Genomic DNA, 144,179 nt, shown 5'->3' with positions numbered 1-144,179 from the left:
AAGATTTACTATCCAAAGAAAAAAATCATAAAATGATGTCATATTTAGTGTATGGAAACATTTAAAATTCTAGCATTGAAAGGGTAAGTTGGAATAACACGTTTAGTATTCTAATTTGTAACCTACACAATTATACAAATTATTTTCAGTAACTTAAAAGCCCTATTTAATAAACATTTCTAACAGAGTAATGGGATTATCTTTAATTTTTGAAAACAAAGATATAACAACAACAAAAAAGTAAAACAAGCACAGAACTAAAACAGGTAAATTCATTAATTGAAGTCAATGAAGTAGACGACCAAAGATCTGAAACAAGTTACATATTCTCTAAATCAAGGAACCTAAATAGACAATATCTCAAAAAAGGCAAGCCATTAAGATGCCTTCTTGATTACTGCCCTACGCAGCAGGTCTAACAGGAAAATAGGATCTCAAAAAGACCATACTGGCTGTGACAGTTATCAAGCTATTGTCTCTTAGCTCTACACCAGACTTCTACACTCTAGCCTCTGATGCTAGGACTGAGACCTCGTAAATTCCATTTTGGCTTTGCCAGCTGGCTCCATGTTCCACTCTGCCAAAAAGGGATCCTAGAAGTGGGAAGAGTCAACTTGCTTCCTCTGTCTTCTTCCTGTTTGCTTTCTACAAGCTTCCTGTGTGTGTGTGCCATTTTTGTTATCATCACCCTGACAACACTTATTTACCCCAGCAACAGCAGGGAGCTTCCATAGCATCAGCTGAATTTAGTTGCAATTTTTCCAACACTTGGCAAACAAGTTTTATCATGTCCTCCCAGCCCAGAAATATTAGCACCAACATGGCAGTGCCCCCTACTCAGATGTCAGGTTGTCAGGTCTGTGGGTCCTCTCTTCTAAGCGTCTAAGCCTTAGTAATTTCAATCTCTTCTTTTTGTTCCTCCAACCCTAGTGGTAATAGCTGTGGTGCCTTAATATTCTCACGTCCCCTTTTTAGTTATCTGGTAAACTTTATGCCTAATTTAACATTCTTAATATTAAAGGCTCTGTTTAAATAACTAAGACGGCTTCTGTCCACTGACTAGTTCCTGACTAATCACCTATCCAGTAATTCTCAAGGTGAGTGGAACTATCAAAATCACTAAGAGACTGGGAGGTACAGTTTGCAAATGAATATCTACTAATGTGATATAATTTTCTATTTGCAAAATGCAAATATATTATTTTCATAAAACAAATCTTAACCAAATATTTTATTAATATTATTTTTGATTGACAAATCATAATTATATACATTCATGAGGAAAAATGTGATGTTTTGATACATGTATACAATGTAAAATGATCAAAACAGATCTATTGGGAAAAATGGCAGATAGGAGGCAGAAGTAATTTGCAGCTCCCACTCAGATGGACAGAGCAGTATGTTGAGACTCACATTATGAACTCTGCTCCAAGAACTACAACAGGAACATACCAGGAAAACCAAGAGAATCCATAGACACTTTGAATGAAGCAGCTTGCCGCTGAAGGCTCCATGAGGCAGCCAGAACACTGCGAGTGCCCAAAGCGTGAGAGGGAGAATGTCCACCCCTGAACACACAACCTCACTGGGGAACTTGAAGATTTAGATCATGGGAGAAGAATATGACCTTACCTGAAGTTGAGACAAATTTAGAGCCAAGCAAAATACAGAAGTAGAGGAAGCAGCAGAAAGAGCCCTGTGGGCACTCTTGGTCCCCAGGGAAGTCATTCCTGACTTGCTCTCGCAGGGGTCCTTGAGGAGGGCTGACAGTGGAATTACAGAAAGACCAAAGGGAGAAGGAAATTTCCAGATGAACTTTGTAACACACTTGACTGAATGCGAAGTTTCCTGGACAGAATCCAGGGGAGGGGACAACCTGGGAGTACAAATGCAAGCACAGAAACTGTAGCATGTGGGGAGGCAGGAAACCTGAAAGCCCTGCTTGCTTTCTCAGCAGGGAGGCTTGTAGCCTGGGGCAAGTTCTCAGCCCTGCTCACCAGCTGCCTGGAAATAAACTCAGTGCTGTTGGTGGGGCACAGTGGGAGTGAGACTGGCCCTTCAGGCTGTGTGGTGAAGCCTGCCACTGCTGGCTTTCCCCCACTTCTGTGGGAACCTGTATGATGCAGCAGAGGCAGCCATAATCCCCCTGGGAACATAACTCCATTAGCAAGCCTAAGAACCATACCCCGCCCCCCACGGCAGCTGCAGCAAGCCACACATAAAGAAAATCTGAGCTCAGACACATATAACCCTGCCCTAACCTGATGGTCTTTCTTTACCCACCCTGATAGCCAAAGATGAAGAACATAATCTCTTGGGAGCTCTATGGGCCCAACTACCACCTGAAAAACCTGAATATTTATCCAGGCAACCCTAAGGCTTTAATGCGTGTCCTTGTGAAAAGACCAGCAAACAGGCTCTGTGTGAACAACAAGGCTGTTTATTTCACCTGGGTGCAGGAGGGCTGAGTCTGAAAAGACAGTCAGCGAAGGGAGATGGGGTGGGGCTATTTTATCGGATTTGGGTAGATAAAGGGAAATTACAGTCAAAGGGGATTGTTCTCTGGTGGGCAGGGGTGGGGGTCACAAGGTGCTCAGTGGGGGAACTTTTGAGCCAGGATGAGCCAAGATGAGCCAGGAAAAGGAATTTCACAAGGTAATGTCATCAATTAAGGCAGGAACAGGCCATTTTCACTTCTTTTGTGGTGGAATGTCATCACTTAAGGCAGGAACCCTCCATCGGGATGTGTACGTGCAGGCCACAGGGGATATGATGGCTTAACTTTGGCTCAGCGGCCTGACATTTCTGTCTTCTTATATTAATAAGAAAAATAAAACAAAATAGTGGTAAAGTGTTGGGGCGGTGAAAATTTTGGGGGATGGTATGGAGAGAGAATGGGCAATGTTTCTCAGAGCTGCTTCCAGCGGGATTGGGGTGGCATGGGAACCTACAGTGGGAGAGATTAAACTTAAGAAAGATTTTGGGGTAAGGGGTGATATTGTGGGGTTGTTAGAAGGAGCATTTGTCATACCGAATTATTGGTGATCTCCTGGATGCGGTTTTGTATGAATTGAAAAACTAAACGAAAGACACAAGGTCCAAATGAAAGAAGGAGAAAAATAGGTTTTAAAGAACTAAGAATTGGGAGTACCTAGTACATCCAATTACAGAGTGTCCAAGGGGGTTCAACGTTATTGTTTGCTTGGTTGGCGAGTTTTCGCGCTCTATCCTTGAGTTTTTTTATGTTGTCATATAGCAGGCCAGATTGATTTAGGTAAAAACAACACTCTTCATTTAAAAATATACAGAGTCCTCTTTTTTTAGCAGTGAGTAAGTCGATGCCTTGGTGATTTTGGAGGAAGGAGAAATGCAAAGCCAGCAATTGTTTGTTAAAGAGGGATTAGAAATGGCTAGGAGAGAGTGAGTTTGATAGTGTGGTGGAGATAGCTGGGGAGAGGTAGAGGGTGGCATAAGAACGGGAACGAGAATAAGAGTAAGTATAAAAGTAAAGAACAGGACTTCATCAGGGTGAAAGTATTGGAGTGTACTTTGTCACTGAAGATCTTCCGTCCACTTAAAGGAGAAACTTAAGGGTGGCAATTTGAGATAAAACCAGGTGCCACTGAATACCAAGAGTCTGAGAAACTGAGGTGGGAAGGCCAAACCGAGGAATTATGTCTGACAGAAGGGAAGAAATGACTGTGGTGGCTTTCTCAGACACTGTGGGAAAGGCCTCTACCTATCCAGTGAAAGTGTCTACTTAGACCAAGAGGTATTTTAGTTTCCTGACCTGAGGCATGTGAGTAAAGTCAATTTGAAAGTCCTGGGCTGGGGCAAATCTCCGAGCTTGATGTGCAGGGAAGGGAGGGGGCCTGAGAAATCCCTAAGGAGTAGTAGAGTAACACTGAGAAGTGATTTCCTTGAGGATAGATTTCCACGATGGGAAGGAAATGAGAGGTTCTAAGAGGCGGGCTAGCGGCTTGTAACCTACACGGAAGAGTCTATGAAATGACGACAGAATAGAATGGGCCTGTGAGACTCGAAGGAGATATTTTCTTTGGTCCAAGAACCATTTGCCTTGTGTGGGAAGAGATAGGTGAAAGTTTCAGTGAGGGAGTAGGTAGGAGTGGCCAGATGAGGAGAAAAACTTCCATATGAGGGATAGAAGTTGGAACACTAGCTGCTTTTTAAGCTACCTTATCAGCATAAGCATTGCGTTGAGTGATGGGATCTGATGCCTTTTGATGGCCTTTGCAGTGTATGACTCCAGCTTCCTTTGGAAGTAAAGCGGCCTATAGAAGAGTTTTTATTAAAGAGGCGTTAAATCCTCCTTGCATAGTGAGGAAATCTTTCAGCCCATAAAACAGCATGGTGGTGCAGGATATGGGGTCAGTATAAATATTGATGCGTAGTCCTTTTACAAGAGTGGGGGCCTGAATGAAGGCAATGAGTTTGGCTTGCTGAGAGGTAGCGGAGGGGGATAGAGCAGTAGCCTCAATGATAGATGTGGAAGATACTATAGCATAGCCTGCCTTTGCTGGTGTGTGGCGATTAGGCCTGGTGGAACTGCCATCAATAAACCAAGTGTGATCAGGGTGAGGAAAGAAGGAAATATGGGGAAATGGAGTCAATGCCAGATGGATCAGAGAGATACAGTCATGGGAGTCAGGTGTGGTATCAGGAATAATGTGGGAGGCTGGACTGAAGTCTGGGCCAGGAACAATGGTAACTGTGGGAGACTCAACAAAGAGTGAGTATAGCTGAAGGAGCCGGGGAGCAGAAAGTATATGCATCAGGGGTGAGGAAGAAAATAGATTTTGGAAATTATGAGAGCTGTAGAGAGTGAGTTGAGCATAGTTTGTGATTTTGAGGGCTTCTAAAAGTATTAGGGCGGCAGCAGCCGCTGCACGGAGACATGATGGCCAGCCTGAAACAGTAAGATCAAGTTGTTTGGACAAAAAGGCTACAGGGCGTGGTCTTGGCTCTTGTGTAAGAACTGCGACCACACAGCCCTGCACTTTGGCTGTGTGTAATGAAAAAGGGTTGCGATGAGTTAGGGAGAGCTAGTGTGGGGGCAGCTTCTAGGACTGTTTTTTAAGGAACGGAAAGGAGTGCCGAAAGGATTTAGAATCTATGGGGTCAGCTAGGTTTCCTTTTGAGTTTAAATAATGGTTTTGTTACGATGGCAAAACCAGGTATCCAAAGGCGGAAGTACCTAACCATGCCTAGGAAGGAAAGGAGTTGTTGTTTTGTAGAAGGGATTGGGGTTTGGGAGATTAGCCGGACACTACCAGCATGAGAGCACATGTGGTTTCATGAAGAATTATGCTGAGATAGGTAACAGATGAGGAAGAAATTTGGGCTTGACTGAAGTAATGGGGGCTGTCTGTGAAACCTTGCATCAGTATAGCCTGGGTAATTTGCTGAGCCTGATGGGTGTCAGGGTCAGTCCAAGTGAAAGCGAACAGAGGCTGGAATGAAGGGTGCAAGGAATAGTAAAGAAAGCATGTTTGAGATCCAGAACAGAATAATGGGTTATGGAGGGGTTGTGGAGGGAGGTATTGAGGATAGGAGAGTATATGGCTTTGGCACCACGGGGTGGATAGGCTAGACAATTTGGTTGATAAGGCGCAGATCCTGAACTAACCTGTAAGGCTTGTCCGGTTTTTGAACAGGTAAAATGGGGGAATTGTAAGGAGAGTTTATAGGCTTTAAAAGGCCATGCTGTAACAGGCAAGTGATAACAGGCTTTAATACTTTTAAAGTGTGCTGCAGGATGGAATATTGGTGTTGAGTGGGGTAAGGGTGATTAGGTTTTAATGGGATAGTAATGGGCATGTGATCCGTTGCCAGGGAGGGAGTAGAGATGTCCTACATTTGTGGGTTAAGGTTGGGAGATACGAGAGGAAGACACAAAGGAGGTTTTGGGTTGGGAAGAAGGGTGGCAATGAGATGTGGCTGTAGTCCAGGAATAGTCAGAGAAGCAGATAATTTGGTTAAAATGTCTCTACCTAACAAGGGGGCCGGGCAGTGGGGATAACTAAAAAGGAGTGCATAAAAGAATGTTGTCCAAGTTGGCACCGGAGTTGGGGAGTTTTAAGAGGTTTAGAAGCTTGGCCATCAATACCCACAACAGTTATGGAGGCAAAGGAAACAGGCCCTTGAAAAGAAGGTAATGTGGAGTGGGTAGCCTCCATATTGATTAAGAAGGGGAAGGATTTTTATCCTCTACTGTAAGAGTTACCTAAAGCGTCTATGATGGTCCAGGAAGCTTTTGAGGCAACTGGGCAGTGTCAGTCTTCAGCCACTACACTGAAAATATCTGGGAAGGGGTCAGAGAGCCTTGGGCTAGAGTTCCAGGGGCTCTGGAAGAGGCTGCTGGGTGAGTTGAACAGTCCAATTTTCTGTGGGATCCTGCACAGATGGGACATGGCTTAGGAGGAACCTTGGGCTGCGGACATTCCTTGGCCTAGTGGCCAGATTTCTGGCACCTGTCGCAAGCTCCTGGGTGAGGAGGTTCTGGAGAAACCTTTGGCAGCTGCGGTTCAGGCATTTAGAGTTCCTGTGTGCTAGAGATTTGGCTGGGGTTTCTCTCACAGCAGAGGCAAGGAATTGCAACTCAGAAATATGTTGCTACTTGGTTGCCTCTACTCTATTATTGTACACCTTGAAGGCGAGGTTCATTAAGTCCTGTTGTGGCGTTTGAGGGCCGGAATTTAATTTTTGGAGCTTTATTTAATGTCAGGAGCAGATTGGGTAATAAAATAAAATGCATATTGAGAATTAGATGGCCTTCTGACCTTTCAGGGTCTAGGGCTGTAAAGCATCTTTGGGTTGCTGCTAAACAGGCCATGAACTGGGCTGGGTTTTTCATATTTGATGAAAAAGAGCCTAAACACTAACTGATTTGGGAGAGGTCAGATAAAGAAAAAGGAGCATTAACCTTGACATTGCCTTTAGCTCCAGCCACCTTTTTAAGTGGAAATTGCTGGGCAGGTCGGGGAGGGCTAGTCATGGTGTGAGGAGGGGAGGTGATAAAAGGATTATAGGGTTGGGGAGCAGATGCTGAGGAAGAATTGGGACTTAGCTCAGCCTGGCAAGGAGCAGCCTGGGCAGGAGGGGAGAGGTCAGATGGGTCTGTAGAAAAGGAAGATTAGAAAGACTCAGCGATGCTTGGGGTTGGGACCAAGAGGACAGGCAGGAGGGAAAGAAGGACGACTTGGGTTGAGTCGCATTGGGAACAGAGACTAGGGAGGGAACAACGTGTAAAATGTGGACGTCAGGCAACTGAGACCTTTTGCCTATTTTATGATAAAAATTATTTAGATCTTGTAGGATGGAAAAATCGAAAGTGCCGTTTTCTGGCTATTTGGAACTACTGTCGAGTTTGTATTGGGGTCAAGCAGCATTGCAGAAGAAAATAAGGCATTTAGGTTTTAGGTCAGGTGTGAGTTGAAGAGGTTTTAAGTTCTTGAGAACACAGGCTAAGGGAGAAGAAGGAGGAATGGAGGGTGGAAAGTTGCCCATAGTGAATGAATGAGGCAAGTTTAAAGAGAAGGGTAGAGACATGGAGAAGGGGGTGGGGAGCAGCCCTGGGCTGCAATGTGGGTGAGCAGCCAAAGCAGGTGTCCCTGCAACTGACTTGCCACTAAGGGAACGTGGGTGAATGACCAAGGCAGGCATCCCTGCGGAGATCAGACATTAATGGAACCTGGGTGAATAATCAGAGAGGCATCTTCGCAATGATTAAACACCAAAGGAAGGCTGCCTTCCTGAGCCCATGACCGGTGTCTGAGTTTTGGGTCCACGTATAAAATGTGTCTCCTTTGTCTCTACCAGAAATTGAAAGGAATTGAAATTAAGAGAAGGGAAAGATTGAAGGGTGGCACCAAGATTGAAAGGAGAAAGAGGTTGCAGGATAGTGAGAGGCTGGAGAAGAGAGTAAAAAGAGGCCGCTTACCGGATTTAAAATTATTGAGATGTTCTATGGGCTGGTTGGTCTGAGGACCTGAGGTTGTAGGTGGATCTTTCTCATGGAGCAAAAAGCAGGAGGACAGAGGATTGATCTCCTAAGGGAGGTCCCCCGATCCGAGTCACAGCACCAAATGTCATGTGTGTCCGTGTGAAAAGACCACCAAACAGGCTATGCGTGAGCAACATGGCTGTTTATTTCACCTGGGTGCAGGTGGGCTGAGTCTGAAAAGACAGTCAGCGAAGGGAGATGGGGTGGGGCTGTTTTATAGGATTTGGGTAGGTAAAGAAAAATTACAGTCAAAGCGGATTGTTCTCCGGCAGGCAGGGGTGGGGGTCACAAGGTACTCAGTGGGGGAGCTTTTGAGCCAGGATGAGCCAGGAAAAGGAATTTCACAAGGTAATGTCATCAGTTAAGGCAGGAACAGGCCATTTTCACTTCCTTTGTGGTGGAATGTCATCATTTAAGGCAGGAATCATCCATGTGTACGTTCAGGTCACAGGGGATAGGATAGTTTAACCTTGGCTCAGAAGCCTGACAAAGGCAAGCTTGTATCCTCCCTATACTACCACAGCTGATGCTCTCTTGAAAGCTAGAGGCCAACCAACACAAAACCAGTACACTAAACAAAACTGCAACCAACGACCCTCATAGAGTCCAATTCACTCTCCTGCTACCTCCACCACAGTAGATGCTGGTATCCATAGCTGAGAGACCTGAAGATGAATAACATCACAGGACTCTTTGCAGACATGCCCCAGTACTGCCTGGAGTCTTGGTAGCTGGTGGCTCCACTGGGTAGCTAGATCCAGAAGAGAAATAACAATCACTGCAGTTAGGCTCTCAGGAAGACCCATCCCTAGGGGTAGGGGGAGAGCACTGCTACATCAAGGGATCATCCCATGGGACAAAAGAATCTGAACAATAATAACCCCTGTGTCCCAGCTCTTTCTTCTCACATAGTCTACCCAAATGAGAAAGAACCAGAAAAGTAATTCTGGTAGTATGACAAAACAAGGTCAACACCCCAAAAAATCACACTACCTCACAAGCAATGGATCCAAACCAAGAAGAAACCTCTGAATTGCCAGAAAAAGAATTCAGAAGGTTGATTATTAAGGTATTCAAGAAGGCACCAGAGTAAAGTGAATACCACCTTAAAGAAATAAAAATTATACAAGATATAGATGGGAAAAAACTCCAAAGAAATAGATAGCATAAATAAAAACCAATTATAACTTCTGGAAATGAAGGACACACCTAGGGAAATGCAAAATACACTGGAAAGTCTCAGCAATAGAATCAAACAAGTAGAGAAAAGAACTTCAGAGCTCAACAGCAAGACTTTCAAATTAACCCAATCCAACAAAGACTAAGAAAAAAGAATAAAAAATAAATAAACAAAGCCTCCAAGAAATTTGGGATTATGTTAAACAACCAAACCCAAGAATAATTGGTGTTCCTGAGGAAGAAGAGAAATCTAAAAGTTTGGAAAACATATTTAAGGGAATAATCGAGGAAAACTCCTGGCCTTGCTAGAGATCTAGACATCCCAAATACAAGAAGCTCAAAGAATACCCAGGAAATTAATTGCAAAAGATCATCACTTAGGCACAAAATCATCAGGTTATCTAACGTCAAGGCAAAGGAAAGAATCTTAAGAGCTGTGAGGCAAAAGTATCAGGTGACCTACAAAGGAAAACCTCAGATTAGCAGCAGGTATTCAGGCAACAACTAGCACAACAAATAGAATAGTACCTCATTTTCAACACTAACTTGAATATAAATGACCTAAATGCTCCACTTAAAAGATACAGAATGGCAGAATGGGTAAGAATTCACCAACCAACTATCTGCTGCCTTCAAGAGATTCATCTAACACATAGGACTCACATAAACTAAAGGTAAAGGGAGTGGAAAAAGATATTCCATGCAAATGGACACCAAAAACAAGCAGAAGTAGCTATTCTTATATCAGACAAAATAGACTTCAAAGCAACAACAACAACAAAAAAAGACAAAGAGGAACATTATATAATGATAAAAGGACTAGTCCAACAGGAAAATATAACAATCCTAAATATATATGCACCTAACACTGGAGCTCCCAAATTTATAAAACAAGTACTACTAGACCTACCTAAGAAATGAGATAGACAGCAACACAATAAGAGTGGAGGATTTCAGTACTCCACTGACAGCACCAGACAGCCCATCAAGACAGAAAGTCAACAAAGAAATATGGACTTAAACTATATCCTAAAACAAATGGACTTAACATATATTTATAGAACATTCTACCCAACAATTGCAGAATATACATTCGATTCATCAGCACATGGTACATTCTCCAAGAAAGGCCATATAATAGGCCACAAAACAAGTCTCAATAAACTTAGAAAATCAAGGCTAGGCGTGGTGGCTCATGCCTGTAATCCCAGCACTTTGGGAGGTTGAGGCAGGTGGATCACAAGGTCGGGAGATCAAGACCATCCTGGCTAACATGGTGAGACCCCGTCTTTATTAAAAATAAAAAAAAAAAAATTAGCCGGGCATGGTGGCGGGCACCTGTAGTCCCAGCTACTCAGGAGGCTGAGGCAGGAGAATGACGTGAACATGGGAGGCGGAGATCACAGTGAGCCAAGATTGTGCCACTGTACTCCAGCCTGGGCCACAGGCGAGACTCTGTCTCAAAAAAAAAAAAAAAAAAATTTAGAAAATCAAAATTAGATCAAGTATTCTCTCGGCCTCCAGTGGTATAAAATTGGAAATCAACTCCAAAACGAACCCTCACAACTATGCAAATCCATGGAAATTAAATAACCTGCTCCTGAATGATCACGGGGTCAACAATGAAATCAAGATGGAAATTTTAAAATCTTTTGAGCTTAATGATAGTAGTGACATAACCCATCAAAACACCTGGGATACAGTGAAAGCAGTGCTAAGAGGAAACTTCATAGCTCTGAATGCCAACATCAAAAAGTCTGAAAGAGCACAAATAGACAATCTAAGGTCACACTTCAAGGAACTAGAGAAACAAGAACAAACCAAACCCAAACCCAGCAGAAGAAAGGAAATAACTGAGATCAGAGCTGAACTAAACGAAATTAAAACAAAAATAAAACAATACAAAAGATAAATAAGGCCGGGCACGGTGGCTCATGCCTGTAATCCTAGCACTTTGGGAGGCGGAGGCAGGTGAATCACAAGGTCAGGAGACTAAGATCATCTTGGCTAACACGGTGAAACCCCGTCTCTACTAAAAATACAAAACATTAGCCAGGCGTGGTGGCAGGTGCCTGTAGTCCTGGCTACTGGGGAGGCTGAGGCAGGAGAATGGTGTGAACCCCAGAGGCGGAGCTTGCAGTGAGCCGAGATTGCGCCACTGCACTCCAGCCTGGGTGATAGAGCAAGACTATTATCTCAAAAAAAAAAAAAAAGATAAAACAAAAAACTTGTTCTTTGAAAAGATAAATAAAATTGATAGACCATTAGCAAGATTAACCAAGAAAAGAGGAGAGAAAATACAAATAAGCTCAATGAGAAACAAACCAGGAGATACTACAACTGACACTACATAAATACAAAAGATCACTCAGGGCTACTATAAACACCTTTACATGCATAAACTAGAAAACCTAAAAGACATGAATAAATTCCTGGAAAGTCGAGAGGCATCACACTACCCAACTTCAAACTATACTATAAGGCTATAGTCACCAAATCAGCATGGCACTGGTATATAGACCAATGGAACAGAAAAGAGAACCCAGACATAAAGCCAAATACAGCCAACCGATCTTTGACAAGCAAACAAAAACATAACGTGGGGAAAGGTCACTCTATTCAACAAATGGTGCTGGGATAATTGGCAAGCCACATGTAAAAGAATGAAACTGAATCCTCATCACCCTTTATACAAAATCAACACAAAATAGATAAAAGACTTAAATATAAGACCTGAAACCATAAAAATCCTAGAAGATAACATCAGAAAAACCCTTCTAGACATTGGCTCAGGCAAAGACTTAATGACAAAGAACCTAAAAGCAAATGCAACAGAAATAAAGATAAACAGATGGAATTCAATTCAACCAAAAAGTTTCTGCACAGCAAAAGAAATAATCAGCAGAGTAAACAGACAGCCCACAAAGTGGGAGAAAATCTTCGCAAACTATGCATCTGACAAAGGACTAATATCCAGAATCTACAACTAACTGACTTAAACAAACTAGCAAGAAAAAATATATAAATAATTCCATCAAAAAGTGGGCTAAGGACATGAATAGACAATTCTCAAAAGAAGATATACAAATGGCCAACAAACATATGCAAAAATGCTCAACATCACCAATGATCAGGGAAATGCAAATCAAAACCATGATATAATACCACCCTATTCCTGCAAGAATGGCCATAGCCCAAAAATCAAAAAATAATAGATGTTGGCATGGTTGTGGTGAAAAGAGAACACCTTTATACTGCTGGTAGGAATGCAAACTAGTACAACCACTATGGAAAACAGTGTGGAGATTTTTTTAAAGAAACTAAAAGTAGATCAACCATTTGATCCAGCAATCCCATTACCCAGAGGAAAAGAAGTCATTATACGAAAAGGATACTTGCACACACGTTTACAGCAGCACAATTCGCAGTTGCAAAAATATACAACCAACCCAAATGTCCGTAAATCAACAAGTGGATAAAGAAAATGTGTTGGCTGGGCACGGGGACTCATGCCTGTAATCCCAGCACTTTGGGAGGCCGAGATGGATGGATCACAAGGTCATGAGATCGAGACCATCCTGGCTAACATGGTGAAACTAAAAATACAAAAAATTAGCCAAGCATGGTGGCAGGCACCTGTAGTCCCAGCTACTCGGGAGGCTGAGGCAGGAGAATGGCGTGGGCCCAGGAGGTGGAGCTTGCAGTGAGCCGAGATTGCGCCACTGCACTCCAGCCTGGGCAACAGAGTGAGACTCCATCTCAAAAAAAAAAAAAAGTGATACACACACACACACATACATACACATAGGCCATGGAATACTACTCAGCCATAAAAAGGAACTAAAAAATGGCATTTGCAGCATTTGGAGAATTGGAGATTCCATCTATGTGAAGTAACTCAGGAATAGAAAACCTAACATCATATGTTCTCACTTATTAAGTGGGAGCTACGCTATGAGGACGCAAAGCCATAAGAATGATAAAATGAGCTTTGTGGATTCAGGTGGGAAGGAGAGTGAGGGACAAGACTGATTGATCAAGATTGTTTTGGATATTCAGTTAATCAAATATTCTTGGCCCTTAAGGATACACAGAAGAGAGTGATTCTCAACCACAAAGAAATGGAGGTGATGGGATCTGTGATGGGGACTTAAATGAACAAGAGGTTTAGAAACACTAATTCAAGTCTATCTCCTTCATAATACAAATAAAGAACCTAAGACCCTTTAAACCTATAAACTTCTTGAGTAAAGGAGCTGAGTTTTGTCTACCAAAATGCATTGTAAACATTCAAAATAAAAACTTGTTTGAATGAGTGAAGTTAAAAACATACCCAAGATCAAAAAACTAGTTAGTGTCAGAGTTAAGCCAATGATAACATCTCTCGGTTAGAGGTCTTGTTTTGCCTATCCACCTTTATGGAAGCGTCCCATTATCACTATGCTGAAGGCCCAGAAAAACATTGGTGAAGGTGGACTTAGCCACGAAGCCGACTTTGTACTGCAGAGTGGCATGTGGGAATATTAATACAGAGTGCTCCTATGATCAACTCTTTAAGAAGAGCAGGGAAAGAAGTAGGATTAGGCAAAGGAAAAAGTTTAACTGTGGTGTAGTGCCAAAGGAGGCTCGAGGCTTTTGACTTGAAAGCAGAGGTCCTCAACCCCCAGGCCACGGACCAGTTCCTTTACTCACATTTCTTGTGCACACCCATATATCCTTTCTCATGCCCCTCTACCTCAGACATCCTTCTTACCAATCTACTAATTTTTCTTCTTCCAAGTCCCTTTCCAACCAGCCAAGCCATTCACCCTTCCCCATGAGTCCATGTATATTTTAACCTAGGACTATTTCTCTCACTACACAAAGGGAATAATGAAGTGCACCTTCCAAAGATCTGCCCCTCAGGAGGATATTCCCTGATCACTTCTCTTTCAAGGACACACAAATGGAGCTGTAGTTCAACTACAATATCAAACTGACCCATCCGTGAATCTAATGTGGGCTTTTTTTGCTTTACCAACTGATCAAAGGTATCACTCATGGAGGTATAAGTTGAGGGAAAGGCACTTGGGCAATGGTAGTGGATGACATGAAAGAGTCCAGTTCACCTGCTCATGCAGCTTGCACCCTCTGGTCCTGCTTGTGTTCACCACTTTCATCTTAGGATAGATCATTACTGAACAACTGTGACCACGATGTCACCTGAGTGATATCTCAGCGCCAAGCAACACATCACTCCCAGGGCTCTGTAGCATGCCAGAAGCTATTTTTCAAAAGGTATATAAATCTCTGCTGTGTATTCTGAACATGCTTCTGAATTCAACAAATTTGTGTTGTGAGTCTCTCACTGAAACTTGTCATAAACTCCATACATCCATATATTCCATTCTGTGTCTTTTCCCACGACTGATATCCCTTATATGCAAATGTAGGGCACTACCACCCATATGCAGTAAAATCTATCATAATTTTTTCTGAGTTTTAGCTAGTATAATATCTTAAATATAAATATACAAATTTTCTTTTTCTTGAATCTAAGCTTTAAATTTAATCTCCACGTTCAACTTTTTCTGTAATTAACCTAACTTATGGGCAAGGAGGAGAGGTTAAAAAGTGGTCAGAATCATTAAAGACAACAGGCTAGAGAAGATTAGAGGGTGGAGCACTTACTTCCCTTTGGGAGTGTGACAGATTGAATGATGACCCATCCAAAAATATCCACATACTAATTTCTAGAACCTAAGAATTTATCCGATATGGAAAAAAATATTTTACAGATGTTATTAAGGGTCTGAGTGGATCCTAAGTGCAATTACATGTATTTGTATTAAGATAGAGACAGAAGGAAACACACACACTCAGGAGTAGAGAAGGCAATAACATAAGCATGGAGACAGAGACTGGAGTGATGTGCCACAAGCCAAAAGAATGACAGTAGTCACCAAATCCCAGTAGCAGCTGCAAAAGGCAAGGAACAGATTCTCCACTAGAGCCTCTTGGGAGAATATGGTTCTGTCAACACCTTGATTTTGACCCAGTAAAAATAATCTCTTATTTCCAGCCTCCAGAACTATAAGAGAATAAAGTTCTATTGTTTTAAGTCATCAAAGTTTGCAGTAATATGTTAACAGCAGCGAGAGAAAACTAATATAGAGATAAATAGGAATAATAAAGAAAAACCTTATGTGGTGAATACAATTTTAATGGTAGATAAGATTTACATATATTGTGATTGAAAAGAAAGAAAAATAGTAGGGAAGGGGTAATATTACAGGTAGGGGGGAAAGTATTACAGGTGAAGGGAAAAGTTAGTGAAAAAGAAATTTAAGGGAGTTATACAGGGAAAACAAAAGTAGTTCAATTAAACAAGAGTACAAGCTACTTGAAGATAGTGATATAGACTGCTGATAATCATGAATGCCAGTCTAAATGTGAACTTCGATCTATAGACAGTTAAGGTTTTCTGCAACTTGTAAGGACAGGGTTAGAGCAGGGGAGGTAAGGGAGGAGGAAACACCAACATGATACACCTTTTGCACATCTGTGTCACACTACTAATTTTTTCCTCTTCACCCTCCAACACAGGTATAAGGGCTGAGATTGATTCCCCATGACCTACCAAAAAAGTATGGCATATATGTTTGATGAATAGTGAATGCGTTAACGAATACTGTACATGTTTTGTTTTACTCATCACTAAGCATGGTATGAGGGAGTAGAACAGAATACTAAACTGTACTTCAATCACTTACTTTTACTCTTCATCTGATTATGATGATGATTTTATTTTAAAAGTAATATTCCAAGTATAAGAGATTTGGACTTAATTTGATTAACCCTAAGGCATACTTCAGAACACCAATAGCAATTCTAGTCAATTCCACTCAGTTAATGGTGGCTGTCTGGGGCAATGTTGAGAAATAATGTAAGAATTACGCCATAATAGATTAGGAACATCTGCTAAAGTGCTGGATTCGGAGTAGAAACAGAAATGGCCTGTTTCCCATTCCATTCCCATTCCATTCTTGCTTTAGAAGTTAGTTATTTGCATACAAATGGCCGACAGGTATATGAAAAATCGCTCAACATCACTAGCCATAAGAGAAATGAAAATCAAAGCCATAATGAGATACTCTCTTATCCCAGTCCAAATGGCTACTGCTAAAAAGACAAAAAATAATGGATGTTGGTGAGGATGCGGAGAAAAGAGAACTCTTATACACTGTTGATGAGAATGTAAATTAGTACAGCCACTGTGGAAAAGAATATGGAGATTTCTCAAAAAATTAAAAATAGAATTATTCAATCCATCAATCCCACTATTGGGTATCTACTCAGAGGAAAAGAAATCAGTATATCAAAGGGATACCTTGCATGTTTATTGCAGCACTATTCACAATAGCAAAGATATGGAATCAACCTAAGTGTCTATCAACAGATGAATGGATAAAGAAAATGTGGTATATATACACAATCGAGTACTATTCAGCAATAAAATATGAAATCTTGCCATTTGCAGTAACATGGATGGAGCTGGAGGTCATTACCTTAAGGAAAATAAGCCAGGCACAAAAAGACAAATATCACATGTTCTCACTTATATGTGGGAGCTAAAAAATTTTAGAGCTCCCACATGGAGGAAGAGAGTGGAAAGACAGATAACAGACTGGGAAGGATGAGTTAGCAGGATGAACAGAGTGGGTTAAAGATTACAAACATGGAGTCCGATAGAAGGAATATATTCAATGTTTGACAGCAGAGTAGGGTAACTATAGTTAAACAAAAATATATTGTATTTGGATGACAGACACCCTAAATACTTGTAACAAAATTTCTCATTACCCCAAAAATTTGTACAAATAAAGTTAGTCACTTGGTTTCTTTAAAAACTTTTTGGCCAGGCGCGGTGGCTCATGCCTGTAATCCCAGCACTTTGGGAGACTGAGGCGGGCAGATCACCTGAGGCCAGGAGTTTGAAACCAGCCTGGCCAACAGAGCGAAACCCCATCTCTACTAAAAAAAAAAAAAAAAAAAATTAACAGGGCGTGGTGGTGTGCGCCTCAGCCTCTGGAGGCTGAGGGGCGGAGGTTGCAGTGAGCCAAAATCGCGGCACTGTACTTCAGCCTGGGTGACAGAGCTGGGCTCTGTTTCAAAAATGAAAAAATTTTTTAAAAAATCATTTATATGACTTCTTAAGTACAGAAAGAAAAATTTCGTTTAAATGGAGATGTCCACTGGTTGAATATGGTTAATCCAAGATATGCTGCATTCAAGTAAAAAGCAGACAAAGTCTTGAATTCAGAGGGAATAGAGGGCTGTTTTTCTTTTTCCATTCTGAGTTGAGAGCACTAACTATCCTAGCTGGAAAGACAGAGTAGATCATAGTCATCCTCTTTGTCGGGGTACAACTAGCTTGCGGTTGCACTCTGGAGATGCAGGGCCAGTATGGGTAACTATTCTAAAATCCTTAAATCGCTCCTGGGCCCTCGAAGTCCTACCCGTGTAGGTCAGGCCGAACTATCAAAATCCCCACTTTCTCTGTAAAGGCACCCTGACAGGTAAGGATGACCGCCGCGCTCTCCACGTGTCACCTTAAACACCTACCCCAACCAGCGCAGGCGCACTCCGAAGCCTCCAGGACCAACTTAAGTACCGAGCAAGCGCAGGAGTTCCGTTAACCATGGCATCCGGAGCTGTCCGGAGCAGGCGCAATTAGGAGCAGAGGGCGTGCTTGTGTGATTACAGTCCATTTTACCTTTAACAGATTTGGTTGTCTGGACTCTAGCTCAGGTTATTTTACCCCTCTCTTGTTGGAAGTCACTTTGCCTAGAGTAGTTGTTTGCGGGAAAAATTTGCTCCTCCCATTAAGTAACCACTTTGCTCTCAGAGGCGGAACGCGTCATTGAGGCAGCAAGTCCTGACAGATATGGAAAAAAAAAAGAGGCATATTGTAGAGAGCATCTACACTCCGCCAACTCAGTCATAAGGCAAAAATTACACAAAAATAAAACGTTCACTTGTTACATACTATATGCTTCATAAAACATACAAGTAGTTTTATTTTCCTTTACCAATGAGAACAGCACCTCTATCTATTAACAAGGACCTATAGTAAGACGCAGCGCGTGCGCGAGCCATCCAGCAGCTGTAAAGCGCTTAGAGGCCGGAATAACGACCTGCCTTGCGCTTTCCGGCTGTCGTGGGGGAGGCATCTGGGCTCGGACAGGGGCCGCCATGGGGAAGGTGAATGTGGCCAAGTTGCGTTACATGAGCCGAGATGACTTCAGGGTCTTGACCGCGGTAAGAAATCCGCCGTTCCTATTCTCCCTTGCCTCTTACCACTGTGTGACCTCTTCCTGTTCCTGCAAGTTTTCTGGGATCTGAGCAGGCACGCTCTGGGACCCAGGACGTGGCAGAAGCTGGGAATGGAGAAGAGAGCATCAGAGAGTTGGATTTTTTAAAAGGTTTTGTTTGGGACCTTACCTTCCCCCAGATAGGGCAAAGGTCCCGTCTTCTAATAATTTTCTTCTTTGCTGCTGCTATTCGCCTTGCGCGGAAAACAAACGCTCGCATCTCTGTGGCCTGGAAACTTCTCTGATCCTGAGCTTCCGACCAGCTGTGAAAGATTTAAGGCCCCTCTTAAGATTTGATAATATTGACTTCCCTACTAACAGACTCAGTCGCATAGCAGTCTTTCTGATTCATTCAGTCAACACATATTTGTCGGGTTTTTAGTAGCAACATTAGGAGGTTCACTTATTCAAACAGACAAGTGGAGACAGACAGATCATCAAGTAAACGAATAAGTAGGATAATGGATAAATGCTATGAAAATGATAAAGGATAATGGCATAGAAAGTATATGTATCTGGTGGAGAGGAGGGGCACGTCCTTGGTAGACAATGAATAAATATTCGCTAAATGAAAGAATGAATGGGGGAATAGTAGGAGCTGTGTGAGAAGGAGACAGCCCAGTGAAGTCCTTGGAAAGAGTTGGAGGCAGAGGAAGCAGAAGTAATAAGTGCAAAGGCCTTGAGGCAGAAAAGTGTTTGAAGAGAGGAAAGGCCAGTGTGGCTGGAGCAAAGTGAGACAGACACTAATGGTTGGAGATGTAGCTGGAAAAGGTGAGAGATTACGTACTACAGAGCCTTGGAGGCTTGGTAAAGAGTGTGGGGGTAACCACTGAATGTTTTTGATCAGGGGAGTAACAAAATCTGATTTTATGGCCTTAGTCGTATGGCACAGAAATTAATACATAGATCGAGACATTTGTACAGTGAAGCAGTACATTTATTTAGGAGCCGTTATCTTTTGGTAAAAAGTGAACCCCATGATAAGAACTACCTATATTGTGTAATTATGTTACAGGATATGCGATGTGAGTCACACCAGTTCTGGTATTATGTTAAGGCTTCAAGTGTTGGATTTTTAAAATTAATCTTAAATAGCACTTAAGGATTAAACTATCAAATGCAAAATCAGTGTGAAATTTGGAAGACAATATTTACTTTGTCTCTCATGTAGATTCTTCTAATCAGCTGGACTTTCTCTATGAAAACCTATCAGTTCTGAAAGATACCTTCCTTTCCTGCTTCCTCAGCACACTCATTCCTTAATGCCTCTGACAGAAGTAGGGGTCAAAAGTAAGAGTGTTAGAGGATGGGGGAGGCAGAGACAAAGCATGGAAAATAAGTTAAATTTAAAAGTTAAGGTTTTGGTGAGACATCAAAATGATGCCAGATTTATCTTCCAAAACATTGGCGCTGCAATATTTAAATTATTTGTAAAGCTCACTAAGAAATGACTTAGTCATTAAATATGACATTCTAGTCTCAGTTGAATCTTACCAGTGTTGGTACCCTTTCTTGGGCCTCTCTTCTCTTTTACTTCTTTGACTCCTCCTATATCAATAATCATTGTTTGACTAGCGGCCCTTAGCTTTCAATATGAACTTGCCCCACAATTCTGCTCCCAAATATTCCTTTTCTTCCATTATCTCTTGCTCAGTGATTGCATCCACTTCATATCTTCAACTCTCACTTCTATAAAATAATTGACAATTTTTCTTTCTAATTATAACTTCATTCCTAAATATAGGCCCCTTTCCAATTTTCTTTCTTTTTTTCTTTCTTTCCCTCTTTCCCTTCCTCCTTTCCTTCCTTCCTCCCTCCCTTCCTCCCTTCCTCCCTTCCTTCCTTCCTTTTCTTTCTTAGATGGAGTCTCACTCTGTCACCAGGCTGGAGTGCAGTGGCGCCATCTCAGCTCACTGCAACCTTCACCTTCCAGATGCAAGCGATTCTCCTGCCTCAGCCTCCCGAGTAGCTGGGACTACAGGCGCACACCACCACGCCCAGCTAATTTTTGTATTTTTAGTAGAGATGGGGTTTCACCATGTTGGCCAGGATGTTCTCGATCTCTTGACCTCATGATCTGCCCACCTTGACCTCCCAAAGTGCTGGGATTACAGGCATGAGCCACTGCACCTGGCCGCCAATTTTCCTTTAAACATTTTTATTTGACTCTTAGTGCTCAGACCAAATTCAATTTTTTTCTACCCCCTTTCTCTTTTCCCAAGCTCTATAAAAAATATATATATATATAATCTTAAAACTTGCTTTTCCTCTTCACTTGCAGTTGTGGCTTTCCATTCCCTTTACCCTTCCACATTTAATTGCCAAGCTCTCCCATAATACTTCCTGAAGATCTTTAATTCCTTCCTTCCAGTACCACTACCACTTACCCTGTTCTGGGTGCTCTTTCCTCTGAGCTGGACTTCTGTCTTAGTTCTCCAGAGTACCCCCTCAGATTTTGCCGTCTGTAAGCCAATTTGCATATTCCTGGTAGATTAATGTCCTTAAAATAACCTTGTTCGTGTGTCTCCCATGCCTAAACATCTTCAAGAGTTTCCTGCTTTCGTCAGGATAAAATATAAAAATCTTTGGTCTACATTTTAATGCCTTCTCTATCCTAGAAGTATCTTCCAGCCGTGTTTGCATGAACTCTATATGCTATCCCATCTGAGCTGCGATTGTACTCAGCTATTCTCTGTGGTCAGTACTTTCTTGCATATGTGCCATTTTCAAATCTTTTTCTTTCACTAATATCCCCTTGTCTGTTTGCTCTGTATGCCCACATCTTTTAAAAGTCAGTCTCTAGTTTTGTATCTTCCTTGGAACTGATCCCTCAGCTAGAAGTATTATTCTGCCCTGAGCTACCTTTTTAAGCACTTACCACTTCTTACCTTCTAATAAACTTAGATGTGTACCGTTTTTAAAAATCTTCATCATGAGATAAAAATTCCTCAGAGATAAAAAGCACATATATATATAAAATACTTTAAGTTCTGGGGTAAATGTGCAGAACGTGCCGGTTTGTTACACAGGTATACATGTGCCATAGTGGTTTGCTGCACCCATCAACCCATCATCTACATTAGGTATTTCTTCTAATGCCATCCCTCCCCTAGTCCCCAACCCCCTGACAGGCCCCAGTGTGTGATGTTCCCCGTCCTGTTACCATATGTTCTTCTTACTGTTCAGCTCCTACTTATGAGTGAGAACATGCGGTGTTTGGTTTTCTGTTCTTGTATTAGTTTGCTGAGAATGATGGTTTCCGGCTTCATGTCCCTGCAAAGGACATGAACTCATCCTTTTTTATGGCTGCATAGCATTCCATGGTGTATATGTGCCACATTTTCTTTATCCAGTCTATCATTCATATATATATATCTATATCCTCTACAATGCCTACATTTAGTACTTTCTCATTAAATACCTGCTTAATAAATATCTGGCACATCTGTAGTTTTTAAAGACAAATGTTTAAGTGTCATCAAGTATTTTAGCATTTACCAAATGTCATCAGTATGTCTAGCATTCACAGTTCCTACTCTTAAAATGGAAAGACTATATATATATATCAGTGATTAGATTTCAAATTGCAGTTTAAAAGTATTTTCAGAGACAGAAGTGATTATGTCTCAGAATTAGTTGGAGAACTGCATAGTCAGGAAAATTTCAAGGAGAAGTTAATTTCTTCACAGGGTTTTGATAGACAAGGCTTTGTGTTGATTATGATTATGTAATGATTCCTTTAATTTCAGGTTGAAATGGGCATGAAGAACCATGAAATTGTTCCCAGCAGTTTGATTGCTTCTATAGCCAGCCTTAAACATGGTGGCTGTAATAAAATTTTAAGAGAATTAGTGAAACATAAACTCATAGCTTGGGAGCGTACCAAAAGTAAGTATTTTGAGGCACCGTTTGTGATTTTTCAGGTAATCGGTTTCCACCAGAGCAAGTGTTCCAAAAGTCAAGAAGTAGAAGTTGCCAGACCAAAAAAGCATTAAACAAAGAACTGACAAAACATACTTTGGCCATATCCTATTAGTCAAAACAATCACAGGGCACACCCAGATCAAAGGAGGTGGAGAAAGAGTGGTAGTAAGAACATGTAGGATACTGCAGAAGAGCATGTAGGTACTGCAGAAGAGCACATAGGTGCTACAGAAGAGCATGTAGAGTACTGCAGAAAAGCATGTAGGTGCTGCAGAAGAGCATGTAGAGTACTGAAGAAGAGCATGTAGAGCACTGCAGAAGAGCTTGTAAGTACTGCAGAAGAGCACGTAGGTGCTGTGGAAGAGCATGTAGAGTACTGCAGAAAAACATGTAGAGTACTGCAGAAGAGCACGTAGGTACTGCAGAAGAGCAGGTAGATACTGCAGAGGGGTGTATAGACTACTGCAGAAGAGCATATAAAATACTGCAGTAGAGCATGTAGGTACTACAGAAAAGCATGTAGAATACTGCAGAAGAGCATGTAGGTACTGAAGAAGAGCATGTAGGATAGAGATATTGTGGCTACCATCTTTGGAAAATACAATCAGCAGTCATACCCTGGATCATTACTTCTGAAACCATCTGTGGTGAGGGATTAGTCTATCACATATCCTTCCTTTTATAAATTACAAAAGAAAAATTACTAGAAAAATGAAATGGATAATGGATATACAAAAACAGACATAAATTCTAGATCAAATTGATAAAAAAAATTTGAACTTAAATTCCTCCTTTTATCTCGTCACAAATACTTATAGACCTATCTTTAGGTCACATTTTGATTATCAGTACATTGGAGAAGAAATGCAAATTATAGGAAGAAATTGGAAACTTGTGAGCCTGGGTAGTTTATCTTTTTCCAACGAAGACTTTCCATTGTTAAATATTTCTTATGACTTGAACTTATGTGACTTAGTTGTACAGTGTAACTGAAATATGGTCTTTCTCCTTTGATTTTGTCTAGCTGTCCAGGGCTATCGGTTGACAAATGCAGGATATGATTACCTAGCTTTGAAAACACTTTCTTCTAGGCAAGTAGTTGAGTCTGTTGGAAACCAGATGGGTGTTGGCAAAGAATCAGGTAAGTGATAATAGTACTGTGCAAAGTATTTTCTTTGCTTTAGTTTATGTTTTCCCTTCAGAAAGGATTCCTCTTTTAATTTTCCCTTTTCTCTAACTAAACAGTAAATCGGAAAGTTGATTGGAAGCAATACAAATCAGAAAGTGCCCTTAATTAGTAGGTTACTATTTTCTCTCTGAAAGTCTATCATTGAAAGTTCATTTATACCAGGAATTAATTTTATTCTAATAACTCCCAAGGTATCTCATTATTTATGTGCAAATATACCAAAATCCAAAATTCAAAACACTTCTGGTCTGAAGGTTTTGGATAAGGAGGGATACTCAACCTTTATTAGGAAAAATGACATTTTTGAAACAAAATCAGAGAAAGTTAGAATTGTTTTAACTGATTGGAATACACTTGTAATAATGGTTGTTTTTGAAATTTTGCCTCTAGATATTTACATTGTTGCAAATGAGGAAGGACAACAATTTGCATTAAAGCTTCACAGACTAGGAAGAACCTCGTTTCGAAATTTGAAAAACAAACGTGATTATCATAAACATAGGCATAATGTGTCTTGGCTTTATTTATCGCGTCTCTCTGCCATGAAGGAATTTGCCTATATGAAGGTATTTATTTTATAGTCATGCATTTTTTAGCCAAATAATACATGTGTCTCAAAGGCCTTAATGACAAGTGTGATTCTGTTGTCCCCACATCTGTCTAACCTTAGACTCAATTCCTACAGGCAGACTCAGTCCTAAATAACTGTTGATTATTCGGGCTCTTTTCCCTTCTATGTTAAGGTATTTTAAATAGTTACGAATGCATAAGGGCAACACATTCTATAATGCTGACAAGATGGAAGAGCCAAAAATAATTAATGATGCTGTTACCTCACGAATATGTATGTGTGGATGTATATATGTCTATTCAATGTATATAGCTATACATATGTCTGTTTCTAATTGAAAACACCAGGCAATTATCATCTGTAGAAACCTCAGTGTCTCAGATAAGTTGGCTAGTTTTTTGTTTCACATAAAGGAACAAATATCATTTATAGATTTATATGTATATTAAAAATGGTAAAAATTGGCTGGGCGCAGTGGTTCATGCCTATAATACCAGCATTTTGGGAAGCCGAGGTGGTTGGATTACTTGAGGTAAGGAGCCCAGCCTGGCCAACAAGGTGAAACCCCATCCCTACTAAAAATACAAAAATTAGCCAGGCATGGTGTTGGGCACCTGTAATCCCAGCTACTTGGGAGACTGAGGCAGGAAAATCACTTGAACCCAGGAGGCAGAGGTTGCAGTGAGTGAAGATCGTGCCACTGCACTCAAGCCTGGCTGACAGAGCAAGACTCTGTCTCAAAAAACAAAAAAGGTAAAAATCTTTCGTTTTTAAGAGGTAAGGATGAAGAGAAGTGAGTTAAAGAGTACAAACATACAATTAGAAGGAATACATTCAATGTTTGATAGCAGAGTAGGGTGACCATAGTAAACAAAATGTATTGTACTCAGGAGATGAACACACTAAATACCCTGACTTGATCACTACTCATATATACTTAACAAAATGTTGTATGTACCTCATACATTTATCCAAATAGAAAAAAAATACTTAACCTGGCAGATGAAATGCCAAACTCTCAAAGATGGTTTTCTCAGGGTTAGGCCTATTCATTGCACTTCAGGTATGCTGATCCCTGCAGTTACCCCAAATATTGGAACTTGACTGCATATTTTGGGGTACTGGCGGACTACATTTGTACTCTCCCCTGACATTTAAAAAAAAAAAAAAAAAAACCTTTATTTTTAACTTTTTGCCTTCAAAATTAAGTTCAGCATATGTTTGTTAAATATAATAATATCCAAATTAAATATATTCAACAATAACTAAGTTAAACAAAAGGCAATATTGTGTTTTTATTATTCTGCCAGTATGATTTGTCATAATTTATCTTCATTTTTCAAAAAAATTTGAAGATTGCTACAGTGTGTGAACACACTGTTCCTTGAGGATTCAGCTTGTTCTTTGAGTGGGTTGTATACTTACATTTTCACTAATCATGGGAGATTTCTTAAGGCAGTATAAATTAGTATTACTGATACCATACATGTTAATGTATTTCTTGTTTTATACTAATAGTTTGTATCTTGTAATATTCAGTCAGTAAATGAGCAGCTTGGTAGGGATCATTTACACATTTTGCCAAAACTGTAGTAGGTGTTTTTCAGGATATTTATATTGAAGGTATAGGAATGGAATCTGGTTGCACATAAATGTACATCTTAAATATGTTGATTTTTCATAAGAGAGGAACAATAAGATAAAGATTGGGCTATAGCATGAGTTCTAGGTGATAGCACAAGTTCTAGACAAATATTCACAATCTTTGAGTTTATCACATGCTGTTGATCTGCCAGGGTATGCTCAAAATGGTCTACATTGAAAAAAAGTATGTAAAAACAAAGCAAAGAAAAATATCTGGGAAGTGGAAAGTTGTTTGGTTCTTGTTCACAGAAGGTAAGTGATAGGCAACCTTTTGAAATTAATTGCTGGGGTTTAGTGTGGGGTGAAGGAGTGGATGCCAAAGAAATAACCAGTACAATCTGTGTCTTAAAGTTGAGAAGATAACACAAACACATATGAAATAGAACCTTTTATTTATCTATTTATTTTTGAGACAAGGTCTCACTCTGTCTCCCAGGCTAGAGTGCAGTGGCACGATCACAGCTCACTGCAGCCCTGACCTCCTGGGCTCAAGCTGTCCTCCCACCTCAGCCCCCCAAGTATCTGGGACCACAGGCATGTGCTACCATGCCTGCTTTTATAGACAGGATCTTGCTGTGTTGCCCGGGCTGCTCTCAAACTCCTGGCCTCAAGAGATCCACCCACCTCAACCTCCCAAAATACTGGGGTTATAAGCGTGAGCCACCACTGCAAGCCTAAGAACAATTTTTTTTTTAATTACATACTGAGTTTAGAGAAACTTCAGTAAGTGATAGAATAGTTGATGGAGGAGGTTTCAGGTAGTGAGTGGAGCTGAGTAGAGCCATGAAGCTTGGGTATTATTTGACCCTAAAACAGTGCATTTTGGCAGAGAAGTGGTATGGACAATGACATGAATGTGTGTGAGCCCTATGTGTTTAGGTGACACTGAGGTGACTGTCCTGACTGCATTTCTTTGTGTGTACTGGAGAGAATATTGGGAGAACTAGGACTGTACAGGTGGATTAAAGAGTTTTGAAAACCAGGAAAAGTTGTTCAAACTGAAAAGAATATTTACAGACAATGTAAAATTTTTTGTTGTTGTTGTTGAGACAGAGTCTTGCTCTGTCGCCCAGACTGGAGTGCAGTGGCATGATCTCAACTCACTGCAACCTCCACCTCCCGGGTTCAAGCGATTCTCCTGCCTTAGCCTCCCAGGTAGCTGGGACTACAGGCATGTGCCACCATGCCTGGCTAATTTTTTTGTGTATTTTCAGTAGAGATGGGTTTCACCATGCTGGCAGGCTGGTGTCGAACTCCTGACCTCAACTGATCCACCTGCCTCGGCCTCCCAAAGTGCTGGGATTATAGACGTTGAGACACTGTGCCCGGTCCAATGTATATATTTTTAAATGGAGTATTAACATCAGCAGGTTAGTCTGGTATTGGTACATAGAATAGGTTAGGTATGATGGCAAAAGCTAGAACACCTATGGAGTAATGAGGTATAAATAACAAATGCCTCCTTACAAGTATATGTTGGTGCAAAAGTAATTGCAGTTTTTGCCATTCCTAATACTAGCATTCTAAATGTCAAAGGGCATAAATCTGAGATATTTTAAAGAAAGTAATAGCAGGGCTTTGTAAACAATAAGATTGAAGACAATAAGCACAGGGGAAAAGCTGTATGGAGAGTCTTAACATTGGAATCAGACAACAACAGTGTATATGTTTTTCACATAATAGGTTTATATTGCATATTGTGGCCTGGAGAAAAAGATTGGTGCCCTATAAACCAAAATGGCTGATCTCTTAGAATGCCTCATTTCCCAATATGTCAGAAGATGAGTATCTCCTAAATTACAATTTGTTTCCAATTTGAATATTTTGAGCACATTTCAACAAATGTCAGAGACTTACAAAATAGGAAAGGATATACCCCAAGAGACTGTAAGCTTCTTGGGGACTTTTTAACACTAATTTTAGATTGTTTAGAAACTTTTTAACACTCATTTTTGTAACCCCAGCACAGTGCATAACATTTTGTAAATGTTCATTTTTGGTAGAAAAGTGAATTCAAACTTTTGTTTAAAATTTGCTTTTTATGTATGGTTTATTCTGTGCAGTGAATAAATAAGCTATGCATAAATAACCATGTGTTAAGTATAATTTTATAAAGGATTGTGTGTTTTTCTGTGGAAAGGTATATATTTAATTGTTCTTTAAAGAGTAATGATCTGTTCATTAGCTTACACCTGTTTTGCAATGTTTTAGGCATTGTATGAGAGGAAATTTCCAGTTCCAAAGCCAATTGATTACAATCGTCATGCAGTTGTCATGGAACTCATAAATGGTTATCCACTGTAAGTGTTCATTATTCTTAAAGCCATGAATGCTGATAAATGAATTTAGGTTTCAGGGTTTTTAATAAAATTTTTTTTAGTTAATGAAATACTGCCTCTGGGAGGTTAAAAATTGATTTAAAGGAATAGACTCAAAGACAAATTAAAAACCCAGTTTCATTCTGACAATATGAGCTTTGTAATCTCTGTGATTCATTCATTCATTCCATATTAAGAGACTGTTAGGTGCCAGGGCCTTTTAGTCTCAATAGTGAACAAAACAAAATCCCTGCCCTCATGGAATTTACATTCTGATGGAAGGAGATGTGCAATAAATAACTAAAGGAAATGTCTGTCAATTGTTAGTAAGTACTATGGATAAAAAAAAAAGCAGAGTTTAAGAGAGATAGGAAGTACTAACGGGACAAGAGACTACTGTTTTATGTAAGGTGGTCGAGAAAAGTCTCACTAATAAGGTGAAACCTTACCAAATTTTGATTCAGATTAGCAGCTATTGGAGTGGGAGTATTTTGAGCAGAGAAGAGATGTGATCTCATCAATCAGTGATCTCAGTGTTTTCAGAGGGTCACTCTGCCTGCTGAATTAATAGACTCTGGGGAGACAAAGATATAATTTGAAGACAAGTTAGGAGGCCATTACAATAATCTAGGCAAGAAATGGTTGTAATTCTGATTACAGTGATAGTTGTGAAGGTGATGAAAAGCAGTCAGATTCTGAATGTGTTCTGCAGGTTGAACCAACATGATTTGGGATTGGATATGGATGTGAAGGAAGGAATGAGACAATGGTGACACCAAAGTTTTTGACCTGAGTAGCAAATTAACTGGAGGGAGAAAGCTACCTTGTACAGAAACAGGAAAGCTACAGGAAGAGCATTTTGGAGTTGGAGGATGGGACAGAATCAGAGATTCTATTTTGGACATGTTAAGTTTGAGATGCCTGGGAGTTAGAGAAGTCTACGTTAAAATCAGTGTATATGTGGTATTTAAACCATTAATCTGGATGCGATCACCAAGAGTGAGTCTAAATAAGAGAAAATAAAAGGTCATAGGATTGACCTTTGAGGAACTCCAGAATTTAGAGGTCAAGGAAAAAGATGAAGTACAAATAGAAAAGACTAAGAAGGTATGATCTATGAGGAAGGAAGAAAACCTGGAGAGAATGGAACTAATTGTCAGACTTGTAAATCAGATACACCATGTTGAAGATCCTGCATCAGTATATGATGAAGCTATGGAACTAATGGTCAAACTTGCAAATCATGGGCTGACTCATGGAGATTTTAATGAATTTAATCTCATTTTGGATGAAAATGACCATATCATCACGATCGATTTTCCACAGATGGTTTCAACTTCTCATCCCAATGTTAAGCGTTAAAAGTTAAGTGAAGAAATATTCAAAGAGGTCAACTGACAGACCACATATGATGAGGACTAAGAATTGACCTTTGGCTTTAGCAACATTGAAGTCATTGGTAGTCTCAACAAGGGCTATTGAAATAAGGTAGATGAAAGCCTGTTTGAAATGGTGTTAGAGAGTAGGAGGAAACAAATTGGAAAAGTTTGGTTGTAAAGATCAAAGAAAGGTAGTAGTAGAAAAGAGATACAGAATTGAAGCAGAGTGTGGCTATTTTTTTTAATAGATGGGGGATATTATATCTGTGTGCTGATGGGAATGAGAAGAAAACTGCTGGGGAGCCAGGGCATGGAAATAATATTTATGTTCACATGCATACATACTTTCGTTAAAATCATAAATGAATACAAATAACCTATATTCATGCTTAAAATACTTTCAGATGTCAGATACACCATGTTGAAGATCCTGCATCAGTATATGATGAAGCTATGGAACTAATTGTCAAACTTGCAAATCATGGGCTGATTCATGGAGATTTTAATGAATTTAATCTCATTTTGGATGAAAATGACCATATCACCATGATTGATTTTCCACAGATGGTTTCAACTTCTCATCCCAATGCTGAGTGGTATGTACATGCTATTTTTTTATTTTTATTATTATTTTTTTTTTCTGGAGACGGAGTTTTGCTCTTGTTGCCCAAGCTGGAGTACAATGGCACGATCTTGGCTCACTGCAACTTCTGCCTCCCGGGTTCAAGCGATTCTCCTGCCTCAGCCTCCTGAGGAGCTGGGATTACAGATAGGCGCCACCACACCTGTCTAATTTTTTGGTTTTTTGTTTTTTGTTTTTTTTTTTTTAGTAGAGACAGGCTTTCTCCACGTTGGTCAGGCTGGTCTCTAACTCCCGACCTCAGGTGATCTGCTTGCCTTGGCCTCCCAAAGTGCTGGGATTACAGGCGTGAGTCACCGCGCCCAGCCTGTACGCGCTCTTATTAATTCTGGATGTGGATGTGTTTGTTTAGAATAGAATCATTTTTTCATAATTTTTCAATTTTGTGATACTATTAGGTATCACAATAAATAGTATTGTGATACTATTTAGGTCTGTCACAGGTTTGAAGTGGCTAGTGTTAACGTATAACCACTAGAGTTTTCCCCATAAGAATTTGAATTTCTTTGTTGTAAACTGACAGACTTCGAAAGTCAAATTTTCTTAGATATGGAACCCTTTGTTCAAACAGACTTTTAGATGGAATCCCAATTGTTAAAACAGGTAAAAGTTGGGACTGAAGTAGGGAACCCTAGAACCACTTTTGCCTTTTTCTTTTTCTTGCTCTTCCATGATTGCCTCCAAGAGCATAACTCAGTAAGCTCGATGATCTGAATAAAAGTTGTGGTTTTGGACTGGACTCAGTTGTCAAACCAGTGATAATTATCTCTTGTCACTTTTAGCTTTTATTATTAGAAAAAAAATTCACATAAAACTTTATCTCTGACACAGAGCAGAATCACTATATACTGCAATAATCATATTCTTCCCATTCCTTATTTAAACCAAACCAAGTCCTGAAATAGGACCTTATCTTTTATTTGCTTGTGGTTCATGAATCAATTGAGTGTAACAGGATTTTTTTTTCTTTCTGTTCCAAGCTTTATGAGAAACTTCTTTTTCCTAAACTAACAACTAGTATCACTTATATAATAGCGTATATTAGTTCTTGCAGAGATTGAGCTTGAAGTAGTTTTGTTAAGTGAAGCTTGTCTTCATCCTGGTTTCCAGTAGAAAATGTCTGTACTTATGCTACAGAAAGAAATGTCATTTGAAAACAAATTTTTAAAATGTTTTCAACAAAATAATACTAAAAGATTAATGCCTGGCACTTGGGTGATCAGTACTCTTTGGATGATGACTAATCACCATTTTTATTAATAAGGAGTAACATAGTCACACAATAAAGGAACATTTAGGAGCCCCCAGAGTGTGACAGATGATGACATTCTAGGTTTAGGCTGCATCGTCCTATGGGGAGATGTTGTGATTTAATTTCAATTTTTATGAACCAGTACTGAGGCCAAGGAGCTGTGCTAATTGCTAGAGACTGAGATATAAATAAGCCCTATATATGCTTTAGAAGATGTTACTGTCTTGTAGGGAAATGTAAACGTATATAAAATAGTCTTTTTAAAATATATTAATATTTTTCCCGGAGTGCCCTGTGAGCAAAGAGGAGAGGCATTATCTTCCTGTTTCCAAACTCATCTTTCTCAAAGAGATAGTCAGTTCCATGTTATCCTGTCCTTAATTCTCCCTTGTCTGGAAATCTTCTAGAAAATTGAATCTCTTTGTGGTGATTAATCTGCTTTATGGTGGCCCATAAGGCAGCCTGATACTCAGAAATTATTCTACTTTTGGTCCAGATTAACATGTCGTCAGATTATTTTTATAAGCTGTAGCATTATTTATCCCTTTGAGTATTATTGCAAATCGGCCAATGGATAACAAAGAGCCGTAAACATAACTCAGTAGTCTCCAAACTTAACTATTTAATATTAATATCTTTTTATCTTCAGATCTTTCAGTTGGCTAGAGGTTCTAGTGAGTGTTGCTGATGGGAAGCATAGCCAGACTCAGGACAAGGAGAATAAGTGGAAACCTATCCCTAAACCATAGGCCCGTAATCTTATTTCCTGGGGTTCACACTCATCTTTCCCTAGTGTCTCTAACTATATACCAGTAACTATGAGAAAACCTTGACTTTCCTAACCGTAGGAACTGCATGGCATTGACAGTTTATATCCTTGAGATTTCCTTGGATTTTAGTTTTTCAAACACACTGGTAACTCATTTGTATCTTCTTTTCCTTTGTGTAACATCTTTTATCTCCTCGTGTAAGGAGCAGCAGTACCATTCACCAATAAGGATATTGTCATTGGCTAATAAGGAAAAAGGAGCATTAAAGGCTACATCATAAATGATTCTTGCTTTTGCAGGTATTTTGACAGAGATGTTAAATGCATTCGAGATTTCTTCATGAAACGTTTCAGCTATGAAAGTGAGCTTTTTCCAACCTTTAGGGATATCAGGTTTGTACTCCCCATTGCTTTACATAATAGTTTAAATATCTGGACTGTGTATTTCTAAAAATTAACATTTTCATCTAAAAAACTTTTCAAATTTTGACATATAGTCACTGTTAGATGTCATTGCTCTGTAGTACATAACTGAAACTTAAAAACTTGAAAATACCTGCATTTGGTCCATTAAGTCACTGCTGTTGAATTTTAGAAAGGGAACATATCTAGTTTCTTATAAACTCAAGAACTTTTATTCTATTTTGGATGCTATGTGAGTAACTCATTCATAAGGAATCACACCAAACGTTCATTGAAATTTATGTTTTTCCTTTGTCGGGACCAGGAGGTATCTTTTTTTTTTTTTTTTTTTTTTGAGAGGGAGTCTAGCTCTGTCGCCCAGGTTGGAGTGCAGTGGCCGGATCTCCACTCACTGCAAGCTCCGCCTCCTGGCCTTACGCCATTTTCGTGCCTCAGCCTCCTGAGTAGCTGGGACTACAGGCGCCTGCCACCTCGCCTGGCTAGTTTTTTTTTGTATTTTTTAGTAGAGATGGGGTTTCACTGTGTTAGCCAGGATAGTCTCGATCTCTTCACCTCGTGATCCTCCCGTCTCGGCCTCCCAAAGTGCTGGGATTACAGGCTTGAGCCACTGCACCCGGCCCCAGGAGGTATCTTTAATTGATTCTCAAGACATAACTATTATGTACATTCTCAAAACTCAGTTTTCTCATATTTATTTTATACACTTAACATATTTTCTGATCTGGGATGAGTCACATAATCTGAAGGAAATCCTTAGCACCCTTTGAAAGTTAATTTACAAAGCTAATAAACATAAGCTGAGGTTTTTATAACGTTTTTATTTATATTGTTGTTTTTCAGTTATTTTATTCTTAAAATTACAGCCAGCATATACCTTTCATATTTGTATACCTGTGTCATTTAAATACATTTTAGGAAAGGAAAAAATTATTTTTAACATATAAGCTATTAAACTCACTTGAATCATAATTTATCAGAGTAGTAGATATTTACTCCTCTTAGATAAACATTTTTTCTCTCTTTCAATGCTTGACACTTTTTTTTTTTTCTAGGAGGGAAGACACTCTTGATGTGGAGGTTTCTGCCAGTGGCTACACAAAGGAAATGCAGGCAGATGATGAACTGCTTTATCCATTAGGTCCAGATGATAAACATATTGAAACAGAAGAGAGATCTGAATTCTCATTTTCAGATGGAGAAGTGGCAGAAAAAGCAGAGGTTTATAGGTCAGAAAATGAAACTGAACAGAACTCTCTAGAAGAATCAGAGGGCTGCTATTGCAGATCATCTGGAGACCCTGAACAAATAAAAGAAGACAGTTTATTAGAAGAGAGTGCTGATGCACAGTGTTTTGAAATGACTGAATTCAATCAAGCTTTAGAAGAAATAAAAGGGCAGGTTGTTGAAAACAACTCTGTAACTGAATTTTCCGAGGAGAAAAACAGAACTGAAAATTACAACGGGCAAGATGGTCAGAGAGTTCAAGGAGGAGTCCCTGCTGGCTGTGAGGAGTATGAAGATGAATGCCCTCATCTAATTGCCTTGTCATCATTAAATAGAGAATTCAGGCCTTTCAGGTATAGACTTCTGTCAATTGCTTTTTAACTTTAGTCTTGAGACCGATACTTTCTTAGATTCTAGTAAATGAGCGTTTTTTTCAAATGATGTGGCAGAATTGTATTCTGCCGCCTTGATGTATAAAATGAAAGCCAAATAATTTTTTGTTGTTAAAAACTCAAAATAGCTTCCTGTTCAGTTGACCTGATTCTAGGCAGCCTATTGACTAAATTTCAAGTAATTCTTCCTTAAAATACAAACTGATGGCTGGGCACAGTGGCTCATGCCTGTAATCTCAGCACTTTGGGAGGCCAAGGCAGGCACATCACCTGAGGTCAGGAGTTTGAGACCAGCCTGGACAACATGGCAAAAGCCTGTCTCTACTAAAAATACAAAAATTAGCCGGGCATGGTAGCCTGTGCCTGTAATCCCAGCTACTTGGGAGACTGAGGTAGGAGAATCACTTGAACCTGGGAGGCGGAGGTTGCAGTAAGCCGAAGATCGCGCCACTGCACTCCAGCCTGGGTGACAAGAGCGAAAACTCTGTCTCAAAAAAAAAAAAAAAAAATACAAACTGATGACTTTCAAATTATTATAGGTCTCTGGATACATTGATCAGGTTTTAGATGGATGAGTTATTCCTCACATATTCTCCTAATTACACATCTGATGTATGTTTGAGTTATGTAAAGGCATGTAAATATTAAAACATGCAATAAATGTACTTTCTATATGAAACATCTGCAGTGAATTTTCTCTGGTACCTTGAGCCTTCTGTCCTTTGTTCATGTGTAGTTAAAATTATGTAATGATACTATGTTTTCTTTTACGAATTTTTTTTTTTTTGTAAATATTAATCAGGCTCAGCTTAGTTTAGGAAAAGTTCTAAAACTTAATTTTTGGATTTGGGATAGCTTATTCAGAATCAAACTAGTTTAACGAACTACTGGTTTTATTTATTTCAAAATAGTAATGTGACAATTAAAATTACTTCAATACATTTATTAAACATTTTTCAGTACATATTTGGGCTTATATCTTAAGCCTACCTTTATCTTTACAGTTTTATTCATGAAGCAAAACATAAGAATTTTGTTCCTTTTTCATATAGCTGTGTATCTGTGTCACAGGGCTACTTCCATTTAAATAATAAACTTGGAAAATTAAATCAGAAGCTTAAAAGGAAAAGAATCAGGGGTGACAGAGGCTCAGGATTTTGAGTGATTGTATTAGACTGGATTCTTCAGAGAACAGAAATGGAGATTTATTATAAGGAATTAGCCCATGGGGTTATGGAGGCTGAGAAGTCCCAGGATCTGTAGTCAACAAGCTGTAGATGCAGGAGAGCCCATGGTACAGTTCCAGTACAAATCCAAAGGGCTGAGAGCCAGAAGAGCCAATAGCGTAAGTTCCAGTCCACATTCAAAGAAAAGAGAGGGTCTATGTCCCAGTTCAAAGACAGTTCTCTCTTACTCTGCCTTTTTGTTCTGATCAGGCCTTCAATGGATTGGATGAGGTCCACCCACACTGGGGAGGGCAATCTGCTATACTCAGTTTATGGATTCAGAAACACCCTCAAAGACACACCCAGGTTAATGTTTAACCAAATATCTGGCACCCTGAGGCCCAGTCAAGTTAACATGTAAAATTAACCATCACAGTGATAGAAGAAAACCTACATAGGATTACATGGTCTTTTAAACTCAGAGTGGGAACAATAATTTTGTTCTCACTCTCTGGATACATGCTGGGCAAAACTTTCATTCAGAGTAAAAGCAAAACAGCAGATGTTGCTGAAAAATATTAACTGTTAGGAGTTATGAGTTTTTATACATTCCATATATTGAAACTTTGAGCCATGTGAAAACATTCGTCTCTAGGTTGCAGATTTTCCTACCCTAGCGGAGCTGACTATCATGAGTACTGTCTGTTTCCATTATATCTTCTGTTGTTTGTGAAGGTGGAAAGAGTCTCAAAAATTTAGATAGGGAGAAACAGATTTATATAGTTCAGTGAAAGAAGAGGAGAGGATTATTAGAAAAGGGAAGATGAATTGTGGGGAAGTGATAAATTTCAATGGCTAAAGCATTCTACTGTTTTTAAATTTTGATAGTGACTAACAAAATGCTGGAAAATGAAAATTGTTTATATAGAACTTAACAGTAGGTAGTTTTATCTTCACAGAAATTGTAAGATATCTTTCTGAAGTATTTTATGTCTTCAATTTTGCTGCATGCAAAAAATAATATAATCAAATGGGATTCATTACATTATACAAATTAACTAGATACATTGTGGGTTTTTTAATTTTAGAGATGAAGAAAATATGGGAGCTATGAATCAGTATAGAACAAGAACTCTGAGTATCACTTCTTCAGGCAGTGTTGTAAGCTGTTCAACAATCCCTCCGGTAAGTAGTCATTCAGCATGTACTGAATGTTTATTACATCACTACTGTGATCTGATTGCCTTGTCTCATTAAACAAATAATGTATGCTTTTCAGATCCAGATTTCTGTTGATTGCTTTTTGAATTAAGTCTTGAAACCAGTACTTTCTTTGATTTTAATAAATGAATGTTTCTCAAAGGATGTGGCAGAGTTGTATCCTGCCACTGTCATGTGTAAAATGAAAACCAAATGACTTTTTGTTGGTAAAACTCAAAATACCTTCTTTTTCAGTTGTCCTTCAGATTTTAGGCAGCCTGTTGATTACATTTCAAGTAATTTTTTGTTAGAATACAAACCGATGACTTTCAAAAAATTAATGTAGGTCACTTGATAAATTGATCAGGTTTGAGATGAATGAATCATTCTTCATATGAGCTGAAGATTAATGAGCTTGGTCACTGTGAGGATTACAAGGTGTATAAGACAGCCTCAGACACTTGGACTTATATGTTAATGGTATAACATTTTTTGTTGTTGTTTGCTTTTTGTTTTTGTTTTTGTTTTTTTTTGAGACGGAGTTTCGCTCTTGTCATCCAGGCTAGAAGGCAGTGGCGTGATCTCAGCCCACTGCAACCTCTGCCTCCCGGGTTCAAGCAATTCTCCTGCCTCAGCCTCCTGAGTAGCTAGGATTACCGGTGCCTACCACCATGCCTGTCTAATTTTTGTATTTTTAGTAGAGACAGCATTTCACCATGTTGGCCAGGCTGGTCTCAACCTCCTGACCTCAGGTGATCCGCCCACCTTGGCCTCCCAAAGTGCTGGGATTTCAGGCGTGAGCCACCATGCCAAGCCAATGGTATAAAATTATAAGTACAGATTTGATCGGGCACCATGGCTCAGACCTGTGATCCCAGCACTTTGGGAGGCCGAGGTGGGAGGATTGCTTGAGCCCCCAAGGGTTTCAGGCCAACCTGGGCAACATAGCAAGACTCCATCTACAAAAAATTTAAAAATGAGCCAGGTGTAGTGGTGTACACCTGTGTTCCCAGCCACTCAGGAGGCCGAGGCAGAAAGATCACTTGAGCCCAGGAGGTTGCAGCCACCGTGAACTGTGTTCCTGCCACTGCACTCCAACCTGGGCAACACAGCAAGACCCTGTCTCAAAAAAAAAAAAGAAGACCCTTGTTCCTGGCTTTGCAGCGTTTTGCAGCTATCTTCTTTTTTAGGAGACAAGTTGGATGATACAAGGTTATATACAGTTATTAAATGGCAGACTATAGTGTTTCAGAGAAAGAAGAGGTCATTGTGAACCCTATTTCACATTTCTTATTCATTTTGTAAGTCATATGCCATGCATGGTATATCTTAACTAATAAGTAATTTTAATTTATGATCAAAAGAGATATGAAGACTTTTCCTTGGGTGATTGCTACCATCAGGTCATTTCTACAGCTGAAACTGTGAAGGCATTCTTGGATATATTGAGCAATACTGAATGCTTTCAAAAATAATTTTCTATTACAAAACCTACTCTGAGAGCCTTTTAACCTAAAAAGCAGAGGAACAAGCAGTTTTCGTCTTGTTTTTCCCATCAGTTTTCATGATGGACCACTAGGTGGCACTATGGTAATTTTTTTAAAATTCTGCCTATACACTGTATTTTTTCTATGTAATCTGTATTTCTGTTTGGAATTTAATTTTTCCTATATAACAGTTTCTATATAGTGCTTTTGGAAAGTACTATATAGTGTTTGGAATCTTAAAAATTCATGCTCTCAGTATATAAATAGAAAAGGTATTAGCAGTGTACTATTTGAAATGGTTCATTATTAGTAATGCTAATTTATGAAATCTTTCCAGGAACTGGTGAAACAGAAGGTGAAACGTCAGTTGACAAAACAGCAAAAATCAGCTGTCAGACGTCGATTGCAGAAAGGAGAAGCAAATATATTTACCAAGCAACGTAGGGAAAACATGCAAAATATCAAATCAAGTATGGAAGCAGCTAGCTTTTGGGGAGAATAATATATTTAGGATCTTGGATATGTTTAATATATTTTTAAAGTTACTGTAATTCCCTTTTGAGCCCTCATTTGTCTTTTTTGAGCCAAGGTTATCATATATTAATAAATAAATAAACTCTCTTTCATCTATAAATTTGGGTCATTCGGTATGTGTCTTGCAAAGAATAATTATCTGCCAAAGCAGTCCATGTTTTCAAAGTAATTTGGGTAACTAAAATAAATAACTTTATTAGAGATATTTGCATATTTTTAAAAATCTAAACATTTTTGTTGTTTTCTGTTTGTTGAGGATTATATGATACAATGCACATAAAGCAATTGGAACAATGTTTAGCACATTATAAGCATTCAATAAAACATGGCTATTAGAATCATTATAATGATTCTGAAATTCTGCCGACAACTTCGTTGCATTTTGTTTGGCAACTGGAGGAATTCACTGCCTTATTTTTCTTTAGAAGTAAAGATAAGCCTTTGGAAGTAAAGATAAACCAGTAATGTATAATTTGCTTAATTGATTAATTAATAATCTGTTTTGTGCCACTTACATTGGTAATGTGGTCATGAGAATGGAAACTTACTTGAGATAGTCCACCACAATTTTTCCAGTTGGCAGCTTGTAAGCAGGCCTGAGTATCAGAAGAGTTAGGGGTGGGGGAAGGTGGAGTAGAATGAAGAATGAAATGTTCTTTCTCATATGCTTATGTAAGTGGGTCTGGAACATGTTCTCACCTCGGTGTTAACAAATACCTAATTCAGGAAAGAAAATACATAGCCATGGTCCCTTCCTCAAGGACTTTATAATTCAGTGAGATGTAAAGATGAGTGCTTAAGTGTATGCACCTGATTATTGTCTCTTCATTGCCACATAAGCGGGAAAAGGGGATCACTTGCAGCGAAAAATGGCCATTAGATGGCAATATCACCCCACCGTCACCAAACAGGATTACTTGAATCCCTAATTATGTTCTACCAGAGGGAATATAGGACAGACTTTTCCAAGATTGATCAAGACAGCAGATTCCCTTTCACCTTTGCCAGATTAACTCTACTAGCTATTTGCAAGACCTGTCATTATCTAATAAATTGGTTTAAATATATAGAAGCTAGAAAATGCCAATTCCTGTTCCCTCGAAAATTAGACATTGAAATATTTAAATACCCCTGCTTTGCATTTTAGATATATCTTTGAATTCAGGTATTCATTTTGTATATATAATCTCTCGACTTTTAAGCATTTTTATAATGTAAAGTTGAAAACAGCTTAATAGAACCACAGGATGTTTATTTTGGAATCATTTTCTTATATTCAGAGTGATGAAAGCAAATTGGGAATAAAGCCTTATCCTGCTCAGCTTTACCTAATTGACTCAGTTGATTTTTGAGTATCTACTACATAAAAAGCCCATTGCTATTAAGAAACTCAAGACAAACATGATTTTTACCTCTAATAGCCTAACATTTCATGTGGGCCGAAGAATAAATTGTTCCAGTCAAAAATGGAGGCCTTACCTCATTTGGGCAAAGATTGTTGCTAGCTATTGAAGATTTACTAATAAATGATCTGTTAAGGAATTTAGTTTTTTCTGAATATGTTGTTTTGGTTGTTGAAACCTAAGGTATAATAGTTATTTTTTGAAGATATGTTTGGCTAGCCGTCAATTAGAAGTTAGAGTTTGTCCTAACAGATAAGCTATAACCCTCACATTTTAAAACATACATAGTGAACAATGAACAAAAACAAATTTTAAATTTTACTAATGTGGCAAAGCTGTATATTGTGATTGTTAAAACACTGTTTTTGCCTAGGAGTTCCAGATTTAAATCCTACTTCTACACTTCCCAAGCCTCAGGTACCTTCTGTAGCCTCTCTAACCTCAATTTTTTTGTTTGTAACATAGAGACATTTAATAGTACCTACCTCAGAGTTGTGAAGACTAAATGAAGGACCACTTGTAAAGAGTTTATTACAGTGCCTGACATATACTGTATGGTTAGTACTGCTAAAATGACTTCTTCAGGTTACCAAAAGGAAAATTCCAGAAACTGACCACCTTTCCTATTGTGAAGGTCACTGGTATTTCAACTATGATCCCTTGTTGTGTATTTATCCACACTGAAAGATGTTTTCCTAGTAACCATCTTGCATAGTCTTAGTGTCCCCCTTAAATAAACCTTTCCTACAAACTATGCGGTTTATATTTGTGCTAACCTTGTGGTATTGGTAGCCATTGGTCTGTTCTTTGGCACATAGCTGGCTATCTTTGAGCCTTTTCCAAAACCATAGATGTTTAATAGATACTAATCAGAGTTAGTGCAGCTCAGATAATCGTTTTTTTAGCCAACTGCTTAGTAAATTTTCTGACAAAATACATAGCTGCCTAATTAAAAAACTCTGCCTGGTGCTGCCTCCCAGGCTGCTGCTTACAAAGGATAGAGGGATGAGTTATGTTAGGTTCTCAGAGCACTTTCTGAAGTGTAGGTTTATTTCACTGTCACAGATTCAGCACTCTTGGTGGGCTACAGTTCGCCATGCCCAGTCTTCTTTATCCCTCCTTAGAACATCTCCCTAGAAAGCATCAGGCCATATCTTAATTTGCCCTTGGTCTAGTTTATGAAGTACTGGAGCCATCTTATGCAACTGTGTAAGGAGGCTGGAGATTAAAGTTCAGAATAGCCATTACACAGTTGTGTAATAACCAGGAGTATAGAGATAACTCCAAAGCTACAATACTTTTATAGAAAACTTTGTCATTCACAAAAACTATGTTGTTACATTTTAAAGACTGTAAGTTTTACCTTAATATTGTAAATAATGACATTAAAAATACTAACATTTTGCAGTAGAGGCCGAACAAGATGACCAAACAGAAACCTCCACCAATCATCCTTCCCACAGGAACACCAAATTGAACAACAATCTATATAAAAAAACACTTTCATAAAAACCAAAAATCAGATGAGAGATCGCAGTACCTACTTTTAACTTAATATCACTGAAAGAGGCACTGAAGAGGGTAGGAAAAACAGTCTTGAATTGATGATGCCACCACTCCCCCATCCCTTGACAGCGGCCACGTGGTGTGGCAAGAGAATGTGTACTTGGGGGATGAAGAGTACAGTGATTGTGGGACTTTGCATTAAAACTCAGTGCTGCCCTGTCACAGCAGAAAGCAACACCAGGCAGAACTCAGTGCCCATGGAGGGAGCATTTAGACCAGCCCCAGCCAGAGGGGAATTGCCTATCCCAGTGGTCAGAACTGGAATTTCGGCAAGACTTGCCACCACAGGCTGATGTGCTCTGGGGGCCTAAATAAGCTTGAAAGGCAGTCTAGACCACAAGGACTGCAATTTCTGGGTAAGTCCTGGTGCTATGCTGGGCTTGGAATCAGTGGACTTGGAAGACACACGACTTAGTGAGACACCAACCAGGCTGGCCAAAGGACTACTTATGCCACCTCTCACCCAATCCCACACAGCACAGCTTGCAGCTCCAGGAGAGACTACTAATTTTTGAGGACAGGAGAGGAAAGTAGAGAGGACTTTGTCTTGCAGCTTGGATATCAGCTCAGCCAACTGCATAGGGCAACAGGCAGAGTCCTAAGACCCCCATTTCAGGCCCTACCTCCTGGAAAACATTTCTAGACACACCCTGGGCCAGAAGGGAACCCACTGCCTTAAAAGGACCCAGTCCAGGCAGGATTCATTACCTGCTGACTAAAGAGCTTTGGGGCCCTTAGTGAGCAGTGGTAGCCAGGCAGTACTCCCCATAGACCTCGGGTGCAACTCAGAGATGTGCTGGCTTCAGGTGTGACCCTGCATATTCCCAGCTGTGGTGCCTACAGAGACTCCTGCTTGAATAAAAAAAGAGAGGGAAGAGCAAAGGGGACTTTGTCTTGCACTGTAGGTACCAGCTCAGCCACAGTGGAGTAGAGGACCAAGTAGGCTTTTGAGGTCCCTGGTTCCAGGCCTTGGCTCTTGGACAGCATTTATGGACCTTCCCTGGGCCAGAGGGGAGCCCACTGCCCTGAAGGAAGAGTCCCAGGACTGCCAGCACTTAACACAAGCTGACTGAAGAACACTTGGGCCTTGAGTGAACACTGGTAGTAACCAGGTGGTACGCACCATGGGCCTGGGGTGGTGGTGACCATGGGGAGAGACTCCTCTGCTTGTGGAAAAGGGAGGGAAGAGTGGGAAGAGCTTTGTCTGTGGCTTGGGTGCCAGCTCAGCCACAGTAGAATAGAGCACCAGGTAGATTACTAAGGTTTCTGACTCCAGGCCTGGGTTCCCAGATGGTATCTGTGGGCCTGCCTGGGGCCAAGCAACTGATTGTAGGGTCCTAGGGCCTTGAGTGAATGTAGGCAATAGCCAGGCAGTGGTTACCGTAAGCCTTGGGCAAAACCCAGTGCTGTGTTAGCTTTGATCTGACATAGCACTGTCTGAGTGGTGGCGGTGGCCACAGAAGTGCTTGTGTCACCCTTTCTCCAGTTCTAGGCAGCTCAGCACAAAAAAAGAGACTCCATTTATTTGGGAGAAAATAACGGAAGAGAGAAAGTCTTGCCTGGTAATCTAGAGAATTCTTCTGGATCTTATACAAGACCACCAAGGTGGTACTTTTATTAATCTGCAAGAGCCATAGCATTACTGGGCTTGGGGTACCCCCTAATGCAGATACAGCTACAGTGACCAAAAAGTTAAATTATAACAACTAAGTTCCTTCAAATACCTGGAAAGCCTTCCCAAGAAGCACAGGTACGAACAAACCCAGATAGTGAAGATTATAGTAAATACCTAAATCTCATACCTAGACATCAATGAACATCCACAAGCTTCAAAACCATTCAGGAAAACAAGAATCCACCAAACAGAATAAGGCACCAAGGACCAATCCTGGAGGGCTAGAGATATGTGACCTTTCAAACAGAGAATTCAAAACAGCTGTTTTGAGGCAAATCAGCAAAATTCAAGAAAACACAGAAGGAATTCAGAATCCTATCAGATGAATTTAACACAGAGACTGAAATATTTAAAAATAATCAAGCAGAAATGCTGGAGCTGAAAAATGTAACTGACATACTAAAGAATGCATCAGAGTTCTTTAACAGCAGAAATGATCAGACAGAAGAAAGAATTAGCTTGAAAACAGGCTATTTGAAAATACACGGTCAGAGAAGAAAAAAGAAAAAGGAATAAAGAATCAAACAAGCCTACAAGATCTAGATAACAGCTTCAAAGGAGCAAATCTAAGAGTTATTGGCCTTAAAGAGGAAATAGAGAGGGAGATGGGGTAGAAAGTTTATTCAAAGGGATAATAACAGAGAACTTCCCAAACCTAACAAAAGATGTCAATATTCAAGTACAAGAAAGTTATAGAACACCAAGCAGATTTAACCCAAATAAGATTACCTCAAGACATTTAATAATCAAACTATCAAAGGTCAAGGATAAAGAAAGAATCCTAAAAGCAGCAAGAGAAACAAATAATTTAAAATGCAGCTCTAATACATCTGGCAGCAGACTTCTCTGTGGATAACTTATAGGCCAAGAGAGAGTGGCATGACATATTTAAAGCGCCGAAGGAAAAAAAACAAAAACCCTTTTATCCTAGAATACTATATACAGCAAAAATATCATTCAAATATGAAGGAGAAATAAAGACTTTCCCAGACAAAAGCCGAGGGATTTCATAAACATCAGACCTATTCTAAAAGAAATGCTAACGGGAGTTCTTCTATCTGAAAGAAAAGAGCATTAATGATCAATAAGAAATCTGAAGGTACAAAACTTACTGGTAATAGTAAGTACACAGGCAAACAAAATATTATAACACAGTAATTGTGCTGCTCATATCTTGCAGAGAAAGACTAAGAGCTGAACCAATAAAAAATAATAACTACAACCAGTTTTCAAAACATACACAGTACAGTAAGATATAAATAGAAAGAATAAAAAGTTTAAAAGTAGGGGTACAAAGGTAAAGTATAGAGTTTTTATCAGTTTTGTATTTTTTGCTTGTTTGTTTGTTTATGCACTTAGTGTTAAGTTGTCATTAGTTTAAAATAATGGGTTATAAGATATTATTTCCAAGCCTCATGGTAACATCAAATAGAAAAATGTACAACAGATACACAAAAAATAAAAAGCAAGAAATTGATACATATTGCCAGAGAAAATCACCTTCACTAAAAGGAAGACAAAAAGGAAGGAAAGAGGAGAGGACCACAAAGGAACCAGAAAACAAACAACAAAATGGCAGGTTAAGTCCTTACTTATCAATAATAACATTGAATGTAAATGGATTTCACTCTCCAATCAAAAGACAAAGAATAGTTGAGTGGATTTATTTTTATTTATTTTTTATTATACTTTAAGTTCTAGGGTACATGTGCACAACATGCAGGTTTGTTACATATGTATACATGTGCCATGTTGCTGTGCTGCACCCTTTAACTGGCCATTTAGATTAGGTATATCTCCTAATGCTATCCCTCCCCACCACCCCCACCCCACAACAGGTGCCGGTGTGTGATGTTCCCCTTCCTGTCTCCAAGTGTTCTCATTGTTCAATTCCCACCTATGAGTGAGAACATGCAGTGTTTGGCTTTCTGTTCTTGCATTAGTTTGCTGAGAATGATGGTTTCCAGCTGCATCTCCATGTCCCTACAAAGGACATGAACTCATCCTTTTTTATGGCTGCATAGTATTCCATGGTGTATATGTGCCACATTTTCTTAATCCAGTCTATCATTGATGGACATTCCGGTTTGTCCCAAGTCTTTGCTATTGTGAATAGTGCCACAATAAACGTACATGTGCATGTGTCTTTATAGCAGCATGATTTATAATCCTTTGGGTATATACCCAGTAATGGGATGGCTGAGTCAAATGGTATTTCTAGTTCTAGATTCTTGAGGGATCGCCACACTGTCTTCAACAATGGTTGAACTAGTTTACCGTCCCACCAACAGTGTAAAAGTGTTCCTATTTCTCCACATCCTCTCCAGCACCTGTTGTTTCCTGACTTTTTAATGATCGCCATTCTAACTGGTGTGAGATGGTATCTCATTGTGATTTTGATTCGCATTTCTCTGATGGCTAGTGATGATGAGCAATTTTTCATGTGTCTGTTGGCTGCATAAATGTCTTCTTTTGAGAAGTGTCTGTTAATATCCTTAGTCCACTTTTTGATGGGGTTGTTTGTTTTTTTCTTGTAAATTTGTTTGAGTTATTTGTAGATTCTCCATATTAGCCCTTTGTCAGATGAGTAGATTGCAAAAATTTTCTCCCATTCCGTAGGTTGCCTGTTCACTCTGATGGTAGTTTCTTTTGCTGTGCAGAAGCTCTTTAGTTTAATTAGATCCCATTTGTCAATTTTGGCTTTTGTTGCCATTGCTTTTGGTGTTTTAGACATGAAGTCCTTGCCCTCTTTTCCTAACTGAATACCCTTTATTTCTTTCTCCTGCCTGATTGCCCTGGCCAGAACTTCCAACACTATGTTGAATAGGAGTGGTGAGAGAGGGCATCCCTGTCTTGTGCCAGTTTTCAAGGGGAATGCTTCTAGTTTTTGCCCATTCACTATGATATTGGCTGTGGGTTTGTCATAAATAGCTCTTATTATTTTGACATACGTTCCATCAATACTGAATTTATTGAGAGTTTTTAGCATGAAGGTCTGTTGAATTTTGTCAAAGGCCTTTTCTGTATCTATTGATGCTGAAAAAATAAAGTGGATGAAATTCAGTATCTCTTTATGGTAAAAACAAAAAAACAAAAAACAAAAAAAAACAAAAAACCAAAAAAACACCTCTCAAAAACACTGGATACAGAAGGAACATATCTCAACATAATAAAAGCTATATATGACAGACCCACAACTAGTATCATCCTGAATGAGGAAAACCTTAAAGACTTTGCCCTAAGATTTGGAAGACAACAAAGATGTCCACTTTCACTACTGTTATTCAACATGGTTCTGGAAGTCCTAGCTCGAGCAATCAGAAAAAAGAAATGGCATCCAAATTCCAAAGGAAGAAGTCAAATTATCCTTGTTTGCAGACAATAAAATATTTTATTTGGAAAAATCTAAAGACTCCACCAAAAAACAAACTCTTCGAACTGATTTTAAAAAATTCAGTAGTCGCAGGATACAAAGTCAACATACAAAATTTAGTAGCATTTCTATATGCCAACATCAAACAATCTGAAAAATAAATCAAGGAAGTAATCTCATTTACAATATCTATAAATAAATTAAAATACTTAAGAATTAACTTAGCCAAAGAAGTGAAAGAACTCTATAATGCAAACTATAAAACATTAATGAAAATAAAACTATGAAACATTAATGAAAGAAATTGAAAAACTATAAACTATTAATGAAAGAAATTGGACACCAAACAAATGGAAAGAGAGCCCATGTTCATGGAGTGAAAAAATCAATATTGTTAAAATGTCCATACTACCCAAAGCAAGCTAGGAATTCAATGTAATCCTTTATCAAAATGCCAATGACATTTTTCACAGAAATAGAAAAAAAAATTCTAAAATTTATATGGAAACACAAAATGCCCAGAACAACCAAAGCTGTCCTGAGCAAAAAGAACAAAACTAGAGTAATCACATTATCTGACTTCATATTGCTAAAAAAATAAAGTGGATGAAATTCAATATCCCTTCATGATTACCAAAGAAACTCTCAAAAAACTGGATACAGAAGGAACATACCTCAACATAATAAAAACCGTATATGACAGACCCACAACTAGTAGAGCTATAGTAACCAAAACAGCATGGTACTGGCATAAAAACAGACATATAGACCAATGGAACAGACTAGAGAACCCAGAAAAAATCTATACAACTACAGTAAATTCATTTTCAACAAAGGTGCAAAGAGTATACATTGGGGAAAGAACAGTGTCTTCAATAATGCTGAGAAAACTGGATCTCCATATGCAGAAGAAAAAAGCTAGACCCCTACCTCTCACCATGTACAAAATTCAAATCCAAATGGATTAAAGACTTAAATCTAAGACCTCAAACTGAAATTACTACAAGAAAACATTGGGAAAACTCTTAAGTCATTGAACTAAGCAAAGATTTCTTGAGTAATACCCCAGAAGCACAGGCAACCAAAATAAAAATAGACAGATGAGATCACATCAAATTTAAAAGCCTCTGCACAGTGAAGGAAACAATCAACAAAAGGAAGAGACAACCCACAGAATTGTAGAAAATATTTGAAAACTATCCATCTGACAAGGGATTAACAACCAGAATAAATAAGGTGCTCCAATAACCTGATAGGAAAAAAAATTTAGTAATCTGATTTAAAAACGGGCAAAAGATCTGAATAGACATTACTCAAAAGAAGACATAAAAATGGCAAACAGTTGTATGAAAAGTGCTCAACATCATGGATTATCAGAGAAATGTAAATCAAAACTACAATGAGATGTCTTCTCACTCCAGTTAAAATGGCCTTTATCCAAAAGACAGGCAAGAACAAATGCTGGGCTGGGCACAGTGGCTCATGCCTATAATCTCAGCACTTTGAGAAGCCGAGGCAGGAAGATTTCTTAAGCCCAGGCATTCAAGACCAGCCTAGGCAACATGGCAAAACCCTGTCTACCAAAAAAAAAATTAGCCAGGCATGGAGGTGTGTGCCTGTGGTCCTAGCTACTGGGAAGACTGAGGTGGGAGGATCACCTGAACCTGGGAGTTCAAGGCTGCAGTGAGCTGTGATCATGTCACTGCACTCCAGCCTCTGCACTCCAACCTCTCCAGCCTGGGTGATAGAGTAATAGAGTGAGACCCTGTCTCAAATTAAAAAAAAAATTTGCTGGCAAGGATATGGAGAAAAGGGAACCCTCATACAATGTTGGTGGGAATGTAAACTAATACAACCACTATTGGAGAACAGTTTGGAGGTTCCTCAAAATCTAAAAATAGAGTTACCATATTATCCAGCAATCCCACTGCTAAGTATATACCCAAAGGAAATAAATCAGTGTATTGAAAAGATATTTGCACTCCCATATTTGTTGGCAGCACTGTTCATAATAGCTAAGATTTGGAAGCAACCTGAGTGTCCGTCAATAGATGAAGAGATAAAGAAAATGTGGTACGTATACACAATGGAGTGCTATTCAGCCATTAAAAAAAAAATAAGATCCTGTCATTTGCAAAAACATGGATGGAAGTGGGGTCATTATGTTAAGTGAAATAAGCCAGGTACAGAAATACAAACTTCACATGTTCTCACCCATTTGTAGAAGCTAAGAATTAAAACAATTGAACTCAAGGAGAAAGAGAAGAACACTGGTTACTAAAGGCTGAGAGGTAGGGTTGAGAGAAAAATGGGGATGGTTAATGGGTACCAAAGAATAGTTAGAATGATTTAGACCTAGTGTTTGATAGCACAACAGGTTGACTACGGTCAGTAATAATTTATTATACATTTAAAAATAACTAAACAACTATAATTGGATCATTTGTAGCACAAAGAAAGAATAAATGCTTGGGCTGAGGAATTCCCCATTTGCCCTGATGTGATTCTTATGCATCAAATGCCCGTATCAAAATATCTCATGTACTCCATAAATATATACACCTACTATGTACTCACAAAAATTAAAAATAAGAAATTTCTTAAACTAACATTTTATATAACATTTACACTTAATTCCATAAGTAGAAGTATGCCTCATATATAAAATATTACTTGGGACATTTATTACAAGACTATTTGCTTCTAGTTTTTAAAAAAGAAGAGATAACTATTTGAAATAAACGAATCACCAGGCATGGCCTGTGCCTGTAATTCCAGCTACTTGGGAGGCTGAGGTAGGAGAATCGCTTAAGCCCAGGAATTTGAGACCAGCCTGGGCAACATAGTGAGACCCCCAAATAATTGTTTTAAATTAAAAAAAAAACTTTAAAAAATGAATTTAAAAACTCTGCTTACTTATAATGCTACTGTTGGCTAAAGAGGTTTGGCCTAGATTAGGAAGAAAATGTACATGTTCACACATCAGTAATTCAAGTGTGTGGAGGTATATAAAGTGATATGGGGGAAGAGAGTACACAGATTTTTTTTTTTTTTAAGATAAACTTTTGCTGGCTTGGAGACCTCCCCTGTTTTTTATATTATAGTTACAGTGATTCTCCATTACCTTGTTCTTATTTTAGAGATGAGAAAATATCTTTAGATGTAAAAGTACTTGCTCAAAATCACATAGAGTAAATAAGGTGTGGAAGGAGTAGGAGAAAAATGTACCAAAATGGTGAATGGTAGGAAAACCAGCATATTCCAGTGACCTAAGGTTTGTATTCCGCCTGGGAGTCTCTTCTGCAGAGTCTCAGAGGCCCATAAAATTTGACTTGTCCTCCTGGTGCCACGGAGGTATGACAGGAGACAGTCTTCACAACCAGGTTTTGATTCTATCCTCCACCAAGTTTTCTCACTTTTTAGAAAACAAAGCTTTTTCCTATTACGGGTCTTTCTATCTTCTCAGTGCACACCCAAGAAAACCCATCTCAATAGACAGAAGCCCTCAATGTAACATTCCTGGGCTTTTGTTTTGTTTTGAGGGCAATGCTGGGGGAGTGCTTTCTTTTTGAGCTCAAGGCCACTGAGATACCTTGAGAAGCTCAGAAGAAAATGTACTCTAATTTGGTCTTTCTCCAATTTTCAATTTGAGGGAAAATAGGTCCCTCTTTCTATGCAGTTTCTTATTTCTCCTTGAAACAGATTTTGAAGAGAAATAATGCTGCTTCTTTTTTTAATTTTTTTTTACTGCACAACACTCCTTTATGTTTCTTCTTTGTCAGCAGAATGCATGCTAAGTGCAGAACTCTAGTGGCAACTGCATAGGAAGTGAAGTAAAAATTACAGTTTACAGTGTGAAATGGATGGCACAAGGCTTTTATCTTAATGTAAGCATATCCATAAGTGTAGCCTGGATTGAATTAAGAGTATACTGATGATGCAATCTTTACAGGAAGCTTCAGCTGAAATATATGGAGCTGTGAAATTACTAGGTTGCTTGAACCCAACATCTCCATGAACTAATGTTAGGTTTAAGTAATTTGTTTCAACCAATAAATATTCTCCTAGGTATTTTAATCTAATAATTTTTGCATAGTCTAGATATTCCTTTTAATTTGCTCATTTTTTTTTTTGCAAAGATTTAAACATTTCATATGACTTACACCCCCAGAAATGTGACTTTCTAGGTAACCCATAGAAGGGGTGTGTGTCTCATCCCTTGGCTTGCCCCTTATAGAAGACCTCTTCTTTCTTTATTTGAAGAGTAGCTCAGAAACTCAGCTGGAATTCAAATGCCTCTTTTAGAATCAATCTGATCACTTTACAGCCACATTTTGAATAAAGTTTTCTCCTATGCACCCAATGATATAAATTTCTGTCCTGGAAAGGGTGTGTGTTATCTGAGAAAATGGAAGGAGAGGGACCAATAATTAGATAAACTTTTATGAAAGAGAAAATATCATTATAAAGGCCACTAGCAAAATCCACTCCAAAAACAAACCAATTTTTTTTTTTTTTTTTTTTTTTTTTGAGACAGAGTCTCGCTCTGTCGCCCAAGCTGGAGTGCAGTGGCCGGATCTCAGCTCACTGCAAGCTCTGCCTCCTGGGTTTACGCCATTCTCCTGCCTCAGCCTCCCGAGTAGCTGGGACTACAAGCGCCCGCCACCTAGCCCAGCTAGTTTTTTGTATTTTTTAGTAGAGACGGGGTTTCACCGTGTTAGCCAGGATGGTCTCGATCTCCTGACCTCGTGATCCGCCCGTCTCGGCCTCCCAAAGTGCTGGGATTACAGGCTTGAGCCACCGCGCCCGGCCCAAAATTTTTTAAACTATCTTTTTAAAAATACATATTAGGCTGGAAGTCAGCCAACCATCGTTAATGAGCTCAGTTATCACAAATAACATCCAATGACCCAAGGGCTTTGCATCATTATCTCCAATCTTGCAAGTTTGAACATCCAAATTCTCCCACTTAAATAACTCTGAGTTTATCTTTAAAATGTTAACCTGTGAACTAGCAAAGCCTTCCCCAGTATCTTTGACCTCTGAAGTATTTCTTGAATAATCGATTTTACTCCTCTCAGAGACCAAATACCAAGACAGCTCTGGGTAATTGGTTATATGAGACCATCAAGATAACATGGACCTATATATATATACCATATATATACACACACACACCTCTATATATACCGTCCCCATATATATACCAATCAAAAAGCTGACATAAATGAGAGGTTGAATTTCATTGTGCTTTATGGTTATGAGAGTTGACTTTGCATTGGCAAGGAAAAAGAGCAGTTTAATAGTGGTTTTACATAATGTTCTACAGAAATGAAGAAATGTGCATTCCTGTAATCTGGAGATAGGATATTTATCTATTTTCTAGTTATTTTTCATGTAGTTCAACAGAATTCCTATTAATGATTTCTTAAAGGCAGTGAAACATCAATAAACAAGTATCTAGGATAAAGTTCTTTTATTTTACTTGTGTTTGTAAACTATTGCCTAGAAACCATCTGAAGTTACCTTTCCAACTCACTCTCTCAGTAAATACCTTGATTCAAATGTCTCATTGGTCCCTTCCCAATTGACAGTATATAAATTAACACTGCAGCCGTTCATTCTTTTAACTTGTTCTTTCCCAGCTGAGAGTAAACAAAGTTGATGCTATACAGCCATTCATTCCTCCTACTGCTCTCTTCCTAGTCGAGGCTAAACAAAGCTGACACTAAACAGTCATTAGCTATTACCTCTGCGAAGTCATCTTCTTCCCAGCCTTTCTTCTTCATCCTCCCACACACCCTCAGAAACACTCCTGAACACAGCTTTGACCCTCTTTTGACAATTCTGCATTTAGACCCTTCCAGTTCCTTCCACTCATTTCCCATTAGAATCTGAAAGGAGCTGTTGTCAGTCATTTCCCGTTGTTTTCATAAACTATTTGTTCTCCATATTAAGGCATTTAACTGTTTCATTCCAATTCTTTTACATTTGATTTAATTTATCTTAAATTGTAAATTTTTAAGAATTAGAAAGTAAGTGAAGAAATTATTTCAGGGATGATAATCTTCCTAAATCTCAATCAAGGTCCACTCCCTCTCTCAGTCACCTGATTCACTAGAGATGAGTAGTATAAATCAACTCAGGCTTAGTTACTGCAGGCTTATTCTTTAAAGCCTGCATGTCTTGAACTGAAATCTCTGAGGACCTGGAGTTTCACTAACCTCACCTGCAGCCTCACCAACAGGCCCACTCTCCTGTTTCACTTACGCTAGCTTCTTCCTCCAGAACAGAGCACCTTATGGCAAAAGGAGAGAGTTCCTTCTTGTTTCTAACTGAAGATGACTCTTCAATGTAACTGTTATATTTTCTAACATTCTGCATGTTATTTTAATAAGTGGCCCCACCTTCTTAACATTTTTATAACTGTAATGAGCCATCTAACAACAAAACTGTTACTGGAATTACAGGAATTAATTTTTTTTTTTTTTTTTTAAGATGAGGGTCTCACTCTGTCACCCAGACTGGAGTGTAGTGGCATGATCTCAGGTCACTGCAACCTCTGCCTCCCAGCTTCAAGCAATTCTCCTGCCTCAGCTTCCTAAGTAGCTGTGATTACAGGCATGCACCATCACACCCAGCTAATTTTTGTATTTTTAGTAGAGATGGGGTTTCACTATGTTGACCAGGCTGGTCTCAAACTCCTGACCTCAAGTGATCCACTCGCCTCAGCCTCCCAAAGCGCTGAGATTATAGGCATGAGCCACCATGCCTGACCAGGAATGATTTTTTCTTTTTACTGAAAAAATTATAGTTTCCATCAACTTTTTTGTTGCATTATGCATAAAATTATGCAAAATATACCACCTTGATTTCTCATCTCAAAGAACTCTGTTCTCCCTGAAAGAATGGTAAGTGTGCTATTTCCCTGACCCACCTTCTTACCATTGGCTGGTAAGTTTTGATCACTGAATATGTCAGTTATATGTTATTTCTCATCCTCTGATTAGTACACTCTGACAGGATTTGTAAAAACATCATTTTGGTTTATACTGTAGTCATCTACCTTCGTTTGAATACTTTTGTTTTTGCTATATGCCAACAGATGGTTGAGGTTTACAGTGAAATCTAATGTGAACTTTAGAATTTGTACTAAAATAGACACACTGTTCAGGGGTTTCTCAGGTTCTTCCATCTCCATCAGATGCTTCTTACATCGAATAAAGAATAGTGAGAAAGAGTTGTTTTTCTAGACTGTCTTACAATAGCACTTTAAGGTAAAAAGTCTTTATGGGCATTTAAGAAGGAAATGCATAAACAAAGGTTTAAGAAAACTTCTGCTGAAGGATTGGGCTTAATAGGAATGAAGAAACTATGCTCTCTAACTGGAATGTTGTATAATCCACCTTTCTTAGAATTCCTTTTTCATTTATCAAAATACAACTCATTAAAAATCATGATATTTATATGGACTTCTCTTCGTGAAGCTGTTTTGGAGCTCTCCATGAAGATGCTCATAGTTTGGTTTTTAAAGAAAAACCTTATGGAAATTGAAGATTAGTTTTCTTTTTTTCTTTCTTTCTTCTTCTTCTTTTTTTTTTTTTTTTTGAGACAGTGTCTCACTCTTGTCACCCAGGCTGGAGTGCAGTGGTGCGATCTCGGCTCACTGCAACCTCTGCCTCCTGTGTTCAAGCAATTCTCCTGCCTCAGCCTCCTGAGTAGCTGGGATTACAGGCATGCGCCACCAAGCCCGGCTAATTTTTGTATTTTTACTAGAGATGGGGTTTCCCTATGTTGGCCAGGCTGGTCTCAATCTCCTGACCTCAGGTGATCCACTTGCCTCAGCCTCCCAAAGTGCTGGGATTACAGGCGTGAGCCACTGCACCCGGCAAGAAAATTAGTTTTCTCAACAAATTACCTTTCATTATAATTAGTATTAGCAGTGAACATCGTTGAATTCCTTATATTGATTTGTGTCTCTCATACTGATGAATGGATAACAATCAGATTGATTGTAGGAATAGAAGTGATTTGTTTGAAGATCATTGCACCCTTAGGAAACAAATATATGAACTTACAGAAGGCTAAAATATCTGTGATAATATTTGTGCTCATTTGTAATACAGACATAGAAAAATGTATGTTAGAACTGAAAGAGAGCATCCAGCTTAATCCCTTAATTTTATAGACGAGGACTCTGAGCCCAAAGATGAGTGGCTTCTTTAAGTTTACATAGATAATGAACATCAGACCCTAGGTCTTAATGATCCCACGTTCTGTGTTGCTTTCACCAAAATGCAACCAAAATATTTTAAAGTACTGCTGGAATTATATTTGAGCATACAGAAATGCCCATTTATTGACTGAAATCGAAACATTTCTATTTTTTTCTTTTTTAATATTATCAGGCTTACTTCTTTGAGAAGTCTATATTAATTTTCTTAGTTCTCTAGTGGTGCTATTAAATATCTTGGTTTCCAATACAATATCACATTGAAAGTACTTCATTTATACTTTGTGTCCAATCAATGGATAATAGCTTTTTTGTACACAAAGCATCTAATTTCTGTTTTAGATTATAAATTCCTGGACAGCAAGATCATTGAAAATTTCCTATTTGGTACAGCTCATGTAAAGTGCACTTTGGGACCCTATTTAAAGAAAATGTATTAACATGCGGGCTACTTTTTTCAAGTTCTCATCTTATACAATGTCTTTGCACTCTGGGACAACCCTGTGTCTGTGTTCTGTGTGGCATATACTCCCTCTGGGCATTTGCTAAGTGATAGTCATGATATGGTTTTACTGTGTCCCCACCCAAATTTCATCCTTTTTTTTTTTTTTTTTTTTTGAGACAGAGTCTCATGCTGTTGCCCCAGCTGGAGTCCAGTGGCACAATCTTGGCTCACTGAAACCTCTGCCTCCCAGGTTCAAGTAATTCTCCTGCCTCAGCCTCCCAAGTAGCTGGGATTACAGGCATGCACCACCACGCCCAGGTGATTTTTGTATTTTTAGTAGGGCTGGGGTTTCACCATGTTGGCCAGGCGGGTCTCAAACTCCTGACCTCAGGTGATTCACCTGCCTCGGCCTCCCAAAGTGCTGGGATTATAGGTGTGAGCCACCACACCTGGAACCAAATCTCATCTTGAATTGTTGTTCCCATAATCACAATTCAAGACGTGAGGGACCTGATGGGAGGTAACTGAATCATGGGGTGATTACCCCCATGCTGTTCTCATGATAGTGAGTAAGTTCTCATGAGATCTGATGGTTTTATAAGGAGTTTTGCCTCTTTGCTTGGCACTTCTCCTTCCTGCTGCCATGCGAAGAAGGACGTGTTTGCCTCCCCTTCCACCATAATTGTAAGTTTCCTGAGGCCTCCCCAGTCATGCTGCACTGTGTGTCAATTCAAACTCTTTCCTTTATAAATTACCCAGTCTCGCGTATGTCTCTATTAGCAGCATGAACTAATGCAGTCAGTATAATAGGAATTATTATTATTATAGTTCCATTCCATCTATTTCCTTTTACAAAGCCTGCTCTTCTACAAACTAGTTGAAGAAGCTGATCACATGGAAGGTATTTCATTTTTATATAGTCTTTAATGGTCTACTTTCAGTTCATCATAAAATACAACCTAGTTATGGAATCTGAAAATTGGAAGAAACACTGAAAAGCAATCTCTGTGGCTACCCTGGAAAAATATTTTAATAAAAGTTTGACAATCCTTAACAACCTCCTTCAACAAGTAACATAGGTTATAGCCACTAAAATTAGTTATTTTATATCTGGTATAAATCCTTATTATGGAAAAGGAATCCCGTGACTTATATTTATGTCTTCTATGGAAAGATTATTTAACAAAGTGTTATGGGTAGTATATATCATGAATAGGTAGAAAAAGAATTTCTGTTTTCTTAAGATCCATAAAGCCCAAGCATGGTGGCTCACGTCTGTAATCCTAGCACTTTGGTAGGCCGAGATGGGCAGATCACTTGAGGCCAGGAGTTTGAGACCACCCTGGGCAACATGGTGAAACCCCCCCTCTACTAAAAATACACAAATTAGCCAGGCACCGTGGCGTGGGCCTGTGGTTCCAGCTACTAGAAAGGCTAAGGTGGGAGGACTGTTTGAGACTGAGAAGTCAAGGCTGCAGTGAGCCCGGATCACGCCATTGCACTCCAGCCTGCGTGACAAAGTGAGACTCTGTCTCCAAAAAAAAAAAAAAGGATACAGCTAGAGACTAAATTAAGCCCTGTATTTGAATTCAGGAGCCACTCTTCTGGAAGCCAAGGCTTCCAGATTTTAGTCACTTCTGTTGGGCAGAGGCAAGTAAAACCTGACGGACAGTCTTACAGCTTGCCTGGGAACATTTGTGTCCCTATTTACCCTTCAAAGTGAATCATTCCCAAGGTTGACTTTAATTAATTCTGATGTAATTCACTTCCTTTCATTTAATAATTATTAAAAATTTCAGGGCAGGATGCAGTGGCTCACGCCTGTAATCCCAGCACTTTGGGGGCCAAGGCGGGATGATTGCTTGAGCCCAGGAATTTGAGACCAGCCTGGGCAACATAGTGAGACCCCATCTCTACAGAAAATTTAAAAATTAGCCAGGCGTGGTGGCACGTGCCTCCCAACTACTTGGGGCACTGAGATGGGAAGATTGCTTGAGCCCAGAGCTCAAGCCCCTCGCCTTAGTCAAGGCTGCAGTGAGTTATGATCACGCCACTGCACTCCAGCCTGGATGACAGTATGAGACTCTATTAAAAAGAAAAATACAACAAAGAAACAGGGCAAGCAAATACATATATGTTTTTTAAGGTAGTTATTAAAAGATTTTTTTAAAAATTGAGATAGGGTCTCACTTTGTCACCCAGGCTGGAGTGCAGTGGCACAATCTGGGCTCACTGCAGCCTCAACCTTCCAGGCGCAAGCCATCCTCCCAACTTAGCCCCCCAAGTAACTGGAACCACAGGCTTGTGCCACCACACCCAGCTAATTTTTGTACTTTTTGTAGAGTTGGAGTTTCACCATGTTACCCAGGCTGGGCTGGAACTCTTGGGCTCAAGCGATCTGCCCGCCTCAGCCTCCCAAAGTGCTGGAATTACAGGCATGAGAAACTGCGCCCAGCCCCATAATCTTTATGGTACTCCTTTGCCAAAGAAGAATTATACTGAAAATTTAGATTTATACAGATTATACTGTTAATACATAGCTGGCAGTCCTGAGCTGGAAGCTCCCTTGTCATTCAGGAAATTTCCTAGAGAAATAACCTTCCTGATTCCATATTCCTGGGGGCAACACAATTGAAGATGGAGGGCCAGAAGAAATACTCAAGTCAGAATGCTGCACAGCATTCAGAGAAAATCTGGTTGGAGAGGAAAGCCATTTTCATAATTTAGAGAGCTTCCCCAGCTAGCCTGTAGGTGGGTGTGTTTAACAGAAGAAAGCAATGGGAACCCGCCTGTCAGCTAGCCTTTCGAGCTAATTAGCTCAGCATACAACAAAGATAAGTGAGCCTGGGAAGAGGGCCCCCTGAGGGGTCTTTAGATTCTGGGAAATGTCTGATTGGCAGATGTTAAAAGGGATTCTTTGGTAATCCAGTGCATCAATGAGCTGCAGAAATTCAGCCCAGGACTGCAAGAATTCAGGCATGAGGACACTCTGTACAGGAGGCTCACACAGGCAGACCCAAGATGGACAGAACCTTGGAATCTCTGAGACACATCATTGCCCAGGTCTTGCCTCACAGAGATCCGTCTCTAGTCTTCAAAGACTGTAAGTACTGAAGGGGGAAAAGTTTTTTGACTTTTTAGAAAATAGTCCTAAACGTCAAGTCACATCCTATTTAAGTAAGATTTCTCCTAAATCTCTGCAGTCGTATGCTGTGTTCTAAGTGATATTTTAACTTGTTCCTGACTTCAGTCGGAAGAACGATTTCATTTCACCTACAGGCATTAGGCGCTGGGTTATTCTGTCAGTGATACATCTTGCTAACTATTTGGAAGTCTCTTCTATAATCCAAGACCTGCCTAAGACCTAATGAACTTTTTCTGATGCTTTTAAAGTAAAGCAAAACTGATTGGTGCTGAGATTAAACCTAAAAATAACTTGGAAATGATACTAAAATATATCATTATTTGTTAACCTGTTTAATACCCCACAGCACATATTAGTTATGTTAATTCCAGTATCGTGTTTGTCTGAAAATTTTTGTTGCAAACCAGAATTAACAGTAAATCACCGCTGAGCTTTTAAATTTTGATAACAGATTATAATGCTTTAGTTAAAAGGCCAATAAAATGAGATGCCTCCCAACCTCAGCAACACTCACTGTGGGGACCCCATACCCCCCCACCACCAATTTATACAGCAAGGCAAAGTTATTTTAAAATCTTTTTTTAAAATGATTTAAAAATAATTCAATCAAGATTTCCAATTCTAGCAATACTATTAAACCATTTGTCATATAACTTCGTTTCTGGAACCAATTTGATTTCCTGCTGCTGCAAAACAGACTATCTTCATGTTGTATCTTATCTACAGTGGGTTTCATATTACAAAGGGCTTCTGAAATAGAACTTTGCTATGGAACTTCCCAAAAGGTAAAATGCATATGGAATTTTTTTTAACTTCAATAGGTTGCAGCTTTCCTCTTTGTGAATCTAGTTATGTTTGTCTCCATCAAAACATCAATGGTTTGAATTTTTGCTTTCTGATTGCTGAATAATGTTCCTTTCCAGATGTCCTCTTAGCTTAGATTTCTCATATGTTGAAGAAAGAGGAATGTTAGGCCATTTAATTCTATAAATTTTTCCTCTTAGATGTTAAATTGTAACCAATCTGTCCTTTAAGGCATAAAGTGAAAGCCTTTTCTTTCTCTCTCTCTCTCTTTTTAAATATTGTCTTTAAGCATTTGCCAATAACTATGTTAGATCTAATAAAAATCACTCTCTCCACTACTTTAGCCTGGAGTCTATTCAGGTTTGTTATGTTTTTTAAGCGAAAAGGGAAGGAAAGAATGTCTGTCTCCTACAATAGAACTGAATTCACTAGTGCGGGATAAAAGGGCTCTTGGGCTGCCCAAGCTTTGGATAAATTGTATAGGACCAGGGTTCTTATGCTGAGGGTTTAAATAGGGGAAGCAGTTAAAAAAATAGGGAAACATTTTTCACTGGCTCATTGAAAAACTTAATAAGTTCAAACGTGAAATTGTATAGCTCATTTTTAGATGAACTAAATTGCTGTGATTGTTTACAGTTTAGAAGAGAAGATAGACTAGAAAAAGGATTACAATAAAGCATACATTAAGTTCTGTCACCCAGGACTTCGCAGGACTTCTTTCATACGGGAGAACAAATAAGTGTCCTGTTTTATATATTTCATTCATTAACATAGAACCTAAATTTGACCAGAGAACATTTCCTGTTTACCCTAGAATGGACTGCTACTCTGCAACTGCTTGCATGGCTTAATAGACGTGAATATTAAACTGCCGATTCTCTCCCTTCTTTTCTAATCTGCAAAATGACTAAATGACAGTAACCCAAATGGCACATTTCTGTACCAGGAGTTTTCCTAACTGTAAAACATCCAATCACTTACCAATGTCGTGGAATAAGTGGGAATGGGCTTGCTTACTTTCTGGGACAGGACATCAAAAGTCTGTCTGGAGCCTATGCCATTGCCCTGGCAAGCTGTAGGTGCTGCACACGCCAGAGTTTGGCATATGGACCCATTTTCTTTGGCATACCCATAAGTTGCTGCCACCACACTCCTATTGGCAGCCTGTAAAAAGCTGCCACCAGCCTTGAATGGCAGGTTCTGAGCAGTCCCCTCTCCTCCTAGTCACTCCTAGCTCCTCCTCCACTCTAACCCGCTCCAAGCTCTTTCTGCCAGAAGGAAAGAGCTGAGCACTTGAGCACATCACTGCCAATTCCTTAAGAAAAATTGCTACCTTACTTTCCTACAAGATGAAAGCTGATCCAAGAATTTTTAAAACCCAGCCCCGTTGAACAAAAGAGCACACACACACAAACACACACACATGCACACACAAAACACTTAAATTTTTTCTAAATTTCAATCCCATGAATGCAAACACAGTTTTTCTCTCTTCACTCTTTGGTTATACATAATGCAGGGAGTGTAAATGATCATGCAATTCATTTATTGCCCTCAGTTGGCTTTTGATTTGCTTAAAAACAAGCAACAGTAACTGAATTTTCTCGTCAAGAGAAAGCACCCAGAGAGTTTTCTGGTCTGAAACAGATGCACATGGGAATAGTTACGTTCATTTAAAGAAATAAAATTCAAATGCTTTCTCAGACAAGGAAGCTCTTCAAATGGTATTTAGCAATACATTAAACCTGTCATTTTATTTTATACAAGGCATTCATCTGGCAATAGTTGTGATTTGTTTCTTTTTTTATTTTCTCTTCTAGAAGGAAATAAATTCCGTAACACTTTTTTTTCTTTTCCCTATTTCACATTTCATATGAAAAAAAATGGAAAGAGGTTTCAAATAAAGTGGACTCCCAATTTGAAATTTGTTCATCTAAGCTGACACTGGACTGTTCTTCCCTGCATAAATGTCTCTCTTTTAAAACAAGTAGCACTGGAAGTCTCCACACTACCAGGCAGAATCTCTGCAAAGTATGTCTTGTCTCCATGTTGCCTTCCATTCTTGGCTTTGTGCAATATCCAATTTTGTTTCATGTGTCATGCATCACAACCAAAGCTGAGCTATCCTAAAAGCAGCCCCTGTCTGCTCTTTTGAAGAAGTGTTTGAACTTACTACTTGTTTGCCGCTGTTTGACAATTCCTTGCGTACCTTCTCAAAAGAAATCACCATATGACTTCAAGATAGCTATGCTTTCAGATCCTAATCTGAATGTTAACTCTTCATATTACAAGAGCAGAATACATTTATCTGACATCTTTGGGCTCTTCCTTCAACCATTTAATAGTAAGGTTAAGATGTCAAGTCCTCATCATGTGCTAGGCACTGTACTAGAAACATTTATTCTTCATAGTAAGCTAGCAATGTAGGTACTATTGTTGTTAGAGGTGAGGAAACTGAGGCACGTGGCAGTTAAAATGACTTGCTCAAGGTCACACAGCTAGTATGTGATACAGCCAGGAATCAAATTCTCTCTTCTAACTCCTCACCTTGAAACACTATGAGACATTGCCTCTCACAAGTGCTAGTTACCATGTCATTAGTGTTGTAATACCAGTACAGGTTGAGTATGCCTTACCTGAAATGCTTGGGACCAGAAGTGTTATAGATTTCAGATTATTTTTGGATTTCAGAACATTTGCATTATATATACTTTAGCACCCCAAATCTGAAAATCTGAAATCTGAAATGCTTCAGTGAACATTTCCTTGGAGTCTCATGTCAGCAATTAAATGTTCTGGATTTTGGAACATTTTGGATTTTAGGTTTTTGGATTTGGGATGCTTGACTTTATCTGTTAGGAAAACAGAGGGGAGAAAAAGGAACTCTACCAGGAGCATAGAGGGAGTCCATTAAATAATCACATTTGAACAGAAGTGTGACAAGAAAGTGGAGAGGGGAAGATAATTTTTTTTTTTTTTTTGAGACGGAGTCTCGCTCTGTCACCCAGGCTGGAGTGCAGTGGTGCGATCTCAGCTCACTGCAAGCTCCGCCTCCCAGGTTCAAGCCATTCTCCTGCCTCAGCCTCCTGAGTAGCTGGGACTACAGGCGCCCGCCGCCACGCCTGGCTAATTTCTTCTTCTTTTTTTTTTTTTTTTGTATTTTTAGTAGAGACGGGGTTTCACCATGTTAGCCAGGATGGTCTCATCTCCTGACCTCGTGATCCGCCCGCCTCGGCCTCCCAAAGTGCTGGGATTACAGGCATGAGCCACCGCGCCCGGCCAAGGGCAAGATAATTTTTGATGAGATAGCACAGCTTGTCCAAAGACAAATTGGGCAATACAAGAACCATGTGGTGGGGGAGGCAGAGACAGACTGAGGAGGCAGGTTGGGTCATGCTGACATGCCGACAATAGGGAGCCATTGGAGTTAACAGTGATCCTCAATTAGTTCTGGAAGTTTATGGCCTTATGTTGCATTGGGGAAAAGTTTATATTGACATTGGTTGGAGGTACACATCCGGATACCTAAGTTAGGGAAAACTGCAGCTTTTTCTTAGCAAGAAACCATTTGCCAACTCAGATAAGATGCAAGATTTGTGAATGTCAAACATGCCTATGGGGAGAAACCACTTTCACTGACTGAAGGCCAAAATCAGGGCAAACTTTCTCAAAAAGATTGTTTAAAAAGTATCTTCATTGTCACTGTAGCCATGAGAATGAGTTGGTTTCTAGCATTGACTTATGAAGTGACGTGTAAGATTTCACTGGTATTTTTTCCCAAATTTTATAATGAAAAAGTAAGATGGATCCTTTAGTAAGCGTTGAAAAATTGGAAGCAAATTTCTCACATATTTGAGGTGCATTAACTCTTCCATTTGGGAGAACATTTTTCTGCATGAAAGATTTTATTTATATCAGATAGGTGAATACTGTACTTCAAAGAGTACGTTTTTTACCCTTTGGAAAAACTGGACCAGACTACAGGGCTATTAAAAACATCTTAGTAATCATGAATCTAGCTATATGCAGCATGAGAGAGCAAGAATCCTCAGGAGTCAAGTACTTTATCCACCCCATGTTTTTAGTACAGTTACGTGAAATCAATAAATTTGCTGATAAATTTATAGTTTTCACATTTCACAGAAAGGAATGGAGTAGGATGTAAAGGCTAAAGATTATTGTGTAGTAAAATCCCTATACATATTGCATTGCATTCCACCACCCCTGAAAAAATACAGTTTAAAACCACAAAAAACCAGCCAAACAAAAATAAACCCTATAGTGCTTGGTAGCTTATTTTAAAATAATGAGTGCATCTTAATTACAGTAATTTGAACTCTGCTAATTTTAGCATCTAAACTATGGATGTCTGTTTGTCTGAAGCCTATTCAAATGCGAATTTTACTTGATTTATTATAGGGCCTATTTTTATTTGAATCTATACTAAGGGAAAAATGTAAATTTTAGTACAACTATCAATGGCATAAGAGCTGGTTCTTTTTCTTTTTTCAGTAAGTATACATTTGACAGAGTTTACAGTCAAATGTATAAAAGTCTCAACCCCAGAAGACAGGTTTTTAAAGTGGAAAAAATAGGTAGCTTCTTGATCACTTTATGGCCATATCTGTCCTAGTACATTTATTTATCATAGATAAGTGAGATTTAACAGATCAAAATCAAATATGACAGACACCTGTTCTGCGAGATCAAATCCGGGATCTCTTCATTGACTGCTCTCCCATCTCACCAGAGGTTTTTGGTGGTGGTTGCTGTTGTTTTTAACAGTTAAGATTTGTTAGTCTGAACTCAATTTTAACAACTTCTGAAACTCATGTGTTAAGTTACAGCCCATAATAAGATACAGATGCATAAGGTTGAGTTTCTAAGTTATGATCTTCTGTTTAAATGACACGGTTTTACTGATTATGTGCTACAGATTGATTTAAGAAATGTAAGACAACTTTAGAAGCCTTTCATAAAAGAATCTTCTTTTTGTAATACATTTCATATTGATGTTTTAACCCCAAAAGCTCTTACTTCTTTACCTCCATGCTCAAATGCCCATGTAAGTTTAGTCTGTCAAGGTAGTTAAAACATTTATATTTTAAAAGAAAAAGAAAAAAAAAGAATCCCATTGAAAGATTAATATTGACAAAATAGACAATTATTACACTCCCCATAATTCTTTATATTTTTTTTTCTGGTGTCCATGAAATGTTTGAATTATGGTTTTGCTTTTTTTCCCTCCTGTGATGATAATCAGTTGATCCCTATTTTGATCTCATCCCATTAAGCAGCTGTGAGAAACCATCATTTAGTCACCACTCCTTTGGCACTTATGGCCTGTGCTATTTAGTTTACATTTCCCTCATGTGGCTCTGTACGAAGTGTTACAGCTTCACTGGGGTGTTTTTGTCCACACCTAAGTTGTAAGTTCCAGGAGGGCAGAGCTGTACCTTGTACTTTCCTATAACCCCCAGGTACCTCACAGAGGGACACACACCTAGCAGGTGCACAATCAGACATTTTTGGATTGCCAATTGGTTGATTTTTCTTCCTCAAATAAAGGGGGGATGATTCTCCCCATTGTCAGGTGTTCTCCTTTACGATGAAATAAACTGTGCCAAGACCCTTTTAAGCCATTTATCCTCTGACTCCATTATCACAGGCTAATTACATGCAGGGTTAAGTTGATAGCCAGATGAAAGAGAACAGAGCATCAAGAAAGTCAGGGCTCCAAAGACAAACACACCCGCTCGGCTAGAGCTCTGCCGTGGGTTGGCCCTATCACACTCTCTCAGAATCATTCCATATGCCATGTTGGCACAATGGGCTTAAATTGCCCATCCTTACATTCATCCACTGGATCTTCCCCCAACTGTGAGTCACCAAAGCCATGCATGCACCATGCTCTTTAGAGCCAAACTCTGTGCCTTGTACATAGACCTTCGTTAGACAGCTGTGGCAGGATCTTGAGCATTCTTATAATGATTGTTTCCAGGGAAGGAAGATGCATTATACAAAGCTACATTTACACTTATTTGACCATTTTGACTAAGAAGAACTGATCAGCAGAGCAACCAGCATGACTAATCCTTTATTGGTTGTCTAAAATCATTGGTCCTCTAAAGTCTCTTTTAAATACAGTGCAATGTCATTATCCAATAGAATGTGAGAAAGATATGTACTTTCTGATTGGATAAATAGGGTACATCAGGCTTCTATTTTATGCAGTTTTTGAGATTGGATGACATCATCTGACCCAATGTGCACATATAAACCACACATGTGAAATCAGGCGTGCTGCTTAAATATGGGATACTTAATAACTTTTTACTTTAATTTGTCTTTGTGATTCCCTCTTACACCTTCATTAATTTTCCCCTCCCTCCTCAAAAAATTACCCTGTGCTTCCAAATATACATAAAATAAGTGTTATTTAAATTTTCCCCTAAAAGGATTTACAGTTCATTGGTTTTAAATTCTAAAGGTGAAAATTAAACAAAAAAGAATGATATCCCTTTTGCATGTTTTGCAGAGTCTCCTGAGAGGTTAACTTTGTAAAACAACCTGAAGGATCATAATTTCCTCAGGAAAATGTTTGGGGTAAGGGGTGGGCATGAAAGAAGTAAAAAAAAAAAAAGCAAACAAAAGAAGAAACACAACCAGCTTTCCAGTTGCTGAAGAGTTAAGCTCTGACTTGGGAGCATTACCAAAGGAAAGTCCCTCTGCTGGGAACAAAGCAAGACTCCAAGCTGTCTCAGTCCTGCTGTGTGTTGTGGCTACCTTTAAAAGTGACTACACAAAAGAAAAGGGGCCCGTGATTCCTACGTGTTGTACCCTGTGTGTCCACAAGATTCCATTAGCCTGGCCAAAACTTGGCGAAGGCTGAGTATGGTTATAAACAACTAGACAGCAACTCTGTTTGTCAGTGTCCTGGGGTTCAGCTAAGACCAGCACAAGACCCAAAGGTACCGCATTTTTCAACTCATTTTGATGAATGGTAAATTAGCATCACATGTTGAGCTTGCCCTTTAAATTATGTAGAGGTCCTTTTCCCATTGTTCCTCAAGAAAACTAGGAAGTAACGTTGGTAAAAACAAGTTGCACATGATTGGATTGCTAAAATACAAAATGCTAATTAACTTTATTTTAAAATATTGCCTGCTAGGGATAATTTAATTAAAGGTTATATTAAAATATTACATAACATAAATCCATCTGTTCAGAGACAGAGAATCAATTTAGAAATATGGCGGCCGGGCACAGTGGCTCACGCCTGTAATCCCAGCACTTTGGGAGGCCCAGGCGGGTGGATCACCTGAGGTCAGGAGTTCAAAACTAGCCTGACCAACATGGTGAAACACCATCTCTACTAAAAATACAAAAATTAGCTGGGTTGGTGTTAGGCGCATGTACTCCCAGCTACTCAGGAAGCTGAGGCAGGAGAATCACTTCAACCCGGGAGGTGGAGGCTGCAGTGAGCTGAGAAAGCGCCATTACACACCAGCTGGGTGACAAAAGCAAAACTCCATCTCAAAAAAAAAAAAAAAAAAAGAAAGAAATATGGTAATCATCTTGAGAGCCTCTTAATGATTTATCCTTAAATGGCAGCCTTTCCAATTTGTCTTTGTTTTTGACAAGGGAAATTCTACCCAGCTAGAATATTTCCTCATGTAAGTCTTAAAGAAATTTGTTCTTTTTTTTCTATCAAATTTATAATGGATTTTTAAGATCCCTTTTTGTGAACAAACGACTGTCTTCTATGCAGGACTTGTGTCATATTAGGCAATTGAACTGAGCAATGAACTATATTGTTTCTACTTTCCTGAAGCATACACTGTTATGAAAATTAATTTAAAATAAGATTAGCTCCTCATGGTAGTTTTTGCTAGGAGCAGGTCTATTGCCTTTAGCATCCATTAGAAAGTGAAAAATTGGGACCAAAAAAATCCACATTTTCAAATTTTGAGACATGTAGCATTTTATCCATTATTTTCTGGCTATTAGGGAGTTCAAACTTTACCAGTGAAATGTTATCAAAAGATCTTTCTCTTTTCTATCCCTGAACTCTGCACCTATCTTGGAAATAAATAGCACAATGTGTTCAATTAGAGAATCTTCAGGTTGTAGACTATTTTTAGACTATTTAATGACTTAGTTTCCAATACAGGAACAGTTAGTTTCAAAGATGCAATATGGAAACATATATTCATGCCTTTTCTTTTCTTCCTTTACCTCCTCCAGTCACAAATAATAGCTAACACTCTAGTAGTTACTATGTGTGAAGTTCTTTTCTGAGCATTTTCCATTTTAAGCCTTACAGCACCCCTGTGATATAGACACTACGTTCCACAGATGAAGAACTGAGGCATGGGGTGGTTAGACATCTTGCAGTGATAGAAACAGGATTCAAACCCAGACAGTCTGGCTTCAGAGAACAGTTTTTTTAACTACTAAGGAAACTGCCTGTCTGTTGATAAAAAGTGGAGAGACAAGATTCAGTGCATATTTTATTGTGTAATGAACTCATGCCTGTATTTGAGGACTCTTCTATAACAAACCCTATAATCCACAGAGCATTTAAACTCTCTACATCTCAAACTTTCCCTATGAAAACATAGATCATGTATCCTTACTGGCATCTGCATTGTGTCCAATCTGTGAGAATAAAAATATAATTTTATATATACACACATGATAAGCCCTGAATGTTGATTATGATGCCCTCTGGGTGTCCAATTACTGATGTCCTTCTCTGAAGGGGCTTCATCTCCTTCCAGGCTGCAGAAGGAACACTCTTTTGCTTACTCATCTCCTACCCACTTCTAGTGGATTTTTCTGCCCAGGCCCCTCTCAGAGAAATGTTCTACCTTGGGCTCACCCAGATATACAAGAGCAACTGCACATTCTCTCTGGAGATCCAGGCCCTTCCTCCTGGCTCCACCTCTTCATGGATGGAGCCAGCACAGGCAGCACAGCACCTTCGGCAAGGGCAAAGGACAAGGGACTCTGTTCCTACCCTTCTCTCCTGCTTGGGTAAAGCTGGGGTACCAGGGCAATGGGGTTCACATCCAGTTATTAAAAGAAGCTAAGTCCTCTCACCCTGTCTCTTGTCAAATCATATCCCTTCCTACTGGCACTCTTTCCTATTGCTCCCTACACAGTTCCTCAGTGGGAGTATCATTATTTCTCTCCCTTCCCCCATCCCATCCTCAACCTCATTCCTCTGAGAAGGGCTCAGCTTAGGCCTTTTTCCTACACAAATTTTTCCTGACCTTTTCAGCCCACATTCATCTACTCTTCCCCTTGCATTTATTTAATTATTCTGCCATAAATTTTACATTTTACACATCACTTTAACATAATCTCTGTTCCACAATTTAGCACTCTAATATTTTGTTCACTAATTATATGATGAATATATTATGTCTCCAGTTGGATTGTAAATCTCCGTGGGCCGAGACCTGTCTTGGATTTTTCTATTACTTCATAGCATCAAGGTCAGAGTCAGCACATAGACATGCCAATGCCACATTGCAGGTTAATTATGGTGTTCTGTTCCACTGATCCCATATGGTATTTTTCAATTCTTTTCAATAGAGTGCTTCAGGCAGTCTACATAAATCAATTAGTGTTGGCATCCAAGACAAACAGACTTATTATCCCTGTTCAGGACTTTCCTACACACTAGTTCTTATGAAGGTACAACTGACTGCCTACTCACAACCCAAGTGAGTAGGCAGTCAACAACCATGTTTCTACCCTGACCAGGCTTCATCTCTCTCTACCCACTTTGCCATCTCCAGCTGAGACATGATTGCCACCAACACACCCATGTTGTGTGAACACCATGGTGGTCTATCCATGAAACCTCCTATTCCAGAATTAAGTCCTGACCGCGCTGTGGATCACAGGGACTTCACTTACTTTCTACATGTTCATTCAATTGCACTAAAGCTGTTTAGACTATGTCGAGGTTTCTTAGATTCCAGATGAATTCAATGACTGCTTCTAGGTGAGTATCCAGCCTGTGCTGGATATCAAGGAGGCTACAGAGAAGAATGAGCCAGAGTGGTGACCCTCTAGAATCCCAGTCTGCTGTGAGTTAAATAACAGAAAACTGTATTCTATAAGATGAATTGTTACCACAAGGCATTTCATTCCTCTGGCCAGAAGAAAGTACAGCCAAGTCTGACTGGATACATTTAGCCAGGAGCACCACATCCATTTTATTAGCATGGTTTATAGGAGATTAAGTGCTAAGACATAGGGCCACTCACGGAATAAGAGTTCAGAAAAGGAGATGCAAGTGGGAAGGAGCCAGTGAGTGAGGCACAATGGAGGAGGTGTCATTTCCCCTGAAGTGTGGGAGTAAACTGGATAGAAGGAAGGGAGGGGAGGGACCAAACACTCAAAATAGGAGGGAGCACTTGAACCAAGGTACAGATAACAAATAAGCAACATGTGTGCAGGGAGGTGTCATGAGACTGTCCATGCTGAAGCCAATCACGAATTTATGCTGGAGAGGGTCAAGGGTTAGATAACCAAGGTGTTCCATGTTGCTGGATGTCTTTATCAGTTAACTGGGAAAGCCTCAATGCTGAACTTTATAATTAAAAAAGGAAGCTTCAGGAAGGGGAAAATGAAAACCTCACTTACAAAGAGACTTGCTTGGCGATGTAATACTACTCTGAAAACTCTGTTGTGTTCAAATTTCAAAACACAGTGAAGAAGAAAGTAGCCACACTAATGTCTATAAACTACATAGTACATTTTCTTGTTACTGAAAAACAAAATATTTAAAACTCCTGCAGAGGCCTATCACCGTGTTAGCGAAAGCAATGAGGGGCAGTAGAATGAATTAAGAATCTCGATCTGCAAAGTCACTTCAGAGGTACACTGCTTTCTTTACTGTAAGCAGTTATAATCTGATAGAAATCACAAAAAGGAACTGGATTTCGTGATATTATTAATACTCCTCCTAACAGTTCTCTCTCCTTCTACTTCTTAAGTCCCTTGCCTCAGCAAGGGATTTGATATTCTGCTTCTTTATTGTAACTTTATCAGTTAAACATCAGTTACCTTGACAAAAGCAAACCCAAAAGATGGTTTGTGAAAGTTAAAGGCAGAACCAGAAGTGTTGCTCAGCTCATCCTTAATTCAGCGTCAGCCCAACTGCTACCTCTCGGCTTTCTCCAGAGCTCTGGCTCAGGAGTCACTGCTACCTGTGTCCAGTGTCTAGATTCGCTGTATGACTGATTTATCTTGTCCTGGCTGTGGATAAAGCCCCTTCCCTTTAGTGTCCACTGGGAGAGAGTAGAAACATTTCAAAAAGAACTTTACTAAACTTTTGGAGAAATAATGCAAAGCCAAAGATAATATGTTTTCGACTGTAGCTTCCTGACCCTGAGGTGGGAGGCACAATCAGGTAGAGACCTGGCCTTGCCAGAAGGCTCATGTCCCTCTACCCGGGAAATCAAGCCCCTCAGCAGTCTCTGTCCTTGCCTCTTATTTCTCTTGAGGTCCCTCCTTTGTTCCTTGAAAGAAAGGGCTGGAATGAGAGGCTCAGTCACAGCCCCTCCTGAGCCAGTCTGTGGGTATTTACACCATTGCTTAAAACAGAGCAGTTGGTTGAAGATTGATGATACGGATGTGTGTTTACACGCACATGGACTGCTCATTACGAAGGACAGTTCCAAGCTGGAAACATGTCATATGACTTGTTTGAAAATGTACAAATAAAGTCTTTTCTTTCATTTGACTTTGTCAAGAACAAATGTCAGGAAAATGGCCCACAGAAAAAGGTAAACGAAGTAATTCTTGGGGAAGACTTCCATGCCTACACTACCAACAGCCTGACAAATGCAGCTCATCTTCTATACTTTTGATAACATTCAAATACTTGGCAAACATTTGTTATGTTTCTACTATGTTCCAGGGGTTGTGGGGAAAATGATATAATTCTTTCTCCAATGAGCATTGTTTATATTACAGATAGACAGCATGAAAATAACTTAAGTTCTATTATATTACAGAGTAACTCAGGATGAACCAAGGACATGGACTGTAGAGGCAAAACTAGGTTAAAAATCCTAGGTCCAAGACTTAGTAGCTGTGTGATTACACCTTCAACTTCTTTTTTTTTCCTTTGTAGGCTGTGGATGATAATACCTATTTCAAGGGGGTGCTGTAAGGATGAAAAGGGAAAATGCATATAATAGATACATTAGGAGGATAGGAATCATCACTTCTTCCTACAGCAAGGTTTCTCAAATTTTAACATGCATCAGTTTTTTTTTTTTTTTTTTTTTAAATCTTGTTAAGAAGGAGATTATAGTTCAGAAGGCCTAGAGTGGAGCCTCAGATTCTGCATTTTTAACAAGTTCCCAAGTGATACCATGATGTTTCTTGGGGGTGGGGGGTACACTTTCATTAGCAAGGGCTTTGAGATTACTTTGTTTTTGTTTTTGAGAAACTGATGCTGGAAGCAAGTCTTGAAAAAGAGTAGGCACCATTCAAGAAGAAAATAGACAGTGGAAAGAAGGGCATTCCAGGAGGATGAATGGAAGTACTGGCTTTTGAGAAGCATAAGAAGCATATAGAGTGAGGAACCCGGAGGGTGAACTTGGGGAGAGGAGGTTAGGACAAGAGAGAATAGTAAGACACAGGGTCTTCTATGCCTTGCCAAGGAGTCATTCATTCCATAGTTAATAAGGGACTCACAGAAGGATTTGAAGATATGAGTGATTTGATCGGCTATGAGATTTAGTGATATTACCCTGAAAACAGTGGGAGTATAGGTTGGATGGGAGGCTGGTTGGAGTCAGGAGGGTATTGCGGTATGCTTGATGAGATACAGTAAGCATGAACCAATGCAGTAATGGCAGTATAGACTGAAAGAAACTGATGCTGATGGGAGACATCAGGATATGAAATTGACAAAACTTGGGCTTTTTTTTTTCTTTTTTTTGAGATGGAGTCTCGCTCTGTCACCCAGGCTGAAGTGCAGTGGCGAAATCTTGGCTCACTGCAAGCTCTGCCACCCAGGTTCACACCATTCTCCTGCCTCAGCCTCCTGAGTAGCTCGGACTACAGGCGCCTACCACCACGCCCAGCTAATTTTTTTTGTATTTTTTTTTTAGTAGAGCCGGGGTTTCACCGTGTTAGCCAGGATGGTCTCAATCTCCTGACCTCGTGATCCACCCGCCTCGGCCTCCCAAAGTGCTGGGATTATAGGCGTGAGCTCCCGCGCCCGGACAAACTTGGGCATTTATTAGATATTGAAAGAGGAAATGAAGTTTAAGGTTTATGCCCAGTTTCTGATTTAGGTAACTAGGTAGATGATAACATCACTTTTTTTTTTTTTTGGTAACTCAGGAGAAAGAAAAGTAATTCAGAGGAAGAGAAGAGTTTATGAAAAAGAAAATGAGTTGAGTTTGAAAATATGTTGAGTTTTTGCAACATCCAAATGGCAGTGTCTGATAAAAAAAAAATTGGATATGCAAGAGAATAGTTTGGGAGCTGTCTGTGTTTATTATGGTAGGTTCTGTCATTCAAGGAGAATAGCTGGAAGAGAAGCAAGACGAGACAAGACAAGATTTCCATGCTAGTCAACATGAGTAGTGAGCAGAGGAAGAGAAATTCACAAAAGACACCAAGGAGAAATGATTAGGAAGAAACACAGACTGAGGAGGAAAAGCCTAGGGAGACGAGGTTTCTGGAAGAAAGTTATCAGCTTTGTCAAATACAGCTAACAAGTCAAGTAACTACGGACTGAAAACCAGGAATTGGTACTATCCGTAGGAATTTCAGTGGAATAATGTGGCGGAAAGCCTATATTACTTGCGGTGGGTTAAAAATAAATGGAATATAAGGAAGCAGAGATAGTCAATGTGGAATATTCTTTCTAGCAGTTTGGCTATATTGGGAGCATTTTAATAACTAGTAGCCAGACATAGTTCCAAGATGAGTGTTTCATTTAATTGATTGATTTATTCATTTATTCATTTAATAGTTGTTTTGAGCACAGCTTTGGCTGCTGGGAAAGAGTGAATAAGGAGGGAACTTTTAAAAATAGGCCATGGGAGTGACTAAGAGAACAATTTCCAGGAAAAGCAGCACAGATTCATTTGAGACTGTAGGAAATAAAGTGGAGCTGAGCATTTGTGCAGATGGTCCCTAGACATAGGGGTAGATATTGCACACTTGGTAGCTCAAGTTTATTCTGTAACATGGAAGGCAGGATCATTGGCTGGGCAATGAAGGTGCAACTGCACCTAGAGATTAACTATGTATTGATTGACACCTGTTCTCAAACTTGGGTGATTTTCTTCAGCAGCTCTTGACCCTCTGCTCATATTTTCTTTGAAATTGTCCACAAACCTTGTTGATGCTACCCCCCAAAATAAAGGAGCATGTGTTTCATAAATAGAGCATTTTCTGATATACCAATCTTTGGTATATCTTTGGAACTCCAAACGGCAAGCTGGCCTTCTTCCCTCTGCACTTCATTTGTCTGGTTTTTGAGTCGACAAGAAGAGACAGAGATAGAAAGATGGATTGTGTGTCTGTATGTATATATATTGCACTCTTGGCGGGTGATGACATCTGTGGGATCATCAGAGAAATCTTACAAAATTGCAGAATGAAAAGTTTGAAAACTTCAACTTTTATTCACACAGAAATCTGACTTAGTGCATAGCTTCAAACTCCTTAATCCCAAGAGCTTTACATGCCAAAATTCTTGTGTTCATTTTCCCCAGATTGTCATGCGTTTTACCTAGATTATCATGGGTCCTCAACTTCCTGCTCCACTTCTCAGCTAAACACCAGTCAACAACTGACTGACAAAGTAGGAGGCTAATAGTCCTTGTCGACAAGAAGAGCAACAGGCTACTGGCATTAGTTACAGTCTTCAATCTTCAGGACATCTCTGCTGACTTCTGGAGGTCAAATGCAAGCAGAGACTCAAGTCAGCTAGCTCATAGATACTTGTTTCCTCAGGGGTGGGAGGAAAAGGAGGAGAGTGAGGGACAGAAAAATAGTTTAGAAAATGAAAGTTGTAATTCTAGTTTGAATTATATCAACTGGTAGAAAATATAATTTCAAATATTTTCAAAAAAATTAAAAAGCTCTGTAATGACTAATTCTCAACTTGACCATTCAATATGTATTTTATTGATTAATTCAAGTATCCCCTCACTACTCTTAACATTCTCCTGATTTCTTTCTCAAATCACTTCTTAAATTACTAAACACTGTGGTTTTTAAATATACACAGGCAACCAGTTCCTTAGGAGTTGCCAGAATTTGCCTGAACTATATACCATGAAGCTGATCAGTGACCTACAGAGAAGGTACAGACACCCAGTGCTCTAGTAAACAGCTTAGAAAGTGGCTATACAATGATTTTGCCTCCAGATCAAACTCTGAGATATTCCAGACTCTCTGAAAAATGTCACTGTCCAGAATTTTAAAGCAGATCCAAGAATATATTCAGGATAAAGGCAAAGTGCATAGATGCCATGTTACATGAAGCATGTTTGAAAGAGCAAAAACTATTTAATCTAGAACTTGAAAAAACCTGAGTGTTGTCTGTTTAGTGTACTTTTCATATGCAAGTGAGAGATGCCAGTTGAAAATGGCTTAAGGAAAAAGCAGATGGGTTGGTTTAGATAACTTCAAGTCCAATCAAGGATCCTGGATTACGGGCATAGCTGGAACCAGGAGCTCAAACTATGTCATCAGAACTTAGCCTTTCTCTATCTCTTTACTGAACCATTCTCTAGGCTGACTTTCTTCTCAGCCAGATTTTCTTCTTGCTCAGGCAGTGCCATGCTTACCTCCTACCGCTCCAGAAACCCCACTGAAAGATGGAAACTTTCAACATTTTCACACACTTGTCCCTAAATGGCTTGGATATGGCCAAATTCCCACCTGCACCCCTAGAGACTACATGATTCTTCAAGGAACATCTCAGTGCTATTTCCACAAGAAGGGAAGTGAATGCCAGGCAAGCAAAACAACAGATGTCCTATGCTGCTTTCAGACATGTGGTGGGCTCTCATGTGGATAAGGAAATAAACTTCTTTGAGGCCTCAGAAATGAGAAGTAGACCCTCTGCATGAACCTTACAGGAAAGCAGATTTCAGTTCACTCTTAAAAGGACCTTTTACAGAACCATTAGCAGTTGAAATAGGCTGCCTCAGGTTGTAGCAAGTACTAGGTCCTTCCACATGTTCAGGTACAGGCCAGATGGGTAGCTGTCAGGAATGCTGGCAAGGAATTCCTGCATTAGGCAGGGCTTTGCCTACATGACCTATAAGGTCACTTTTGACTCTACAATTCTATTATCCTTGTTAATTTCTACAGTTTAATTTGCAGTACAGGATAAACAAACCAACCTAATTTGATCTGGAACTTCTGCAGGCTATCACAGGTCATTTAATCTAAAACATATGGCTCTAGCCATTACTATGTTTTCTGAAATACTCGAACAGACCTTGTTCTTAACAAGGTCTTCATGTTATTAGTTTCACTCATGGATTTTTCCGGCCTCCTGCTTATTCCACAACTGCCTTTCATTCTCGTTTAGATTGGGGTAGAAGGAGCATGAAAAGAGTTCCCTTCTTTCTGGCTTTATCTTCTTAAATCTTTGCAGGCTTAAGAGTCTATGAGAAATGAGAAAGAGGACCATAGATAATCACAGCTTTGGATAAAGTCTATTAAGACAAATGCTCAAAACAGAATGAGATTTTTAATTTTTATATTAAAAATTAATTTATAGAGTAAATTTGAAATACTGCTATATTGTTTTAATATAGGGTACCAAAACCATTTCTTGAGCCTTACTCATTAAGAAATATACACATTTGCATTGGTTAATTTGTATATTTTAACATACTTTAAATATATTTAAATAAAGTATATTCTTTCACAGCTAAAAGCCCCCACACCCCACTATCCACATACCCAGCTCTACTTAAACTGGAACTGTCATGCTACAGAATCCAGCTTGCAAATAAAAGTTTGGTTTTGCACCAGATTATGTCCATCCTTAATAACTGATGGTGTTTCGCCAGGCACGGTGGCTAACGCCTGTAATCCCAGCACTTTGGGAGGCCAACGCGGGTGGATCACGAGGTCAGGAGATCGAGACCATCCTGGCTAATATGGTGAAACCCTGTCTCTACTAAAAATACAAAAAATTAGCCAGGCGTGGTGGCGAGTGCCTGTGGTCCCAGCTACTTGGGAGGCTGAGGCAGGAGAATGGCGTGAACCCAGGAGGCGGAGCTTGCAGTGAGCCAAGATTGCGCCACTGCACTCCAGCCTGGGCGACAGAGCGAGACCGTCTCAAAAAAAAAAAAAAAAAAAAAAAACTGATGGTGTTTCTTGTCTCTTTCAGTGAACGTTGTGTCAATGTTACAGGAATTTTGGGAAAGCAAGCAGCAGCAGAGGGCTGCATTCCCAAGTGAAGGTGTGGTGGTCTATGAGTCACTGCCAGCTCCTGGGCCTCCCTTTGTGAGTTATGTGACCCTCCCAGGGGGAAGCTGTTTTGGCAACTTTCAGGTAAGAAGTAGCCATTAATTTGTCAGTGAAAGTTCATTGGGTTAAAGTAAAGTAAACCTTTTTGTAAAATGGTTACATTGTAAGTTTTCTTGGAAATAGTGAACAAAGTTGTACCATATTCTATGAATGAAGACAGAGGGAAAGGAATTTCTAAATTTGCCAATATCCTTTATAAATACCCTTTTAATTGAGTAAATTATCCCTCAATTTTCAATAACTGGCAAAGATGTTTTATTTCTTGCTTATGGATACTGTGAAACTCATAAGCAATCAAGTTTCTCTCTTAGTTTGTCAACTAAAAAGCCTAAAGGCAAATTTTCAGGGCTTTTTTTTGTAGTGTAAGTCTACAGAACATAGTATCACATAATTTTTAACACTAACTTCATACCTGATACTATTTATATTTTTACCTTTACTTTTCCTTTGAACTTATTAACTCACTCATTTATTGTATCCTGTTACCAGGTGTATCTGTTTTACATGGTTTCAAATCCTTCATTGAGTGAGGGAAGGGTATAATTTAATAAACAGACTTACAAACCTTTGCTGCCTAGGGGAAGTCAAAGAAGTATTCACAGGGAATATAAACGTGAACTGAGGCATTCAGTTGATGATGTCTTGGCCAATGGGAAAAGGGAAAATGACATTCTTAGCATAGGGAACCACAGCATTTTCAGAATGAGGGAAACATAAGGGTCAATGTGTGTGGCAAGGAACTGTTGGGAGAGGACAGGTAGGCACTCACATCAAACCACAAGAGATGTAAATACTTTGCAAAGCAGTACAGGTTTTATTCTATATAAAATCAGAACCCTTGAAGGATTCTGAGCAGAAGAGTGATGTATTCAAATGTATTTCAGAAAGATTACTTGGGTCACAGCATGAAGATGCTTTGGATTTAAACGATTTAAATGGCAGAGAGGCTGACCGTGATGAGTGCCCATGGAGACGAGCTGCACACACAGCATGTTCAGGAGCTAAAGGTGAAGGGATTTCATTAGGAGAAAGTTGGGATGATACTTTCATGCCTAATCAAGTCTCTTCACCTTCACCTTTACCAGTGGTCAGCCCTGGCTTTAGTCACTGGGTGGGGAACACAGGAGGAAGTGGAGCTGGTATGTGAAAGGTGAAGACGCAGTCAGTATGAAGTGCCTGGAAGCCAAACAGAGAAGAGCAATCGCCTTGCCCTATCCAAAAAAAAAAAAAAAAAAGTAAGACCTGAAGCTCAAGAAGGAGATATGGGTTGAACTTCTATGTTTCTAAGCTGAAGCCATAGCTACAGGTACCACTGCCAAGTGAGAATGTGTGGTATAAGAAGATGATCAAGGAATGCTCCTAGGAACACTTTTAGTGTGGGAAATAAAAGGAGAAAGATTTCTCTAAAAAGCCCAGAGATTTCCCAGAAAGAGACAAAGAACCAGAAGAGGGGATTTATGGAAACCAAGAGATGTGACACCTTGAGACTGAGGATGAAGTGAGCAGGGGTTAGCCACAGGACAGATGTCCAATGAGATGTTTCCACTGACTGTGATGAATGTGAGATCCTTATCAACCTTCCAGAAAGTAACGTCAATGGAGAAAATGGGATATGAATTAGATTATAGTAAATTACAGTTGTTAGAGTAAAATAGGGGCTTAGAAGTAGAGATAGTGTCCTTCAGTAAGGATTTAGAGGGCTCCTTCCTACTCTTGTGGTCAGCACTGCTTGTGAAAATAGGACAACCTTGCCTATTGTCCAGTGGGGAGTTGGAGACAAAGCATGTTCTGGTCAAACTGACATCACTGGCTTCCAGACATCTAAGCCATGATTAAAGCTGGGAAGGACAACTAAGACTGAGCCACTGAATATTCTGACAGTTCTCAAATAACCTGCAAAGATGGGCCAGAATCAACAAGATGAATTGCTCTTAGAATATAAAATAAAAATAAAAAAGTCTCACGATTGAATCAAGATGGAGTGGACTTAGCACATTCTTCAAACTCTTTTCTAGTCTGAAATTCCCTAAAATATCAAAGATATGTTTTAAAATAAGTAAATTCACAATAGTGCAGGCAGGAAGAAAGGGTGCCATTGGAAGAGATGAACTTTGGAGGCAATTCTGGGAGAGTCGAATCAAATTATTAGGGGCACAGATGCCACAGTCTAAATATATATATATAGGAGAAATGTACTGTGAAAGTAAAGAAGAGCTAGAGAAACTCCAGGGTCACATGAACAAATGCAAAAAGCAGGAGGCAGTACTGGGGTAATTTCAAGGCTAATCAAAGAACTGCTTTCAAAACTTCTGACCCATTGATCCAGTGACGTGGATCCCCACTCTGAACAGTAGTTAGCAGTATGTTTTTACCTCTGGTAAATGAAAGTGAATTGACTGATGAGGATGATTTGAATGTGAGTATAGAAGCCTCAGAACAGAGCTTGATATAACCCTAGACACCAAAGACAGGGATGAGAGGCAGCAAAGGGGAAAGAAAGGCAGCCATTGAAGAAGAGGCTCTCCAATCCACATGCGCCTGCAGGTCCGTTATCGAGCATCCTAAGGTGAAGTCTGCCTGTCAACACACCCCACTCAATACGAAGCACCTGGCAGTCCTCTCATTCAGGGGAGCCCCTCTAGGGACACAGACATTCTCAATCACAGAGGAAGGTTTTTTCAGCCACCTAACCTAATGTACTTGTTTGTCCATGTATGCCAATGAACATAAGATCACCAAACATTTGAGGAAAACCAAATGCATAAGAGAAAAGACCAAAGGCAAGCAAACAAAAGAACAAAATAATTCAAGCAGCACAGAATGTAAAAGAGTATAACAGTTAATATCCTCAGAAAATTTTGAAAGGATATTTCTCTCTAAAACAGCTATTAAAATGGAGCAAGCAGGGAGCAAGAAAATGAAATATGATTGCCAAATTATAACAATAAGGATAAAGAATTAAAGAGGAACAAATAGAGGAGCAGACATAGACGCCAAATTAGTAAGAAATAACTAAGTAAAGTCTTCTAGAACTTAGAGCAAAAAGACAGGGAAGACAGTACAGGAGACATGCAGATAAATTTTGGAGGTAAACATCAATTTAGTAAGAGCTCTAGAAAGAGACAAAGGAAAGAGAGGGGAGGAAATAAATAACAGAGGCAATTTTCTTTGAGTTAAAGAAAAGCATAGGTTGTCAAATTGAAATGGCCCACCATATTCCAAGCAGAATCATAACAGAAAAGCACAGCTCTGTGGTTATGTGGGACTTAGAGACAGCATTCTGCTTAAAAGGCAGATCAAGGGACTTTTTTGACACTGCATATGTACACTATCTGTTTTTAAAATTAGATTGAACATATACGTAGCTTTAGGGAAACTTCAGGGGAGCTAATGAAATGGGACAAAAACTGGCGAACTTGGTTCACAAAATCAAAAACTGTTTCTTTGAAAAGACAAATAAGAAAGACAGATCTTTGGCATTTCTGATTAAGGAAAAAAGACACACCACACTAAGCATGAAAGAGAGGATATAATCATAGAAGTGTAATATAAGAATACTATATAAATCATTATTCATTGAAACATGAAAACTTAGGTGATATGGACTACTTTCTGGGAACTCTTTACAATCTTTGAAACTCTTCTATAAACATAGCATTTATTTCAAAATAAAAGGTAAAAAATGGGGGCTTCAATGGCTCCCTATTACTTTCTTATTAAAGACTAAATTCCTTACTCTGGCAATAAAGTTTCTACAGCTGGTCCAACTTTCCCTTCCAGTTTTATCTCCCCGATTTCCTTTTCTGACACTTGATGCTTCTACCTAGCTGTTCCTCATGCATGTCTTGACCTCTTCTAACCATTCCCATACTCACATTGAGATCTACTTAGGAAATGCTATTGCCACCTTCTCTTCGTATCTAAACCCTGACCATCTCCCAGGACTCCACAAAAATTTTTCAGAGAAAACAAAAAGTTTTCTCTGAATCTCCCTGATGGAACTCTCTGCCTCCTGTGATTTCCCAAAGCAGTGTTCTGTTTCTCTACTAGGCTCAATGTTTTCTGCTGTATGCTCAAGTTACCTACGTGCACGTTCTTTCCCTTTACTGAAATGTAAGTTCCAGGGATGGGGTGTGTATCCTTATGTTCCCCATGACTTCAAGCACTGTGTTTTGCATATAGTGCATAAAGTGCCTAATAAATTGTGTTAAGTGAATAGCCAAATGAATGAATAACAAATCCAGAGAATAAATGAAGTTAATGTTTGTCCATTCTTGTACGTAACCAATAGCTAAGATTATTCACCTAAGTCTGCAAGATAGTGGGCTAAGGAGGAAAAGTCAGTAACAGTAAAATCAACTGATATTATTTTGTTCATATCTGTCGTTAAAGTTTTGAAAATGGATGAATTTCAAAGTATTGATTAAAAAGACCTTGTGATTCTCTCTGGATTTAATTTATACATAGCAACTTTTTCCCCACCCGACTCTTAGGACCATAAATAACCAAGATTTGGCAGTACTCACACCCAGGCATGCGTTATATTAGTTCATACATTCATTATACTCTATCTAGAATATAATGCATTTGACAGATTGGTGAATGGATCTAGAAGATATGAGTGTAAGAAATTCTAGTGTTCTTGTTTTTGTTTTTGCTACCCGGAGAAGTATAAATTTTCCTATCATCTCATAAATTTTGACCCAAAATGATAGCACTTCCCTAGGTAATAAATTCAACATCCTTCTGTGGTCTTAAAAAAAAAAAGAAGAAATAGGAAACAAAACGAAAAACTGAACACTTCAGCAGGGAGGCCTCTTGGTGGTTTCTCTGATCATTTTAGGGTCCCCTTTTCCTGATGTTTAAATCATCATATTTTAAGGTTCTCAGGAGGATTGTTAACATCTTTGCTTAAAAAGATCCAGAATTTCCTGAATCAAGTATGTTTTGAAAATGTGTTTGGGTGGTTGGCTGCCAAATCTGGCCCCTTCACCCATTTGCCCCTCCGAAATATGACTTGAGAAGGAAAACCAGGCGGGAAAAAAGAAAGAATGTTTCTCCTAAAGCAATGTGCTTACACTTTTCTTTGTCAGTTCAGAAACCATCTTAAATGTTATTTTCACCATATAACATTTCATCATGTTTTTGCCAGGATTTGGACTGTAAGAGCCTACATGCTCATTCCTGCAATGCCTTTCACATAATCAAATGTCACCCCTGTGCATTACAAATCATTTCACGATGGATTATTAATGCCAAGACCATGTGCTGAAACATGGAGAAACCATTATGCCAGCAGTAGCCTTCTTACTGAGCCATGGACGTCACCACCAATGGTGCCAAGTAATTGAAAATACTTGAAGTGGAGTATGGGACCGGATTGTGGGACTAATCCCTCTGGTTTCGGGCAGTTTCATGAAAGCTGTAAGAGATTATGCTCATTCATTCTTTAGGAAAGTAGTATTCAGACTGAACTTTAGTTTTCTCATTAATCAAAGGAAAGCAGTCCAGTCAAAGGCTCTGATGGACACAAACCACTGGTTTTTATGCAAAGAAGCCTCTCACTGAAGTAAATGGGAAGCTTGTGTCCATGAAAGCTAATTAAAGAATTTTCAGTTAGCCTTGACACCACAACCTACAAAAAACAGAAACAGAGTGAGAACGAAAGAGAGAGAGAAAGCAGCCATAGCCCTGCTTTTAGACTAGGCCTTCATAAACTACTACAGGATAGAAAAAGAGATGTGAAAATATAATTTCATTTCTGCATTTCTAAACAATAAATAAAATACTGATTAAAAAATTTTTTTTTCAGAAAGTTGTATTGAAACACAGTAGTACTTGTTGGATCTTTTATAAAAGAAATCATTTTCTAATATTACAAGCATTAAGTATTTCATGTATTCTAGACATATTTTCTTCATGCCACTTTTGTCTAGGCAGTTAATCCTTCCCTAGCCACATATCATGACCATGAAAACTTGCAGTAATTTCCATTTTTTTACAATAGAGCAATGCAAAGGCCATCAGAGCCACGTCTGGCTCCCCTCTTGATGAACTCAGAAGGAAAGCCACTCATTGTTGCAGCAGCTGTTTTTGCTTCCAAATCCAAAAGGGAACTTGAGTATTTTATCTTATTTTATATTTTGATTTAAAGGGTTTGTGATTCAAGTTTTGCTTTCAAGTCAGTGACGTGGTCTTCCACATAGCATCTGCTGGAATAACTTGAATTAATGAATTTCGTTCTTATTTTGACTAACAAGCAAAAATTTCCTTGAATATAGTACTAGAGCATGTGATTATTTATGCGCATGAATTATGATTGAATAAAAAAATGCATCCTGGCAAAGACATTGATGTGATAGCTCGATCTATTTGGAGGGTGAGACACTCATCAGGGCATTATATCTTTTTCACATAAGTATTTTCTTGTTAAAATGGCTTCACAGAAAATAAGTACAGGTGTTAAGCAGTAGGTTCTGGTACTTAGGCTAGTTGAATAATGCCAAGCACTCTATGAAGTTGAGACATTCAGTTTTTCCATAGGCAAACTGTTGATTGACCTTTCTTTTTTCCATTTGTAACCAATGCTTGGGGTTGCAAAACAGGGCTGTAGAGTAGTGAGATGCGGGGTGGAACATAGTGCAGATGAGCTCCTTGCAAAGCTCTGTCTCTAAAAGGCAATGAATTCATTTGAAGGGTTTTCACTTTTATGCCATTCTGGTTTTCAAACCAAAGCCACTGCCTATGCTGATATCTAGCAAAACTATTTTTCCAAGGAGCATACAGCCTTAAACAAAGTGAGGAGTATTTTGTTTAATTTTAGTTACTTAAGGCAGTAAGCATACTTCACCTGCATTATCAGACATAAAAATGCATTTTATACTTTCATGCATTAAATGAGTCTTCTCAAAGTACATGGAATTAAAAGTACATTTAAATTACAATAAACTAAGTTTGTAAAATTAAGTTTCTCCCAGTAGAGAATGACTAAGAAAATTTGATTAATTCATACACTCGACTCAATGGAATTGTAATGCTCTTTTTGCTGAGTGTTAAATAAGGCCTGGCCTTGACATTCCATATCCCAAATAGGGATTTAGTTCCTGCTATAAACTTGAGACTATTGCCCAGCACTAATGCTGTTTTAATGCCTAGTATTTCTATTTGAAATTATCCATGACCTCTTCTCTGCCTCTAGGGTGGTATACCTTGACTCAGATGGACGACATGCTATGCAATGTAACTTAACTTCTAAAGGAGGCATTTCCTGGTGGAAATCTCCACAGGAAAGCATCCTGTTTTATAACTAATGAGACTCAAAGACGGGAAGGTTAGTTATAACCATTTGAAAGTCATATGTCAGCTAATTATCAGACCTTAATGAGTTGCCCATGAAATTGGGAGTGCATATTGCTTTAATGAGACCCTTTATTCCCCAGCCTCCTTCTCTAACTTTAATCTGTTTCTTTTTTTATTAAACAAAGCGAATAGAAATTCTTGACCTCCAAATATAGAATATAGTGAAAGAAATGGTTAGGAAAGGCCACAGGGTAAATAAGGACTTTGGACTATCTCCACAGGAGTCTCCCAGCCCCTAATTCATAAACTTTAGAAAGATGCTCACCGGCTCAGTGAGTTGCTGAGGGGGAAGAAAGCCTGACTCCATCTCTGCCTAACCCACCCCCCATCCCTCTTATGCAATCAGAGCCAAGTCCTTTCACATCAAAGCAACTATAAAAATAAACCCAAATCTTGAGCCCTGATCAATTCATCTTGTCTACACCTTAACTTGAAAAAAAGAAAAAGAATAAAAGAAAAAAGAAAAGAAAAGGAATAAAAGCTCAAGGAGCAAAGCACAACATAGGCTTGTAATAGTTACCAGGGACCTTGGTCTAGGTATGTGTGTAGAATAGCATTGCGGCAGAGGTAAATGAGGAGAACGCCAGGTGGTTTATATTATAAAAATAACATTCTGACCCACCATGTGCATGAAACATTTCTTTCAGTTGACAGGAACTGGTGAGTTTTCTCTGAAAATTGGACTCCCAGAGCAGTCCCCTCCCCCACACCTAGCTAAGACCCCCATCCCCAGCACACACAGAGCTCTAAATTGTTCCCAATGTATTTGCAGCCACCCTGACCTATGGATAGACACGATATTAACTTGGGTGACTGAGTTCCAACGGTTGCCCTTTTTCACATCACCATCTGGAAGGAGAAAAAATGCTAATATATCCACAATTAGATAAATTGGAACACATGCAAATGTTCGTGCTTTGGTCAGGGTAGTCAAGGTTTTAAAGCACTGAAAGGGGGTCCGTTACCAACAGGGTCTGGTTTGTGGCATTCTTCGTGAAGGCTTGCTGTCAGGATGAAACCGAGGTGTTGGTGACACTGACCAGAGCTGTCAGGCAGTACGCACAAACTCCGCAAGTCACTTGCTAAAAGTCGGACTCCAAGTCACAAAAGCAAAATGTTCCCAACCACCTGAATGACAGACCTAACAGCCGATAGGATTTGGGCAGGAATTCTCACCTCTCACAGAGTCATTTGGTTTTGCCACCTCCAAAGTCCCAGCTTTGGAAAACCCCGTGGGTACCATGTACTATTGAATGAATGCCACCTAAATAACACTGACCTGCCCTTGACCCCAGTGAGGACTGGCATCTTCAGCTTTGAATCCTGCAAATAGATACAATCTGTCACATTAGCTATTACATTACTGTTTTTGTTTGTTTTAAAATCCTGCTTCTTACAGACCCGAGTTTCAACTCCTTGGCTACCATTGGGAGGCACCAATAAAAATGCGCCTAAAATGTGTTTTATACATTTTAGATCTGGAGATAATTTTTCTCCTGATGTCTTTAAAACACATGTATGAATAATTGTAGAAAGTCTGTTGTTTAAGATGGAGAGAAAGTTACTTGTATCGATGTCCTTCCATATACATTTCTAAAGAAAGCACTGTGGTTGGGAAGTAAGTACAGTAAAACTTTGAGATGTAGAAACAATTACTCAACACATGTATCCTGCCTGTTTGCTAATACAAAGCATGGAAAAAAAATCATTAATCAAATGAGGGCTACCAGGAAAATTACTGGTTTCACATCTAAATTGCTTCAGCTTGGCCAGAAGATGGTTCTATAATTAGTAACACACCTACAAATAGTTTTTAAAGTATTTCACAAATAAGTAATGAAAAAAACTAATTTCTTATTAGGCATTTCTATTTATAACACATACATGACTACCAAAATTTTATTTCAATTAATATAAGAACTTCTGCTAATGCTAAATAGTTAACTAGTCATTATTTTATTTCAGGACAGCCTACTGGTCAACAAATTAATCTTGGTTGAATCTCGACATTACATAGGGCGACACCCTGGAAAATAATCATAGAAGAAATAAAACCTGCTAAGCAGAGAAATGAAATTGAGACCTCAGTTAGTTAAGTCAGTAGTGCTTATGTACTTCCTAAGGACCTAATTTTAGAAGAACTGTCACAAAGGACTTTTTTAAACCTGAATGCTACTTTCCTTGACTCTTGGGTAGAAGCAGTTTCTCTAATGAGAAATTAGCATTTCTGGTGTTAGCAGAAGTGGCTTTATAATGAAGACAATGAAGCTTCTGCAGAGGCTCCTTGTAAGTCACAATGCCAACTTTTTTACTTGTAATTTCATATTGTTTTTCTTAAACAGGGGCCCCCAAATTGTGTAAGCCTCAGGCCCCACAAAACTTGGTTCTGCTCCTGCCTGTTAGAAATGAGACATGGCAGGGGCAGAGGTTTCAGCAACGCTCCTCTAAGAGTTGTCCTGGGTCCACATGTGTCAGAATCACCTGCAAATCTTATTATATGCAGACCCCCCACCAGGACACAGCTGAAGAGATTCTGATTCAGTAGGTCAGCTTTGGACCCAGGAATACACATGTTTAACAAGTTCCCAGGTAATTGTACTATGAACACTAAAGTTTTTGAACTCTTGGTCCAAACTCCTGGCCTAGGCTTGGCAGCAATCTTCATAGTGTACCCTATAGGGTCCTGGTGGCTTGTTGGTCATCTTAATCTATGGTAAAATACAGGGCCAAAATGAGTTAGTCTTGGGGGGAATTTTTTATTCATCAGAGCTGGGGAAGTTTATTTTTTGTTTTATTTATTTATTTATTGAATTTTAGTACAGACAAGGTCTCGCTACATTGCCCAGGCTGTTCTCAAACTCCTAAGCTCAAGTGATCCTCCAGCCTCAGCCTCCCAAAGTGCTGGGTTTACAGATATGAGCTACCTTGCCTGGCCAGGGAAGTTTCATTTAAATGACTTTTACTCTTGAAGAGTTATCAATACTTCTTGAAATGTTAAGCAACCTTGTGTGGTAGAATTCCAACCTCTCTTGGCCCCGTACTTAATCAAGAGAGTACTTCCAGTTAGAATGAGATGCTTCCTACAAGGTAACATCTGATCTCTGGTCTAGTCACAGTTGGCCTTTCTATCTCCATTTTCCTTCTCCCTATAGTCCAGGAAAGCATCCAAAGGAGAACAATAGGAGGGAGGACGATATTGAGATAATTTCAGCGTATTCCTATCCTCAATGAGTACCATTTATCCCCACAGTGTACTGCATCTTGCTTGGCCTTTTGTTGTAAACGAACTCAAGTTTGTCATGGGAGGAGATATCCTTGTAGTCTTATATCAAAATGACCCACAAAAGCACAAAGTTGAAGCTTTGTCTAAAATACTGTACTGATTTAGGACATGCTATGTGACCTTAGGCAAATTATATATCCTCTTTATTCCAAAGTGGGTGGCCATTTCTACGAAGAGCAAAATAGCAAAGTGGTTAAAAATCTGGACTCCCAAGTCAGAGAGACCTGAGGGCAAATCTTGTTTTGTTCACGTCTTAAGGTGCATAACCTTGGAGATGTACAACCTCCTTAAGCCTCTATTTCCTCACCTGCAAAATAAGGATAATAACAAAACCAACTTTATAGGATTGTTGTGATAACAAAATGCGATAATAAACATAAAGTGCTCAGCATAGTGCCAAGCACATAGTGCCAGCAATGTAGATTATTTCATTAAGACTTCTTAATTACCTGTGGTGAGCAAAGCCTTTGTATTAGTTATCTATTGCTGCATAAGATGTTGCCTGTAACCTTACAAACATTTATTGTCTCGCACAGTTTCCAAGGATCAGGGCTCTGGAAGCAGCTTAGTTGAGTGGTTTTGGCTCAAGGTCTTCTAGAAGGAGGTTGCTTTTGGTAAGCTGTCAGCTGGAGGTGCAGTCATTTGAAGACTTGATCAGGGCTGGAGGATCAGTTTCCAATCTCACTCAGATGGCTGCTGGCAGAAAGCTTTAGTTATCTGCCATATGTGCCTTTCCATGGGACTGCTCTTAACATGGCAGCTGACTCTCCCCAAGCCAGTGACTTTTCCCCTTGGTTCCACTTCTCTTACAAAGAGATGGCAAGTGAGACCACGACAGAAGCCATAGTGTCTTTTATAACCTAATACGGGAAGGGATTTGCCATCACTTCTACCATATTCTATTGGTTACACAAACGAACTCAGGTGCAGTGTAGGGGAGGACTACACAAGGGTGTGAATGCCAGGGGGCAGGGGTCACTGGGGAATCTTACCAACTGGCTACCACTGTCTTTGAATAGCTTTCCTGAGCAATGCCACAGTCACTCTTTTTTTTTTTTTTTAACTTTAATTTTAGATCAGAGTCAGGAGGCTTTGAAATGATTATAGTGGTTTATAATCTACCAGCAAATGAAAGGCATCTGAACATCAAGATCAATGTCTGAGTGAGGTCTCCTGGCCACTTGGAAAGCATGTGGCTCCACATGCCTGAGAAATTCACAGCTGACTTTAGTAAAATCTTGACTTAAATATCCCAGCTCTGCACTTTCACAAAGTACAAAGGACAGAAGTTGTCTTTTATATTAACAAGTAAGAATGGTTAACAGAAAAGACATGGTTTACAAATCTATATTTATGATTAGGGCCTGGCTGAAAAATAGCAAGAATAAACTGTATAACCTGGGAAGCCTAACTGTAGCAGGAAGTTACTTTGAAATAACATCATACTTCACTCGTTCCCCAACCGATGTCTTTGACGACTGGTTTGGACACATCCATAAAATGTCCTGTCACTTACCATATTTTATTTTCTTACAGTGTTTCCCACTGTTTGATAGTAACTTTAACAGTGCCTGTTTTTACAGCAACATTCACATTCTGATTTAGATTGCAACCAAGTAGATTGCCGTTTGGTTAAATTTCTTCCCCAAGTAAAGATTCTTATGGGTTGAGAGGTCCCATTAAAAGATCCCTAGAGAAAAATATGCAGCCCTTACTGGCTGGGATTTGTAGTTCTAGAATTTAGAAGAAAGCGGCTGGTTAACATTATAGACATTTTGAAGTACTTGTCTTTCAGAAATGCCAAGAACAATAGCAAGAAAAGCCCTTTGATGGCTCAGAATTTATTTTATTTTATGTACTTATTAATTGGAACACTTTCTCCCCCATTTTAAGCAAAGATTCTGTACATTGAAATAATAAAATAAGCATCGACATGTGTCTGCCTTAAAATCTTGATATTGGTTAGGTCTCTAGTGCTTTTTCATGCTTTCTGGGTAAAGGCTCTTTCTGTTCTCTCAGCCGGGCTGCACTTTGATCTCCCAAGCAGTGCCATTTGGTTGTAAATGTATGTGGTGCTTTTGATCTAGTACTTAACTGGTCTTATTTAAAATAGATAGCTTCTTTTATCTAACTAGTGTTTACTAGGTCTCTCTCTCCATAAAAGATGGTTTAAATTGCTATTATTTAGATAGAAGTTGTTTCTGAAGAGTGCCTGGATCTGAATCTAATTCTCTAAATTCTAAAACCCCAACAGCCCTATGATAGATTTTGTAAAGCTAAATTCCTATTATAATGAGCTGTTCCTACAGATGCCAGGTAATACTTGCAAAAACATTGTTTGCTTTTTAACGGGGAACTGATTTTCCAAAGAATAATAAACATACCCTACTCTCAGGCAAAAATGGTCATCTCAAAGTGTCTGAATGCAATGACCAATTACCCATCTGAAATTCATTAATATATTTTTATATTACTAAGTTACACATACCATAGAGGGTTTATTGAAATTGTGCTCATTTAAAAAAATAAAAAGTATATATCTTTCATTCTTTTCTTTATGAGGATTTCTTGAACATTATGTCCAGTGCTTCCGTGACTTGTTTTTTAGTTTCCTAGCCTGTATTGTTGCTTATTCAGCAAACTAGGTCACAGGAGGCAGGAGACAACTAAGTCATAGTCTCTGCCTTTAAGGAGCTCACAGCTAGGAGATGGTGGAGGCAGAGCATTAGCAAACAGTTACACTGCAGTGTGGCCAATGCCTCCCTTGGACAGTGGTCCTCCAAGTCTAGACTTGAGAGTGATCAGGGAAAGCTTCCTAAAAGAGATGGCACTCAAGCTTCAGTGAAAGACTGGTGACTCAATGTCCTACAAATTTTCAGCCAAGCCCATAACACAAAGCCAATCTATCTTGTCAAACCCATCCTGGTTTCATACAAGTTGCCTAAAACTTGGAAGAGGTCTAAACCTTGAATGGCCTTGCTGTCTAAAGCTTCCCCCAAAGCCTTGTTGTGTGTCAACACCAAGAAAAAAAAAAAAAACCAACTACTTTCCACAGTCTTTAGGCCGGGCACAGTGGCTCATGCCTGCAATCCCAGCACTTTGGGAGGCCAAGGTGGGAGGATCACCTGAGGTCGGGAGTTCGAGACCAGCCTGATCAGTGTGGATAAACCCCATTTCTACTAAAAATACAAAATTAGTTGTGGTGGCACATGCCTGTAACCCCAGCTACTCGGGAGGCTGAGGCAGGAGCCACGCTTGAATCCAGGAGGCGGAGGTTGCGGTGAGCCAAGATCACACCATTGCACTCCAGCCTGGACAACAATCACAAAACTCCGTCTCAAAAAAAAAAAAAAAAGAAAAGAAAAGAAAATCACTCTTTATGATAAGTTATAATATCTTCTTCTGCCTGCCCTTAATTGTTCTGCTTTGTTAGTCTCCTGGCAAGTGTTGTTAGTTTGGTTGGTTTTTGTTATTTTTAAATTTGTGTTTGTTTTAATTCTCCTCAGCATCTTGTTCTCGCCATTTCAAAAGTCTTATAATTATTTCATCAACACACTCACCATGTACGAGCATCTCCAAGCGTTGAGCCTGGCTCAGCTAGTGGAGGATGCGCAAGTAATATACAAAAACAGTATGGAGATTCCTTAAAGAACTAATAGTAGAACTACCATTTGATCCAGCAATTCCACTACTGGGAATTTACCCAAAGAAAAGAATGTCATTATATGAAAAAGACACGTGCACGCTCATGTTTATAGCAGCACAATTTGCAATTGCAAAAACACGAAACCAACCTAAGTGCCTATCAACCGATGAGTGAATAAAGAAAATGGGGTACACCATGGAATACTACTTAGCCATATAGATGAACAAAATAATGGCTTTTGCAGCAACTTGGGTGGAGCTGGAGGCCATTATTCTAAGTGGAGTAACAATATTTGGAAAACCAAATATTGTGTTTTCCCTTGTAAGTGGGAGCTAAGCTATGAGGATGCACAGGCATAAGAATAATATAATGGACTTTGGGGACTTGGGGGAGAAGGCTGGGATGGGGGTGAGGGATAAAAGACTGCATATTGGATACAGAGTATACTGTTCAGGTGACAGGTGCACCAGATTCCCAGAAATCACCACAAAAGAACTTATCCACATAACCAAAAAGCACCTGTATCCCAAAAACTATTGAAATAAGAAATAAAATAAAAAAGAAATATACGAGGGGGCCAGCGGCTATAATCCCAGTACTTTGGGAGGCCAAGGCGGGTGGATCGCTTGAGCCCAGGAGTTTGAGACCAGCCTGGGCAATATAGTGAGAACCTGTCTCTACAAAAATTACAAAAATTAGCCAGGTATGGTGCCCAGTGCCTGTAGACCCAGCTACTCAGGAGTCTGGGGTGGAAGGATCCCTTGGACCCAGGAGGTGGGGGTTGCAGTGAGCTAAGATTACACCACTGCACTCCAGCCTGGGTGACAGAAGAGAATCAGTCTTTAAAAACAAAAGTATATGAGGGCTCCTCCCAGGCCTGGAGGCTGGGAGAGGGGGTGGGGCAAGAAGTTACCCACAGTTGAGGACAGGATCTTTACAATATATAGGCACTACTGTTCTAGAAGGTTTGAGGGAAAATCACAGAGGACCTGGAACCTGGCTTCAGGACACTCCAACTAGGTTTGTGGAGATGGGGAGGAGAGACAGGTCTCTAGAGGACACGAGAGCGTAAGACTGGAGCATTCCTGGGACAGTGCAGAAATAGTCAACATAAGGCAGATAGGATGGAGGCGGGGATGTTGTGAAAGCAAATGAAAGGGATTTGGCTTGCTTCAGCTGGTGGTACAGAACCCTTGCTCTGTGAAACTGCAAAATGAAGTGTGATATTTGGTATTTTTTCCTTTTCTTTCCCATCAGTCACCAAGAACTACTGATTCTGAGAATCATGCATTTTGGGTAGTAGGAGCCTTGGAGATCAGACAGCCTAGCCTCCCTATTTGTCCAGTGAGAAGATTAGCTCCCAAAGTTCAGGTGGTCCAGGTTTCTGAGAAGCAGAGCCAGGGGTGCCAGGCTACCCCATTAGTCAGCCACTGACCTAGGCCTGGACTTCTCTTCCTCGGACTTGTTTCCCCCCAGGAGTCCAGGATCCTAGACATTTATCCCTGGGTCCACAGGAGCCTATAGGAGAGAGGCCATCAACTCCTGGGCTCTCCAAAAGGTGTGGGCTCCAGGGACAGTCCAGTATTCATGACACTTGTCCCTCTATCTGCAACCCCAGGAACCATGCCAAACCAGAACTTGAAAAATGGGAGTTGTTAGTTGTTCAGAGACAGGGAGGACAGAAAAGAATCAGGATGCATTGACCAGATCCATATGAGCCACAGAAAGCCAGTCTAGCTGCATGGAGAACAATATTATATTTGAGAGGAGTGAATTTTTTATGAGTCACTAATCATAGGCTTCCTGTGGCCCTAACTTCAAGAAGGTTTGAATGGAGTATGTCCCACCAAAACCACATGGATTGAGAGCAAGGGAGAAAGCCTAGTCCTCAAGAAAATCAGATAACTGTTACTAGAAGGAAGGTGGGGGACGAATGTTGGAAATGCAAAAGCAATAGATATTGACAGCAGCACCCTTGTACTAACCTGGAGATAAAAATGTCTGGCCGGCATGTTCTCATAAGTGCTATTATGTGCCAGGTATTTCCAGTGCTTTATCTATATTAACCAATTGATCCTAACCTCAATCCTACTATATTCCCATTTTATAGAGGAGGAAATTGAGGTGCAGAGAGACTAATGAACCTACTCAACATCTTATAGTTAGTAAATGCCAGAGCTGAAAGCAGTCTGACTCTAGAATTTGTGTTCTTAATTATTGTGTTACAAGTATTTCCAGATTCCTTGCTTTTCTCCTTTCCTTACATCTTTTCCTCTGAAATAGGGATTTGAGGAAGGCCCTGATAATGAATATAAATTATCTAGCACACAATAGTAGCCATTATTAATTTATCATTACTCATTAACAGAGTATGCAAAGCTTCTGACATATAGTAGACATTCAAAGACTATAAAATAAGGCAATAGGTAACTGAAGATCAACCAAGACATTTGCATGGACTCTGGAACTGAAGGAAAATCTGCGTGACCTTCAGGGAGATCAGCAATGTATATGAAAAGAATAGATGCAGACAGCAAATGCATAAATAGAAATGTCCAGAGACCCATTGATGCGGGAGTGAAATGGTGAAATGCTAAATTCTCAAATGACTCCTTTTCTCCTTCCCTTCTCCAGTGCTGCTTAAGTAGAGCTGAGGCCAGGCGGGATGCAGCTAAAGTGGCCCTGATCAACTCGCTCTTCAATGAGCTGCCCTCTCGCAGGATCACCAAGGAATTCATTATGGAAAGTGTTCAGGAAGCAGTAGCCTCCACCAGTGTGAGTACCCACCCGGGAGGGCAGGAGATGGCTGCACTGAGAATTCTGAAGCATTTGAATCTTGAGAGATGCTAACATAGTAAATTCTTATTTTAAGAATTCTGTAGATTCGTTTTTTACCCATTAAATTGTTAATTTTCAGAAAAAAGAATACTTAAATTGGAAATCATAAAATTCACACATCTCAATAATACTTTTTAATCTCCCTGGACCACAATTAATCATGCTTTAAATCAAGGTAGATCGTTGGATCCACCTGGATATGTTTAAGTGAATGCTTATTGAGGAGTGTTGACTCTTTTAGGGCCTGAGAACGCAAACAGTGGAATACTCCTTTAATCTAGTGGAAAACTAGCTCCATTTTCCCCAAAGTTGAAAGATCATGAAAAATCATCTGAAGTGTTTACTGAAAGTGTGAATTCCCCAGCCAGTGTGGGGCCCTGCAATCTGCATTTTTAAGGAAACATGGACTGTTTAGATATGGGAAAAACCATATGCCCAATATGTGTTAGCTATTAGAATTACTATGGTTAATATCAATTACCTCTGCAGAGAGCACTGAAAATTTCTGTAATTAATACAATTAAATGCAAAGTGCTTTAAGAGCAAAACACCCTGTCTTAAAAACTAGATAGGATTTTTTTTTTTTTTTTTTTTTTTTTGCAATACAGGACAGGATATTTGTCCCATGAATGATTTGGAGCTCCCAACTCCCATTGCTTCCAAACTATAAGCCAGGAAAGAAGCCTTGGGTCCCCACATGTGGCAAGTATCTCCCTGTGTGTGCTCAAGGGCAGGAACCTGGCATTACCAAAGGGATTAGCCACCTCTGGCTTGCCTTTAGCACGGATAAACCCCACCTGAGATTTCCTTCTCTGTTTCCCTTAACTAGGAAGGCTCCGTCATTCTGGTGAAGCTGCTGATGATGAAGGAAACACTATCAGACTAGATGTGACTCTTTTCCCCTCATAAATCTTCTTATCACATAAAGGAGAGCTAAGGAAGGAGCAGGAGAAGAAGGGTGATTGACTTGGCTAGGAGATGCCAGGGAGTTCTGTTCTATATCTGGTCTGAGGATGAAAGGAAGCCTTTATTTTCCAGTCCTGTAAATTTCAAGTGCTTTTGAGGAAGAGAGGTTAGGAAAATTATGCCTGATTTATATAAGTGTGAAATTTACTCAGGAGTAGGGAGGGGCCCTCAGTGTAAAAGTAATTTATCATTTTTTAAATGGAAATTTCTAAGGAAACAGATTATATATGGTTGCATGCTTCTAGATGGATTTCCTCTGGGATATTTAAAAAGCCAACATAAATATTTCAGCAGCGGTGTGTTAATGTTATTGCATTCAAAAGCTATAAATTTGCTGCTATCTGATGCTGGCACTTGTTTGTTCAGTCTCACAAAGTCACCATTGCCCACCTTCCCAGGAATCCGTGTCCATAGGACACGGAAGGGCTGGCCCAAAGGCCATACCAGAGTTGTGTTAGCTTCTTAGCAGCACTCCCCACACCCAAATTGAAAGGGAATTTCATTTCTGCCCATCACCCACCCACCTCGTTTCCTAAAGATTAAGCGGTACAGGAGTGAAAAAATATAAACCATGATCCATGTCTCCAGGCCAAACACCAGCATATTACGAAAAGCTCCTATTAAGAATCACAGCAGTAAAATATGAATGGTCCATACAACTGACAAATTCTTTCCAAGTCAATTATGTAATACTGCCTGGTTATCATTGGAATCAGAGCAAAGTCAGTGTTTCAAGATTTCAATAACCAATGAAGGCAGCCTCGGAGCTCAGCCATGCAAATGTTAACACCACCACCACCAACACCCTGTGCGATAATACAGAAATGTCTTCCTTTGGAAAATTATTCTATCAGCGAGTATGTAACAATTAGCATTCTAATTAAACGCTCAATTCAAATTGATTACAAAACCCTCAAATCAACTGGAGACTTGGTTGTAGAGTGAACGTCTGTTCAGGTTAGACCAGAAATAGAAGGCTTGCTGTACGGTCACAGAATTAATTTGTGACCATTCAAAGAAGAGGAGGAAAAATCAGTAATTTTTCTTTTTCTGCTTGCTTTCCCAAGGGCACTTTAGATGATGCAGATGACCCCAGCACCAGTGTTGGAGCCTATCACTACATGCTGGAATCAAACATGGGGAAGACCATGCTGGAATTTCAGGTACCTGCCTGCCTGCCACATATTTATTTGATTATCCAATCCAGAAGCCTAAGAGAAATGCAACACTTATCACTAACATCTCCTGACCCAGTAATATTTTGGTATTAAGTGTTTTTGGTCATTTTAATTTAACCCTCCTGGAATCCAGCATGGTAGCCCCATCTCGGCCACATCTCATAAGCCTAAACAAACACGCAATCGGGGAACAATCTTTGCTTTTATAAAGGAAAGTATAAGACAAATCTAAGAAATTGGTGAGGTACACCACATGCTTATGATTCTGTAATGTTTCACCAGCTTTTCAGTACAAAGCTCCCCACTAAACCAATGAAAACAGTTTGACATGTTGGTTGTTACCATCTGCTTCTTAATTTTCAAGTCCTATAACTTCTGAAAGTTCCTGCAGTGCATATTAAACAAAATCCTCCTTGGGTCTGGTTTTCTATTAAACAAGTTCTGTCACCTCCTATCATCAATGAAATAAAAAAAAATTAACAATCTGTAACTCTTTTTCATCCACTGCCAACAAATGATAACAAGAGCTGAGGAACTATATTACCTATTATTTCTAAAATATATTGTTATGTTAGTAACAACAGTAGTAATAACAGCTGATACTTATGGATGCTTACTTTGGCCCATGCTTAGCATTTAACAAATAGTGTCATAATTTAACACTCACAATAACTGTATGAGGTAAATAATATTGTTATCCTCATGTTATCATTGAAGCTAGGGTTCAGGATCAGGCAGTCTAATCTCTGAGCTCACACATCTGACTATTATTCTATATCAGGCTAGACAGAATTTTAGTAGTGATTGGGCATGAAATGTGCTTCCCTTTAAAAAACTTAACTCCAATGCAGTTGAACATCCGTACACATGCAATGCTGGTAGGAATCAGAATGCAATATGACAAAAAGATTTCACCCTTAGAAAATCTGTTTTCTTTTTTTTTTTTTTTTTTTTTTTTTGAGATGGAGTCTTGCTCTGTCGCCCAGGCTAGAGAGCAGTGGTGCGATCTCGGCTCACTGCAAGCTCCGCCTTCTGGGTTCACGCCATTCTCCTGCCTTAGCCTCCCAAGTAGCTGGGACTACAGGTGCCTGCCACCACGCCCGGCTAATTTTTTGTATTTTTAGTAGAGACAGGGTTTCACCATGTTAGCCAGGATAGTCTTGATCTCCTGACCTCGTGATCCGCCTGCCTTGGCCTCCCAAAGTGCTGGTATTACAGGTGTGAGCCACTGTGCCCAGCCTTAGTCATCCAGTTTTATTCTTAAGTGGCCATGGTCTTAATGACCTTTGACGTAGCCTGTCTTGGTTAGGAAGCAACAAGGTATCCTTTAAGCCTAGTGGATGGGGCACATGTCAGCTCAGTGGCTGTGACCCAGACTCTGCAGTGGGTTGGCCAGTTCGAGGCTGGCTCTTTTCCTTACCTCAAAATCTATTTCCTTGTTTGGGTGTAAATCAGGGAGAATAACAGTACCTTCCTCACAGTGCTATTGTGAGGATTACATGGGATGATATGGGTAGAGTCCAGAAGAGTGCCTGGGGTATAATGAATGCTCAGTGAAAATGAACAACCATTATTATATGTATTTCTGAAGGAGTCTTTGCTTGAAATGCCAGAGGCTACTGGATGGATTCCGTTGACAACTCTGTCTAACCTAGCTCTATTTGAACCTGCACAAAACGGTTCAGGGCCCCTATTGTAGGATAAAAGAGTCGATCTGTAAAAGGTCCTTTTTTTCATAACAATCTAAAACTAAACAGAGGAATAATACTTTTAAAAAGAGGTACTTTTTTCAAGAGAAAGAACATAAACTGTACAAAATCATACAGACCTATGTGTGAAGTCTGCTCTGCCATTCGCCATCTGTGAGCTTGTCCATCATCTGTGAGCTTGTCCATCATCTGTGAGCTTGTCCATTCTGAGACTCAGTTTTCTCATCTATAAAACAGGAATACTAATGCCCATTTTGTAGAATTTTTGTGGGACTTAAGTAGTGTAACATTTATAAAGCATCTGGCGTAATGCTTCCCCAAGCAGGAATTTCATTTAATTCCTGTTCCCTCTCCAAATCATATTGTAGTTATTTCATTATGGATGAACATTGCCTGCCCCACTACATAGTAGCTTGTATGTGATTTAGCGCTATTTTTGGAAAAATTAAGAATGATTTTGAATGTGATTGGTTTAGTCTGCCAAAGATGGCGGAAGGTGAGATTTAAAAAAATTCTTAAAATTCCTTCCAAGTACTATGAAAGGCTCTACTCAACCCTCTTTTAGTAATACTTTAATTGCTTTGCTGTAGGCTAGGTGTTTTCTGTGTGGTCTGTAGTAAGGTATTTAAATTTGTGAAATAATAATTTGAATCCTACTGTGGACATGCTTCATAAATTCTCCTAAAGGAGTCTGGGTACAGGATGGAGACAAAGGAAGAGGAAGATGTGAGGGCAGGGAAAATCCAAACTCCCTTCCCCAGTAGGGATACTGGCAACCCAGGAGGAGGGCCTGTGGAGCGCATCCCTTTTCCTTCCACCAGCCTTAGCTTGCCTGCTGGGACCTGGCACATTCCTTAGTGGCCTGGGTTAAATGCTTCCGCTTGTGTCTACACATAATGGGAATTGCCCACAGACCTGGACTGTTTCTGCCGCCAACACAGCAATTCAGTACCCCTGGTGGGTAATAGATGTGTGTTTGTATCTAGCTATGGATGACTCTACCATATAAAAACAAGCTGGTGTCTCCAGACTGCCCTCGGGCTTTCGCGGGGCGGGAGGGGGGTGGGGGCGCCCTGCAGCCAGCACTCAGAGGAAACATGATAGGCCTCTGCTTACCTTCACTTCGTGGGAGGGAAGCCGGGATGCCTGTTTCGAGGTAGCTTTGCCACAGAGAAAATTGCCTGCTGTTTGCGGGGAAGGCTGGGAGCAGTACTAGTCACTGGGTCTTGTCAAGGTCGGATTCTAGGCAGACGTTGACTGAAGCCGGTTAATATATTTATTCTGAAGCCTAATGCAATCCAAGGAAGAGTTGTTTATTTACATCTGCTAAATTTTCCAGGTCGCCTTTTAAAACCTCATCCCATAAACAAATTTCCTCTTAAATCCATTCTCTTGGGTGGGGAGATGGTGCCCACCTGTTTTTCAAGTTCTCCATTTCCAGTGTTTGTTTTTCTTATTCCTGATGAATCACAGAGCCAAACCTGTCTCCTAGAAAGAGTTCCAAAGAGAAGCAGTGAGCATTTTCTCTCTACGAAGTAGCTGAAAAGCCAAACATTGTTTCTAACAGAGGCAACGCCAGGAAAGGCTGTGAGGACAGAGCCCCGTTGTTGTCTGTTTAAATGAAATGAATGACAAAATAAACCAGGAAAGCTGCAGAGTGAGAGCTGCAACCGAAATTTTCCCCGAAGAGGAAAGAAAATACACAGCTTGATTCTTTGTTCTGTATTAAATTTACTCTGCTGGTCAGGACCAGTTAGATAATTTGCCAGGCCCAGTGCAAAATGAAAATCTAGGGGCCCTTGTTCAAAAATTACCAAGAATTTCAAGACAGCAGAGCACTAAACAAAGCAGGGGCCCTGTACAGGGGCGCAGACCTCATGCCGGTGAAGCCGGGCTTGCCCTGAGACAGAGCCACAAGAAGAGACCAGACAAGGGCTAGGCAAGTGAGGCATTTGTCTTGGGTACAAAATTGAAAGGGATGCATAAAAACTTCATAATCAAGATGAATAATATTATAATGCATTATTTTTAAACTCAAAATTCATGCAAAAAATGCACGATAAACAAAATATCAGAATTATAAATAAAAGACCATGAATATGTATAATTGGCCCCACTCCCTTTAAATCTTGCCTCACCTGCCTCACCTTATGAGGCTAACTTGTTTTTCTGTTGGTCTAGGTGGGCCCCTCAGGCTTCCAAATTACCCCACAAACCAAACACCACACCCCAAAAGACTTCAGTGAGGAGTATGACAGATCCTACAGGAAAAGACAACACTAATGTCCTTTATTTTAAAAAAATTGTGTATATATTCTTTTTTTTTTTTTTTTTTCTGAGACAGGAATCTTGCTATTTTGCCCAGGCTGGGCACAAGCTCATACTCTTCCTGCCTCAGCCTCCCAAGTAGCTGGGAGTACAGACACATTCCACGGCACCTGGCTACACTAACTTCCTTTAGAGTAACAGACCTTCTCCAGGTAGAATACGAGCCAGCAAACACCAGGCAGCAAAGAATCATGGGGAAACTGGCAAGCGGAACTCCACAGCAGCCCTCTCCTTCCCATTCTGCAATCATGCCAGGATTTCCAATGGAATCAGTCAGAGGCATGCAAAGATTTTCTGGAGTTGAGCCAAGAGCTCAAATAGTTTTGGGAAAATTTGAAGAGAGTGAATTTGGTCTTATGAGGGGAAATAAAGAAGTGAGACAGAAAATATGTGAAAATATTTAAATATACTTTATATAATGATGGCAAGATGAATATCTCTACAGAGGACAAAAACTAGATGGGGATATAACATACAAAGTTGGAAAGGAGGTCATCTTCCCGAGGGAATTTTAAGAACAAGAGCAACACTGAGGAAGTGCCAGTTGTGTTACTGGAGAGGAAAAAAACAAAGCTGCTTCGTGACGGGATAGAAATTTAGACAAACCAGAGATGGTGAGGAGGTTGACCTTCATCCTGGAGACAAAAACAGTTCAAGTCTCTTTGGGGACATTTTTGAAAGATGAAGGTTGTCAAGGGGCATGAGAAAGGGTTTTGGTTCTGTTCACAGAAGAGCTGTGAATTCTAAAGTCTTAGGAGATTTTCAGGGTGGAATGATAGTCGCTGATGGGGCGGGGAGAGCAGTTAGTGTATAGATAAGAAAGAGAGCCCAGAAGACCCCAGAGGAAGAAGAGTATGTTTCTAAGACAACAATTATCAGAGGATGGAATTAAGAGCCCTGTTAGCAATAGGCTGTTTCTCAAACTGGGCCACAAGGATGCAAGAACAATGCCAAGATAGCTAGCTATAGGAAGCCACAAAATAAATCCCATATATGTGTCTGAGTTCTCAACTTTACGTAAAGATTTAGGGTGGTGGGGATCAGATGGAGGAGTGGAGTCTCACTCACTTGCCCAGGCTGGAGTGCGGTGTCGCGATGGCAGCTCACTGAAGTCTCCGTCTCCCAGGTTCAAACAATTCTCCTGCCTCAGCCTCCCGAGTAGCTGGGATTACAGGCACCCGCCACCACACCTGGCTAATTTTTGTGTTCTTAGTAGAAACAGGTTTTCACCATTTTGCCCAGGCTGGTCTCCATCTCCTGACCTCAAGTGATCCGCCTGCCTCAGCCTCCCAAGTGCTGGGATTATAGGCATGAGCCACCGCACCCAGCCAATATTTATTTTCTCTTTTCTAAAAATGGATATATACAATCGAATACAAAATTTGAGTGGATTTTTATAAGACATAAAACCAAACAATTTTTCTTACTTACAAATATTGTCACTCCTGTTACATCATAGAGACTGGTTCCCAAATATTAAAAAAACCCTTCGTATTCATTTTTATGGCTTCAAAGTATTCAGTGAGTTGATTTGTTAGTATGGTAGGAAGGGTAACACAAATTTGCCCTCCTCAGCCACTGAGGCTACTTTGATGGAAAGCCAGAGAAGAACAGCAGTGACAGTCAGATTGGACAGGATTTGATTTCTAGAACAAAGCACTCTCACTTTTTCAACTTAGCATGGTGATGTGATGAAGTGAAAATCTGAACAAGGGCAGGAAGATGTGGAGGAGAGGGGCCAGGAGGGGGCAGCATCCCTGGGCACGGGACCCAGGACCCTGTGCAGACAGGGAGGTCTCCATCTGGGGCAGAAGGAGCAGCTCAGCTGGTATTCATGTGTTTTTTAATTAGCAGACACAAGTGGTTTTGCTTTTACTGAGGTGTCTGTGGGCTCTTAGAGTGCTTACTGTGCAGTGAACTTAGACAAAATGCCAAACTGGATCTCTGACAGAAAAGAAGAAAAACATTTCATTCTAATGGCAATTTTAGACATGAGAGAAGTGCTATTTGCTCTTCTAATAATCTGATAGCTTTAAAATTTACCAAATAATTTTAAGATGCCTAAAACTTGACTATGAATCTCCTGATTTTCATACGAGAACCTCTTCTCGAGCAAGCAGATGTAAAGACAGTTAATTAAAGTCAGCTTTTTGTTTTGTTTTAAGAGAGAAAATATTATGTTGCCCAGGCTGGTCTCAAACTATTGGGCTCAATCAGTTCTCCTGCCTCAGCCTCCCAAGTTGCTAGGACTATAGGCACACACCACCGTGCCCAGCTAAAAGCTTTTTTGAATGAGCAATAGGACATCTGTCTATGTTAAGTTTTCATAACTATTTTTAAGACATGAAAGCTCCTTGATTGTATAGAGTTATTTTTCAATAATTTCAATAACTGCAGGCTATTAATCCACAATAGATGTATCTCTGACAAAAAAAAAAAAAAAACTATAAGTGAAATGCAAATAATTTCAGTGGAAAACTCATTGTAACCGCATTAGGAAAATGAAAATCTTCAGTATATTTATACACCTTAGCTTTCCGTTGATATCACAAAAGGCAAGGAAATGATGGTGCTGATAGTCTGAATGCTGTGCTTAGCCCTGGCCCTTGGATTTGGAAACCATGGGTGAGTTTTAATGTCAATACAACCTTATTGTCTACATTTCAAGGCATTTTTCTTGACTGAATTTATAAATTTAGGAGTATTGAACAGTTTCTGTAGTTTGTTCATTATATGTTTTATATTGACAAAAGACAAAAGTATAATAAATTTAGTTTAACGATCTAGCTGACTTTTACTTGCAATTTTAGAATTGGGTAACACCTCCTTCTGTAAAACAGAATGAGTGTTCCGATGGGCTGAGCAGAGGAAGTTGGCTTCAGGCAGAAAAGGGCTGAAGAAGGAAGAAACAGAGGACAGAAATGGATTGGTCATTTCATAGTTACTTCTCTTGTAAAGATTAAAGCAGACGGGACTTCTTTATTATGCTGGCTAAAACTGGCTTGTTTGGGGATTTGGGTATATTTATTTTTGGGCTTAAATTTTTGAGAGTTAAATTGTTTTCTTTAAGATATAACATAGTCACGTGATTCAAAACTCAGTAAGTTTTGCAAAATAATGTCACAAGAAGGTCTCCCTCCTATTCCTGTCCCCTAGGCATTCCTCTGGCATTCCAGAGACAGCTAACGTTACCAGATCCTTTTGTATCTTACTAGAACTCTTCTAGGCATTTACAAGCAAACATGTATACAGCAATCTTCTTAATCAAATAGTAGCACACATTACACACTGTTGTGTACCTTGCTTTTATTTTAACACATCATAGAATTCTTTCTATTTAAACTCATGGAACATTCTCATCCTTTCTTTGTGATTGCAAAATGTTCAGTAGTATAGATGTATCTTACTTTAGCCATTCCTCTAAAAGTGACCATTTAAGATGCTCTCAGTCTCCAGCAATTTTTAAAAATGATACAATGTAAAACCTTGCCTATACACTATTTCTCAGATGTCCTGGTATATTTAAATAACTTCTTGAATGTAGAACTGTTCAGTGTATTATTTTTAATGCTGAAAGACATTTGTCAAATATTTAGTCATTTCATTACACAAATAATGTAATGCTATGGATATAGCAAAGGAGGGAGAGAAGAATGTTTCAGAAGCCTGGGGACCCTGGGCTTGGGAAAGTCCCAAAGTGTTGTGACAATATTGTGTATTCTGTTTCCTGATATATTTGGGAATTAAGAGTTATGCCCTGCTCAGCTCTCACCAATGCACATTTCTGATTTGGGACCAATGATAGTTGTTTGGGTTTTCTAGGAGCTGATGACCATTTTCCAACTATTGCACTGGAATGGAAGCCTAAAAGCCCTTCGTGAAACAAAGTGTTCCCGACAGGTAAGATTTTCTAATCAAGTCTGATTCGTGTTGTATGAACTAAGCAGGTGGCTCATCATCTTCCTAGGAGATTTCCTTTATTCAGATTTTTCCGAATATAAATTTGGTACCTTATTTATTAAGAGCAGAGGACACATGAAGAAATATATGGAACAGCCCCACTGAGTCAGGGACTGACCAAATATACACACTAAAAAGAACGTGGGCACGGGACTGATTTAGGTACCTGTACTGAATGCAAACCAAAAGGATCATAAAGGCAGACAGCTCCTAAAGAAAATCCTGGATCTGCTCCATACGCCTCCCCTGCCTCCCTGGAATGTGTGCCCTCTTGCACCTTCTGATGCAGAAACTTGAAAATGCACTGCTTCTGAAACCTCGTCGCTGGAGAGTGGCCAAGTTGGTGGCCGGAGAAGAGTATTTCCTACTCCTGCCAAAAGTCCCCAATAAACAACAGAAATGATTAGAAACTCTGACAAGCCGGCATTTAATCACCCCCGTTTTTTTGGGTTAGAAGTTTCTTCTTTATTTTTCAGAGACACGGTCTCGGTCTCACTATTTCTTTGTTATTTATGAGAAGCACCCTTCCCCCTTTTTAAATAGCTAATGTAAACCCCCTCCTGTGTATTTAATGGTTTTCACCTGTTGTTCTCCAAGATTTATCCTTCCTCTACCCACCGTTAGAATGTGAAAGATGGTAGTTTATTTCTGAGAATTTCCTAGTAGGAATTGGTATGAGGAAGAAAGCCTCTAGGAGTCAGCAAGGTAAGGGTGGGTGTAAGCAGCTTTCCATGCACTGCAGCCCCTGGAGATTTTAGTTGTTCTTTGCTTAGAAAGTCTAGGTTTCAGATGTGAAAGATGGAAAAGAAATGAGTAGCTGACAATGGCTTTGGGTTTTTTTTTTTCCTTTTCCTTTGATTTTACAAAAGGCCTTTGAAATATGCTGGTTGGGTTATAAACACTTTTCCATGATTGTTTTTAATTTGTTAAGGTCATAAATGCATACCATATGTTCTTGAAAATAAAAATAAGCAATGCATTCGCTCCACATGATCAACTCTGCATATGATGTTATTATGTATTGACAAATTTTTCACACAAGAATTGACAGGCAGTAACTAATTTTTAATTATTTGCCAAAGTAAAAGACAATGTACCATGAAGGTATCATTATGATATCAATAATGGAGATATCTACCTTCCATCATACATTTCTAAACTCCCTTCTGTATTTACTGTGAGACAGTTGGACCGTCTCCCTTGTGCTAATACCACAGTTGATTCTCCTGGTTTCTAAATGATACTCTGAGATGCCCTTAACTAAGAGCTTCCTGCTTTCTTCAGTGGATTTGACCAAATGCCATTCTGCCCAAATCCCTCTGTAGAGCTACTTCCCTCTCTTTCCAAAGGAAGTAATGCTGGGCAACAGGGTTCAATGAATAAATGAGGTCATCTTCATACCAGTTGTTGTAGGAATGTATTTTCAGTGAATGGCTTGTATTTCTAGAAGTGGCAGAGCTGTGTTTGGTGAACATTATTGAGTCATTCCGGTGATGTGTTTTGACTCAACCTGGAGTGGTGTGCTTTGCTAGGCCAACTTAGCCCTTCATTTCCTTTACAGAAGTAAACCAGTGGGTTTTGGTTTCAGTTTTTGAACATGAGAGAGGTTGGGTTGTTGATAAAATCCTAATGGACGTGGGAAGCAGGGGGAGGCATGTGGACAGGTTTCTTTGTTGCTCTTTATTGACACCCTGGACTTTGTTTCTTGGCCCCCAGGAAGTCATCTCCTACTATTCTCAGTATTCTCTAGATGAAAAGATGCGCAGCCACATGGCCCTAGACTGGATCATGAAGGAGCGGGAGTCACCAGGAATTGTCTCTCAAGAGCTACGAATGGCCCTGAGGCAGTTGGAGGAAGCCAGGAAAGCAGGACAAGAACTACGGTTTTACAAAGAAAAGAAAGAAATCTTGAGCTTAGCCCTGACTCAGATCTGCAGTGACCCTGACACTTCCTCACCCAGTGATGACCAGCTGAGCCTTACAGCCCTGTGTGGCTATCACTAGCAAGGCCAAGCCCCGGGTGCCCTCAGTGATGGCAGAGGCCAGACTCTAACATTAGGAATCTCAGCGCAGAGGTCCTCAGAGGCTCTAGCATCTCTAGCTACTACCGGAAGGCTCTCCTAACCCTCTCCACACATTCCATTTACAGAGTATGAGAGTTGTAGGACCCTTACAAGACCCAACAAGCCACTCAATGCATTTTTTCCATCACACTCTCAATAGTTCCAGCTCAGGATGAAAGGATAGACACAAAACTGTTCGAAAAACATTTCCAGGCCTGGCTCCAACCTAAAGCCTGATTGACATGTGCCTTGCTAGATTATATATGTTGTTTCAAAGAACAGTCCAATATAGCATCCCCCAAAAGAACAGCAGCCAGAACTAGGTAAAGTAGCATGATAGCAGTTTTAAAAGATACTTAGGATTAAATAAATAATATGGATTGTTTTAAAAAATATGTAAGGATCAGAGTCTCTTTCTAAGCTTTGTAAGCTAAGCAATAGTTTATGTCCCACTAGATACACTGCAAAGCTACAGTGGGGATTTTATCTGGGCATCTCGCCATCAAAGATCTTGAAATAGTAATAGTATGAAAATACTAGATAAAACTAATGTTTAAAATGCTTTTGTAATAATAATTTTTTAAAACCCATGCTCTTCCATATATGGGGATAAATATCACCTAGAAAAGTAGTCTCACTCTTATTCCTCAAGAATATCCAACTTTTATGAGTCTTGCAATCAATTATGTTCATTTTTAATTTGCAAATAGATAACCTGAACTAATTTGTTCTTATTTTTTGCCACTGCAAACATATATCTACAGGGAGAAAAATTAATGGCATTTCAAAGGTTAAAACATTTTGAAAAATTATTAGCATGTGACAAAGAATGCTTGCATTTGATTAGTTTCACCAGCATTTGAAAGAAGGACTCTTTAGCTCTTTTTGTTATTCAAGAGCATAAGCAACCAGTAGCTCAAATGTAGTATCATTATTAAGTTTAAGTCACTGGAATCTTCTTTAAAGGAGGGATAAGGCATTGCCATCTCTAATTGACTCATCTGTATGGGTCAATCCACTGATCAGAAAATAAAAAAAAAATTTTTTTTTTTTTTTTGGTAGAGATAGTATTTCATCCTGTTGCCCAGGCTGGTCTTGAACTCCGAGGCTCAAGCAATCTGCCTACCTCTGCCTCCCAAAGTGCTGAGATTACAGGCGTGAGCCACCACGGCTGGCCTAAACTAATTTTTAGATAGTTCCTGGGCACTCAAATTTAAGAATGTCAGCAATGTCAATTTTAAATGCTCATAGGTATTTCCTTATCTATAACATGAAAATGATTATTCTGCATTTTATCCAATAGTCCAAATTAAAGAAAATATTTTTCTCAATTTAAAATAATTTCTTTTTCTTTTGTTTATGCAAGTGCATACATGCTTCACTGAAAGCAAAACCATTATAATTACATTAAAGTTTATAAAATAAGATATTTTAACCTCATATCTAATAAGTATGTACAAAGGTAACTATCACTCCTTAAATTCACATGAAAACTACTGTAACTGATCATGTATTTTGGAATTAGACTTGATAATAAAAGATTATCATGTATCACATATCTCACACCAGGGGAACATTTAGCTACATAATTGTCCCACTTTAATATCTTTTAAAGGTAATAGTAATTTTTGACACATTTTATTTTAAAATATTATTTAAACAAAAGTTACATTCCTCTCCACAATGAAGCTAAATGTCACTTAGGAAAGAACTTTATTCCCTTATATTCCTGAAAAGGAATCAGAATTAACATTGTTATGTTGAATAAATTTTAAAATCTAGGAAACATTCTATTTAATTTTTTTCATAAAGCCATTACTCTTTACATTGCCATTTCCAAAAAGCTACAATTTCCCATGTTGGACGTGATTAAAGTTAGGCACACCTTTACTGCATTAGCAGCCTTTGACAATGACTTCCTCAAACTGACACCATCTTAATTAGATGCAGGGACAGGGATCGGATGGTATGATATCAAATTTACTTTCTGTCCTACAAGTTAAAAACTGTACCCATTCTGTAAATTGAAAATAGAGGTTCTCCCTTGGCCACTGTCAGTTTTTCCTGACTTGTCAAAACTGCCCATTCTTCTTGGAATGGTATGGAAGCTTCAGCAAAAGACGTAAAAGTCAGAATCTTTGCTGGTTCCTTGAATGCTCATTTGGTAGTAAATCAATTTCAGCTGAGACATAAGGGCTGCCAGTACATTATATAAACATCTTTATAGCCTAGAGAAAAGAAGGTTGAAGAGCAAAGCAGATTTTTTTTTCCTTTTCTATATCTTGTTCTGAACAACACACTGTGATAAAGGGGACTAGAGTGGAAGATTCCCTATTTAAAGACATGAAGCTCTGGATCCTAGCCTTTTTTAGTTATAAACCCTTTGAGAATCTGATAAAAGCTATGGATCATCTCCTAGGAAAATCGAACAAAACGTATACATTCACGTTACACAGTTCCAGAATATATGGACCCCCCAAAGACCATGGATTGCCCTAGGAGATCCTTAGATTCTTGTTTAGAACTGTTGATTTTGAACACAACATACAGTGTCAAAGTTTACATCAGTGATCCACCATAACTCAGACATAGCCCAGGTAGCCTGTTTCTAACACAACTGTCATAATTCTGAAATCCAAAATTGCACTGTGTTTGACAGGAGTTAGTTTAATTTCCACAAAATCCAAATTTACCGTATTATTGTTTTTTAAAAAGCAGTTTAGAGCAAACTAGTCGCTAAACTCGGGTGAATGGGACAGAAAGTACAGATTTAATAAAGTCGTACCTCTAATGTTCAGAATTTGGTTGTCTATTTGTTCAAAGCTATAGTTCACTCCTATTTTTGCTGTTAAATTTATTTACCTATTTCTAGAAAAGGAAAATAATTAAACCATAGATATTCCTGAAATGCTGTACCTGTATCAACTATGAATCTGATCAGCTAAGTCTCCGGAAAAAGAGAATCAAAAGGATAAAGGTTTAACACTTTTCTGTTTCTTTAGAGAAAGTTTTCAAAGCCAGAGGTGGTGTTGTAGTTGACTTTATCTCTAGCTGAGATGCTTTAGAGAATTCTGATTTTTATCATGCCATGCCTTTCTTTTTATCCAAAGGACAAAAGAAGCTGGACTAAGAATATTTTTATACTATATTCGAAGGTAAACATTAGTTAAGATGTTATCTCTTATATATTATTGATTTTTTTGTTGGTTTGCCTTACAGAAATGCAAATATCAAGATTTCTTCTATAGTGTCCATCCTTAAAGGTAACATTAAGATTGTTTTTAGCCAAGGCTCTAGGAAAATGAAAATCCTTCTCCTTATAACAGTGGTTCTCCATTTTGACTGCACATTAGAAATACCCAAGGAACCTTAAAAAACCCTAAATATACAGATTGTACCCAAACCAATTAAATCAGACTCTGGGAGTGGAGCGCAGGCATCAGTATTTTCTAAAGCTCCCCAGGCAGTTCTAACACGCAGAAGGCTGATAACCACCGCTCGCTCCAGAAGTACTGGCTCAGAGGTCTATGCCTAACCACTGGGAACTATTACTCCACTTGACCTTGACCTCAAACTCAAATGTGGAGCTCTTCTGAGCTGGGTAGAAGCACATTTTTTTTGCTTGGATAAGAGGTCTCTCCTGGAAGCCAGGACTAAAGCAGGGCAAGTACACTCACATGTGCATACACGCACAAACACCCCTCATCTGAGCAGGAGAGCCAGGTTCTGCCCCAGGGTCCAAGCTCTCTTTCTCAAATATGATAGATAACTATCTGCACCAGAATCGTATCGGTTACTTATTTAAAAATACAACTTCCTAGGCTGCACCTTAGACCTTGCAACCAAATTCCAGGAGAGGGTCTGGATTATGTACCACTTCACCAGGTGTTTCTGATCACACTTCAGCTTGAGATCTTCTGGGTGAAAGCTACCTAACACATCCTTTACTGGGCAGCAGAGCCCTGGCTTCTACAGAGAGAGCACAGAAAGGAATAAGGGAGTGTGTGAAAGGTTGCCTCTCCACCCCTCCTGGAAGCTAGAGAGAAGAAGGGGCAAAAAGATGTGCTGCATTTACCTCTCAAATGAGCAGCACCCGCTCTTTGATCACTTTGGCCCCAACATTTGGTATTACTTTTAATCCCTTTCCTAGAAACCATAAAAATATCTATCAGCTCGTGGTTAAAGTCACGTTTTAATATCTAACTAAGTCCCGGTAACACTTTCCTTCTTGGAGCAAAGTAGGTGGTGAAAAAGGCAAGCAGAAGCTGCTTTTGAGAGCTATTGATTCTCTAGTGTTGTTGCTTCCCAAGCAAAAGTCCCAGATTGCCACCTATTTATTTAAAAAGGCACTTCCCAATTCTAGCCCCAACTGGGCTCCACATGTCCATTTGTAAGTCAGTTCAACTGTGAGGATAATACATTTTTCTGTAGGATCAAGGTCATAAATGGTGGTAAGTTTCCCAGACCAGCCTATACAGGCCATAGAGTGCCTAAAACATTGACAGTGGGACATAATGCAGTTCTGGGTTGTGAGTGGGTAGAGGAAGGCAGCACAAGGAGCAGCTGTGAGTTTAGGGCATCATATGGAAACACCCCCCTGGAGCGTGTTTCCCAGTTTCAGACTGGTTCTCCAGATGCTCCCTTTATTTTCTCTTTGTCCCCTCACAGATTAGCTTGCCAATGCCCCACCTACTCCCATGACCTATTGCCTTTTCTGATCATGGCTTCTTCTACTTTTGACTTGCTAAGGAGAAATGATTTTTTTTTTTTTCCCTGTGTTTCCTACAAAACTTTGGAAGTGTCTGAGTTAGTACCACTAGAAACAGGAACATTCAGGTGACCTGAAAAGGGCAGCCACTAAGCCTCTTCTCAGAGCCTATTTTCACTAGGGCCTGCGGGGAAAGACATGAGCACACAAGGCAAAACTGTGTGGGACAGGCCAGCCATGGAGCCTGACCCAGTCACCCAGACCTCTGAGGTTCTTGCTTTGCTGTTGTTGGCTTCACGTGATGTTGCCCTGTCCTGATCACAGCTAGCTATCCCATAGGCCAGCCAGTGATTCTGGGTAATTTGGCTCAAAACCACAAACTGGATCAATCAGTCTGTCCTCTCAGGATGTGAACTTAAAAGCACAGAAGGAACTGGCCAGTTAGAGTTCAGAGATGAAGTGGGAAGAGTCTGTCCATGAGAGCTGTGGTCTCTGCAGGTGGAAGGGATGAAGAAGCAGGAACCATGAGTCAGCAAAGGAAGCTGATCAGTACAAGGGGAAGAAGCTGCTTGGTGTTTAGAGCAGATGCAGAGAGAGGCAGAGACAGGAGACGATGAGGCCCAGGAGGGCAGGATGATGATGAGGAATTGCTGGGCCATGTGCCCTGCAATAACCTTTCCTTGGTTGCAAGGATCACATACCTCGCAACCAAAGAAATCTCACTGTATTAGCCCATTTTCACGCTGCTGATAAAGACATACCTGAAAGTGGGCAATTTACAAAAGAAAGAGGTTTAATGAACTTATAGTTCCTCATGGCTGGGGAGGCCTCACAATCATGGTGGAAGGCAAGGAGGAGCAAGTCACATCTTACATAGATGGCAGCAGGAAAAGAGAGAGAGCTTGTGCCGAGAAACTTCCATTTTTAAAACTATCAGCTCTTGTGAGACTTATTCACTATCACAAGAACAGCAGGGGAAAGACCCGCCCCCATGATTCAATTATCTCCCACAGGGTCCCTCCCACAACATGTGGGAATTATGGGAGCTACAAGATGAGAATTGGGTGGGGACACAGAGCCAAACCATATCACCCACCTTACTCATTTCAGAGCAAAGTCACATTTTATTATTCCACACTTTTCAACCTAAGACCAAAAACAATGACACGAGGAGGACCTTCTTCAAGCGATAGAAATGCTGTGGAGAAAACTAGATTTAGGACTGGTGCAGGGTTAACTTTCTCCTCACCCACTGCCCCCTCACTCCAGTGTTAGGTCTCATGCTGGTCAGGAGTTCTCCCCAACTCTGAAATAAACACATGTATTATATGCTAACCATACAGTCCTTGCTCCATACGTACAAATTCCTGTTTTCTCACTTTCCACAGGAGGTCTGACTACAGGGGGAAAATATAACTCTATTTTTACAGAGATATTATTCATAGCCTAACTATTTGTTGTCTTCTTCAAAAATTAATCACCTTGGGAAATAAATAACATGTTCTGACCACACTCAAGAGTGCTGTCTTTGCCAAAGACATTCCTGTCACTAACTCCTCCTTGAGAATGTCCCTCTGAGTCTGCGTGAGCAAAGGAAGAAAAGCAGTCTCTTCTAGGCTGAAAGACCTCAGCATCCTGAATGGACTAGTTAATCTCAGCATCTTGACTATTAGGCCCAGCACTTAGCAGGTGATCAGTGTTGAATATAAATCTGTCATAAATATCTTGATGCCTTCCTTCTGCTCTTCTTGAGGAAGAACCTTACCTGGCTCTATTCTGCTGGTTTAGTCAGGACTCATTTGGTTGCAAGATTGAAACCCAGATCAACCTGCTAGGCGAATAGGGAGGTTACTGGCTCATGATACAAAATAGTCCCAGGAGAGTTTCTGCTCCAAGTATATCTGGATCAAGGCACGGAAATCAAGACTTAGTCTCATTATGTGGATATACACACATGTGCACATCCATGGGTCTCATCGCTCATGTCTTAAATCTGTTTCCTTTTATGTTGGCTCCATTTTTAAGCAGGCTCTGTCTTTGTAGTAGCAAGTGGAAGCCAGTAGCTTCATGCTTATATCATAGCAGAATGAGAAATTCTCCTCCCAACAGTTAAAATGCAAGTACCAGAACTGAATGCCATCATGCGGTTTCAGTCATGTGTCCATCCCTGAATCAATGACTATGGCCAGGCTCGTCACAGGTCTGTGTCCTGGGACTAGTGGTCAAGTCAGCCTACTTGAACAACTTAGACCTGGTTGAGGAGTAGTCACTCAAGAAAGATATGGGTTCAATTGCCAGGGGAAAATGTGGCCATTTCCCGAGAGATATTAAAAGCTGTTTTCTCCTAGAGAGCCTTCAAAGACAGAATGAACGACAGAAGAAACACAGCCTCTCCAACCACAAGTTGGGACAGAGGCTTCTGGGTAGACAAAAACAACAGATGTATACTATGAATACATTGTACCATTTCCAACAATCTAATCCATCCTCAAAGGACACACTTTGTCACCACTAACAGTGTTCAAAAGCACTTTCTGTCCAAAGGGCATCCAAAAATGCTTCCAGACAAATCACACACTGGAATAAGCATACGGGTTCCCTGAGGACTCAGACAGCGCTCATTTGTTTGTAAGCGTTCTGTTGTGCAGAGAAACCTAATCACTTGCCTTACTCTGCAGTCACACTTCATATATCTTCAGTGCTGATGGACTGTTGTTATGCAAGTGAGTCAGGAAATTTCCTCTGGTCTATTTCTAGTGGGCCCTGGCTTTCATTATCAGTGGCTGCTAATACCTTAATAGGAAAGAAAACAGTTGATCCCAACAAGTAAATACAGTTTTAGGGAAACTGGACAGTTCAACAGCCTGGATGGTTTGTTTATCTCCTCTTGGTACTAAGCAAGTTGCAAACCTTAACTATGACTCTACTCTGACCCATGAGACCCGGCTCAGGCGGTCATAAAATGATTTGGGGAATGATTTATTCTGAGGCAATCCACTGTGTATCTCTCAGATATTTCTATATTTTCCTGTAGTTATTTTATAGATGATATCTAAGAGTTAATAGGAAGTACTTGGCACAATCATGTTTTCACGCGGAAATTTTGAAAACACAAGTGACCCTATGAGGTTCCAGATTGCCAGGTAAGTTAAAAAGTCGTCCTGACATTATAATGAACTGAAACTAAAAAGGAGGAGATGCTTTACCTTTTCTCTCAGATGACCTGAGAATTTTATTCATTTGCTCATTTATTTATTGTGGCTATTTGGATTAAAACAATTTTATTTTTTGGTCACAAAGCCACCAAAGCAAACAAATGAAAAAATAGGGGAAAGAATTTTAATTCTCTTAAAAGCCAAAACAAAAAAGCTTCTGATGCCTCACATAAATATATTTGTTAAAGAGTAGGTTAAGTAAAGTAGAGAATTTAAATTAAGACAACTTTCCTTCATCCTGCCTTTCATCTAGAGCATTCTTATTGGCAACATGTTTTCCAACCTTTTTCTTTTTTTTCACAGACACCCAAGGAGAGTGTCTCCTAGTCCTGTTCACCAATTGTCTATGAAAAGCCAAGGCGGCTTTGCTCTCACTCCACTGAAAAGAGGCTTCGACAGGCTGCATCTCACCACATGGGCAGCTTCGTCCCAGGCATTGCAGGTGTCACACACATTGACAGTACGTTTCACAGGATCTAAAATAAATGGCCTAAAAAGCAAGAAAATTCAAAACCAAAACTGTCACTTTCTAAAATCTACTTCTTTCTCTCTCTGTGTCTATATATGTGTGTGTGTATATATAAAATATATAATATATATTATATATTATAGTTTTGGCTGCATCCCCACCCAAAATCTCATCATGAATTGTAATAATCCCCACATATCAAGGGCGGGACCAGGTGGAGATAATTGAATCATGGGTGCACCTTCCCCCATACCATTCTCCTGATAGTGAGTGAGTTCTCATGAGACCTGATGGTTTTATAAGGTGCTTCCCGCTTTGCTCAGCTCTCACTTCTCCTTCCTGCCCCCATGTGAAGGACATGTTTGCTTCCCCTTCCTCCATGATTGCAAGTTTTCTGAGGCCTCCTCAGCCCTGCGGAACTGTGAGGCAATTAAACCTCTTTTCTTTATAAATTACCAGTCTTGGGTAGTTCTTTATAGCAGTGAGAATGGACTAATACTATATATATATATATGTATGTGTATGTATGTATGTAGTTACACCGTTAGAAGAGCACACCAGGGTTCGAAGAAGGAACTTAGTTAAGGAAAGGAGTCTCTGGGAAGAAGAGAGGAAGTCCATGGAGGGCTAATCATACCTGTCATGAAACAGAAGCTCCTGATTCTGCCCCTCTAACTCTCCTCATTTTTCCTTTTAACCTGAGTCATTTCTTCCCTAGATTCAACCTTCAATTTCCTTCTCATGTTGTTGTCTGTGTACACATTCTATTCATTCTATTCAAATTACTCTTAATTCACATTTGAGAATTAAAGCTTTGGGGAAGTAATCAAAGGAAATTGACTTTGTGGTAATTAAGGTCTCCTCATTTACATGTACTCCCAATAAAGCTGTGCTTTGTTGCAGTCTCTTTCTTGGTAGCAGAGATGTATCTTATATCCAAAGAATACAAAAAAGATAGATAGTTACCTTGTGTTTCTGGCTAACCTTTACAAAAATGAGGAATTTGGAATGATAGTGTCTGTGCCAGTGTTGATTTCTGCATATCGAACCGAAAGTTTGAGGACTGCTCTCATTCTCTGCCCTGGGCTGAAGAACAGTGGCTGTGATTCCAGTCCCCAGGTATAATTGTGAGGAGCTCCCTCATGTAACAGGAGGGGATTCTCCAGAACACAGGCACAGAATGAAGGGTTAGTACCTGGTTCAATTAACACAGGGAAAAATTCAAGCTCAACAGGCATTCTACAGAAGAAATTCCAGTTTTCAATCCCAGTACTTGCCGAACCATGGTAAGATTTTGGCCAATCAGATTGGAAAACTATAATTAGAATATCCATCATTGCACGCCTGTAATCCGAGCACTCTGGGAGGCCAACTAGGGCAGATCACGAAGTCAGGAGATCGAGACCATCCTGGCTAACACGGTGAAACCCCGACTCTACTAAAAATACAAAAATTAGGCGGGTATGGTGGTGGTGGCCTGTAGTCCCAGCTACTCCTGGGCTGAGGCAGGATAATGGGTGTGAACCCAGAGTGAACTTACACAGTGAGCTGAGATGCGTGCCACTGCACTCCAGCCGTGACAGGGGAGAGACTCCGTGATACTCAGGAAAGGAGAGAGGAAAAAAAAAAAAAAAAGAAAGAAAGAAAAAAGAATATCCATCATTGGTGAGTCTGTGAGGAAATGAATCCTCCAACACTGTTGTTGAGAGTGTCTTTTTTGAGTGTTTTTTGGAGTCAGCTCTACTAAAATTGGATGTGTTCTGTCCTTTTGGCCCAGCATTTTTCACCTCTATGAATTCATCCTGGAAAACCATTGCTGTAAGTGCTCAAAATATGTCAAAAGAATGTTTTTATTTAATTGTTCATATTAATAAGCATTGGAATGTTCCTCATAAGGAAACTAGTTTCAGGATGCATCTTTTCCTGTGCTGTCCAATACAGTAGTTGCTAACCACGTGAAATGCGGCTAGCCTGAATTGAGTACACATTGAATTTTGAAGATATGAAACAAAAGGTAAAACTATTTCATTAATTTTTATATTGATTGAATGTAGCAGTAATAACATTCTAGGTATACTGGCCTAAATATATTACTAAAATTAATTTCACCTTTTAAACCTTTTTAATGTAGCTGTTAGAATATATAAAATTGCATATGTGACTTGCATTTGAACCTTGCACTGTATTTCTCTTAGACAGCACTGATCTGTACTATGCAGTCACTAAAGAAACTAGATCTCTATATATAGATACAAAAATACCTACTATAGATTAATTGAAAAACAATTTTAAAAGAAATACATGAAGTACAAATCCAGGTTTTTTTGTTTTATTTTTTTAAATTAGGCATATAAAAAATAAATTTGTAGGAATATGCTCCAAACATTATTGAGAAGATGGGGATTGGGAAGTCAAGAAGGAAGCTTTTTCTACACTAAGTAGAATATTTTTTTTAAGAGGGAAAGATAGAGATACATCTGCAGAAATTTCTCTCTACTCATAACAATTCATAATCCCTATTCTTTCAATGTTGCACTTTTCCTCGAGGTCTCTATGTTGCAGAGCGGGTTGTTTCTCAGAGATGTTTGCTTAGTACAAATAACCTTCCCCTCTGTATCCCAGAAGGGAAATAAGGACTAGTCCCCAGAGAACAAGCAGGCAGCCTTCAGAGAAGGATCCCCAGTAACTTATAAGGGGTGACAGAGTCATTCTATTAGGAGTCAGCGACTTTCCCTGCCCATCGAGTCAGCGGTAATTAGGTATAGTCAGGTGAAGAGGAGAGGTAGTAACCAGCTGGTCAACCTAGGCAATAGGAAAGTGTGAAAATGAGAGAGATTTCCCACCAGAGGATCTACAGAAAGGTTGTATCAGTCAAAAGCAGTCTTGTGCTTCTCTTTTGACATGAGAGTACCCTGAATGGGTTTGCAGTTTTCACATAAAAATTGGATTGATACCAAACATTTTTGTAGTTTATGTACACAGGAAAAAAAATTAAATTAAAGCTGACGATTAAAAACAAACTCGAGGGAGAAAAAAAAGTGAAAGTCAATGTACAGTTTCAGGATTTCCTGTTGGTTGATTTCCGAATATACATTTTACTGACTTGGCATTCATCGGCCACAGAAATCACTTTTGATGATATTGTAAGGGTAGAAAAGGTTTTTCTCAACCCCCTTAGCATCCCTAGCTGGTTCTGAAAAAACAAAGTCAAACTAACAAAGATAGATCAACAGGAGAAAAACACACAAATGTATTTAATATAAATAAATTATTTATTTATTTACCTTAATTACCACAAAGTCAATTTTCTTTGATTACTTCTCCAAAGCTCTAATTCTGAAATGTGAATAAAGAGTAATTTGACACAAGATCCTTCATATGGAAATGAAGATCCAAAGAAAAAGTTGAACTTGAGTGTTTTTCATAGTAGGCTTAATAAATATTAAACTATTTTACCTCACATTTAATAGCATGTTCACATACATATCGACTTAGCTCTGACTTATGTCCATATTACTTCGTATTCTATTTTAATCATTTAACATTATGTCTTGCACACATCTTTCTACGTGTTACCATGCCTTGCATAGTATTTCATCAGTGAGTTTATTTGCTCTTCAGGGAAATTTTTGTTTTTCCCAGTTTTCATTATCTTTAATATTAGGTTGGTGCAAAAGTAATTGCAGTTTTGGCCATTATTTTTATGAACTTTTCTGAACCTACTTTTTTCAAAAAAATTATTTTTAATTTTCATGGGTACACAGTAGGTGTATATATGTGGGGTATATGGGATATTTTGATACAAGCATACAATGTATAATAATCACATCAGGGTAAATGGGGCATCCATGATCTCAAGGCTGAACCTACATTTTTAGAAAATTATTTTTTAATCTGATTTGTTTTCTCCAATGATAGCTCTTCTGGGTAGTTCCAAACTCTCTTTTTAAATCTTTGAGTTCTTTTGTTTATGATATATTTGTATGTCATGAAATAAAATGTTGCCCAGACTAGAATGAAGTGGCCCAGGTGTGACAGCCTTGAACTCCTGACCTCAAGCGATCCTCCCATCTCAGCTGCCCAAATAGCTGGGACTACAGGCGGGCATCACTGCACCTTGCTCTATGACATACTTTTAATATAAATGACCTCAATTTCTTGTTTGACACCAAATAAGCAAACATTTTCTGGAGTGAAATTAACTTGACAAATTGTTTGAATATTTAAAAATTCTTAACACACAATAAAACTTAACACATATTACCAGATAATTCTTCAAAAATAGAAAACCAACTAGAGGACTGTAACGTATGTGGCCCAGTTTCCCTACAGTGTCACCTTTCTTAAACCTTAGAATTATTGTTATTGTTATTTTAACAGGTAAGTTTCTTTTTGAAGATCTGTAAATGTTCTCCACCACAAAAAACATTTTAAGAAGTGTTTCAAAACCACACCTGTCATCTGATCAAAGATCTACGTAGGCAAGAAGCTTTATTTCTTTGTCCTTCTGTTTTTCTATTTTCACTAGTAAATTTTTACTCAAACAAATGAGGAAGATACACAGAATATTTAGAGATGCTTAGAGATAGGAGCCAATTATATAGAAGTAATGTGTGTTTTTACAAAGTGACTAACGTTAACATCAATGTTAGGCACAAAAATATACAAAAAGTCAACAGAGTGTGTCATTCAGATTAACAAATAAAGATTATTAGCAACTTTATACAAAGACAGAGAAGACACAGTCCCTGTAGAGAATGGCTCTATATAAATGTGTTATAATAAATCCCCATCTCTATTTCTGCCAAATGAAGCATTCATGCAAATATATTTGAATTTTCTGTTTATCAAGTTTATCTCAAAATATTCAAACTAGTCCCTGTGTCTCCCTCATATCCCTTCACCATTGCTAGATTATGTTGTAACCAAAGGGGAGGAAAGACACTAGAATAGTGTTACAAGAAAAACTTTAGTTGAATTAAGTTTAAAGGTGTTTAACTGGGCAATGAACGATTTGCAAATCGGACAGGCTCCAGAATCATAGCAGATTCAGGGCAACTCCAGGGGTGCCTTGTGGTCAGAAGAAATTTATAGAAAAAAAGGCAAGTCACATACAGAAATCAGAAGTGAGGCACAGAAACAGCTGGATTCGTTACAGGGTGGCGTTTGCCTCATTTAAACACAGTTTGAACACTCCAGCAGTGTATGAGTGGTTGAAGTATGGCTGCTGGAATTGGACAGGACTCAGCGATTGTTACAGACACATACTCCTAAGTTATATTTTCAATTGTCTAGCTATTAAGTTGCCATTGGTCCACAAGGACTCAAATATAGAAGTACAGAGTCTTTCTCAGGCCACGTTTAGTTCGCTTTAACAATAGGCGCATGCCTGTTATCCTCTGGAAGGCCACCCTGCCTCTAGTAGAAGAGCTACAGCAGAAGGAGAACTTAAGCACAAACATTAAATGGACCATTCAAATAGTGCTGAGAGTTTCTCTTTTCTTTTTATGTGCCTTCTCCTCTTGCACCATTCTATTTGGTTATGCCACTGAACATTTTCATTTCTATTCTTTGATTCCTACGAAACCATTATGCTGTGCTTTGAAATAATATGCTACAGATGTTCCATATTCTATACCAGCCCTTGTGTCCCACACCCCTTCTCTCTATATATATCCCCTCTGCCTACCAAGAAAGGGGTAGGCACTGAACAATAAAGAAAAGGGACATAAAAAGAGCAAAGCTCACATGGTGCCCATGTGCTGGTTAAGTTCTTACTTTTCTCAGTGGGGTTGGCAAATGATGTCTCAAACCAATATGTCATTAAATGAATCAGATCCTTCACCCTCACAATAGATGCTACAGATGCCTTGATGAAATTCACTTGATCCCACAAGAGACCCAGGGCACACAGCTGTGCCTCCTCTCTGTCATTACAGAAGTACAGTTTGTAGCAAAGGTGAAATTTTAAATCTGTTAGCACCAAGGAACAAAGACAACTGTGAGAGTTTCCTTCCCTCTCTTCTCCCCTGGTTTCCCCTGATACAAATGAGCCTGACATTCTGATTAATTAGACTGTAAGCATTTAAAACAAAATACATTTCTGTATGCAGGAAAGTTATTCTTGTTTGCCCAAGTAATTAAAAGAGAAAGCTTCAGCATTATAATACCTGAGCAGTTCAAACTGAGTAAACCCTGATACAGGAAAACCTGTCTTCTAATGAGAAATATTTTCTTCCTATTGGCAAAGGAAGTGTATTTCTCTGGGGCAGATTTAATTACTTTATGCAAATATCATCAGCAAAGGATCCAATGCCACTATGCTCTCTGCCTAATAATCTATATCATCTCCCCTGTTTAATATCCAAATTGTTAGTATGTGTATGTATATATATAGTCATGGACTGCACAATGACCTTCCAGTCAATGTCAAGCCACATATATGCCAGTGGCGTCATAAGAATATAATGGAGTTGAGAAACTTCCATCACCTGTGGAAGTCACAGCCATAGTAACATCGTAGCACAATGCATTACTCCCATGTTTGTGGTGATGCTGGTATAAACGAACCTACCTTATAAACTGTATAAAGTAAAAAAAGTTACAGTAAGCTAAAGTTAATTTATCATTGAAGAAAGAAAAATTTGTGTTTATAGTGTAACCTAAGTGGACAGTGTTCATAAAGTATACAGTAGGGTAATGTCCTAGGCCTTCACATTCACTCACCACTCAATCACCAACTCACCCAGAGCATCTTCTAGTCCCCCATTCATGTTATGTGCCCTATACAGGTGCACCAGTTTTTATCTTTTACAGCATATTTTTACTATACCGTTTCTACATTTACATACACAAATACCAACTATTGTGTTACAATTGCCTATAGTATTCAGTACAGCATGCTATACAGGTTTGTAGCCTAGGGACAATAGGCTATACCATCTAGGTTTGTGTAAGTCCACTCTACGATGTTTGCAAAATGACAAAATCTCAGAATTCTCCCCTTCATTAAGCAATGCATTACTATCTCTTTTCTTTCCTCGACAACTCTCTCCCTCTCTCTCTATACATAGAAGTAGATGTAGGAGAGAATTTACCACCCAGACACTTGAAGGAATTAATTAGGTTTATAAAGATGGAGATGATTATAAAAGACATATTTAGATCAAATTGAAAACAATCTACTTCAGTGAACCATAGATTAATGAGGGAGGAAAGTTAAGCAGCAAATATGATCAAGTAATCCTCTACAGTTGAAAACTGCACTCTCATAAAACATTAACTCAGACAGTGAGCTAACTGAATGATATAATATAAATGCTTGTTATCGTTCATCATAGTCTACTTAAATTTTTTCTTTTTCTTTTTTTTTTGAGACGCAGTCTCGCTGTGTCTCACAGATAAGTGCAGTGGTGCAATCTGGGCTCACTGCAAGCTCCACCTCCCGGGTTCATGCCATTCTCCTGCCTCAGCCTCCCGAGTAGCTGGGACTACAGGCGCCCGCCACCATGCCTGGCTAATTTTCTTGTATTTTTAGTAGAGACAGCGTTTCACCGTGTTAGCCAGGATGGTCTCGATCTCCTGACCTCGTGATCCACCTGCCTCGGCCTCCCAAAGTGCTGGGATTACAGGCATAAGCCACCACGCCCGGCCATTTTTTCTTTTTCTTTTACTTCATTATTTTATCTTTTTAAATTTTTATTTATTTTTATTTTATTTTATTTTTTTTGTGAGACAGGGTCTTACTCTGTAGACCAGGCTGGAGTAGAGTGATGCAATTTTGGCTTACTACAACCTCTGCCTCCTGGGCTTAGTTAATCCTCCCACCTCAGCCTCCTGAGTAGCTGGGACTACAGGCGTGCGCCACAACACCCGGCTAACTTTTTGTAGAGATGAGGTTTCACCATGTTGCCCAGGCTGTTCTCAAATTCCTTGGCCTTCTAAAATGCTGGGATTACAGGCATGAGCCACTCCACCTAGCCAAATTTTCTTAATTCCACACAATTAGAAGTTCTAATGTGAATCATTTTACAAAACCTTGGTATGTCCCTGTCCTTCTGCCCAACTAAATTGTGACATAATCACCCTATCACTTGTTAATTGTGACAAATTTATATTCCACAATGTACATTTTAAATTGTCTAATTTATTTTACTTGTAAAATACATTTTACCAAAAAACCTCACCCACATATACTTTTATCTAGATTCCTAATTTTAAAGATATCTGCAGAGTCATTTTACATTTGTCCAGTTTTATACAGCCAAATCAGAGATGTAGTAGTAGATTGTCATCAACAGGTTTTGAGAATAAAATCAAATTCCAATAAAAAACATAGTTGAACAAATGGAGTTCTCTATGGAAAATATTCTTGTAAACGTTGTTATTACAAACTTATTCTAATCCCAAACTTACAGGGTAAGAGTCACTAGAATTATTAATACATGCCTTTCCATTTTACTGGGAGTCTGTCAGCCTTTCCTAGCGAACAGACTTGGACAAAAACTCAGGTTTATGATGATAAGAGATAGAAGGAATAATAATTTAACTTAAATTTTGGTATGCAATAGGTATGTCAGATATTTGTTGACCTTTTCTGATCTACACGATAACATGTCAGTCATGGCTGCCCCAGAGATGATCTACTCAAAGCCACTGTGTCAATATTTCCCCTCCTTCAAAGTTCTTCATTGACAGGAACCAAAGTCGGTGGCCTCTGTCTTCAATTATTTTGAGGCTTATAATTTTCTGTCTCTACTTTAACTGTGTGACTTGGATGAGTCTATTAAGATCTATTATTACTATTATTATCACTTGTAAAACAAGAATATTTTGCTGCCTTCCTATGCAGCAAGTACTATTCTAAGGACTTTACATTTATTTACGACACACTTACTTTGAAAAACCCTGTGAGGTAGGAACTATTATTATCTCTAGTTTATAAATGAGAAAATAGAGTCAGAGAGGTTAAGTAGATTGCCCAAAGACACACGGCAAGGAAGTTAAAACCATCTATTGCCACTGTGCAGATCTGAGCACAAATGCTTTTTGTTAATTGCTTTTTGTTAAATGCTAATGATTAATTCAGTAGTTTTTGGACTTTAATGAAGCTGAGAATCACCTGGGGATCTTTTAAAAACACATCCTGTGATGCAATAGGTCTGGAGTAGGGCCCCGAAAATGTATTTTTAACAACTTCCCAAGTGACACTGATGCTTCCAGCCTGAGGATCATATTTAGCGAAGGAATATCGTCAACCATGTCCTCGTCAAATTCATAGCTCTGGGCTGCATCGTGGCACACGGGCCATGTTATTAGTTGTCTCACACATGTGTAAGATGTAGAGGAAATAACACAAGATGCCTGTGAGGATTTGATGTGATCATCTGAGTCTTGCTCTGACAATTATTAACATTTAGTTGCCGATTAAAATTCTTTGGAATCCTAGGACTTCGTCGCTCGTCTCCTGTCAAATTCACTCCCCATCACCAATGGAGAGCAGCAGAGTTACTTAATCATTTCAGTCTTTTTCCATTCATTTCACACAGCTGTACTCAAAAAACATAGGAGACCTAGAAGCCGATATGGAAATGCGCTTCTGCTCCTCTGGGAGACATTTTTAGCTAGAAAGCTACTGATCTAACTTCAGATTCTCAAGACAATTACCCAGGAGCTGCTGTTGGATAACAAGTGAGCATTTGAAGCATGCACACAAGAGAAAGAAAGCATTTTACACAAACACAAGAGCTTCATGGGCCTATATGATCAGGCCTAAGAAGACTAAAATATATTTTCCTAATAAATACTCATTGAGCTAAGCACTTTGCTACATGATTTCAAATTAAATGTCGTATTTTAATTCTCACAACTATCCTGTGAGATAACTTTCTCATCCCTGTTTTATAGATTAAAAAAACTGAGGCTTGAGAATTTTACATGACTTACCCAATGTCATATAGATGACATGAAATAGATCTGGGATTTGGCTCCCAGCCCAGTGTGTTCTCTCCATGATATAACTCTGATGTTATGTTAGTCTACACAGGAGCCAAGGTAAAGCCATACTTACCTGGGATTGCATTCCTGCTCTTAAACTTAATGGTTATATAACCTTGGGCAAGTTGTTTACATTTTCTAAGACTTAGTTTTTCAATATAAATGCAGAAAAGACATGTCTAGGAAGGATGAGAGAAGGAAGTAATATCTGAGCCGAGTCTTCAAAGATAAACAGGAACTTTCAAGATAGACTGTTGGGTGGGGCAGGTTAAGAAAAGTGTACCAATGGGAACAATTGTGCAAAGACATGGAAGACAGCATGGAGCTTCAGGAAATAACAAATATTTCAGGGGTGCTGGCTCATGAATTTCTGCTCTACAAAATGTGAGCCCATGAAAACAAAAATCTCCATCTCCTAGCTCAGTACCTAATCCATTGTCAGTACTTCATAGCACAGAATAGGTGTTTTAGAAATAATGGTTGAATGAAATAAACGAGTAGGTGAATGAAAATAGTTAATATTTGCAGCTAAACTAGAGGAAGATCATTGGTCATGTACTGATTAGGCTGAGTGGCTTAAACAACAGACATTTATTTTCTCAAAGTTCAAGAGGTGGAGAAGTCTAAGACGAAGGTGCCAGTAGATTTGGGTTTTGGTGAGGTCTCTCTTCCCGGCTTGCAAATGGTCACATTCTACGTGGAGAGAGGAAGCTTTGGTATCTCGTGCTCTTCTTATAAGGGCAGTCATCCCACCATGGAAGCTCCATGCTCATGCCCTCAGCTCAACCTAATTTACCCCTCAAAAGCCCTACCTCCCTATAGCATAACATTGAGTATAGGGCTTCAACATATGGATTTTGAGGGGACGCAAACATTCAGTCCATGACAGAGACTTAATCTCCTTGTCTAAATTCAAGATACACTATCTCCTTCTTCTTATGTGTGGATTAGGCTTTATATTCTGTACCTCACTCCAGATACTACATCTTGGGGATAAAAATAATATCACAATGACCACAACAATATCATTCTCTGGCTCCGTCCTTCACTTCCCACTTCTATAAGTTCCAACTCCCTCAAATTTCTCCCTTACTTAAGATACCCCCAGGGCATATCTCATACTTGCTCACAGGCAAATTTCTTCTTACCATCTGGCACCTGCCATTATCTCTTCTCCTGCTCTTTTGTGCTGTGTCTGATGAAGTCTGTGGCTGCTGATACCAAAAGCATCAATAATCCCTCAGTGATGGTCATGCTGAAATAGGAGAGTTTCCTAACCCTCCTCTCAGGATGTGTAACAGAGGTGTGGCTCATCTGTTCAGCTTCTGTGCACTCAAACCCCTTACTAGAGGGGGAGCATGAAGACGGGCAGGTGCAGGAGGAGGGGCAAACACTTCTGGGCTCCAGCCCCATGGTAGCATCCAGGGGTGGGTGCCTGCAACTCCCAAAGCCCCAGTGGGTGTGTTACAGTGCTCTTTCAGTTCTGCCGTCCACAAACAGCTTAAGTGTTATCCAGCTCAGTGCCCTCCTGGTACCCAGGTTCTTGTCCAGCATTCAGGAAGAAGCAGGTCACACAGACAAATTGAAGGATAGTGAATGCAAGGATTTTATTGCCAGATGGAGGTGGCTGTCAGCGGGATGGCTGGGGAGTGGGAAAGCGGATGGAGTAGGAAGATGATCTTCCCCTGGAGTTGGGTCATCCTGCAGCCAATCTCTTCTCCAACCATCCCCAGCCAAACTCCTCTCAACATTCAGATGCTGCTTCTCTTCCCTCTTTCTCTACCACGCTGCTCTGCCACAATGCCATTTTTCTGTTCCTCTGTTCTTCTGTTTGTCTGCTTTTCTGCTCATGGAGCTTGCAATTTGGTGTTTATATTTGTACAAGATGGGGTGGGGACATGGTGGGCCAAAAGGCAACATTTGGGTGCAAAAACAAGAATGCTTATTCCCATTTAAAGTCGTGGGTTTCCAGGCTTGAGGGTGGGGCCTTTGCCAGGGAACCTCCCTCTTCTACCCGGTATTTCCCTGCCTCCTTTCCATGCCACCATTGGTGGCCACCATTGGTGGCCAAGCCTGCCAAATTATATGCCACCATTGGTGGCCAAGCCTGCCAAAGTCGCAGCTCTCCTGCTATTGCCAGGAAACTAAGACCATCAAGGGATGAGGTCTACTCCCACGTCTTCTCAATTCAGGATGAGGGTTGCCCACTTTTCTGTTCAGGCAGTAGCCCCAGAACTGCTCTCTGACACTCTGGCTGCAAAGCTGTGCTGACTTAAGCTCTAGCTGCCTTAGTAGATATCCAGGAAACAGCTCCTCTGGTTTTTACTGAATGTTTTTTGAAATCTTTCTCCCAAAGACATGAGTACACAAGGGCTGAGTATTAAACTTCTCCCTCTTTAACACTAATCTGTTGACTTTGGACCAAAGCTCCATACTAACATGCCTTTTCCACTAAAGAAGACTCGTTTTCCCTCCCGAATCCCCCAGATGGTGACTGAATATTGGCACAAACTTAACTTAGGCTCAAGTTGGGATTCCTGCTTTGAGAAGAGACTCCCGCAGGCACAATACAAACTTCTTTTGTGCCTTTTTTCTACTCCATTATGCTAGACAAATGGTTAATACTTAATAACAATAATAATACTTTTAAAATGGGAAACTGGTAGTATAAAGATACACCATATTTTTGCACTACAGGGGGGAAAAAGTGACTCCTAAAAATGCCAAGCATTTCAGTTCCAATACAAGCGGCCTGGCTCTGTAAACCTAGCTCAGCACATCGCGTCTGGACGTGGTCAGTCCTCTATAAATACATAATGCATGAGCAGCTGTCTGAAAGGCTGCTGAAGCCAAGCCAAGAAACCTCACCTGTGGAGGATGCAGGCCTGACAACATGGTAGTAGGTCATGATTTCAAAGAATGACCGTGAAGACTTTCAATACACAAAAATTTGAATCTTAAAGACAATGATTTTCTGTTCCCCATTGAGATCCTTTAAAAAAGTAACACGACATGGTATGAGAGATAATAGGAAGGAAGAGGAAAAAACACTAGATGACTATCTACTATGTTTCTTTTTACTATAGACTTGCTGATCTCTTGGCTAGTTCTTGAATGTTCCAGGAATGTTCCCTTCTCAGGACCTTTCCAGTTGCTGTTCTCTATACCTAGAATATACCTATCAGAGAAAATTCATATGGCTTGGTCCCTGGCTTCCTTCAGGTCTCTGCTATACAACTTGGTCTTTCCTGGCCACCCTTTATAACAAGAGCTGCCTCCCTACTCTGTCCCTGTACCGGATTTTATGTTTCTTCATAGCATTTAACTACCGGGTAGCATTATATCATTTGCTTATTATCTCTCACACAACAGTGTCAGGTCCATGAGGTGAGGAACTGTGCTTGCTGTCTTCATTGCTCTGTACCTAATACCTGACACACAGTAGGTGCTCAATAAATAATTTTAAAATGAATGATGATCAAAATATAAATTGTAGTGCAAGATACTGTTAACCATAAATACGATCCAGTAAAATATTTTAAAGCTGCTAAAGAAAACTTTAGCCAGTTAAATTGGAAAGAGTTTAATTGAGCAAAGAATGATTCGTGAATCAGGCAGCCTCCTGAGCCAGAGTAGACTCAGAGACTCCAGCACAGCCACGTGGTGGCAGAAGATTTATGGATAGAAAAGGGAAAGTGACGTACAGAAATGGAAGCGAGGTACAGAAACAGCTGGATTAGTCACAACTTGGCGTTTGTCTTATTTGAACACGGTTCAAACAGTTGGCCACGCTTGATTGGCCAAAACTTGGTGATTGGCACAAGAGTAGGTTACAGTCTGTTTACAATTCCATTTAAGTCTGCTAAATCAAGTTTAGCCTAAAGCCACCTCCTTATGTATTTTGAGTTTAGCCTAAAGGTTTCTCTGTACATCATGAACTATGACAAGTGGAGGTGTAAACAGGCCATAGTCTATACTTGTGCCAATTACTACGTTTTGACGAATCAAATGTAGCCAACTGTTCGAACTACGTTCAAATAAAGCAAGTGCTGAGCTGTTACCAATCCAGCTGTTTCTGTACCTCGCTTCCGTTTTCTGTACCTTACTTGTCCATAAATCTTCTTTCAGCACGTGGCTGTGCTGGAGTGTCTGAGCCTACTTTGGCTTGGGAGGCTGCCCAATTCTCAAATTGTTCATTTTTCAATTAAACTCTTTCAAATTTAATTCAGCTGAAGTTTTTCTCTTATCAGGTTATAGTTCATGATGTTAAAAGAAACCTTTAAGCCAAACTTAAAATATGTAAGGAGGCGGCTTTAGGCTAAGCTTGATTTAACAAAGCTATTGTCAGACTTCTACTTCTGGGTATAATAGAGTTGTTTCCCACAGACCAGCACTGAGAACAACTAGAAAACTGAGTTTAAAAAATTATGTGTATGTGTGTTTTAGAGGCTTGGGAGAGTTGCTGAAGCTAGAGAGTCCAAGACTGGGGAGGGGGTTGGTGCGGAAGAGACAGTAGCTCATGGAGAGGTACACTGTTGTTGGGCTGTTTTTCCCTGGAGATATATGCTGATTTGCAGAACAGGTAAGAGGCTGAAAACATGGTCTTTGCTTGGAGAGAGGGAAGCTTCTAGAATTAACAAAACCAACAGAACTTTGTCAAGTTAATGAGGCTGAAGAGGCAATGTTAGAGACTCAGACTCGATCCTGGAGAAAGAAGGGTAAGGAAGGGTAGAGAATTGTATCTGAAATACGCTTGAGATAGTTATGTAAGAAATGAAGGCCAGAAGTAGTGCCTCCCGCCTGTCATCCCAGAACTTTGGGAGGCCAAGGCGGGGGGGTCACTTGAGCCTAGGAGTTTGAGACCAGCCTGGGCAACACAGGGAGACTCTATCTCTACAAAATATAAAAATAAGGTAGCTAGATGTGGTGGAGCACACCTGTAGTCCCAGCTACTCAGGAAGCTGAGGTGGGAGAATCACTTGAGCCCAGGAGGTCGAGGCTGCAGTGAGCTATGATCATGCCACTGCACTCCAGCCTGGGAGACACAGAGAGACCTTGTCTCAAAAAATAAAAGTTAAAAAGAAAAGAAATGAAGTAGAATGTCTTGAAAAATTGAGTGGACTTTTTGGAAGTCCTATCAGACTAAGGCAACATGGATTCGTGTTCAGTCTTAGATGCTAAGGAGGTAAGGATTAGGACAGAGTCCTTAGACAATGAACAAGGCTGTAACAGTGGTTCTGGAACTTTGCTGCATATTGGTATCACCTGGGAATTCCTTCAAAGTATTGTTACCTAGCACCCACCCCCAGACATTTTAATTTAATTTATGTGGAGTATGTGACATGTGATTAATTATCATCCTATCCACTTAGTGAGGAAACAGCATGCCTTCTCTGAAAAAACACAGTCTTGGGTGTAGCATTTATGATTTCTTTATGCACAGTGTCTTGGTTTTAATTTTTAAAATTCACTAGGAATTCCAAGAGACAAGGCTAGAAGATTTAAAATTAAAAGAAAAAACAAATTATGGTAACAGACTCTATCAGTGACCCAAATATTGGCATACTCAGATAAGGATTTTAACTAATTAATGAATATGTTCAATAAAACAGAGGGGAAAATGGTCAAGGTAAACAAAAAGATAAAAAATTACACCACAGTTGGTTTCATGTATATAAAAAATAGTTGAATAGAAATTCTAGGACTGAAAAATACAATAATTGAACTAAAAACTTTATAGTTTTTTTTTTTTTTTTTTTAATAGAGTCTCCCTCTATCCCCCAGGCTGGATGGAATACAGTAGTACAATCATGGGTCACTGCAGCCTCGACCTCCTGGACTCAAGTGATCCTCCCACCTCAACCTCCCAAGTAGTTGGGACCACAGGCATGTGCCACCATGCTGGGTGAGTTTTTAAATTATTTGTAGAGATGGGAGTTTTCTTATGTTGCCCATACTGATCCTGAACTCCTGGGTTCAAGTGATCCTCCCTTAGCATCCCAAAGTGCTAGGATTACAGGTGTGAGCCACTATAGATAAATTTGTAAAAGATTAGATATAGCAGAAGAGAGAATTAGTGAACTGTAAGACAGTTCAATAGCCAAAATAAAATAAAATATATTTTATGTCTGTTCTTTCATTGCTATAAAGAAATGCCTAAGGCTGGGTAATTTATAAGAAAAGAGGTTTAACTGGCTCATGGTTCTGCAGGCTGTACAGAAGGCATAGTAGCATCTACTCCTAAGGAGTCCCCAGGAGGCTTCCAGTCATGGCAGAAGGCAAAGGAGGAGTAGGCATGTTACATGGCAAAAGCAGGAGCAAGAGAGAGAGAGTGGGGAGAAGGTGCCACACACTTTTAAATGACCAGATCTTGTGAGAACACACTATCACTAAGATATCACCAAGCCATGAGTCATCTGCTTCCATGATCCAAACATCTCCCACCAGGCCCCATCTCCAGCATTACAGATTATAATTCAACATGTGATTTGGGAGGGACAAATATCTGAACTATATCAATGTCCAATCTTTCCTTTAAATTGAATAGAGGTTTCTGAAAATTTATATTCCTAAACATATTTTTTAAATGTCGAGACTTTGAAATTTTAATTGGCTTCCTCTACATACCATAAAAGGGAATACCTCAAATCATTATTAAATTCCCACACCTTACTTTTCTCATGAGTATATCCTTGTCTCTCAGCTGGGGATAGGATAAATTAAGGAGAGTGAGAAGGAGTTTAAAAAAGCCAGCAGCCCACCATTTCTGCCACCATTTAGAATACTATGCCTAACATGGTAATTGTATGTTAAGGAGATATGGCCCTAGCTAGGTGAAGTCCAGTCTTGTGAATAACCAGAGGGCCTGAATGAGGTATTGGATCGATTGGGGGAATCCATGTAGGGTCTAGAATGGGCCAAGGTTAATGAGAATGTCAGTACTAGCCTAGGCTAACTTGCATGAACCTCATTGTTTAATGAGTATCCCAAGATATTTTTGCTATTATTTTACGTGGAAATAGGACATAGGTCCTAGCACAGTTTGGTCATTAGTCTTCACGTAGTATCATTTGCTACCTCTCATTATTTCTCAACCTTATTAAAAACAACTCCATATCCTACAAAATGGCTTGAATAGGACTATTTGTCAGAGAAGAGCTTGAAGATGACCTGAACTGAGAAGCTAAAGAAGCAGAAATATTCTTGTTTCAAGAACTCTAAATCAAAGTGATAAGAAACAAGAGATAATGGACAGAAGTCCAATAACAACCATAACTGTTACAGACATGACACAGATTTTACAGCACTGTCTCCTTAAAAGCTCAGAATACGTTGCCCCATTGTGGTTTTCAATAATAAACACACTGGTATGTAAAAAGAGAAACACAGTACCCCTGGCGTGTAAATGATTTTCAGAACCTAGGGGTTATTGGGCAAGTCTCCTGAGATTTCATTCACAAACAGGGCCCAGAAAATGACTGACAAAGAACAGTTGCTGTTACTTGTCAGCTAAGATGTGGACTAGTTCCAAAGGAAAAGAAAAGGCTTTTCTCACACCCATCTTTCAAAATAAAGTAACTGAATAGCTTTAAAAATAACAGCAACAAACAATATATCACCAAAAACCAGGTATCAACTGAAACAATAAACTTCTTTACTCTCTCAGTGGGTGGGAGTCAAAACCAACTGTCAGACTTGTATATCTGCTTCTTTTCCATTTTTTCATTAGATTTTCCTTTCAAATGAATCTTGGTACGGTCTTGGTAACTCTGAGTAGCAGAGAAGAAAGTCAGAAAAAGCAACTGCTGCATACAGATATCAGTCCAAGGAAACCTCTTTAGACAATCCACCTCTTTCCTGGACTTCACAATCCTCGCTCAGTCTCTCTCGAGGTCCCATTCCTCTCTAATGATACTTTTTTTTTTTTTTTTTTGCCACAGGAATTGTTCTGCAAAATAAAATATGAGATAAAATATAGCTTGGGCCAAATGAAAACCATTAGCCTCTTGAAACATCACTCCAAGGAAGGGAAAAGAAACAGACATTTAATAAGCCCAAAGGAAAGGATGTTGTTCAACTTTAAAGGCTTTTCAAATTAGAGTATTTAATGAGTTGAAAGAATAGAAAGAACACAGGTTAGAAAATTAGTTTGTTTTCAGTCAATAACAATTAGAGCAAACGAACCAAGTTTTTCAAGGCTGTTTTTTGTTTTTGTTTTTTGTGGGTTCCACTTCAAAATTCATTCTGAAAATCTAACAAAAGAAAAACTTCAAGTGCTTTTTGGGAGACAGGTTCCTGAGATACATAGGAGGCGAAAGAGAGTTAATGAGACTGCATCTCTAAGGTTCTGTGAAATTCTGTGGCCTCACAGTGTAGGAAAAGGACATAACAAGAAAGAACAAAAATTTTGGTTTCAAATAAGGTCACCATGGAAAGGGTACACCTTTAACTCTTATTTTTAATGTGCCTTTAGAGTACATTAACTGTCTTGTTTTGATAACTAATAATAACAATGGTATAATGTACCTTATGGTTTACAAATTTAATGGGGAAAACTTGGAAGAAGAAATGAATAAAAATGAAAAACACCACCTTTTCCCATTTCTTCCTTTTTTAAAAATAACTTCTTTCTTAAAGGTGGTCTTTCCTTGTCCAAAGTGTGATCGTAGGTAAAACTCCATTTCCCTTTCTGCCTTACCAACCCCAACATACTTCGTTATGGTCACCGTCATGCCATTCATCTGTCGTCTTCTGCTAAGTACTATAATTTAGTAGGTGTCTGGTATTCCTGAAGGTAGTGTTTTTCATTAAAAGACACATTCACACTAGTTCTCTATACTCAGTTAAAGCCAGGGTTTGGTAATGAATCTATTATTTAAATTAATAAACAGTTCTGGGATATTGTTTAAAATATGGATCTTATTTTAGAATCCAAGTGGCATAGAGCCTGGCTTGTTTTTCTCAAGAAAAAATGTGTTATTTGTTTTACAACATAGTTATTTGCATTTTTCTGCATCCTCAATTCCCTAAACTGAAAAAGAAATAGAGATGTAAAAATGAAACAGAAAAATAAATAACATATTATGGCCTTCTCTTTTTCTTTTCTTTTTTTTTTTTTTTGAATTCACCAAAAACCAGTCCTGATTAGTTCAACATTTGGAGCAAAGAGATATTGTGTGTAATGTCAGCAAAGCCACATTGGCAAGAGACCTGAGGACATTGCTAAAGGAAATGTTTGTCAGACAACTGTGTCTCAAAGACTCTTCAGTACTTGGAGGCACCTTTCCCACCCCTTCCTGTTTGCATTCCTCAGAGTCAGATTTCAGCTAAAGGGATGGAAATTAAATAAAGGTGCATTGGGGAACACATAATTAGTCCTTAAATCATAGGATCTCAAATTCATGAAATTTCATCAAAAGTTTAGTAGAAGTCTTAAAAAAATGCCCCTACGGCAGTCTCTCCAAGTTTTCTCCCAAGAATTTAGCGTTAGCATACACAAGTAATTATTACTCGATAATGCTCTTTTGTGCCAAGCTAAGAGTTTTCTTTAACAGTCTTTTCCACCTGTGGAATAAAATATTTCACAGAAACACATTCACCCAGACCTGTTCCCATGTGAAGTCTGCTTCAAGTTTTTTGTCAGAGCATCCAACTCTTCCCTTGCAATTGTTGACACTGACAAACACATACGTTGGCAAACACTGTGCCAATCTCTGAGCATCCTCAGGTATCTGTCCCCTTTGAGTAAGAACCAGCCTATGAAGACGAAAAATACCACTTGGAAAAAAACTCACCTTAAGGGAAGTGCAGACTTCAAGCAGTAGTATTTTTAGGGTAAATTAACATTGTGGCATAGCTTAAATATGTGCTAGCTTACCACTAACTCCCCTGCCACACACATACACACACACACACACACGCACACAAGACAGGAGAAAGTAATCAATAATGCTGTACTGAGAATTTGGTTCTGTGGAAAGAAAACAGTATTCGTGAAAAAGGCCTGAAAATCCTTATGGGCAGTCACAACTAGAAGTTCTCAGACTCTTTCTGCTTGAAAGGTTGTGAGGAACCCACGGGGGCAGGAATTACATTCACCAGTATGCACCAGAACGTACCCCAAGACTCATTCGGAGTCATCCTCAGCAAACTGAGAACTCCACTCCAAACACGGGTACCTTGACAAAAATTGCCCCTAGGGAAGTCGAAACTATAAGCTCTGATGTTTCTGGTGGATGTTAGTTATGTTTCTAAATTCATCACAAATTATTTAATAAAGTATTGTGTAACTAGAATTAATGAAAATTTACATCAAAGCTCTTGCTAAATATAATTCTACAAAAGTTACAACTTTAAGTAATTAATGGTTCATCTTTGCCTTCTTTATCACTCAAGGAAAACTCTAGGTTGCAAATTTCCAAAGGAACATTTTTAGAAATACAAGGAACTGTTACCTATGATTTGAGAACCACTACAATTTTTTTTTTTTTTTTTTTGAGACAAAGTTTCGCTCTTGTTGCCCAGGCTGGAGTGCAATGTCACAATCTCGGCTCACTGAAACATCCACCTCCCACGTTCAAGTGATTCTCCTGCCTCGGACTCCCAAGTAGGTGGGATTACAGGCGTCTGCCACCACACCCGGCTAATTTTTTGTATATTTAGTAGAGATGGGGTTTCATCATGTTGACCAGGCTGGTCTTGAACTTCTGACCTCAGGTGATCCACCTGCCTCGGCCTCCCAAAGTGCTGGGATTACAGGAGTGAGCCACCGCGCCTGGCCGAGAACCACCACACTTGTAAGGCAAATGCAATCTGTCATAGGTAGAATGTGACACATAAAGTGACAATGCAATTTCACATGATGTTAAAAAACATTCTGAATCTCTGAACTTGTTGCCATTTATTGAAAGTTAATCGCTTAAAGATTTCCAAATGCCCATTCAGTCAGGCACAGTGTTGAGCGCTCAAGTAAACAAGAATGCACCATTTTTTAAATCTTGGCATCTCCCTAACCTGCCCCAGGAGAAGGCTGAGCCCTCCAAAGAGACACAGCACCACTGCCAGAGGACTAACAGGTAAAAGGAAGAATCCACGGGTTATAAGAGTGTACTACTAGAGAAAATAGGGGAACAAATACTTCCTACCAACAAGAGCTGTTGTAGGTCAAGAGGAAAGGGTATGTGTGTTTCTCCCAAGTCACAGGATCATGAAAGATACTTTAGAGCAGTATTTCCAAGAGTGAGAACCACAGTGTATCAGGAAAGGATTCGTTGCAGGTAAGAGACACCATTCTATTAATAATTACCTTAGGCAGAAAGAAACTTAATTCAGGAAATTGTTGAATACCTAGAATAATAGGATTTAGGATGGGATTTTAGGAATGACTTTCAGCATAACATTGCCCAACTAGCAGGCTAAGGGAACTGTTGCCCTAGCTATAGTCAGTGAGCTGGGAATCTCAAAGCTGCCGTGGCAACTGCTGGACTGAACTGCCTTAAATCTGAGAATCAAGAAGCTGCCTCTGCAAGCATGCCTCTTCAACTGTCCCAGAACTACTCCACAATACTGTGAATCCAGGGACTAGAAGTCATTGCCAGAACTCTTGGGTCCGTAGTCATTCTGTATCTGCTATATCTGGATAGCTAAACTGGTGCCTCATACCCCACTACTTCTCCTCCGACTACTTCTGGACTCAAATCTTGCACTACTGCAACTAATTGATGAAATCTAAATCCATTTGAAATCACAGTCGCAAAGGAATATGGAAAAAGTTTTTAGCTTCCTTAATTTGATATATCTTAATATGCTAATGTGTGATATCAATCTCCAAAAATGAAATATGGGGCACAGCAATTCCTGAACTTAATTGATCATCAGCCTCTGCCTTTAGCAAGCATCTTGCAGTACTGGAACCAGAACTGTGGCTCCCAGTTCCCAGCTCTGTACCCTACAGCTTACCTTTGTAGAAGAAAATACGTTGTTTCATATTCAGGCTTTTGCCATAGCTATCTTACTAGAATGTAATCATGCTCATAAATGATATTTGATATGGAGTTATATTAAAAGATAATTTTGACTTTTAAATACATTTATGGTTTAAAAATGACTTTATAAGAATTATGTGTGCATTTGTGAATGAAGGAATAGAAAAATTATCAGAATAAAACACCCTCAGAAATATGTACTGTATTTTTTTTTCTAAACACAGATTAAATAGTATGGACTGATGGTATTAGCATTTAAAATAATAATAACAGGAGGGAAACCACATCATCATTCTTGTTTGAATCCCTTTTCTGTGTGTAGGCCATTTACCCTCAAGGAAATTTTCACAGAGTGGCTCTGCACCCCATGGACAACCATTCCTGGACACAGCAAAGAGTCGTTAAGTTGATGGGGAGCCCATCAGCGCAACACCTAATTACTTCTACAGGCACGTTGCTCCAGTGTGAAACAGGACCCCAGGGGACAGTCTCACCTCCTTTGCCTCAAATTCCCTGAAGCATCTCTTTTCAAACATCAGTCAAGTGTGAGCCAAGTCCTTGGCCTTGCCAATGTAAAGGCAATTTCGTCCCTTGGGCAAAAATTGCCAACCTTAATGGGTTCCAGCTGTTGCATGGCTGAGTGCTCTCTCAGTCAGCCTACAGCCTGCCCTGGCATTTCAAAGGGCTCCTGCCAGGCCTGTGTCACCCCCACGCAAAAGGTGAAGCTGGCCTTTGAACCATGTGGCCTTGCCCCGTGGATGTGCATTACCTCCAAGGGAAAGGAAATGGCTTCCTTCCGGCTGCATGGCCTGGCCAGAGGCCTCTGGAGCTCAGATTACCTGGATCACTGGAGAGACGCCGGCACCAAAATGCAGCACGAATCAGCATCACTAAGGCGCGGGTTTCAGCAACACAAGCATCACTCAGAGGGCCCAAGGCAGAGCGAATGTTTTCCTCTGCAAATCTCTGTAGCTCTTGGGGACTTTTACACTCCAACATATTATAAGGTGAAAATCCTGTGGACATTTAGGTTGTTCAGAGAAATGATCAGTATTTGGTATTCACAGTACAGATTTGTGTGTGGAGTGGGGGCAGATGAGGGAAGGCAAGAATCTAATCCAGTGTGCACATTATATCTAATTTATCACCAGGATTGCCTTGTTGTGATAACAGGGAGCCTGGCTCTCCCTGCTGGGGGAGCATCAGTTGAACCGGCAGACTTTCCTCCCTTTGTACTAAACTGACTTTTTAACCCTAGATCTCTAGAGAAATGGCAGCATTTATTAGAAACCAGATATTCAGATATTTTTATGCCCCACACAAAAAATCTTTGCCCCAATTTACTAAATTACTCTAAGTTTCTATATGAATAACATACATAGGTTATATCATAGACATATAACACGTTCATATATTATATAATATATATAACATAGCCATATAATAACATGTATGTTAAGCCATCTAGTCTAGGGGTCTCAAACTGTTAGCCCACAGGCCATGTTCTGCCTGCAGGAGGTTAGATTTGGCCTGCACAGTGCTTTCAAAAAGAAAAAAATGAGCCAACATCTAGAAATCAAGAGATAATACCTTTTTGAAAATGGGGATATGAGAAATGTTTGTTTGTTTTAAACCAGAAGATCTCAGAAGACTTCCCAGGAATGAACTGAACTCCAGAATTGCTACTGCCTGTATGTTTAGGGGATGGCAGGGGGAAGGGGAGGAAAAGTCTCCAGGAACCGAGGCCCCAGCATGCCCTGTGACGCTCATCCTGAGGCCGAGCAGCCTTAGGCATTTACCATGGCACTGGAGCTGTAGATTTTTATGATTTTCCATTAAAATAACTATTTTCAGTTTTTCTGGGTGACAAACTCCAAACAAGGCCAGCCTGCTACTTAAATGAGTGAAGCACGTCTGATATAAAAAAGGAAATATGATGTTTTCCACTTTTCCCCATGTCTCTGTCATAGATAATGGAAAATCTGCAAGGACCTGTTCATACCCAGGGCCAGGCGTGAGCACCACTGTAAGGAGATGACTGTGTATCACTGTAAGGCCTGCCACCTGTCCCCACCTGTGCTTCTGCTGGTGCTTCTGCCTCCACCTGGAGGATCTTGGCCATGCGTAGAGAGGTGATGGTTCAGGTTCTAGACCAGCATTTTTCATGGACCACAAAGAGTCATGAAATCAATTGAATGGATCTTGATCAGCTTTTTTTTTTTTTTTTTTTAAATGAACAGAAAAATATCAAAATTCATCAGGCTTAGTAAGGGTGTTAAGGTATTGTGAATTTCTTGTTTTACATACACACATGTGTACTGGGTAGCTGTATTAAAGAACGCTCCTGGAAGTCATGGAAAAAGCTTGAATAATCCTGCTATAGAGCAATGGTTCCAGATCTTCCATAAGCCCATGACACCTTGGCATCTGTGAATGTCATGAATTTGAGAATATCCTTCAGGATTTCTAAGTATCTTATTGGGTTTTATGACTAGATATGCCATCAAAATGCCCACAAAAAGTCATAAAATGAGGAGGATACATTTAAATTTCTTTAAAAAATTCATTATTAGTTGCAAGAAAGTAAGGAATATCTCCAGATGCTAAACAGCAGGTAAAAACAGGAATCCAGAGAGGTGAAGGGATGATAAGGACAAGCTGTCTCTGTGTCTGCAATCCCAGGTCTCCTGACTCTTTTGTTAGCCACTCAGGCCTCAAGCCAACCAAACCAAGGGTCTGACAGAAGATGCCCACCTAAAGCCAAGAGTTCAATGGCTAAAAGCTCAGTGAAAGGATAAATGAAGGAGGCCATAGAGAGAAGACAGCAAAGAAATTTCCTAAACCTTTGCACTGAGTGAATTGAAAAAATATCCCTGAGACTCTGAAACCACAAAGTGGCCTTCCTTCGGGTTTACAGAACAAATTCATATTTTCATTGAGAATTAATTTTAGAATAAACTCAGGCTAATGGAGGACCCAAACACCTTGCAGAAAAAATCACTAATCCTCTCTGGGAATGAACTTTCACCGGGACCTTCCTTCTCAAATACGCATGGAATATTTACACAAATTAATGTATTCTCAGCTATAGATGAAAGTCAACAAGTATCAGAGAGCTGGCATTACACAAATTATATTCTCTGACTACCAAGCAATTAAATGAGAAATTAATAACAGAATTAAAATATCCTGGAGATCAGGAGAAAGATGGTGAATAGGAGACAGGGCTAACATGTACCTCCCACTTAGATGGACAGAACAGTGTGCGGAGACTCACACGGGAAACTTTTGCTCCAAGAACCATGGCAGGAATGTACCAGGAAAACTGAAAGAATTCATAAATCCTTTGAAAGAAGCAGTACACCACTGCAAATTCTGTAAGACAAGCAAAATACTGTGAGTTCCCAAAGTGTGAAAGGGAAAAAACCTGCCTCCAAATACATATCCCCACTGGTGAATCTGAAAATCTAGATCCTTGGAGAAGGATTTAACCTTACCTAGAGCTGAAATGGATTTAGGGAGCCACACAAAATATAAAAGTAGAAGCAGCAGTGGGAAAAGCCTAAAGGCACTTGCAGTCTCTAGCTCAAACCCAGGGAAGTCATCTCTGACTATATCTCACAGTGGACCTTGGGGAAGGCAGCCGGCAGAACTAGGGAGGGGTCACAGGGTGCAAGTAGTTTCCAATGGAAATTTGTAATAATTTCAACTGGGCACAAATTTTCTTGAGCAGAATCTGGGGGCAAACTGGGAGCAAAACTGCTGCAGATAGGAGCACAGGAGCCAACGACAACATTGTGGACAGACAGGGAAAGCTGTGCTTGCTTTCTCAGTGGGAAAGCTTACAGCCTGGGGCAAGTTCTCAGCAGGGCATTAGAGGAATAAGACCAGACTCACCGACTGCATGACAGCTGGGTGAGACCTTTCACTACTGGCTATCCCCTACTTCCTTGGCAAGGTATATGACACAGAAGAGGCAGCCATAATCCCCTCAGCAACACAACGCGGTTGACCTGAGAACCACCCCCAATCCCACACAGCAGCCAAGGCAATCCCTACCCAAGGACAGTCTAAGCCCAGACCCATGTAATCCTGCCCCCACTTGATATTTTTTCTCTACCCACCCTGGTAGCTGAACACAAAATATAGAAACCCTTGGGAACTTTATGGCACCATCCATCACCTGAGAAACCAGAATACTTACCCTGGCCAACTCAGGGCAAGCTTACATCTCCCTACTACTACCACAGCTGGTGCTGTCTTGAAAGTGCCACTGCCTGGCTGGAGGCAAACCAGCTCAGGCCATTCTAGCAACACATGACATAATAACCCTGCTCACAGGAAGGAGAAAACAACAGCTAAGTCCACCACCTGTAACATTCTGGCTAACTAGAGGTCCTGAGTCTGTCCATGTGACAATGTCACTACTAGCATAACCAGCATTTAAGAAAGCCAGCACACTAAACATATCTACAACCAAGGACTCTCACAGAGTCTAATTCACTCCCTTGACACGTCCACCAGAGCCGGTGCTGGTGTCCATGGCTGGGAGATATGAAGGACCACATCACAGGACTCTTTGCAGACATCCCCCAGCACCAGCCCGGAGTGTGGTAGCACCACTGGCTGGCTAGACTCAGAAGAATAATGACAATTACTGCAGTCTGGCTGTTAGGAAGTCCCTTCCCTAATGGAAGGGGGAGAGCACCACATCAAGGAATCATCCCATAGCACAAAAGAATCTGAACAGCAGGCCTTGGGTTCCACACCTTTCCAATGAAATAGTCTATCCAAATGAGAAAGAACCAGAAAACTAATTCTGGTAATATGACAAAACAGGGTTTTATAACACCCACAAAAGATCACACTAGCTCCCTGGCAATGGATCTAAACCCAAAAGAAATCTCTGAATTGCCAGATAAGGAATCCAGAAGGTTGATTATCAAGCTACTCAAGGAGGCAGCACAGAAAGTTGAAAACCAACTTAAAGAAATTTTAAAAACAACATAGGATATGGATGAAAAATTCTCCAGAGAAATAGATATCATAAATAAAAAATAAACCTTCTGGAAATGAAAGACACACTTAGAGAAATACAAAATGCACTGGAAAGTTTCAATAGATTACAATAAGTAGAAGAAAGAAATTCAGAGTTCGAAGACAAGGTTTTCAAATTAACCCAATCAGACAAAGACAGAGAAAAAAGAATTAAAAAACAATGAATAATGTCTCCAAGAAATTTGGAATTGTGTTAAATGGCCAAACTTATAATAATTGGTGTTTCTGAAGAAGAAGAGAAATCTAAAAGTTTGGAAGACTTAGTTGAGGAAATAATCAAGGAAAACTTCCCTGATCTTGCTAGAGATCTAGACATCTAAATACAGGAAACTCAAAGAACACTCTGGGAAATTCATCAGAAAAAAATGATCACCTAGGCACATAGTCATCAGGTTATCTAAAGTCAAGACAAAGGAAAGAATCTTAAGGGCTATGAGACAAAAGCACTGGGCAATCTATAAAGAAAAACCTATCAATCAGATTACCAGCAGATTTCTCAGCTGAAGCCTTACAAGCCAGAAAGGATCAAGGTCTTTCTTTAGCCTATAGAAACAAAATAATTGTCAGTCAAGAATTTTGTATCCAGCAAAACTAGGCTTCATAAGAGAAGGAAAGATAAAGTATTTTTCAGACAAACAAATGCTGAGATAATTCACTACCACCAAGCCAGCATTACAAGAAATGCTAAAAGGAGTTCTTGAAACAAAACCTGGAAATACAACAAAATAGGACCTCCTTAAAGCACAAATCTCACAGGGCTCATAAAAGAATAACGCAGTGGGAAAAAAAAGTATTTGGGCAACAACTAGCATGATGAATAGAACAGTACCTCACGTCTCAAAAGTAATGTTGAATGTAAATGGCCTAAATGCTCCACTTAAAAGATACTAAATGGCAGAATGAATAAAAATCCACCAACCAAGTATCTGCTGCCTTTAAGAGACTCACCTAACACATAAGGACTTACATAAAGGTAAAGGGGTGGAAAAAGATATTCCATGCAAATGGAAACCATAAACGAGCAGGAGTGGCACATTTTATATCAGACAAAACAGACTTTAAAGCAACAACATAATAATAGTGGGGGACTTCAATACTCCACTGACAGCACCAGTCAGGTCATCAAGACAGAAGATCAACAAAGAAACAGTGGACTTAATCTATACCCTAGAATAAATGGACTTAACAGTTCTGCCTGTTTCCGGACAAGCGAGGAGATTCATGGTCTGGTTCTTGGACTTTCCTTGCAGGATGGCCCCCAAACGCCAGTCTCCACTCCTGCCTCAAAAGAAGAAACCAAGACCACCTCCTGCTCGGAGACTGGAGGAGACAACGGCTTCTGCAGGCTTGCCAAAGAAGGAAGAAAAAGAACAGCAAGAAGCAATTGAACACATTGATGAAGTACAAAATGAAATGGACAGACTTAATGAACAAGCCGTTGAGGAGATTTTGAAAGTAGAACAGATATATAACAAACTCTGCCAACTATTTTTTTTGGAAGAGGTCAGAATTGATCGCCAAATCCCACATTTTGGGGTAACAATATTTGTCAGCCATTCAGAAGTGTCTGCACTGCTTGGGGAGGAGGACGAAGAGGTACTGCATTATTTGACCAGAGTTGAAGTGACAGATTTTGAAGATATTAAATCAGGTAACAGAATAGATTTTTATTTTGATGAAAATCCTTACTTTGAAAATAAAGTTCTCTCCAAAGTATTTCATCTGAATGAGACTGGTGATCCATCTTCAAAGTCCACTGAAATCAAATGGAAATATGGAAAGGATTTGATGAAATGTTCAAGTCAAACACAGAATAAAGCTGGCAGAAAGAGGCAGCGTGAGGAACCAGAGAGCTTCTTTACCTGGTTTACTGACCATTCTGTTGCAGGTACTGATGAGCTAGGAGAGGTCATCAAAGATGATATTTGACCAAACCCATTACAGACTACTTGGTTCCTGATATGGATAATGAAGAAAGAGAAGATGATGATGATGAGGAGGAGGAGGAGGAGGAAGGATTAGAAGATATTGATGAAGAAGGGGATAAGGATGAAGGTGAAGAAGATGGAAATGAAAGGGAGGAAGGAGAGGAGAATGAAGGAGAAAATGACTAATAGAGCACTGATGGATTCCAACCTTCCTTTTTTAAAAATTTTCTCCAGTCCCTGGGAGCAAGTTGCTGTCTTTTTTTTTTTTTCCCCTCGTGCTCATTCACCCTGTTCTTGAGGTCTCTGTTCTCTAAACCACGGCTTTCAACTTATTTTGGGAGAAACAACTCGAGCATAATACAATGGGAAAAGAGTCTCTACCCCTTTCTGTTCGAAATGCTTTGTTATCCCTTCCTGTCTGACCAAAACTGTATGGAATCGACACCACCAAGCTCTGTGGGAAAAAAAGAAAAACCTGCTCCCTTCGTGCTACTGGAAGCTGCAGAGTGCTAGGCCCTGTGTATTAGTGCATAGAATTCTAGCTTTTTTTTCTCCTTTCTCTGTATATTGGGCTCAAGAGAGTACACTGTGTCTCTATGTAAATATGGACAGTAGGCATTTACCAACATG

General features: G+C 39.6%; 2 protein-coding genes, 2 long non-coding RNA genes, 1 other non-coding gene and 1 pseudogene across 5 annotated transcripts in view; 4 read left to right on the top strand and 2 right to left on the bottom strand.

Moving 5' to 3' along the window:
* LOC103881556 overlaps positions 1-2,550 on the bottom strand; it is a 14,742-nt gene extending 12,192 nt beyond the window's left edge. Inside the window, exon 1 of the long non-coding RNA XR_004183773.1 lies at positions 1,636-2,550. This is a non-coding gene — a long non-coding RNA (uncharacterized LOC103881556). The remainder of the gene's footprint in view (positions 1-1,635) is intronic.
* Positions 2,551-18,333: 15,783 nt separating this feature from the next.
* Positions 18,334-39,997, top strand: RIOK2 (RIO kinase 2). The gene is made up of 10 exons (XM_003899952.2): positions 18,334-18,505; positions 22,308-22,446; positions 23,507-23,623; positions 24,062-24,237; positions 28,098-28,186; positions 29,988-30,179; positions 32,545-32,637; positions 33,720-34,244; positions 36,538-36,634; positions 38,474-39,997. The coding sequence occupies exons 1-10, from the start codon at positions 18,440-18,442 to the stop codon at positions 38,636-38,638; spliced, it is 1,659 nt and encodes a 552-aa protein (XP_003900001.1). The 5' UTR covers positions 18,334-18,439; the 3' UTR covers positions 38,639-39,997.
* LOC116275185 lies at positions 25,229-25,390 on the top strand. The gene has a single exon (XR_004184137.1). It is a non-coding gene; the product is annotated as a U1 spliceosomal RNA (small nuclear RNA).
* An 18,093-nt stretch (positions 39,998-58,090) lies between the features above and the next one.
* Positions 58,091-108,988, top strand: LIX1 (limb and CNS expressed 1). Its single transcript, XM_003899951.5, has 6 exons — positions 58,091-58,468; positions 76,722-76,885; positions 93,784-93,924; positions 96,021-96,116; positions 103,991-104,068; positions 105,845-108,988. Exons 1-6 carry the CDS (start codon positions 58,387-58,389, stop codon positions 106,130-106,132), a joined length of 849 nt encoding a protein of 282 aa, XP_003900000.1. The 5' UTR covers positions 58,091-58,386; the 3' UTR covers positions 106,133-108,988.
* Positions 97,295-141,575, bottom strand: LOC103885267. The gene is made up of 4 exons (XR_004183774.1): positions 137,403-141,575; positions 99,256-99,328; positions 98,957-99,128; positions 97,295-98,066 (listed from the first exon to the last, which is right to left on the bottom strand). It is a non-coding gene; the product is annotated as an uncharacterized LOC103885267 (long non-coding RNA).
* A 1,267-nt stretch (positions 141,576-142,842) lies between these two features.
* LOC101015119 lies at positions 142,843-143,756 on the top strand (annotated as a pseudogene).
* The last annotated feature ends 423 nt before the right edge of the window (positions 143,757-144,179 follow it).

The sequence above is a fragment of the Papio anubis genome, chromosome 5 (genome assembly GCF_008728515.1).
Source record: "Papio anubis isolate 15944 chromosome 5, Panubis1.0, whole genome shotgun sequence".
In the NCBI taxonomy this organism is placed as follows: Eukaryota; Metazoa; Chordata; class Mammalia; order Primates; family Cercopithecidae; genus Papio; species Papio anubis.
This window is presented reverse-complemented; position numbering and strand designations above follow the sequence as displayed.

Excerpts from the sequence above, each read along its gene's own strand:
- LIX1 (XM_003899951.5), top strand. The coding sequence starts at position 58,387 with ATGGACAGAACCTTGGAATCTCTGAGACACATCATTGCCCAGGTCTTG. Across the intron at positions 93,925-96,020 it reads AAGCAGTAGCCTCCACCAGT|GGCACTTTAGATGATGCAGA; the intron begins GTGAGTACCCAC and ends TGCTTTCCCAAG. Across the intron at positions 104,069-105,844 it reads AAACAAAGTGTTCCCGACAG|GAAGTCATCTCCTACTATTC; the intron begins GTAAGATTTTCT and ends CTTGGCCCCCAG.
- RIOK2 (XM_003899952.2), top strand. The coding sequence starts at position 18,440 with ATGGGGAAGGTGAATGTGGCCAAGTTGCGTTACATGAGCCGAGATGAC. Across the intron at positions 23,624-24,061 it reads GGGTGTTGGCAAAGAATCAG|ATATTTACATTGTTGCAAAT; the intron begins GTAAGTGATAAT and ends TTTTGCCTCTAG. Across the intron at positions 24,238-28,097 it reads AGGAATTTGCCTATATGAAG|GCATTGTATGAGAGGAAATT; the intron begins GTATTTATTTTA and ends GCAATGTTTTAG.